Here is a 122,480-nt window from a genome sequence, read left to right as displayed (position 1 = left end):
GTAAGCTCGGAGTCCCTTTTTACTGGGCAGTTAAAAGTAAGAATAGAGTTTATAACTGCTCTTTTCTGATGAGATATTGAAGTCAAGAAAATGTGGCATCGCTTGTTTGCTTCTTGAATCTCTTTAGTTGCACTGTGCTTAGTCTAAAGTGCAGAAAAAGAGATAAAAAGCAAAGTGAAACTGTGTGTGACGGTCACTGTGGGTGGTCGTGATTGTAGGTGGTCATGATGGGGAATCTGGAGTGTAAATTTAGAGAGAAATTTGGGGTCAACACCTTTTGACTTACGGTGAGAACATGGAATCTGACCACAGTGCTAATACCAGTTTGACATCCAATCACAGAGGGCAATGTTTTAGATCAATAAGAGCAATATTAGCTGTTTCAAAACTGTCTGAATCATATAATGTCAGTGTCTATCTTCAGTGGGGCTATTTATTAAGTTTTTATCAGGACCCTAAAATATAGCATTGTACAAAAATATAAGATATACCTCGTCACACTCTGATCATTTAAATTGTTGACGCATGTAAACCCAAATCCAATATGGTGCAAAATTAGTTTATAGATTCAACTCTTAATTTGACTCCACCTCTGCCAAGTGAGACTACTTGGAGCAATGAGCCATTCCTTTTCCTCCCAAAAGAGATGAAGGAATCCCTTGTTTAGTTCTCTAGGTCACTGAAATTGGTCAAAGGGAAACCATTGATTCATCGATGGGAAAATTAGGAGGAGGAGGATTTTTTTTTTTTTTTTTAAAAAAGCCAGCAGAGGGATTCTCCACGGAGCAGTTTTTCACTATTTCATTCAGTTGTGGCAAGTCATGTTCGGGAACAAAGGGTTTTAGTTGCAAACATGATGTTACCATCTGAACAACTGTAAAATCTCAAAAGAGGGACCACATAAGTAATGTGATGATATATAGTAAGTTTTACAGCTTATTCCTTAGCTATAAATTATAGCTCATCAAACTGGTCAAACATCTATATAAATACCTAACCTTAGAAGGGAACATCACCTAAAATAAGATTTCCAGTATGTTATTTTCAGGACCTAGAGAAGCCGAATCAGCATTTGTGAACATGAGCTACTCTCTCTCAGAGCAGAAGCCAAAGAAGTAATTCTGTGTTCACACCACGAGCGACACAGCAAGTCATTTTCAATGGAAGCCGGAGACAAAAAGTGACAAACTGAAGCCCGACATTTGTCGCTGCTGATGGGCGTGACGCTACAAATGAAAGTTGAGCTGTAATGACGCGGTGAAGCTTAAACCAATCATGTTTTTGTTTCCATCTCTGGTGCTGTGTTATTTTTCTTAGTCTGCTGACATTACGCTGGCTATATGTGCATTGCGGTGCACAAAGGGATGCAATGGCGTGGCAAAATGTGATGTTAAAATGGGACTCAGACATTGATCAAAAGCACAGATATGTTATGAATAAATACAATCTATATCGACAACTCCCGTAAAGGGACATAAAACCTGGAAATGACAGTATTTTAGTACCTCCAGTTCCCTCATCTCAAAAACATTTAACTTAATTTTTTATGGGTTTTTAGTTAGGAACCTTAAATAAGGTCTGTGGTTAAACAAGCTTAATAGACTTAAATGTTTTTTTCTACAACATAAAATATGTCAGTAAATACCACTCGTGAACTTTGCAACTTTTATGTGTCTTAAAAAAGATTGTTGCTAACAAGTGGCTAACTAATACTACAGAACATCATCACGCCAAACTGCACCAAACACGTCTTTACAGTCTCGAAGCGGTGGCGAATGCCTAGCAATGGCTTTTTACTTCTCGTGATTACATTTAGGCTTCAGAAATCCTTAAAGAGGAATACCTTGCTGAAAAAAACGTGTAAGTATCATAAAGTTTATTTACCTCAGAGCTTATTTTCTGCAATGATCCAAAATCCATGGGAAAAATCCCATAGGCTTTTTGATGAGGGAACCAGGGTGATATTACCTTCCATGTTGGCTTACAGAAAAACATCATCATCCCTGGGGCACTCTAAATGAAGATCAGGTATGTTTTTTGTGGCAAGTAGCATAAGCCCATGACGACATAACAACAGTAATGAGCACTTGAGCAACACCTCCACCACGACTCTGTGATAATGTAGCTGGTTAAACTGTTGCGTTGTCGCTTGTAGCGTGACAACATTATTGGTCTCAATTTTGTGGTGCAACAGAATGTTGGTTTTCTACTGGACTTTACTCTACGGTAGTGTTCTCAAGTCTGAAATAAAAAAATGTACCTGTACCCAGAACAATTTTTGGACTCCCTTAGACCAGAGGAATAACATGAATTTTAAAAATGGGTTGTTGGTCCCTTTTAAATACACAATCAAATCTCTTAGCAAATTCCTTTTAAACATTATTCATATTCAAGTCATTAAAATGACATTTTTTGCCCAAGCTTTGCCACCCACATCTAACCCTGAAGTGTGTGGCAGGAAACAGCTGTGTGCTATGTTCACAAGGCGCTAAAAGCATCAGGTGATTGGCCTTCTATCAGACAGGGTGTGTGTGAGCGTATGTGTGTGAGTGTGTGTGTAGCAAGGAGGAGGGGGGTTCAAGACACTAGAGCAAAGCTAATGAGAAAGACAGCTGTTTTCTTGTTGGCCCTGCCCACAAACCAGGTCAGCCAACACACAGATCCTCTGAACAAGACTCTCAAGAAGCATCCGTTGTATTTTCAGTGGAAACGGTGAAAAAAGGAAACATTGGTGCACTGCAAATACTGCCAGTTGGCGCCTGTTTGCCAAAGATTTTGTCATTATAGAACATGCTGCCAAAGGGAGGGAAGGTGCTCTGGGAATCAATTTGTGTTTTGTCCCCTGCTGCTCTGTAAACAAACCAGCTTTGCAACTGATTGTTGGAAAGTAAACAACATAAGTGCACGCAGAGCCAGCACGCCTGGCTATTAGTGCAAAGGCTGCTGTACTTCTGTCAGGAAGCCTTTAAATCTATTTACAGTTCAACATTTTTGTAAATGACAAGGCTGTTGGTATTCTGGTTTTGTTCTTGTCAACAAATCCAACGAAACGATCAAAATGGTGCTGTTAGTATTAGCACTGCTACTACTAATGTAACAGGGAAAATGAAAATAAATCAAATGTTCCTAACACAAAGGCTTTGTGTGTACAGTGTGCATATATATCTTCTCGGGCGATCCCTAGCAAATCAGTCTACAGCTGCTGGTTTCCTTTTACATAAAGGCACAGTTACAAACATTATGCTGTCATCACGAAAAGTTATTCAAAAGAGAGAGACGGAATATTTCGATTCAAATTTCAGTAGGTTTGGAGATGATTATCCAGCTCTGCTTCCTGCCTTAATACATCACAAATGCTTTTCTTTGACTGGACTGTAAAAAAAATCCTCTCCATTCTTACAGGTCAGATTTGCTACAAGATATTCGGTCAGGGTTATAAATATTGGTGTCGCCAAAGGGACAGAGACTGAGCATGAGTAAAATTACTTTCCTTTGGGTATTGTGTGCTCCTCCACAGCATTTACCTATGTGAATTAAAGAGCATATAGCCTATATCAGGGGTCCATTATTTTTGCAAAAAATGCACTTGATATTTCAGTGAAAATTTCTGGGTCTTTTGTACTTGTTTGCAGAGAGGTGCTAAGTCAGCAATAATTGGAGTATGGCATTAGCCTCCCTCTCTGCACTTTTGTTGGTGGTTTCTGAGGTGGACAGCATGTCAGAGTCTCTTACTCGTAAGGTTACAAGACAATCAACTATGGCTCCCAAAAATGTCTGTACACTTGGAACAATGATACAGCTATTTGGCCAATATGTTTCAATAATAACTGTTAGCTAACTAGTTTACCTGGTCATTGATAGGTACCACACAGTAGACAATATATTTTTTTTTTTAAAAAAAGGTGCCTAAAACAGTGACTTAGCTAACATGGTTGCAAAAGGGCCTATCGTTTATACTGTGTAGGCTTCTGTAAATGCAATAGGTTTCATAAATAGAGCAGTTTATCTTCACTAAAAGGCTAATATGTTAGATTTATGTGTATTGTCAGACACATTATAATTTTTTATCAAGCAGTAATTTGGCGGCCCCCCTGTAGTAACTCTGAGGACCAACCAGGGGTCCTAGGCCCCCAGTTAAGACCTAGGGCCTTCATCCACATTGATTTAATAACCAAATTTTTACTCTGTAAAGCCTCATTCCCAATGCACAAAAACTCAGCAAACACCCGCTAACAGCTGGCTTTTTAATGTAATGAGAATGCGAACGATCGGTGTTCACACTCGCGTCAAATCACTCTGCAGCGGACATGGGTCTTTATCGCCAATCGGCATTATTGGGAACACAACATCTGGGTTTACACTGTAATTTCTGCTCCTCAACCGGCAGCAATTACCCTCTGTCTCCTCCTAAGCAGCGCTAAAACATTGAATAATTCCTGCCTGTCTGTGACACCGCACAGACACATCAACAAAACAACACACACACACACAGACACACACACACAGACACACACAGACACACACAGACACACACACAGAAGCTGACAGAAAGGCCGACTCAAGTGTGTTCATTGGTAGTGGGAATGCAGTCTACATTTAGTGGGTTTACCCCCGTTTGAAAAACCCCCATGTTAACTAAATTTTGGGGGGAAAGGGGTATAATTTTGAGTAAATTATCCCTGACAAGTTATAAACGTAATGTAATATCTCTGCATTTTAAAGCTTAATTGCATACATCATGAACAAAAATAAAACACATAAACTACGTGTAATTTAAGAGCTTAACTTTGCCTTGGCACAAAATATACTTACATGGGGACTGATAAAATAAAAGCGTTAAACTTTAAAGAGATAAAGACAACAGCAGAAATGGTGTGAGTTGTTGCCTACCTTAACACCTTTTTGCTGTTTCTTCTCCTTTCTGTGGTCTGCTGCCGGCACAACACTGCAAAATTATGTAACGCGGGAAAAATTACAATTAGGAGGCCAGTGTTATTAGCAAAGTAGCTGTAAAGGTGTAACATTAGCTTCAAGTGTTTAAACATGAGAAAATCATTAATTAATTAAGTTACCAAGAATCCAGAGGGTGCTTTTTTTCATCTAACTTTATTTATTCAATATTTTAACTTTAAATAAGCATTAGCTAAAATTAACCAACAGGTCTCTACCTTAATACTTGTGTGCTGCTTCTTCTCTTTTCTTTGGTGAACAGTTTATGGTTGTCAGTCACAACATTGTGAAATTATATTGCGACAAAGATTACAATAATGTTAACACAAAAAAAATACCTAAATTTGCAAAATAGCTGTTTGCTGTAAGGTTAGCTTCAAACATTTTACCATTGTCAAATTGTTTAAGGAATGATTACACTAGCGAGCGAACATTAGCAAGATTCCACAGCCTGTTTTTCATAGCTAACTTAAGACTGAACTTTATGTAAGCTAATTAATCACTAAAGGGTCTTTAATCTTCACCTACAGCTGCAACCTTTACTCGTAAACAACTGACAAAACCTCTCAGAGTTATAAACAAACTGACACCAACCTCCTCGCCCTCTTTTCCGTGGCCTGTCCTTTTCCATACGAAGTCCCACCTTAAAGTCAACATGAGTCAATCTGCTTCAAAAAACACTGACTTGTCTATTCACACACAGATATATTCTATGCAGGTTATTCTGTACTTCTGCACAGATTGTTTGAAATATAGAAAGCATTAGTTTTTAATGTATGTATTCATTCACACACATTTTATGCAACTTAACTTCTACACCACTTTGCTTCGCATACAGTATGTTTCCAGGGAAATCAATTGCATAGCAATTGTTGCTGATCCAGGTCCTCTTTTTTATAAAGCTACTCACAGAACGAAGCAGTTAACAAAAACCCTGCAATGGTACAACTGGCAGTGGCACCATCCTCCATTTCACTCCTCCATCACCTCCCAGACGATTAAACTCCTCCTATTGGTCGTTTATTTTGGGTTTGTAACTGTGCCTAAACCGCGTCACAGCATACTTCACACATTCTCCTCCTCTAATATGATTAAAATGTCTCTGGAGCTAAAATTGATGACTGCAGCAGTTACTGAAAACGTCTGTTGAACACTTAATTGATAGTTTTTAAAGGCTTTAGGCTTAGTCACGCATGTTTGGCAATTCTGAAAAATGTTTTAAAATGTTATTTTTTGGTTTCCAGACTGTTGCAAGCTTTCTGCAAGCTGTTGCAGAAGGACCATGCAACAGCTATGCACCTTCCTCAGACATCCTAGTTTCACATGGATCTGGTGATATATTGACAGACATAGAGGTGCTTTTTTTTTTTTTACCTTAGCTTTGGACTGTAACAGAGAATGGAAATAATTATCAGTGTCTAAGTCTCCAAGGCTACAGCTGCCAAAATATTGCAATAAACAGACTCTGCAGCCTCAGCTCACACCGCCATCAGCAAGCCTACCATTCCTCGAACGAAGCAACCCTCCATAACCAAGGACTAACATTGTTTCCACCTTGGCTTTTCAAAGATCACATTTGAATCCGCAAGACAGAGTTATTTCACTCCTTTTACTTTCTTGTAAACGGAGCTATTGGATTGGACAGGAAGAATGCTGGAGCAGATGGAATGCATATGGAGCCTATTGTAAAATGCAGACCTCCGTGTTGTATATCAGAGTATATGGCGCTGTCAAACGATCCCAGAGATAAAAAAAAGAAAGACCTCCAGATGACCTACATTTTTGTAAATATTTGTCACAGCTGTACTATAATACTCATTTTAATGATATATTTATTTATGTAGCACTTTTCAAAGAACTCCTTTAGAGATCACTATTAAAAGATGAAATAAAAGCGCATAAATAAGAGGAATCAGTAAACGAACACAATTCTGCAAGTGACCAGAATACGGATACATTGCCATTGTACAACCCCGATTGCAAAAAAAGTTGGGACCTTGTGTGAAAAGTAAATAAAACAGAATGCAATCATTTGTACATCCTTTCTGACCTTTATTCATTTCATTAAGATAAAATAAGAAGACATTTAATGTTTAAACTAATAAAATGAATTGTTTTTTTTGTCAACCTACACTCATTCTGAATTTGATGCCAGCAACACGTTCGAAACATTTGGGATAAGAGCAACAAAAGACTGTGAAAGAGTTTTTGGAAATCATCAATGCATCCTTCTGTCTAAAGAGGAAAAGGACCATCCAGATTTTTACCAGCTCAAAGTTCAAAAGTCAGCATTTGTGATGGTATGGGCAGATGTAACGGATAATAACATGGATAACCTGCACATCTGTGTGGCGACCATTATTGCTGAAAGGTAAATACAGGTTTTGGAGCAACATTTGCTGACATCCAGACATGCTTTTTCAGGGATGTCGTGGCTTATTCCAGCAAGACAATGCCACTCCACATTCTGCACAAGAGTACAGGGAGTAGACTGGCCTGCCTGCAGTCAAGCCCTGTCTCCCATTAATAAGTGTCACATTATAAAGTGCAAAATGTGCCAATGGAGAACCCAGACTGTTGAGCAACTGAAGTCATATATCAAGCAAGAATAGAAAATAATTTCACTTTCCAAACGTTAACAATTAGTATCCTCAGTTTCAAAACATTTACTGAGTGTACAAGAAAAGGTGATGTCACGCAGTGGTAAACACGCCCCCTGACCCAATGTTTTTTGGAACGTGTTGCAGGCATCAAATATGGAAATCAAATATCTGTCTTTGTACTTTTATGAATATTGTTTCAGTTAAAAAGGATTTGCATATCATTGCATTCTGTTTTTATCTATGTTTTGCGCAGCATCCCACATTTTTCTTTTTTAGAAATGGGGTTGTACATTATAGACAACTTCCGTATGCTGTAAAAATAAAACAGAACATTCCATGCTGACATCTGTTTAGGGACCTTTGTTGCATGTCATTCCCCATCTCTTCCTGCTCTAATTCCCTGTCATCTCTGTACTATTGGCTTTCTAATAAAGGCACAAAATGCCTGTTAAGATAATCTTACTTTAGAAGTAAAACACCAAATTCGTACTGATTCGGACAGACTGTTCCAGTTTGGAGTCTTTGACCACAAACGCATGATTAGCCTTTGAATGTTTGGGAAGCTCAAGTAGAAACTTATTGGCAGACCTAAGGGTACATTCCAGAGCGCAAGGAGTCCAAAATGTAGGCTGAAGCTGAGCCATTAACCGCTATATATTTGATTAGTAAAATTGTGTCAAGTTAATTCCAAAATCAGCTGGAAACCTGTCTATCTTTGCTGTTTGTTAAGAGCCTGGCTGCTATGTTTTGGGCTTGTTGTAAACAGGAGTGTTTTCCATGTAATGCCAGGGTAAACAGAGCCGGAGGTAGTTTAGGCAAAATGACATTTAGGCATAAATTACCTTTTCTAAGTTTTCTAACAAATATGAAAGATCTCGTTGAGGATTGTTTTGGAGATGCCGTTGTATTTTGGCCTTGAGTCTGTTAAATTTGATCCAGATGATGCCGTTGTTGGATGAAATCACACAAAACCTGTGTTTTGTTGTACTGAAAGTGAAACTCCTGAAAGAGCTGATTGGACAGGCAGAAACAGGCAGAAAGACTTGACAGAATTCTCCCAGGCAATGTAAGCTGTGAACGGACTTCCTACAGTGGAAAAAAAACTCCTCTGTGCTATCTCCTACTTGTACTTCAACAATCCTCCCTCCACTCCAAACTAAGCCTGAGCCTCTGACTGCCAAGGCTGTGATGACTTTCCCTTCTTTCCTAACATGCAGTTTCATGGTCTTGGCTCATCTGCTCAAGTCATCTCGCCCCAGCCGCCCCTCCCCCCGCCTTCCAAACCCAGAAGACTTTTGAGACCAATAAAACAGGAGACAATAACAGGAGACAACTTGAAACAAGAAAATTTGATTTTCTTAACAGAACAAAACGCACGTTGAAGGTACAAAATGTCCAACACAAACATTCACAATATCAAGCCCTTTTTCTTCCTCTGTTACTACAATGTGAGCTGTAAATCTGTTCTGGTGAAACAACAGCCATGGGCTTGTCATCAGAAATGATATAATATCCTTTTTCATAATATCAATCAGCCACTTTGGGACAGATCTATCCTCTTGATTCATGGTACTTATCCTCTATTGTCAAGTGGGATTAATGAGCCACAAAGACTCAATAAATATTGTAGTACAAAAGCTGTGTCACTACAGTTCGAGGGTTTGCAATACATATTTTAGTATGAATCTTCTGAGTTTAAAACCATTTTGAAAAATGTACATCATTATGTCATGGTCTTTAATTCTTGTTTTCTCACTGTAGTAAATGGTGTTCTCACCAAATTGGCTTCTTTGATCATGCAATTCAAAACTCATCTGGACAGCAGGGAACTGTTGTTTTTAGCCTGAAACACATTTCCGGGAAGCAGGGAGTGAAGGGAACTTTGAAACCTACATCAGGGGCCCTGCTCAATGCCCACATATGAACACCGCATGCTGCAGTGAACCTAGGGTCAACTTCCTTTACCCCAAAGAGAAATGAATTGTTTCCTCAGTCTTCCGACTGAACTTTTGATGGAAGGGCAACGTATCCTGAAGAAAAGAGGCCAAGGAAATCCTTGGCAATGAGTGAATCATCACAATTAGTGTGCCTCTGCTCCAATCTGTCTGCTAATACAGTGCGGAAATGATTTATTTCCTCATCAAAGAAGGGTTTTGTTGAATAAAAAAAAGCTTTTCCTTGCTTTTTGGAAAGTTTTGAAATATTTTAATCATCGCTCCTACTCTCTGTTCACTGAAAGCCATCACCTTCCATCTCTAGCTTAAACAGTTAATCTAAAGAATGATCACCCATGGCTGGCTTCACTTTTGGAGAGCTTGTCTAACAGATATACAGTCTATGATGCATTCATGTTTGTTTGTTTTTTTAGTGAGTATACTGTATGTGTGCATGCACATGCAGGTGATTTAACCTTGGAAAATACATGATGAAGAGTGTTGTTTGCAAAGTAAAAACACAACTTATCAAGCCGTTGCTGCATAAATACTTGATATTGTTTTGCAGAAGTTAAAGTGCATCTTGAAGTCACTTCTAGTGAACACGAAACATTATGAGTCATGTAGCCATGTATAATACTAGGTTTGTGTCCTAATAAGGTTATGTTATTGCGGAAAGGAAACTAACTTGCAAGATGTTGTCCACACACTTAAACCACAAGGGATAAATGTGATATTATCCAAGCAGACATTTTATGATGTGTAACTACTTTGTATTAATATGTATGTAGTGACCTTTTCGTGGTTGTTGAGTCTTTTTTTTTCTTCCCTCTTCTTTTAAGTCTAGTAATTGAAGAGTTTTTTATTGATTCCACACCCTCATGTCATAAGTACAGACAGCAAAGCTGTCAGATTTCTCTCCATGCTGGCATTACAGAATAAGCATGCATATTGATTGGCATATCCATATTGCTGCTGAATATTTTCTTTTGTCACTGAATTCTCCTCATCTCCACAAAACTGAGACATGACCAGAAGGTTTTCCACACATTGCATATTTCTGCAAATGGTTTCATACTATTCCACTGATATACGAGTGGTTGTAATGCACCAGGATATACAGCAATACAACAGCAGAGGCTAGCAAGTAAACATACACGTATGATTTGGAAGAAAATGCATTCAACTAATTTGTTAGACTCCAAGGTTACACAAAACAAATTGAGTAATGCTGAACATAAACATAACTTTTATTTGTTTACAAAAACAAACTCCCCTAGGCCATTTTAAGAGATCTGACCTCTCAGCTGGCTAAAGCCAAATATGTATCCATTTTACCCTCTCTCTTCACTGCCTTTTTCTCATGTCGGCTGAAAGCATGCTTTTGACTTCATAATGGTAATGAATGCTCTTCAATAGATTGTCAAGGAGCTATTAGAACAAGTCCAAGCAAAGAAAGCAACCAATAGGAATGTCGAGTGACAAATGAGAAAATGAAGCCATAGCACACCGGTCATCAGTCACAGTCTCAGAGAGGCTCCTCCGGGCGGACAGCGAGCAGATCTGGGGAAGGGATTTCCTCGGTAATGTGGGAGGACTAACATGGGATGTGAGCTGAAGATCTCATTTATGGCAAAAAATAAATTCATGTCAGTGAAGGGCATTATGGAAAGACATCCATTCCCCAGTGTGTGTCTGTTAAGGGGTGTATATCACGTCATTGCATTACAGCCACATATTTATGATGTTACATAAAGAGATAATGAAGAAACCTGCCTTCTATCTGCAGAATGGATGAGGATGACTCTTCTTGATGTTTAATCTAACTAAGCTTGTGCAGCATCAGGGTATTATGGTATGCCTTGGTATTTAGAAATCCCAAAGGTATGCTGTACAATACCATCATAAATACAGGCACTCCTCTTTCTATAAAACTATTTGTATGTATTGCACAGTATGCACAACCAGAGCCTAGTCTCTGGTCTCTACTGTTGAAACAGGCAGCTGAGTTGAGGGTCACTGCAACACCTAGTGGTTGTGGGATAAATTACAGGAGTGTAAACAGCCGGTGGCTAGCAATGGCCGAGTGAGACCGTGGCAAATAGCAGCATGTTTCTTTTACATCTATCTTGGTGAATAAAGTTGGTTCATTTCAACCAAACCTGGGCTGGTGATTGTTGGAACAGTGGACTACTAACTAGATTACTATTAAGAGTTACTAAGATGTTTTGGTGAGTTTTTATTTGCTTCTATTGAGTGTGGGTGAGTGTCACACATTTATACAATCATCTACTGTAATTTGGGGATGCTGTGAAGGTATGAAATATTGCATACTGCCCAAACCTACACCACATGCCCCTAACAACCACGCGCAACACTGGTACAAGACAAACCCATCAGCGTAAGGCTTATCTGAACCCTGCTATAATACAAAACTCTAGTGGACAAATGGCCAAAACATAGCAATAATTTGGATTTACTAACTAGATTACTAGCAAGAGTAACCAAGATTGTTTGGGTGAGTTTTATTTTGTTACTGTTGAGTTTGAATGAAGAGTGTTTTCTAATGGTTTAACAAGGCAGTTTAGTCTCCCTTGACTTCGAGAAAGTTGAATTAAAAAGGTGTACAGTTGTATTTCTGTTTAATAAGGAAAATGTGTGAGAGAATATGAGAATATTACTTTTTTAAGATTTTGAGGGTTTCCAATGTGTATTATTTTGTATGTAGGGGGTTTACTACCATGATACTGTATACATGTGTATACCCTATACGAGATATTACCCCCCAAGCTGAAAATGAACTAATCTGAATGTAAAAACAAGATGGCAGTCGCTTATGGTATGCCCTGGTTTAGACCTGATATGGCTGGACACAATAATTATACAGCTATCATGGTCCAAGATTTCTTACTTTGTTCTTCTGCTAAAGCTAGATTCAGGATGGTGGGCTGCACTCGTGCCAAATGGCTTCAGCTATTCAGTGCTTCTTTATATTAGCAGGAACAGCCAAAGGACTGGAACAACCAGAGCAAATAAGTGGTATAAAGCTTTTTCACTGTGGCCTAATGCCTAACCACATGTACATTTGGTTTTACATGGTTGTGGGGAAATGATTTGCACCTTGTGGAAAATGTGAGGAGGGCTGAGGCCACTGAGCATGAGTCATTGGCCAGCTATCTTTGAGGGGGGATGGAAGCCCTGCTTTTGAGAGCCGGACTCAGACATTTGTTTACTTTCCAGACAGAGGAGCTGAGAGGCACAAGAAGGGGAAAATGGTGGACAGAAACGTCACGTAGCACGTTTCAGTGTTACAAGCATTGGTTTTGGACCAAATATTCATGCATTTAAACTGCTTACTGAAATGATGTTTCCACATCGAAAGATTTCCTCAAATGTGAGGACACTAAACCTTGAAGCACTATGAGCTATGTGCACTGCTCAGATTGCACACATTATCATTGCACTTAATGTTTAAACTCATTTACACTTTCAGAGTGTTTTAATTCAGATTTCAGCAATAGCTCATGTTAATCAGTTACAGAAATTATATGATGATGAGTTCTCTGTAGCAATCCTGCACCCACTTCAACAGCTGGGGGTGGGCTCACTTCATATCACATGAAGACAGCCTTAATAAAGTTCACATGTTTTTCCAATAAATGACAATAAGGAATACACATTAATGATAAATGAAAAGTTTTGGTGCAATGAGCAAAGCCATGACTGTATAAAAATGGCTTCTCATGTATCTTCATTTCTAACAAAATTATGATGTGGGCAGTTCTCGATGATCCTTAATTCTTTTTCTTTTTCTTAACCTGTGGTTTGCCTCTGTGGATGGAGTTCCCATGAGATCATGGCTAGTCAGAGGATCTTAGTGTCTGTCGAGAAGAAAGTCAAGATGCAACAGACTGGGGAAAGTATGACTACCTTTTAGGAGCTCATCCAGCTCTTTAGTGAGATGTGAAGACTGCTCACTGTGAGCAGCCATTAGACAACTTTAAAAGGAGCATCCATCTCACCAAATGGTGACACTTTTCATATTGTTCATTAAAATTGTTAATAACAAAGAGAATGAGCATCCAGCCTGTCTCATAAGGAAGATTGAGATGTATTTGTTTGCTTGACATAGGTCTCAGCCTATTAATTCCAAATCTTGGTGTCACTGCGTGAGTGACCCTCCTTGGCCATATCCAAGCCTTTGCCCTCTTTGTTCAACCATGGATTTTACTAAAGGTGTGAGACTGTAATTACTGCTTCACTTTTTTTGTAAAATTTGAGTTTTACAAATGTATTGAATGTAATGAATTTGTAAAATTGGTTTCCTCAAGCTGAGGAAACCAATTTAAAAATCTGAGACATTATAACAATGTTAAGTAAACCCAGAGGCTAGAAAACTTTTTGGTGTATGTGTCAGATGAGCAACTCCAATGGACTGAATAGATGTCAACTTGGGGTCTGGCTTCTACTTTTTATAATACATCTATGGGCATCCTGTGACAGACCTGGTAGTTGTAATTAGCAAAACATAGCCTACAGCAATTTATAGGCTTAATTTGTTTTAAATGCTGATTTGCTAATATTAGCATGCTAATATGTTAACCCAGGATGGTAAAGTGTGTCAATATTATCTACAAAACATCAGCATGTCAACACAGTTACTGCAAGCACCTTTGTATGATGATATTAGTATTTAGCTCAAAATACAGTGTGTATTTTGAGCTAAAAGCAGTATAGGCTCATGGCTGCATGGCTACTTGTCCTGCTAGTGATGGATAACATATGATCATTGGTTAGCAGGCCCAACTCTTGGTCCAGAGAATAGCATTTTGACAGCTGCAACAGATAGGCCTATTCTTGATTGTGAGAGCATGATTCATTTAGATGGTCTTGACCTTTCATCTGAGATAAAGAATCTTGGAAACAATGGGCTGGATTTTAAGTGGATTTTTCTGATCCCAGAGAAATAATCATAACATCTTTTAATGACCTCCCAATCTTCCCTCTTGCAAAATTTCCACTTGAGCATTATCAAAAGCTAAATAAAAAATTGCAAAGCCTTAACTTTTCCAACCCAAAGCATCACACTAAAGGCCTTTCACATGGAACAGGACTGAACTTGCATGTTTGTGAGTGCAGCGGAGGCTTTATATCGGCTTAAAGCACTTTGCATGTCCTCTGGGCCTGCAGCTCGGCTGTCAAACTGTTTGGAAACTGGCAGGACTCTTGGCTGTTAGCAATACGTGTGCTGATGTTTGATGGGGGCTCAGGCCTGACTTTGAGAGGTGAAGAAATGCTTCAGTTCATTACTTTCCAGTCTAATCTGACACGCTGTGTGCCACATGCCTGCGGGCACTGGTCATACAGGGAAGAGTTTCAACACTGATGGATGTGAAAGTACCAACGGATCAGGGAAAGTCTGGGACTTCACGCCGCATCAAAGCACTTCATCACATCACTGTTTTTTCATGCTGAGAGGCACTCGTGCTATCACATAAGACCGTTCCCTTGTTATGTTAGCCATGCTCATCTCTTTATTTCAAGTGTCCTCAAGCCCCCAAAGTATGTTTTGCAGAGGCTCTCCACATACAGAAAAATATTTTGGTATTTAGATCAGAATTTTTTAAATTATCTTTGGAGAAGAATGTTTTAAGCAATGTCAGGCTGTAGCATGTGGTCTGTATGCCTTCTTGTGTTTTTTTTTTTTTATTTAATAACATCTATTTTTGGCATGCTACTTTGGGAGCACATTTCTTCTACATATTTCTTTGGCATGTCTGTTTAAGGACTGTTTTCATTTATATTTTACTGCATTTTCTTATTATGCTCTTCCTATTTTGGCTAATGCATTCCACTAAGCCAATCACTGCATGGATATGGAGCTGGGAGGACGTTGCCCCACCTGTTGTGTTTCAGGATACAGAGATAGGAAGCAAGGACCATAGATTATATGAATAATGGGCGTAGCTTCTGTGACATCACCCATTGGTTTGTAGACGACCTTTTTCAGCCGTGGCCATCTTGGTTTGTTGGAGCCAGAAGTGACCATATTAAGGCAAGGGGCTGGCGCTGTGGAGGAGTGAGGGGGTGGATCTGACTGAGAACCTGAGGAAACGATTGGCAGATAGCCTGTCTCTCTAGTGGCCTGTCCTTAAACATACTCAACTTTGGGCCTTAATAAAACAAAACCGGTGAGTTATATAAAAATCACAACCATAAAGTTGTCTTGAATGTTGAAATTAGCTATAGAGACCAAAACCATTTTTTTTTGTTGATTTCTGCAAAGTTGGACATTTTAACATGTGGGTCTAAGGAGATTTACTCTGTTTTAGAGCCTACATCAAGTGGCCATCAAGGGAGCTGCCAAGTTTTTGGCACTTGTGCATTGGCTTCATTTCAGTATTGCTTTTACAAATGTATTATTCTCCTGTCTTCCTCTACTCTGTCAATCTCTGTCTGCTGACCTACTGAGCGAGACCTAATCTTGGTTTACCCTGAATTTTGACAGAATCAAGTTTGCATTAAGTGCTTTGATGCAAAAATGTATAAATGTATGAACACAAGTCAATAATCAGGTAAATAAAAAAACGTAGTCCACCCACGTTTGAGCCTAATTTGTGCCCATTAAGTGATGGGTCCCACCCTTTTCACCACCAGAACACCCAGTTTCGTCTCAGCAATATGAGCAATCTGAACCTTTCACTTCCATTATAAACCATGCTATGCACAGAACCCTGGTCAAATTAGGAGTATTTGGTGTAATAGCAGGAGCAATTTTCATCCAAGCCCCTGTGACCACAAGCTGGGGAGCAATTCTGCATACGGAGGCAGAAAACCTCCAGGCTTCTTGGAGCTCGGGCAGTAAAATCATCTCTCCTTACAATGCACTGCAGATGAGGTCGAATGAACTTCATAGTCCCCGGGAATGTGAATATGTGAAATTCTCTGTAATAAAACTAACACCTCAGGCTACAACTTATGACTATAACCCTCACTGTTAGCAAATGTATGGAACAAAAAAATATGGTGCTATACATTTACTGCGGTAAACTTCTTCGACACAATTTCCTGATAAATGCGCAACTCTGGTAGCATTAAAATAAATATAATAGAGTTTGATTTGTGATCCTTTACTAACTGAAACCAACGAAGGGAAGTGAGAGGTAAGAAGCTGGAATCTATTTTCTATGAGAAAGTTATAGTCCGCAACACGGGGATAATGACTGGGTATAAAACAAATGCGTGCACTCTGGTGATGTCACACTTTTATTAGGACGTGAGCCTTTTCTTTCCACAGCCGAGGGGGGAAAAAAGTAACTGGCCATCATATTCCAGTCTCTTCTACAGATGGGTAAACCACCCCTGTGTGTCTGGTGAGTGGGGGTCTCCTCCAACCCAAACTGGAATGTACCAGAGTCATTTATCACTCTGAGGTCTCTGAGTCAAGAGGAAAGAAGATGTATAATTCTCTTAGGAAAAAAACCCACCATGGTTTTGGAAATCTGTGTGAAGCGTTTCACAATGAAAACTTACAAAGAAACCTTCATGCTACAAAAATACCATAAGGTCCAATGTGTTGGATTTAGTGGGGATGTGCATTGAGAGACAATATAATAAGTTTGTTTCCTTTAATCACCTGATAATGAGAATTATAGTGTTTTTATTGCCTTAGAACAAACTTTTATATCTTTAAAGGGAGTAGGTCCTTGTTTATAGCATCAATGTATCATGGGAAGTCTGGGTACAGCCATGGGGGCGGGGCCCCGTTCATTCCAATGAGAGCTGCTCAGTGGCGCATGAAGCAAAAAAAAGAAGTGTAAAATTCCCAGATTCCAGGCCCATCCACTGGCCCACAAGAAGGTAACTTATGCCGATGGAGTAACTGACTTCAGGTTTAGTGCTTCGCTAGCCTAAATGGTGGTCTAAAAAATGTGATCTTGCAACTCTTCCAGACTTTCCAAATATTATCAAAATGGATGACTTAAATCTACATAGTGAAATGATAAAAACCTCCTTAACAATACACAATGTAGGAATTCTAACCAGGAGAATTTTCAGCTGGTTGCTATATGCAATCCTTAATGCTCGATGCCATTAAATCCCCCTAAACCTCACACACTGTTTCTTTAATGCAAAAGGTAACTCATCTGATTTGCTATCAACAGGAAATGGGAACTTGAAACCACTTCTTAGCCTCAGTCTGGTGGTAAATCATCAAAGCTATCAAGCTATCCTAATTAGCAGTGGTGCAAAAGTTATCCCCTCATCCCCCTTGGACTCCTGACAACAGTATCTGTTTCTGCCTTTATGTGTTCTTAGTAACATGCCTGCTGCATGCCTGTGCAGACTCTCCTTAATGTATACAGGAGCCTGAAAGCAGAGTGACTCACCTTTGCTACAGAGCTGAGTGATGGAGAAGCCGAGCTAACCTCGGGCAGGTAGTGTTACAAATAGCTGACAGCTGAGTAATGACAGCTCTTCAAAAAGTTATTTATTCAACCGTGTCGGGTTGTAGTCGGTGCAGGTAAGGAGTGTTTGCCTGCCTCGACCCTGCACGCACAGATCTGTGTGTGTCTCTTGTCATTTTTTTTTTTCTACTGTGAGGCATTGATGATGTGTTGAGTTTCCTTGCCAATAATTCACAGAGTACACCTTCCTCATCCTGTCCCAACTTGTAAAGCTTCAAAGGATAGAGAGAAGTTCAGCAAGTTGTTTTATCATCTATGTAGATCAATCTGATTTATAACTTTATATATCTGTTTTCTCTCTATTTATATTATTTCTCTTCAAAAATAACCATTTTTATGGTTTTAATTTTCACATTGGAACTCTTTTTTAATAAGCTCTATGCTGCTAGGGTGAAATTATGTAAGTCAAAGTACGTTCTCAACAAATAATTGAATAATTATTTTCAGCTAAATTAGCTTTATTGCCATTTGTGATGTAAGCCCATATTTGAGTTGTTGGTTGGAAATGCGTTTTGAGTGAAGCCATGTTTTTCAGCTTGCAAGCATGATATGTTGTGATTGGGCCACCATCTGAACCGTATCCTATCATTTTTCATACATCTACAGGTTTATTCACACACAAACCACAATACATACACACATGCAGCCATGCATGCTGGTGCATCTACACATGCACACGTATATGTGGGGTCAATGCAAAAAACAAAAACAAAAAAAAAGTCAGCCATTATTCATGCCCCTACACAAATTTAAGTCCAATTTATCATTTTTAATCCCACTGCCTTGATAGCAGGACAGTCAGTGCAAACTCATGGTGTGCCGCCAACGTTTTTTTCAAATGGATTGTATTATTTTTACTAAAGTTTCCAAAAAATATCATATATGACAGTCTTTTTGGGAAAGATGTAGAATATTTTTTTGACTGAATGGTATAGCCATAAAAAAAACACAGTCTCGAGCTTAATAAGGAACTAGAGCAATGCCATAAAGAATATTTATGGGATACTGTCTTGCAGTGTGATATAAGATACTTTAGTACAACCTTAAAGGTATACGGTGCAGGATTTTCCTAAAGAACAATGTATAGACTTATACAGAAGCAATGCCTCTTAATTATCACTTATGACAAACTAAATGTGTTTGGTGGTGTAATTATATGCAGAGATTCTGCCATCTGACTTATTTCCTTATTTTCTCCTTATTTTGCTGCAGTTGGGACATTCCTGGGCGTAGTGTGCAGGTGAGGTCATGGGTTAATAAAAAGGAAGCAACCAGTTAGCTATAAAAAATTGTGGATACCGCTAAACCACCACCCCCACACCCCTGTTCTTGAGTCCATGTGGATGTTTGTGCTAAATTTGAGGAAGCTCCCCAAAGGCCTTAATGAAATATCATGTCACAAGAATAAGACCAGTGCACAGTTACATGGACCTTGACCTTGACAACCAAAATCTAATCAGGTCATTGTTTAGTCATGTGTGCCAAATTTGGAAAAAAAAAATCTCCTGAAGGTGTTCCTCAAATATCGTGTTCAAAAGAATAAGAAGGCGGGGCAGCCTCTAGCTCACCTGCTATGGCCTTTGCAGCGGCCCAGGTTCGATTCCAGCCTGTGGCCCTTTGCTGCATGCCATTCCCCCTCTCTCTCCCACATTCCCTGTCAATCTACAACTGTGCTATGACCTAGGCATAAAACAGATAATAGTACTAGTTACTTAGTAGTACTAGTTGAACATTTCACACTTTGTATTACTTTGGATTCTAATGCCAAAAAAACGGGTGCACTGTGACTAATATTATGAAGACCTTAAAATCATATACCAGAAATTAAGGCATCATTTGTGATTTGCAAGACTAATAGCTGGCCAGTTGACTGTAGCACTGGAATCATTCCTTCTTGCTTCTGCGTAATTGTTTTGATATGTGCGCCTCATTTATGTCTGAGCGCAGTCTTTCTGATCTGCATTTTTGGGGTCTGGACATGTAAGTAATACTTATTTCCATGAATTTAAAATGTCTGCCTGGAGTAATTTGTAGTTACGTTTTATTTCAACATTTCCTGTATTCTCTTTAAAGGCACAGAGGACGTTTAAAACACTTTAACATGCTTTTTTTGCGTTCCTCTCTTTAAAATAGAGGAGCTGAGTTGTGTTATCCTTCTACAGCCTTTTTATACTCTGCCAGTAGTGGTCTATGACTGTATCTTTTAAACTGTGTCTTTTTATCCTCAGTTAATTGCATTGTGTCTCTTTCATCAGAAACCGTCTTTTGTATAAATTGTGCTGCTGCCGTTTTTTGTGTTAGTAAAAATATCAAATTTCAACTCAAGCACTCTTGCTTTTTATTTTTTTAAGCACTTTGAGTTTGCGCAGTGAAAACTTTTGAAAAAATATTCAGAAACCTCACATGCAGGGGCGGAGGGACTGAGAGTGAGGGAGGAAGACCCCTTTCCAAGATGAACGCTTGCTCTACGATGACCTCAGAGCTCAGATCTGTTCACCACATTAGACTGGAAAGGCTGAGATAATTATCCTTATTTTCTGGAGATGCAGGGACTCAGGCTGGACTCCCTGAGTATGGTGAAGTTGAATCAGTTTACCCCCTATAAAGTGTAGTTTAGCTGCTGACTCACAGTCCCTGGAGTTGGTGATAGTACAAAGGAATGGCGAGCACTTCAACATGTGTTGCTGAAGTGTTTGGGGTTAGTGTGGAGCGTGCTGCATGTGCAGGATGTGGTATAACATCAATTTTTGGAGCATAATAAAAGTGCAATGGCAAGAAAATGTTCTTAAAACTGCCTCTATGTTGCTGTTTTTTATTATTATTAATTTCAGCACTTCTGAAGATTCACACAACAATAAAAGATTTTTAGTGTTTGTTGGCTGCTAGACCGGCCAGTAATTCAACTCCTTGTTTAGCCTTGTTTAGCCCGAGCAGATATATGAGGCTGTGCCACACCGTGCACAACATCATTCGGACAAGGGAGTAGTTTGACACTGTTTACAGAGTTCCTCTCTGGCAGCGGGCCATGTTTTCCTCTATGGAGAAGTGTCTGGGTTTGTGTTTACGCAGGAGTTAGGCCTTTATACTGCCGGCCCAGTAAAAAGTGTCAGGATGCAGCAGACGCCTTGATGTATGGCTCACATGTGGGGAAAAAGTTGCACTTTAAAGTAACATTCAGCGTTTGTCATCAATGTCCCCTACAATTTAGGTTGACTCATAAAATATACTGAGGTCAACAAATGTTTCTTGTTAAGCTTGAACTGACATAAGGATATACTTTAAAGATGCAATCAGCAATTTAAGGAAACGTATGAATTTTGGGTGCAAGAGTAAAAAAGAGAGTCAGCATTAAAATCATAGAACCCCACAAACCAAGAAAAGGCAGAAGAGGTTAGAAAAATTTAAAGCTTTATATTTTGTCTTTAACCTTCAGCCATTTAATAGGGGTCGGCCAATATTGTTTTTTCAGGACTGATACGGATTAAAATTGAAAATCTTTCCGTCAATATTCAGAATCTGGAATATTCATAAAAAAACTTTGTTTAAATGCCTTTGGGAAATACTTATTCAGTACTGAATCTTTCAACATCATATACAGAAAGTTCCCAGCAACTGTTTTATGTTATAAAGTCAGGTGAAAAATGTATTTGAAAAATTAATAGATAAACATAGCTCCCTAAGGTTTGACAAAGTAAAAGTTCAATCCATGCTGACACTGTCTTTGCACTTTTTAATGAATACATTTTATCGGCAATCATTAAAATAAAACACTGATACAGATAATCAGCAAAATGCCAAATGTCATAATCGGCCAGGTCAATAATGTGTCCACCCCTACCATTAAATAAAAGAAAATAAATAATATTGCATTTTGTCCCTTACTACTAAATGGTTTAAAATAATTTGAACTTATATGACATATTTATTCTTGCTTTCAATTTCTTTTTATTTTACTACCCACAGGAAGCGAATTTGGGTTTGTTAGCATGTTGAAGGAGTGGCCCGCCTTACTCTGTTTTACTCTGCCCTGCCCTGACACTCTTATCCTAACTCTAACCAATCCCACTCCTCTTACCCAAACCCAATTACCCCAACCAATGAAGACAATGAGTACTGGCCAATAATAGGGAGAGGCAGGTCAATCCTTTGCTATTCCAGGAAATGCAAATTTGCGTTGGCCTACAGAAAAATGTCATCTATTGGCTTTACAACAAACAGCTGAGAAATAAAAAAAAAATAGTTGATACAAGGTAAATATGCAAGTAAAATTAATTATGGTTTAATTTATTTTAATGATTTGATTGGTGATCAATGATATATATTTCTTTTTACACTTTAAATTATTTCACTAAGAATATTTATGTTTTGATGCATTTTGGTACAGTACTTTGTTTTGTCAGCTTTTGCAAATTTTATTTCTTTATTTATAGTAATTGTTGGAAACTATCTAAACTGTGGTGCTGTGTTGTCAGTTGGATAGTTCAGGAATCCTGGCTGCACACAGAATTTAAGGTATTTGTGCTGGTGATCTGGGTAATTTACTAACAGCAATTCTTCCTAAAACACTTTTGTTCTTTCACTTTTACTGTTTAGTATGTTATTGTTAAAACACTAATTAAGATAGCCTATATGCATTGTTTTATGACTTCTGGGAAAGTCTCCAGAGGGAAATGAGCGGTTTCGCGTTGTCTCTGACTACTTTCGCTAACAACCTCAGCGTCCGATCCAACAGAGCACTCAGATGTTCTTTTGTTAGACGTATCAATCCTTTTGGGAGTTTGTGGGAGCTGAAGCAACACAGATGTTGTTTGCTAAGTCGTAAGTCGTGTTAGGGCTCTTCTACTGTTCTACTCGCTGCATTGTGTGGCTCACCACAGCATTCCCTTCGACTTCTCCTGGGGAGTGTCTGTCTTGTCACCGAGCTTCTTCTTCACTTAGTGTGTTATGATGTTATTTCTACCAACAAGATCTTGTAAGTGTTTTTTTTTTTTTTTTTTTTAAGAGTCTAGAATATTTTAGATACTTTCATTCATGATATTTTGTATTCCCAAGCTAGATCACAATTCATCTTAACTTTTGGACTGTGCCTTTAAGATGTTCAGCTCTGTTGAACCAGGCTCCCAAGGGCCATACTTTTCATCATGTTCACATTTGCAGTCCCGATACTGCCAACTTCCTTTCAAAAATTCTGCTTCGGCTTCACCATTTTCCAGCACAGGCATGCAGTGGCATTACTCTCCACAAATCATCATTTATAATTTATTCAGATAGTAGAGTGTTGTGCTCAAAAAGGAAATATGCAATACTTTACGTGAGCTAATAATAAGTTCATATATAAAAGGAATCAATTTGTACCAATTTGGGGAGAAAACACAGTCATACAACAATGTAGCAACATATCCCATATAACTAATATTAGCCTACTAATTGCCTCAAACCGCAATAAAACTAAACACTAATATTTTCATACGCTCTAATTTAAAACATTAAGCATGCTAACAGTGCAAATGACCCAACCTCCACATGACTGAACACTGTGGACACATTTGCATGGTAATGCACAACAGTTCTGCTCTAAGCTCTCCGTGTTTCTATCCCCACAACCAGATGAGACGCGGTGACACATTGCGATGCAGTTTGGCAGTTGGCATGAAGGGAAGCGGACGGGCGGGCTTTGACTTGCTTATCAGCCAGGAAATCAAAATAAATTAATAGACTCCATTAAATTCCAAAGGAAGCAGGAAAGTATGAGAGGGAAGAAGTGATTTTATATGAGATTATAGGAGATATTTGAAGAGCTGTTTGTCATTGATGGCCTTTTTTGTTTCTTTTTTTTATTCTAACCACTTTAGGCACATGTTGTATTTCTATTGGCATAATATAACTATATTCATCCCAATATGCAATTTGCATTCATCTATGTGAAATCAGTGGGTTTTTGTTTACCCTTGAGATCTTGCTTATATATATATATATATATATATATATATATATATATATATATATATATATATATATAATTTTTTTTCTTTTCTTTTTTATCTTGTACATACTTTACTAATATATCTTTTTGCTGCTGTGATAGTGCAAATTTCCCCGTTGTGGGACTAATAAAAGATTATCTTATCTCTTATTTATTTAAGTACTGGGTTTGTGTACAGTTTTGAGGTTTTTGCACATTACTTATGTATATTTTCCTGTAATACAACTTGATACTCATGCATCCTGCTAAATTTCAGAGTGAAATATTGTACTCTCTACTATCATAACATTTATTAGATGTTTTTTGCCGGTTAAGATTGAATAATTACTTCATTAAAGTACATAACCTATATTTTACCGATAACACACACTTTTGTTTAAGCAGACATATTAAAATTTCACATTTGTGGACGATTTCATATTTATATTCGTAAAGTGACAGAGTGCATTTATAGTGTTGCCAATAGTCCAGTATTCATTCTCTGTGGTTCCCACCACAGACTGTATGATAAAGATGGACGATGTATCAGCTCCCCAAAAGTGAAGCCAAGATATCTTGATCGCCCCCTGGTGGCTGGCTGCAGTGCAGGTCATAGTCCCCGCCCCCTTCATCTTAGTGGATGGGACATGGGCCAAACTAAAAACTCAAAGTACACATCAAAGATGATTTCTGTCATTTAGGTCTTTCATCAGGTGTGTGGGCATAAACTCCACCAATGCAGAGATTGCTACTGGTCAGACTGTGGCTCCAAATGACAACAGCAGTACAAGATGGCAGCGACAGTATCAAGGACAATTTGGCTTAATTTTTGCATAGTAGGGGTAAGTGGAGACACATCGCCCATCTTTATATAAAGTCTATGCCACAGACAGTTTAATAAAGATGGATGACATGACAGGTCCCCAAAAGTCAAATATCTCAATTGCCCCCTTGTGTCAGACTGCAGTATATCAATTTTTCTAAAAGATGGTTCTTGTCATTTCAAGTAGTTCTTGTCACATTCAAGTGCTAATTTTTTCTGATAATTTTGGTTATAAACAATCATTTGTTGCTATAATAAGAGGATCTGGTGTCATTATTGGCAGCTCTTTGAACCAATCAGTATGTTCCCAGTGAATATTGCTGCTCACGATTGGTTGTAAGACAACACAGTCCCACAAAGATCACTACTCTGACTCCAAGTGACATTAGCACAAGCACCAAATCTGGTATATTTTGGCTTCATTTTTGTACAGTGGGAGGAATTGGACATGCATTGTCCATATTTATGTACAGTCATGGGCTCCCACTGGCTTCTGAGTTAAACAGGCTTTTTAGCAGCCAAATCTTCAAGATGTTCACTACGTTTGGCGCTGGGCAGGTAGAGTGCAGTGAGTTTTGTTACTAAGCCTTGTCAATGAAAACCGCTGCCTACTTCATCTGGAAACGAGTCGTGGACGAGAAAATCAAATTAATCATCTAAAAACGGACTGAAAGACTCCAAAGCTGAGGGGAGTATGGTGATAGTTCTTTGTGTTTTTGGCACTGTGAGTGACCCCCTTTCACATTACACTGAATGACTGGATCCATTGTTAAATGTATATGTAAAGCAGCCACAGTTACTTTAGAGTGCAACACAAGGACTGGAATGTCACAGAATTTATCAGAAGAAGAAAGTGTTTGAACAGAGTGAAATAAATGACTGGTGGTTTCGAAGTGTTATTTCTCTCTTTGCGAGACCTGTAATCACTTGACTAACAGCCTTGCCCCTGGGCCTCAAGATCCGAGCCTCACATAGCAACACAGCCAAATGAAACATCCTGTAAAAGCACCTGAGGAAGTCTGTCTGAGGTCACATTAGGGGACAAGCTCAAATGAAGTGATTACCCACCCTGTAAGTTCATTAAATGTATTGTGAGAAGGTTTCTTCTGTAGGTGCGTTCAGCATTTTTCACTGCTGACTCAGTTCCACAACTGATCCCCTCTTTAAGCACCAGTCTCCACTTTTAAACTCCTTCCTCTTTTGCTCTAAATCTGGCCGTGTGTTGTCATGTCTGTAACAATATTCAGATGGTGTTCATCTTGTGCTGTGGCAGGGGAGGCTGAAATCATCTTCACTATCAAATTGAAACATAGTCACAGCAGGAAACATGAACACAATAAGCTACATCACTGCTTCCATGGGAACAAAATGGTACAAAAATATGTCCCCCTCTCTTTCTCTCTTTAACCAATTTAAAAGCTGTGGAAAATGTTCTGTTTGGATGATCCTCCAGCTGTGAAGCGTCTGTGTTGCAGATTTAAACATCTTTGAACTTTAAACATTTACAGGGTTTCCTGACACTGTTGTAAAGTCGGCCATATAATCTCTCTTCCTTTCTTAACAGGATATCATGTGTCAACTGTGTGCCATGAACTGATCCACAGAATAATGCAAAAGATATTCAATAATTGATTTTGATTTCAAAAAATGTGTTAATGCTTGTTCTTGATTACTTGTTAGGCTTTGTTCTTCCTTTTCTCTTTACAGTTAATCCGGCATTTCTTTTAATTTATATAACACCATAAACCTTAGAGCAACTTCTGAGTTATTATCCGGAGAAACTGAACATCACAGCACAAGTAATTCTTGAAATGTATATCGTCTTTTTATATTTGAAGTTAGGGCTCCCTCCAGTGGACTTACTTTATATTGCATATTGGCCCATCAGTAGTTGCATGCATCAATGCCTGAAAAACTGGATTGGAAAATTGTATGCTTGTAAATTAGGTGTGTTTTTTTTCTGTAAAACTTTTTGTGGTTATATGATAATCACAAAACGGAGGATAAAACTGTTTGTTTTATGTAGAAACAAAAGGTCAAAACATTGACAAGAGTGCTTTTGTAAATTTTCTGAGAGCAATAATATTTTAAATTATATGTTATATATTTATACTACATTAAATTAATTGATTATATTATTATATAATTATTTATTACTAATTTATTATATATAGTATTGAATATAAATCATATATTTACATCAATAATATCAACAATATTTCTGTTATCTTTCATTTCCATGCCTCTGCCTTAAATGCCTTTCTCAATTATGAAGAGGATTTGGTTTGTGGTTGAGTGGGAAGGGATGAGGCAACTGACTGGACATTTTAAGGTTGCTGTCAGAAACAGGAGGAGCAGGAGGTTTGATCTTTTTGAAGCACTGCAGACTTGGAGTTTGGTTTTCGCCTCAGAGACTAGTTTTAAAAGGTACACTGTGTAGGATTTGGGGCATCTAGTGGCACAAATGAATCATAATATTCATATCTACTGTATTTTTTTCTAAAGTCTAAAATGGGGCGCTGCCACATCACACCAGGCCCTGCAACCATAGACCATGTGAATCTTATGCAAACACTGTAACCACACTTCCACAACCCAGTCCACCCATTACAAGCTTTAAATGACTCTACCTTTGCAATATTGTACTTTTTAAACACTACATGCATATGACACCTTTACTTATGAGATTTCTTTAAAAAAATAGATAGATAGATAGATAGATAGATAGATAGGCAGATAGATAGATATGTGTGTGATTACTAATCCTCCAAGCAATATACAAAGTATCTAAAATTGGCTCCACTTTGATAAATAACACACATTAATATGCAAACACAATCGTTTGATATTCTATCATAACCTGAGGAGCTCATTAAATGACAGAAATTATGTCTGTACTGAATTTTTGCTTGAATAACATTTTCAATCCAGGACGTTTTCTTGTAATTGAGTATTTTTAGACTGTGGCATTACTACTCATTTGAGTAAAGATTCTGAGCACTTCTTCCAACTCTGAAAATAACAGCATAACCAACATTTGAGTATCAGCTGACATATCATTTGCTCACCTCCTTCTTTAGTTGGCAGGTGGGCGAGGTCATTGGTGGGGGGATGTTTTGGGAGACAGGACTGCTGAGGATGAAGCTGCATCTGTACTTTGGCCTGTTACAAAGCAGAAACAGGGACAAGTGATTTAGTAGAATTAACTTGCTAAAAGTTTGGCTATATTGATTAAATGACAGTTAAAAGAGGAGCAAAGTATAAACAGAATGTTCTGTGAAAATATTCGCTCATGTTGAAGCAAATCGAACAGGTCACTCACTGTGACCCACCTTTCTTTGTAAGGAATTGAGTGATTTTCTCTCTTTTGTCTTTACTTGTTTTTTTGGAACAGTCATTGTTTTGCCATTATTTCCTGATGGTACCTGCAAATTAGGCTTGTGTCCATTTTATTGTAGTATTTTATGTATCAGTATATGTAATAAATAAGTTTAAATCACACATGAAATTACACATGCAAAGACGATGACATACACAATACAAACAGGTTGTATGAGTTTGTCCACTCTGGGCTACTGTAGAAACATAGGGACACCAAGACCAGACTTTTCAGCATCAAAGGTGGCTGATTCTAGTTTGGTATTTTGAAAAATTCAATATGTACAGACGATATTTCAACACAATAACCCTACCCTTAGTTTATTTTACTCTTTCATTCCCTTATTTAACCCATAAACATCACATCACACTAATATCAATCCTTGAGTGTCCTGTTTATTCATCATCAGTTTCATTATTGTTAACCAGTTTCATGACAACTACATGGTTGATAATCCAGCCTTGTGTGTATATGTTAATGCTTTAAATGTGAAGCATTACTGCCACTCAGTGGTTGTGATGGTGTGATTCCCTGAAGCCTCAATAATGAAGTTGTGATACTGTGTGGCATCAAATCATACTTTATCTTTAATTCTGTTTTACTTATTGTTATATAATGTATTATATTTTCACAATTTAACTGGCTGCGTCTTTCTTTATTTTGAAGCTCGAAAAACTGTACCTTGTGTTAGAATTAAAAATGAATAAACAGAAATGTACCTCTATATTTACTTTTTCCCCCACTGAATAAAAATTCAGCTCCATACTGTCAACTGGCAATCCTGTTTTGTGTTTGTGTAAATATGCATGATGAGGTGTTTAATTACAAAAGAAAAAATTTTTTAAAAAAAGTGGTAAGTCTGTGTTAAGTCTGCATATATTAGCCTTCACTACACCCCAGCATTTCAAGGCTGCATACACTGAAACCCCGAGTCTTGTTTAGGGACTGTTCTTTATTCATCAGAGGACGGGAGGTGGCTGGGGGGGGATTTTTTGACCCTCCCAAAGCTACAAATACATTTCCTTGAGACTTGCAGGGGGTCACTCAGCGGTGCTCAAGGGAGTGACCTTCTCTCCACTATTAATTATGAAGTTGTAATCCTGTAGTTGAAAAAAACCTCGGCTTATTCACTTTTGTTGTGCATGCAGGTTAGTAAGTGCAAACTGTTTATCTCTGGCAAAATTGTAAACTAGACAATGAATGAGGTGATTCTGATGAAATATTGCTATTTTAAAATCACATTTATTTATTTATTTTCTGTCAAAAGCGTTCATTCCATATAACGTGTTGAAGGACCATCTGAACGTTAAAAAAAATAATGATCATTTCTTTTTTGCAGTTTATGGCTATGATAAATGGTGTAAATAAACATGCATGTTTCCTTTAAACATTTAAAAAAAAATTTTTAAAAATGCTGTCATTTAAAATAGTAGCCTAAAGTAAATAATTAAGTCCCTCTCCAGTACTTAAAAAAGTATTTGACATGCCTCTTCATTATTGCACCACCCCTCCGCTCACAAATAACGAACAGTCCCTTACACACACATTCTAAATTCATGCTTGCAAATACTACTCCCACGACCATTGCTTCTGCTATTATTACTATTATTGATGATGATGGCAGTTTAATATAATACATACCTATCCTCCGAGGATAGGACACAAACAGTTGAGGCAGCATGTTGTTGTTGTGCATCCATCAGTGACTCCAGATTGGCAGGTTTTCCTCCACAGTCACGTGGTCACTCTGAGCATCCTTTGCAGATCCAGCAGCAGGCTGCGTGGCGTATCTTCACTAGGTTACGGCATGGATCAATGTTGCTGATGTGCTCGCGTTTAGTGGCAGCATCTCTTGCTTCTTGTCTTTTTTTACACCGCTGGACTGCCCTCTGAAATCGCAGGTAAGGCGAGTGATGACAAATGCAAACGTTACAGCGTGTGCTTTTGAGTGAGCAATTACGCACTGGAATAAAATGATGCTGAGTCGCTGCCTGGGTACTTGCTATGCAACAAAGACACACATGTGCGTGCGCAAATGAAGTGAATGGCTATAACGCAGCTGAATTGAGGTGTTTGCTCAGAGTGAAACATGCAAACTGTAGAATCAATGCTACGGAGTGTGTCCTTGCAGGTGAAGTGTTGCCTTTGGGTGCAGGGCAACACGGAGAGGCAGAGACGTCTTTATTGTGTGCAGGCAGAGCTCCGGAGGCGGTGGCTTAACTGATCGTAGTATGTTGATAATCGGTGTTGTGATGCAGTGTTTTTGTCAGTGCAATACGAAGTATATTGTCTTCATGACCCCCCCCCCCAAAAAAAGATCAAAAGCTCGATGTGCGATCCGCGAGCGAAATAGTCTGAGATTCAAGTTCAAAGAGAAGCTGGAGGTGGATAAGGTCACATAGTAATGACTCAGCAACTATCGTGTGCTGAGGAGGAGAGTTATCTGATGGGGCTGCACAGGATTTCCTAAAATCGGAGGCTTACAGCAGCTAGCTGTTTAGGTCTTGTGGACACCAGATGGGCTGTGGTAACCTGACACCTCTCAGCTTCAATGTTTTATAAATAAGGAGTTTGAAAATTGAGTGCAAGTATTGATTATTGTACCACTTATGTCTGAGCAAAAAGAAGCAGAGTGGGATTTTAAGAGCTGTTTGGACTACAGTATTTCCTCCTGCAGGGTTAGCATTATGAATACACTGCAAGATCCCAAATCTTTCTATTATCACTTCTATTTTGCATTTCAAATAGGCCTACAAAACATAGTGGAACTATGTATGTGGAACATACTTGGAACTAGGTGATCAAAGAGTTATTTACGTGTCTGTTAGGGACTGTACTTTATTTATTGGGGGGAGGGGTGACTTGTTACGTTTTTTTTTGTTTTTGTTATTTTTAATATATTATGACTAGGGCTGCACCTATGAATTATTTTTCTCTTGATTAATCTCAAAACTATTCATCTGATTAGTCGACTAATCTAACAACTAAGTTATTGATTATTCTAAAGATTATTTTATTAATACAATAATTCATTTACACAAACATAAATATCAAAAACTTCTCTTGTTAATATTTAAATATTTTAAACAATCATCTTCTCTAAAGAAAAAAATGACAATAGCAGTATATTTTAAAACTAGTGCAATGTAACTAACACCCGAGTGCTCAAAATCTTTTAAAGTGCCTCCCCTGTTTTGCATCGCATCTTCCCCTCTCATAAATAACAAACAGTGCTTTGGCACTATCACCATGCAGATACAGTATTTTGGTTATAGCTGTTCTTGAGTTATCTGTGATATCTATGCCTCCAAACCAATGCTATGGATGTCAGTTGAATTTTGTTTTTTGGATCAACAGCATGGAAATGTATCATTTAAAACCACAGTAGAAGCCTTTGAGCTAATGCTAATGTCATCATGCTAAGACACACAATGACAATGCTAACATACTTGAAAACTATATAAATAACCCATTACAGAAAGTGTTGTTACTTTATTTTCATTACTCAGATAAAGGTCATTCAAACTGCCTTAACAAAAGTAGAAAAAGTGAGACATTCTGTTTCTAGCAGCCAGGCAGCAGTTCAGAGGGATTTAGTGACCATTGACAGCTAGCTTAAGGTTAGCTTCTGCAACTGCACCAAGCGAGCAGTACCTCACTATGCAATGGCTGTAAAACTCTGCACAAAACCAGCTGTTATGTAGATTTATCTGTTGCTGACGTTAGCAAGCCTGCTAAGAACACACTACTTGTAAATTAGACAACTACTTGTACTTTAGACAAAAGCTAAAGTAAGGTAACAGAACACTAGTGGGATTAGCAACTGTAGTGCAATTACTCAATTTGAATTCTTTACACTTCCAACATTAGTTATTGAAAAACTAAAGCATTATTGAGCATGTTTGCCTAAAATTGGTTAGCGTGCTAACACTAGCTAACTAGCATCAGTCGTCAACTAGGCCATACCTGATGATGCTAGATCAGGTTAAAGGTACATTTTGTAGGATTTTGTGACATCTAGTGTTGCAGAACTGTGACTTATCTTGTGTGCCAAGCGTTCAGAAGAACAGATGCATAAACACTAAAGAAGCAAATGGCCCTATCTAGAGCCCGTGTTTTGTTTGTCCCTTCTGGGCTACTGTATAACATAATGGCAGACTTTGTGAAAAATGATCTACTTTGTATGTAAATATAAGCAGCTCATTCTAAGATAACGAAGACACAACAATTCTTATTTTCAGGTAATTATAAACTAATAAAAACATAGCTATGAATATTATATGCCATTCATAGCAGTAACTGCTACTAAATTCTACACACTTGACCTTTAAAATGTCACCAAAGTTGTATATTGGGTGAGAGGATTGAATATTTATATCAACACATTTTACTTTTAATAATTACTGTCAAATCTGTGGACTGTTGAGAGTAACTAAGGCATATTTTCTGGAAAGACGTGTTTCAACTGAATTTTTCCAAATGTTATTTTCCAGTGGTGAGAGCCCCCCTAATGGAATTCCATACATCCCGATTGTGTTGGTGTGAAAACAGAAGTCTGACACAAATGTCTTTTCCAAAAGCCTGGGCAAAACTATTGCATGGCTTGATACCATTAGAGGTCCCATCAAATTCTCTCTTTTGACTATTTCTATTATCTTAGTCAATGTGGCCGATATATGTAGTGATACAAACATGTTTCTATATTGCCTGTATACTTTGGTCTTGAAGCATATTCCACTGTTGCACTGCTCTGCAGCATCACAGTGTTGAAGACGGACGCCTTTGTACAACAATGGTCCAAAGCGTCTCTGAGTTTACTGCCCACTTGTCCCTAAATATATACCTATACGTCGAGAAATAAAAAAATCACTGCTGTGTCTCGAGTGGCTCGATCTGGCGTAGAGTGGGAGGGTGTGGTGGTTACCGGGCAAAGTTCTGTTAATAACAACACTGCTGGTGGCCTCTGTTGAGACTTTCTGGCCAACATGATTACATTGTGTTTGCACAGATGGCATTTTGGCAGTACTGCCCGCTAGATAATAAAGCTGTGCACATATACAAGTAGTGTTCGTGGTGCCACAGGCTGATATGTGTGGATTAACAGGTTAACTGTGGTTTTGCAGTGACTTGTGATCTTACACTCCCTCTGCTCTGTATGTGAAGCCTGTCATTATGCACTGTGAAACTCTGCAAGATGTCTCTGCACTGATGCCAAGAGTCATTCTTGCTAGTTTCTGATCAAAGTTAAATCACTCTCTGGTTTCTTCAGCAGCATATTAATTCCCAGATAACACAAGCTACCAATTGCAACGATTAACAACTTGAAATGTGTAATTAGAGTATGTGCTGATAATTCAGGACAGTGAAAATTTTTATGGTTAAAGTGGTTGAGGGGTGCTCTCACCAACTACATTTTTTCCCAGAGGAAATTGTAATCAAATACACTGTAGTAAGCATAAATATAATTAAACTGATTCACAAACTGCCATATTAATGATCATTTTATATCTACAGATAATTTAAATTGAAGTTGAATAGCATTCTTTGCTTTTTAGTGCATACTTTTTTTTAAGACTTTCTATACAATTTTGGAAAGACTGCTAGACCTTTAAAGAATCCAAACAGTATATCCATTGGGGATCAACTTAAAAATTACAGGTCATTGAAGCAATCTGCTGAGCTGAAGACTGATAGCAATATTCACTAGTATTCTATATTATTCATGTCTCTCTTTACACTGTATGGAAGTGGCCCTTAGCAGATTGAATTCCCACAGCCAGTTGGAGGCCACAGGGCAGATATGACTTTGGCATCTGTAGTCTAATTTGTAAAGTGCTGCACCAAAGCTCAGCGCCATTAGGCACAAGGATCCACTGTGGTGGTTACCTGAATTAAATGATGTGCGACACACAGCAGGTTACTGAAATTTAACCACAGGAACAAATTTTCATCAGTGTTTCTGTGCATGTTCAGTTTGAACTCGGTGCTCTGGTTTATGTGTGCCAATTAAAGTTCACTCTCTTCTTTCTCTCATTTATGCTTTCCCTCTGTCTCTCTCAGGGGTGTTAACTTATCAAGTTGCCTGGAAAAAATATATATTTCATTCTTAAATTGTTTTTTAGACAGTAAATGTGTGGCTGCAATTTAAATTTTAAATTACACTGAGTAAAGGTCATCTTAAACAAGTTATTATGAGGTATTGTTAATTAATGCTGATATTTATACAGATGGTTTTAAGAATCTATTGTTCACTGGCAGTAGAGTTATTATTTTGACATGTAAATATATTTAAATCGAATTGAATGCAACCTTATTAATCCCTTCACTAATAATAATAAATGCAATAATTTATTTTAAACAGTGATATTAATTTATAGAAACTGGTTTAACTACAATGAAATGGCTACTATGGGGTTTAATGTCATCACACTGAATAAAACTGAGCTCTTGAATGCACAAGAGTCTCAGCTTTCCATTCATATCCAGTTTATGGACTTCCAATACTGTTCAGGGAACTGAGTATTAAGAAAAATTCGAATACAATAGGCAAAACAAATTTGCATGAGAAAAACAACACTGGGTTTTCCAAAACTGTATGGGACCAGCATAAAGTGGACATGTCTGTAGAGGGACGACTCGTGGGTACCAAGATAACCCATTTCATTCAAATATCTTGGTTTAAGAGGCCAAAGGACCCCTGTGAAAATGTCAGTACCATTTTTTAGCATTATTTAACCCTCAGCACAGCCTCTGAACGACAGTAATGTTTGCCGTGGATTCCAGCATCCCCACACCGTGGAAGAGGTTTTAATCACTTAAGCAAACAAACTTAACAAAGCTGTAAAAGTTTGTCAGTTCAGTGTTTCCGACACATTCATTTGTTCTTGAGTTATCTGTGACATCTATGCCACCAAACAAATGCTATGGATGTCAGCTGAATTTTGTTTATTGGATCAACAGCATGGAAATGTATCGTTTAAAACCACGGTAGAAGCCTTTGAGCTAATGCTAATGTCAACATGCTAATACACACAATGACAATGCTAACATCCTCGAAAACTATAAATAAATAACCCATTACACAAAGTGTTGTTACTTCATTTTCATTACTCAGCAGAGGTCATTTAAACTGCCTTAACAAAAGTAGAAAAAGTGAGACATTTTGTTTCTAGCAGCCAGGCAGCAGTTCAGAGGGATTTAGAGGCCATTGACAGCTAGCTTAAGGTTAGCTTCTGCAACTGCACCAAGCGACCAGTACCTCACTATGCAATGACTGGGTTCAATACCAGAAAACTCTGCACAAAACCAGCTGTTATGTAGATTTATCTGTAGCTGACATTAGCAAGCCTGCTAAGAACGCACTACCTGTAACCTAGACAACTAGTAGTTTAGACAAAAGCTAAAGTAAGGTAACAGAACACTAGTGGGATTAGCAATTCATTAATTCATTCATTCACATTCATTTATTCGGGGCAGCCTGCCACAATTAAAAGATCTGCTGCCATGTATTTATTTTATATACTATTTTATGTATTTATTATATATATCTTATATATATCTTATATTTAGTGTTGGACCATTCAATGGGAGCAATATTGGAATACATATACCGCTCAGTTATTCACTGTACCCTGCTCTGGGAGCACAGAGCATACTCTGGGTACAGACGGAGCAGCAGAACGTTAGGCACGGTGAAAGTTAAACTTAATCGTTCCTTGTGCTGGGTCTAAAAGTTTGCTTTCACTCGCCTCTCTAGCAGCCTCTCCTGTCACCTATTGATTTGGTCAGCTCTAATCAATCATTATTTAACCTGGGACCGAAAACCCCACAAACTGCTGCTGAGGGAAAAAGACCACATTAATAACTCCTCCTGAGCTGCATTCAAAGATCTGCAAGAACATCCAAATTAAGATACACACAGATACACAGAATACTAAAAAAGGGGACACACGTACAAGATAATACCAGCCTAACCACCTCGCCATTAACTACAGCCACACATAAATTTTAATTCCTCGAGGAACACTGCAATACATTTTTTAGCCTATTAACAGGAAAAGATTATGACACTATTTTAGTAATCAGTTAATCATTTCAGGCATTTTTCAAATAAAAATGACAACATTTCCAGCTTCTAGCTTCTCACTTGTGCAAATTCGCTGTTTCTTCTTTTTTCACTCAATAATAACCTGAATATCTTAAGGTCTTTGACAGCTGGTCAACAAAACAACAAAAGAATGACATTACTCAGGGATTTGGGAAATTGTTATTGGCTTTTTGTGATATTTCTTTATTGTATATTTTATTATTTTATTATAAACTATTTTTATTAGCTTGAGATCAAATCAAATGTCTGTTTCTAAACACATCTTTTTACCTTTCTCATCTAGCAAACAAGTTGCATTCATGTGTAGTAATCATAAGAATAATGGTCACATTTGTTAGCCATTAGTTATATAATTACTGTGTCTGTATATGTAATATCTCTGTTTATTGTTATTACCTACACACTTTTTTTTTGTTTTACAAAAATCCATATGTAAAATTTGCCATCTTCATTTATTGTATATTTTTATGACGCAGTCATTCCTATATCAGCAATACCTTTAGTGTTCAGTGTTTTTTGGTGAGTGAAAGTTGAGGATCAGGTGGTGAGTGTGCTGCCCTCTTGTCCATATGACCGAACATTTGGGCCAGTATTTATTTTCTGCAGTGAAATATTTGGTTGATTATCCTAAGGAGGTCTGTCCCGAGTAACCCTCATATCATTTGTATTATCACCTTGTCAGTTACTAGAGGTTTTGTTTCCCTTTTTGTTGGGTCTGCTGGCAATCCTCAGCTGCTCCAGCCCCCCCCTACCACAACACTATCAATGTCTGTCGCTCACACACGTCAGCGTCCCCTTCACACATTCAAAGGACCAGCCATTCAGAGCTCTCTGATTACACAGCTGGTATGAAGGGGGTGGGACATTTGATATTACTGGAGCCGTGAGTTAGGTGGTGGTGGGCAGGAGCTGTGTCAGCTTTGGCCAAGGTCGCTACACACTCCACTGGTGGCCAATCAGGATGACACACAGACCCTCCAGACACAATGGAAGGTAGGAATATGTAGGGGGTATATTTCCCCATAACATATTCAAATGGCATTAATTCTTCTGTAGTTATTTAAAAGGTGTGAGTTTCTCAGAAGAGTTAAGGTTAGCCATATTGAGCTATTGTTCCTGGAAATGCAGCACAGTGTAATAACGCCACATTGTGCAAAATAATTGCCAAAGTGCAATTCTGCATACTAATCTCATACTTTTATTTGTGCAGCGCCTTGTGGGTAATGTGAGCTACGAGGCAGCTGGAAATGTCTCAGAGGGAGCAAATGAGTCAGCTGAATAAAACTGAGACAGATGTAGAGCTCGTATTGTGACAGTGGGAAGACAGCAGCTCCAAACATAATGGTTCATTTGGGATTTATCAGTAATATTCCATCAATTCCCATGACGTCTTTATTTCCACAGTATTTAATGTTCCAACATTTTTCATCCCAACTTGTCAAATACCGCCGATTTGTCAATGGACCTTCACATCTAAATATGAGACGCTAAGTACCATCCTGCATCTGTTGTTGATGTTCTGCGACAGTGTGATTATTTATGCTTGTTTTCTGCATTGTGTCTTTTGAAAAATACACTTGCATATTTACAGGAAATGTACAGTTTCTGCTTGCTACATGCACAGTCTCAGAATACACTTTGTTTTTAAAATTATTTTGTTGCGCAACAAAAGCATGCAGTTAGCTGCAGAAAAAAAAGCATGGTTTGGCTACCATTCACATGAATAATGAACAGCAGGCGCCCGAGTGAAAGTCCGGAGTTTGTTGGACCCATCCACAACTCATTCTGTCCGCACTACAGGGACTCTCTAGCTTGTCATATTATCATCATCTAATCCTAACAATGTGCTTTTGTTGGCATCCTGGCATTTGTTTCAGCATCATGGTATGCCAAAAGCAGGAGGACACCTAGAGTGTGATATGTAGACGCTAAAGTTCACTGTTGTCCAGTGGTGATATGTGAAGAGTTGGGATGAGAAAATGTTGCATGTTACATAAGCTGATGTTTGCTTGAGTTTAAGACTGGGTGCTATAATTATTATAGTCTTGATAAAATTTTCCTTAATAGAAATTTTCACATGCGTTTGATAAACGTTCAATAAAATTAAACCACCCAAACATACAGGGACGCTAATGCAACTTATATGCTAGTGCTAACTTAAATGCTAGTTGCCACACACCATCAAACAGAAGAAGAAAATGTGGGGAATACAGACAGGATTTGCCACCAAGCTAACGGCCAAGCATCATTATAAAGTTGCAACAACATTCACCAAACTCAAAGTGATTGTTTTAACCATGGATAACGACGATAGGCTACCCCACAATTGAATTCATCACAAAGCGTTAGCTACAGTAGCTGTACAAGTGGTCAACTCATCTAATGCTAATGCTAAGTTAGCAAGTTAACTTAAGCTGATATTACTCTTAGCCATTTCATTAGAATGAAATGACATGAATAAAAGTAAAATGATGAAAACTTTAAACTTGCCGGTCCATGAACATGATTTCTGCCTAAACTTTAACCAGCAATGGCAGTTGCTTTGAAAGATCTGATGCTAGTGTCATATGAGAGGTCATTAAAGTATCCTAAAAAAAGTTTTTTATTATTTGATTGTTAAACAGCAGAAATCACAGAATGTGCCTTTAAACTTGTACACAAAACACTGACAACAGCTGAGACTTTTAATTTCTTTGGTTTACATTATCAACTTTAACGCTTTAAATGTTTTGAGCTGTTTCCACAGTGTTTGACATAATGCTAACCAGAATGAAGTTTGCTTTGAATACTTACACCATTTATTGTCAATATTTTGATTCTAATTATTTTGAATCTACTTCAGATTTGTGAAATGTTAGCAAGAGTTTGACTTGTTCTGACAATAATGATGTTTGAACCACAATCATACATCTGGCTGGAGCCAGAGCAAAAATCTGCTTCTGAACTTGATAGAAATAATGACTTGACATTCTTTGTGATAATTACTGATATCAACTGATATGGACATTTTTTATCATGATAACATTTTGGGCCATATTGCTCACGCCTACTTGAGTCTTATGTGTTTTGGATACACTTTTTCAACTTTGTGATCAGGGATCACAAGGGCTTCAGATTCTTGTATTTCCATATACATATGGGATATTCACAATCCGTGGAAAAATGGAAGCTCTGCCAACTGACTAAAATTTTGGCGATGAACTGTGAGTGACTGAACCTTTACTGAAGAAAATGGCAGTGATAAATGGCTTTGGTCTGGCTCGCCCTCTCCCACACTGCCCAGAATAATTGCAGACCAACAATCCTTGGCATGTTTACATGGATGAGAGGCACCTGTTTTCCTCCACGTGAAAACCAAAATAATCATCAGCGTCTATTTTGGCATCATGAAGACAATTAAGCGGTCCCAAGGTGCCTTCTCTTGTTTGTTTATGAGCGTGTGCGCTACTGTGGTTTTCACATTAGACTGATTGACTGAGTGAGAAGTAAGATGACCTAAGTAGCAGGCTTTGTTACTGAATGTTAAGGACATGAAATCTGGTAGGATCTGGGTTCATTTTATCTTCAAGACAAGTAGAGCTTACACATTCTCCACAATAACTCATTCAATCAAAAAACAGAAATTGAAAAGACTGAATAAAACACTTCAACTCTTAATTAGAGTCTAAGGGCGTTTTCACACCCACAGTTTCTAATTGTTCTCCTGTTTCGGTTTCTTTTCACACAAAGAAAGGTGAACCAAAATGCACCACTACAAACTATGTGAGAGAATTCACACGAGCTGCTACCAAATGTAAAGCACACTTGGCTACAAGAGCCATTAAACACAAAACATGTTGAGTACACCTGGTTGTTGGGTGTGATTGAGGTTAGATCAGACTCTCACCACAAACCAACTGTCCAGGGTTTATTTGGAACTGGATGAAGACCATCTCCTCTCAAGGGTCTTGGTGCAGTTGTTTTGGTTAGCACCAGTTTACTGTGTTCATGCAGGCCAAATGAATCGCACCAAGGGGCAAAACACGAACCAGGGTCCAATTTAGCCGGACTTAAAAGTCATCTAGTTAAACTGTCCAAAACTTCATCATTTCATTTTCATGCACGAATGTTGGCTAACATATTAGATGATAATATGTCGCAAAGTCACCAAAGAACCAAACAACACCATCTTAAATTGGGACTATCTGTGCAACGATTATGGTGACATAGTTACTTCTACAACAAAGACTATGACTTATGCCATGGTTAGACGAGAATAGCCCTACTAAAAACAGAAAAGTCTTTCCTTTGCATTTTAAAAAAAAAAGTGTTCATATGATAACATAGTCAATACCATCCTTACGTTCACGAATCTGCAAATACAACAAAAACGCTGCAGTATGCATTTCAGGCCAGCAGTTGGTGGTGTAACTCTGTAATGACACACCATTAAAGGGAACCACGCACATTTGTGTTACAAGATTACACTCTGCGACCCGATTTCAAAAGTTTGCATTTTCAGGCCCCCAAAGCACTGTTGTCATGTAAACGAAAGGCCAAACCACAACAAAAGTTTAATGTCTCATACAACAACCGTTGCCATGTAAACGGCCCCTTAATGTAGCTCACTGGGAGTTTTCCAGCCTCACGATACCAGCCATGTTAAAACATGCCAAAACAACTTAGGATGCCGCACCTCAGGCTGCTTCTAGCAGTAAAAATATCAGTCTGGTATCTTTATTTAGACATATGTAGGCTTTTTGGTAAGAGTCAAGGCAGTAATTAGAATAGGCTGAAAATGTCTTTCTTAGTATTTTCATTTTTAAGTGAAGTGTTGACATTAATCATCAGGAGCTAACTAGCATACATTATGTGCATTTGCTAGCAAACAGCTCATACATTCTGAGCATATTCCACTGGCTAGTTTTGTATCCCATAATGTTCCCATCAGTTGATGAGAAACTTACTTTTAAAACAAACTACAAATAATAACAATCATGAAAAGGTATCTTACATCAAGCAAATTACTCTTTGAGTGGTATATCGCCAATTTATGAGTGTAAATGAATCAACCATCAGCTATCGTAGCTAAATTACGTACCACACAGCCACACATTCACCTAGGGAAAAACAATATTAGTGCTTATAGACATGTTCAGATAACATTAATGTCTCAATCACATATTTGCCAGATAGCCCACATGAAGTCTGAGTAAAGTGTCAATCAATTATACTGCATTGCATATGTGATTTCTGTAAACAGTTATAGCTTTCATTTATAGCGTATTTGTGTGGTATACTGTATTGATGTACTTACTTATGATAAATAAAATAATAAAACAGAAATGAGTTATAAATTTTGAAATGTTTCTGGGGGGCACCCCTGGAGACCTCCTGTCCGCCCTGATGTCGCCTCTGTAGCTACGGCCCCGGTAGGGGTCATTCATTAATGAGTGCTTATTTTGGTTCTATTTGCTACATGCCTAACAAACAAAATGTCTTGAAATTAAGAATAATAAATTGCTCTCACCTATGCTAATTTTGCACATGGTGAAACAATATGGATGAAGCCTGCTAAATGTTTGTCTTTCACATCCTTTAAAGCCCTCTGAGGCAAATTTGTGATAATTTGGCTTTAGAAATAAAATTTAACTGAAATTGAATTGAAATACTTTTTGAATCCAACACTAAATCACAAGAGAAGAAATGTAACAGTTGAGGCACTGGAGAATGGGAAAAAATGTCACACAGAGGACAGGAAACACCCCCCAGTCTGTGCAGACAGGGGCTCTTGTTGTATGTCAACGCCCTCTGTATCGCCATGGCAGCTGATAAAAACTCCATGGGGAACATGTAAGACATGAATTTATTCATAAAAGAAAAACAAATACCATCATGTGGGTGGTGAGCAGTAACGAAATGTCGTGATATACAGTATGACAATAAGGTGCTTGGTTGGTTATGTAATCTACTGTTGAATGTATTTGCATAAAAATAACATATTAATTGACATTTTACCTTGCAGAAATATTAGAAATGCACTCAAGCATGTGAAGAATTTTCATGAGAACATAACTATTAACCCTTTAAAACCTGAGCAAATTGGTCTGGTTTCTTTCAAAAGCGAGCAACTTGACAGAACATTGCCCAAAACTTAGTGGGGAAGTAGTAAAAATAAATAACAAGAAAATAAAAAAATAAATACACAAAAACCAAGAAAACCCCAAATCCTTAAAAATTTGAAAATAATTTTTTTTTCTGTAACATGATTTTAAATATATGAACATTTTCACCTAGCACATTAATATTTTCCTAGTTTTATAAACTTTCAGGTCATTTTCTTACCACATTTTACTAGTTTCCTCATGTTTTAAAGGAAAAAAAGCAACAATTTGCTCAGGGTTTCAAGGGTTGACAAAGCTATTCACTTTGTGTATTTGTCAGCATGTACTGATCATTTATGGTGTTAGTACATGATGTGTCCTTGGTTACTGTCCAACAGTTGCCCATATGTCCCTCACTTGTCTCTTCTGTCCACTGTCCTGCAGGTTATGCCACCCCAAAGGCTTCCTGGATCCCCAGCCGTGAAAGAGAAGGGCTGATCCCCGTCCTCCTCCAAGTTCCTGCTGCTTTGCACCTCATTTTTCCCTCCTTCTCTCTCCTGCTTACTCCCCTCTCCCAACTGCACTAACCCCACCCGACTCCCACACCCACACCTGACCCTGCACCCCGTCATCCTTTACCTTCAGGGTACTCGCGTCCCTCCCCACAGCAGCTCCATCCCCAGTCTCTCTGGTTTTACTCCAGCCACACTAGCCGTCTTTCCTGCCGGCCCCTGCACTCCTCATAGAGCTATTCCTCACCCTCTGGCTGCACGCCGGGCCCCATGGCTACAGGAGGTCATGCCCCGGAGATAGATGTGTTGATCAACCTACAACAGGTAAAAGTTTAAGGGTGCTGCAGCACCTACCCAATTGGATTCTGTCAAAACAAACTCAGGTTTGCTTGTGCGGTTAGTACGGTTTGTTTGGGCTGGTCGGAAAGCTGTCAGTCTGATGCGAACCGAACAATCAGGCCCAGACCACCTGAAAAGGTGGGCTTCCGCCCGCTTCCAAAGAGACTCTGGTGTGGTTTGTTTGTGGTGTGAAATAAAAACGCACCAACCACAGGATTTATGATATGAGACGTGATGTTAGCATAATGTCAACAGAAACACCAATAATAAATCCATCCACTGGTCGTGAGATCTTTCCGCTATCTCATTGATCTGATAAAGGCCAGCATGGCAGCGCTTTTACGTTACTGTTAGTTATTAATACAGTCAGATGCCTCTGCTGGGTGAAGTTTTTCAAAGGAACAGGAACTTCTAACTGGTCTTTCTGTCATCAGTGTCACTGCAGAACTCGCTCAGAAGTTGTCACATTTAAGGACCTGATTAACGACCTGGCAGCAGGTAACGCAGACGTGCGTCTCTGTAGAGCATCCAGCAGCTGCTGTAAAATGCCTGTTCTATGGCGTCTCTCTAGTCAAACATTATGCAGAGTTTATGTATAAGAGTTTTGTGATTTTCTTCTGTGATGTGTGACAACGAAGCCATTACGCACCCACAGCTGCCCTGATAACATGCAATCGATTTGCAATCTAATTATAGCTGCCTAATAGGCAGCCTAAGCACTTACAATCAGTTTCATCATTTCTTTGTGAGCTCTTTACGACAACAAGGAACATAAATATAAACACTCTACGCATTAATGTGCTGCATGAACGTCTGTCAGCAGGATGACAAATGCCAAAACTGTCCAGTCAGCTGTCAGTCAGTAGAGCCTCATGTTTACTCATCTTGGTTCGTTTGTTAAAAGTCAGTGTGAACACAAACAGAGCCAGAGGTAAAATGCAACAATTTATCTTTTTTCCCCCTTGGCCCGGACCAAATGAAGCAAACTACAGGTGTGAAAGCCATATAAGTGTTTCTTGCCCTTGTATGAGGAAGATATAAAAAATGAAAACATACCTTGAGTGACACACATACAAAAAAAATCTTTAAATAAACCATACATTATTCCATCATCCCATTCTAAACCATCAACACTTTAAGTAGTCTTCTGCATTTCCAATGTCAAAATTTCTCAATCATGAAATTTCAGAAGCAAAGACAGATCACAAGCTATTCTATTGTTTAACACTGAGCTAGTCTGTTCTGAGCCGGAGAGATTCAGTTGCCTTTTGGCCGGCAGCCCTCTCAGGGGGTTAACTATTCGCCCAGCGCTTTGACTGACATAACCTTGTGAAAAAGCCAACAGCTTTCAGTTTGATCTGAATTGCCCTAATTAGACCTGAGAGCTCTCCTCAGCACCTGAGTGATTAAGAACAGTGGCAGAGCCCTTGTGGCAGGTAAGGTAACATGGGCCACGTGTTTTGAGTTGATGTATTTCATTCATGGATTTTCCATAAAAATATATTGATGAATACATTAAATAGGAGCGTATTCCTTTTTATACATCTTGTTGGTTTATGTTTTCACTCGCTTTGTTTGTGTGTCAGCAGGATCATGAAAAAATTATAACCCAAATTTTCATGACACTTAGTGGAAAGGTGTAGCATGGCCCAAAAAAAGAATGTATTACATTTATAGCAGATCCAAATCATTGGTTTATTACTTATGTATTAGTCTTGTCCATTGTGATAACTCAAAAAGGCCATGAGGGAATTTGCACAAACATCCACGTCGACACAAGGAGGAACTGACTGGAATTTGTTGGTCAAAGATCAAGATCACTGTGACCTCTAAAACATGTTTTCAGCCATAACTCAAAAGTTTATACATTAATTATGATCAAATTTCACACAGATGTCTCTTGAGTTAGATGATTAAGTAGTGACATTTTTTGTTTGTTCCAAAATGTCAGACTATTCCTACTTTGAAAAATTTGTTGCTTACTGTTTGTAAACACAACTTTGAAAGTCCTGGTCAGCTCTAGAGGCTGAGACAGCAGCAGAGGTTGTAGCATTAATGAAAATAAAGCTGTTTATCAGATAAATAAGGTATTATTTTATGATTGTTCCACAGCGGTTTAATTCTAAAGCACAAATAAAAACACCTACACCTCCAGACAACCCTGAAGGAAGGTGCTGGATGTGAGAAAAATAATATAATTTGTATTTTTCAGCTGGCGGTGTTAGTTTGCATTATGACATATAGAAGTGAGGAAAATGAAGAGGGGTAAATTTCTCATTTTAGAGAGTGACTGGCATCTCCAGGATGGAAAAATTGATATGCAAATGCAGACTGCTGAGAAGTGGAGAGAGTTTGACTCTGCGGGTTGTGCAAAAAAAAAAAATCTCTCGAGACAGAAATGTGGACAATGTATGTGTAGTAGACGTCGGCGTTACTATGTGAGCTTGTACAATAGAGTCATTCTCAGTGAGCCAGTAAAAGAGTCCTTTATAGCTAGAGTAGGTGGCCTTTTTAGTCGGGCATTGATGCTGGCTGGAAGCTTAAGATTGAGATGTGGAGTGAGAGAAAAAGACTTCATAATCTTTATTGACAGAGAGCTAGAAAAACGCTTTGCGCCTGTGTAATTTCTTAGCTGCAAAACAATAATTTCACATTTTCAAACCAATCAGCTGCCAAAACGCTTGTCTATTACATGCCAGTGAGCAGTGCTGGTGGATCAGGTAAAATCTGTGTGCTTAAGCACAACAGAAACACAATATATATTTATTGGATGTGACGTTTCCTGCTCCCTTTATCGAGCAGTTTCCCAGCTGGATCTGGTATTTATAACAGAGGCATTTGGCTGTAACTGTCGTCTTACCCTCAGGCCAGCGCTGCCCTTTCAAACTGTTTGTGTATCATGAATGTCAAACAAAGAGCCTGATTCTTTTCCTTTAAACGGCACTTTTGATGTTGTTGCACTACTGTACAGGGCTGGAAATTAAAACACATTAGAAGTAGTACATTATAGGGAGTATTTAATGCTTTCTAAGTATGATTTGGGTTGCTTTAGTAATTTATTTGAGCTTTTGTACTTGTAAATGTAGCTGCAGTATAAAGTAATTTTCTGTAAGGATTATGAAGTATCTATCTATCTATCCATCCACTTATCTGTCTGTGTCTCTATATATCTATCTATTAAGTATCAATCTATCTACATATCCATCTATATATCTACCTACGTATTTATCTAAGTATCTATGTATCTACAAATCTATCTATCTACCTAGTGTACCTATCTATACATCTATCCATCTACCATCCATCTTTCTATCTATTCATCTACCCATCTCCTTATCTACTATCCATCTATCGTATATATGCACATAATTCTCAGCTCTACATAGTCAGTGCACATAACTTGGTATAAAAAACATGTAGCGTAGGCCTTCAAACTCTCAAGCGTTGACAGTGACACTCTCTCACATCACATGTCCATTTTCTTAAGAGCTCCAGTCTAACTTTTCCACTGTAGCATTCTTTCAGTGCTTGATAATGTCGCAGGATGAGCTTGCAAATTACAGCTGGTGAGCTAACCGCTAACATGATGGCACACATGCTATTGTTAGTCATTAACTCCACGTCTCTGAGCTTGCTGTCTGTTGGTAAGAAATCTAGTTAGCTCGGCCCTTAAGGGGTCTAATAAATTCACAAGATAATTTAAGAGAAGCACTCTTCTTTTAAGGGTTTTAAAATAAAGTAGCATGAGTATCTGAAGTGAAAAGAGCTCTGAAATGCCTTCAAGACTGAATAGTTTTTTGCAACACAGGGACTGACACACGGGTCTGTGCAAAATGTTTGTGTCCTGCACGGCAGAATGCTTTCTATCTGTTATTCAAGTGATACAGATTAGCCTGCGTTCTCAGGGAGAAAACGCTCTGCCAGCTAAGAAGGTGACGTGTCATTATGCACAGTGGGGGCCATGTCACCCACAGTGTGCATAGCATATTGTGACACTGCTTTGAAGGAAATAATGGGCTGAATGCTTGGCTACATAAGTGGACCCCCTTCAATTTCCTACCCTCAATTACTTGTGCACTCTGTACTTAAAACACACACACACACACACAGACACACACACAAACACACAGAGCATCCATAGAGACACAAAACAGCCTCTTTGAGCCGTTACCTTTTATAGCTGATCGATGCCGCTCTGAACTATGACCAGCTTGTCTTTTTTTAAAGCTGATTTGGTGTGAGGGTATGTGTGTGTTTGTGTGTGTGTGTGTGTGTGTGTGTGTGTGCGTGTGCGTGGATTGAGGATATTAAAGCAAACTCATCTGGCCCTGCAGAGTCTGGGTTGCCACAGAAACATCACCAGCTGCTGCCAGCTTCCATCGGCTGCAGTTTTTGTAGAGATCCTCCTATGGCTGGTGGTGGTTTTTGCATCCCATGTATATCTTACAGGAATACTTCACCCACAAAATGACTGTTGGTCTATTCATTAGTCATTCTGTGTCACCTTGAATTTGTGAAGAAAACGCTGATTAATTGATTGATTGGGCACCACATTTGACAAAAGCAAAACTATTTGAAACGTCCGTTGCAGTATAATGCAAGTCTCAATCATCCAGTTGTTGTGCTCAGTACTTCCAACGACTGGTGTTTAATATGTTTGTCCTTTTCCATGCAGGCTTGCAAAAAAAAATAGTTGTTGTTGTAGTTTTTTTTGTTTGTTTTTTTACAAATTCAAGGCAACACTGTGTAAGTAATTTGTTTAAAAATGGTCATATTATAGATGAAGCAATAGGTGCTGGAATTTAACTATACCATTTCAAGTTGCTCATTTTGAGCTTCACTACTGCTTTATTAGGGCCTGCTTTAAATTACACAGACTCAAGTCTTAAAAAAATATTAAACATTAATATGATTTTCTACTTTCAGTAGCTGTGTTCACTCACTCACCATAAATAATCAGTCCATAAATATCAAATATTCATTAATTTTCAGAATTCTAGCCCTTTAATTGCCAGGTTTTTGTCATGATGCCACTATGTTTTTAGATGAAAAAAAAAAAAGATTTTCTTTCAATGTACTACATTACTACATGTTTAGTAGATTTTTTTTTTTTTGGGGGGGGGGGGGGGGGGGGGGGGGGGGGTTATCACGGCCTAGGACATGTCAATTATTAGCCACAACATAGATTTTTTTTACATTATTATTATTTTTGTGCAAATTACTCACACACTTATACCGCTCTGCACACGAAATGCACTTTCAAAATCAGGCTATATAAGATATTACACATTACATACTGATTTTCTACATTGTGTGTGTGTGTGTGTGTGTATGTATATATATATATAATTCTGACGGAGATCCCAAAGTTTTCAAAAACACCAGATATATCAGGCTGAGTGTTGGTAAATGTATGTAAAAAATGGCCAACAAGAATCTACAATATTTCCATTTACTGGAATCAAGCACCTGAAAATGTGTTTGAATATTAAGTATAGAGATGATGCTTCAATAAACTGCTCAGATATACAGAATATATACACTAAACTGCTAAATCTGCTGTGCTGCTGCTACTGCAGATCAGACATGTAGATGAGGAAATTTTATGTTCGTTGGACCATATTTAAGGAAAACTTGCTTTCTTTCATTAACAAATATATTCATTTAGTAATAAGGCAAACATTTTAAAAATAATGGCTCATAAACATTAGCTGCGCAGTGAACAGAGAAGCAAAACACCGATGCTGATATTTGGTTGTTGTGATTTGTTTGTCTGGGAAGTGTGCCAGCTCCTTCAATCAAAGAGGCCGAGATGAAGGCATGAAGGGAGTGGGAAGCGCTTTTAAACATAGCTAAATAAAAAGAGCAGGAAGCAGCAGAAAGCAGTGTAGACTGAAAATGCAAACGCACTGATTGCTTTATTTATTTTTTATCAGCCTGAATTTTAATGAGTGTTTCACATTTTAAACTGACTCCCTAGTACTACCTACACAACTGTCAATCCTCTCGGCCTGGCACTGGATTTTAAAATCTATAATAGGCTGCCTGAAGAAAAACAAATATATACAGCGACATACTGTAACATACTGTAGCCTGGAGGCTTAAGGACTGATGTCTGGCTCAGTATAAAGACGGAGAGAACTCCTTTTGATTTTTTTCAATTATTTGTACACATTTTCCGTTGCCCTCTCCAAGTAATCATATTTTAAAGTGGAAATAGAAGTTTTATGACTCCACGCAAGCAAAAGCTTTGTCTGAAGGCATTATGTTCTTGGGTTGTCAGTGTACATGTGGTGATTGCGATATCTCAAGAAAGCCCTCAGGGAATTTCTTTAATTTTGGTACAAATATCCACTGCAACTCATAAAAGTACGGATTAGATCTGTATGGTCAAAGGTCAAGGTCACTGAGACCTTGTATTCATCTCCTTCTCATAAACTTGATATTTCGAGGTTGTTTCCTCAAATTTGGCACAAATGTCCACTTTGACTCAACAATGGACTGATTAGATTTTTACTGTCAAAGATCACGGTCACTGTGACCTTGTTTTTCCTCTCATTTTCATTAATGTGACAGCTCAAGAAAACCTTAAATGAATTTCTTCAAATTTGGCAAAAACATTAACTTTTACTCGACAATGGACTGATTGGATTTTAACTGTCAAAGGTCAAGGTCATTGTGACCTTGTATTCCTCTAATTCTCATTAACGTGATATCTCATGGACACCTTCAGGGAGTTTTCTAAATTTGGCACAAATGTCCACTTGGTCTAGGTTAGCATCATGGCATAAATGTTGCCATTTAATACCTATAGAATAGTTTCGATTGGTTCCCTATAATCCCTGCTTTTTCTATGCAGTTCCTCCAGGGAAAATGAAGAATTTATAGCACTTAGGAAGGGCATCAACCATTGTGTAACCAAAACGAAAGAGGACAGCCCTTTTCTCCAGTAGCTATCTATGCCCGGTGTAAGTTACTGGGGATTAACTCACTATCTGTGTACCAAAAGAGGCAAATGGTGGAACAGCCAAATTAACTGTGGAAACAGTGATCGTTGCTAGGCTCAGAGGAAGACAGAAAGTGATCTAGTTCTTCAGCAATAAATACCACTAAGAAACTCTGGGGAGGATTAGTTAAAAAGTTGTCTGTTTCCACTTGATATGATATGATATGGCTTTGTGTTAGAAAACAGTTGCTTATTTACACAGAAGATATACAGAAGACACAGATCGAGTCATGTCTCTAGCTATTTGATGAATGCAAGATCTTTTAGCTTTGGTTTCCAGTAACTCCTGAGGGCGCCTAAGCTGCTAAATGCTCCACTATCTTCAACAGCTAGTTACTAACTTATTTTGGCTACTTTTGGATGCTTTGTAGGTTGTGTACAGTGGGTTAATCAGAGATTTTTCACAAAAAGAACAGCTGCTTCCTGAGGCTAAAAACAGTAGTGTGATAATCAACTAGAACACTTTATGTTCAGGCTGTAAAACCAATGAGCTGAGGGTTGCTACAGTATAAACCCCTGTAGAGCCAAGGCAGCACAGTGTCAGTTCTATGTTTGTTTGTCACTACAAGTGGCTCATTTTACGTTATACAGTTACTTGATCTATTGATGTTATTAAGTAACCAAAATGGCCTGCACTCAACAATGTTCGACAATTTTTCCAGAGTTATTGTAGGACAGAGATGCCCTTTTCAAGCATAGAAGGACATGACATTTTTAAGAGGTTATTAGTCAAGGTGAATTCAGTTTTAAAAGATTTGCAGTTGTGGTTAATGCTTTTATTTTATAAAAACTCATAATGCTGTGAATGTATCTCTGATTTGTTAATACTCTTTAGTCTGACAGTGCATTGAGCATTTTATTGAAACATTTTTGTGTTTCCTGCTTGGCTTGATAAAGAGTTTTTCTCCTCCCAAAGAGTCTTACAGGGGTAAGGAGAAGAAACCATATTCCCCCCAAGAAATCTCTTGTATGCTATATGTATAGTCTTTGTGTAGGGTTGCTCCATCACATCAGTAAATACTTGGGTGTCGTGCATCGTATTTAAATACACATTTCTTACAGTTTTCAGCATTAATATTTGAATGAGGTTATGTGGGTACTTGCTAAGCATGTGTGTATAATGATGGATGTCTGTAAGCTTGGAAAAGTGGAGGAGACTTAATTAACCAACTAATAAGTTGGTTACAGGTGTGTGTTCAGCCTATAACTGTCGAAGTTCAATAGTCAACCTGGGAAAAACTGTTTCCAATAACCATAATAGCTAGGGCATTGATTATTTTTGCAGAAGAAAGCCAAGGCTTGTGTCTTCCATGTCATCCCATTGTATGCTCATTATGACACCATTGCACAACATTACATATGGTGCAAACCACACGTAAATGTGCAGTGACACCAGAAGAAAGAATGATGACTCAATCATGCTTTTGTACTCTGCTCCTAAAAATGAGCGTATCCCAAAACAAGGTACATATAAATATTAAGTTTGTGTGTCTACATTTATTAATCTTTTGAATCAATACATTGTGTTTTTATTTTGTAAAATCTGATTGAAAACAGCCATTATTTGTATGTTTCAAATGTAACTATTCCAATACTTTTATTAATTATTGTGTTTTTTTCATTGACATAACCTTTTAGCTTGGGTTGTGCAGATTTTAGGGATATGATGCCTTTAAAGATACGGTGATGCTGTGAATTGACATCACAATAAGCAAAAAATACCAGTTTTGGCACCGTCAAACTATACTATTGCAGAGTTCTAAGAGCGAAAAATCGTTCTAAACTTGAGCCTAGTTACAATCCTCAACATTGAATTAAAATGATCCTCTTTATTAAATCCACTTCAATTAATCATAACCCACGTGTTGCTTTAAACCAAATGTCTTGGACATAAATAACCCAAATATGCCTCTGATTACTACTGTTAGGGCATGTGATCCTGACAAACAAGACTCACCCTCCTTCATATTAGTCAGCAGCTGATGAATATTTTACTGTTGCTCTCTGGCTCAGCATTCCATTAAATATGAAATATTAATGCTGCAGCAGAAGTTTGGCAGTTCAGGGGAAAAGGTTAGAGAGCAGCATGTTTTAACTGAACACTGGCTTGGCTTTAGATCATCATACAGATTTAACTGAAACCTCCCCTCCTCATAATTGATTAGAAGTAGCCAAAGCAGCCACAGAGTATATGGATTGTTAAGCATGAAATGGCTTTGTTGTGTTGATGTGGATGGCAACCCACAGTGCTATCACTCTCTCATGAGATGAGAGCTCTCATCTAGCATTCATTATAACAATGTTAATATTAAGAGATTTATATGTTGGCAACACAGCTTACTGAAAATGGATTATATGAGTCCTTTGTGCTCTAGTGAATTTACACAACAGGTCAAATGATCTACTCTGTTGAATGCTGATTATTTTTATTTTTTTTTTCCAATTAATTGCTGAATGTCAGAAAGAGTCCAGAGTGATGTAATCCCATGACTTGTTTGGTCTAATCAAAAACCAAAGACATTTAGTTATATGAAGAGTTAACAAAAGACTAAAAATATAACCATGTATCTGTTCTTTGGCCTGGCTGCGACCGTGTCTCTGATCATCGTGTGTGTGTGTGTGTGTGTGTGTGTGTGTGTGTGTGTGTGTATATAACTAATGTTGTTTGGCATTTGTGCTTAAAGGGACAGTTGATTTAAAAATAAAAAAAAATATTAACATAGCTTAACTGCACCCACCAAATGTACCACCACACAGAAAAATACGTACATCTACTGCTAGCCTCCTTCATGCACGCGTTTACCTCCCATACACACACATACACAACAACATGACAGCAAGCGTTAATGACAAAAAAGGCATCATCTTATCAGCCGTTTGGAAATGGTTGGGTTTTGCACCATCAGATCTCAAACAAACCATAGTCCGCTGCAAAGCTTGTTTCAAGGCTGTTGCAACTAAAGGCAGCAACACAAGTGATTTATTTTAACATCTTTAACAGAGGCATGCAGTCGAGTGGAAGAAATGCGTCTCAGTCCGAGATGCACAAGACTGGGTCAGCCCAGAAAGCACGGTAAAAAACAGCCAACAGTGGAATCATTTTCCCATTGTGCCCTATATGACAGGAAAGTGACCCGCTGCACAGCTGTTACTGATGTAGCGTGCTGCATATTGCTAAAGATATGGTGCCCATTTATACAGTGCAAAAGCCTGGCTTTATCCACATGCTGAAAACTATCCACCTCAGGTATGTTCTACCATGCCGCAAGTATTTTGCTGAAGTTGCCCTGCCTCATCTGTACGACCGTACACATGAAAAGGTCACTTAGAGAGCTGGAGGGGATGTGGTTTTATTCCATTACAACAGACCTATTGTCCAGTCATTTCAAGACAACCAATAACATAATTTGTCAACATGGAAAGAATGTTGAATGATGATTGTATGGTTTCAGAATTGATTATTTTCAATACTCTAATGTTCCAACTGCAAAACTGTACAATATGCATAACTGTGCATTATGCAATACTGAGCTAAAGCCCTCTACATTTTTCAGTTTGCCTTTGTTATTTTTAAATGCAAATATCAACACAAACCTGGTTCGTCGTAAATCGATTTTGGTGCGCAAAAAAATTGGAGACTTTTTTTTTTAGGCCATATTGCTCAGCCCTACCACAAACATGACGCATTATGGCAGTTAAAGACAATTTGGGTTCCCATTTGCATCATTTTTGTTTTTATCTCACATCAGAATTTCTCATCAGACAGAATGAATGTTCCATCGATGTCTGTGTGGATCCAAACACTGACATTACAGGAACCTTCTCTTAAATCTCTGACTGCCATTTGCAGCCCACTGTTGATAGAATACTCTGTATCTGAAATCACTGTACTCCATTGTCTGTCATCCAAATCCTACTCACATAGTGCCTCCGCATCCTGGGCATGGGTCGCCCTCCACCTGTGCCCCCCTACCCCCACCCCAACTGACTTCAAAGCTGGCATGAAAGAGTTTGGAGTCATTTGCACCTATGGAGTTGGAGCAAAGCAAAAGCAGGCTGTTATATCTGCCAAATCTGAGAGTATTATTCCCTTGAGCGTTACATTAGGACTATTAAATTCAGTGTCTAACACTGATAAAACGTGCTTCAGAGCAAGGTGAGGAGGAGAGGATGTTAGAGAGGCTGGAATGAAACTAGAATTGGTTCTCAGGAATATTTGAGTAATGAGCAAAACAGAGCTGGCCGTCCAGTGAAAACAAGGCCGCTCGCTCATGTTAAAATTCTCCCTTTCATTTTCGGTCTGGCTTCATCTGCCTCGGCCTTGTGTGGATAGGTAGCTCAGATCATTAAACGTATCCTGTCCCTTCATCCCACTGGTAATTAGGAAGTAATGGAGCCCTGGCTCAGAGAAATTGGAGACCACAGATCTAGAGCCCGAGTGCTCACCGTGCCAGCACCAATCTGAGGTGGAGACAGCGGCCGGTCCCAGTGATTTGACCTATCAGAGGCACCAAACGGCTCTGGCAGGACACTCCCTTCAGCCTCCTCTCCGGGGGCTGTAGTGCATTAGTTCTTTGTTGCTTAGCACTTTGTCATATTGATTTTATGTCCTCCATACATGAAGTGGAGGGTGTACAGACACTATGTGCCTATTGTATTGAAACAGAATTATTTTAGAATATGTTTTTCAATAGTATTTTCAATAAATACAAAGCAAAAGCAGGGCTTGGAGCCAACTGTGGTGGACTTTGGCTTAAATTATGGCAGGTACATTAAAAAGCTGTGTTGGCAGCAGTTTTTATTTTTTGTTTTTTTTTCCATCCACATTTTTAACTGCCTGCATTCAGTGTGTTGAAACAGTTTCACAATAAAAGACACACAACTGAACTGGTGGTGGAACTCCCCCACAGTTATTTGTTCTGTGTTTATCCTGAATAGGATTTTGCTTTTATAATGCCTCCGCACTGGCGTACCTGGGGCCGGAGCCATTATGTGTCCATCTCATTCTCATGAACACAATATCTTAAGATCTTCAAATTTGGCACAAACGTCCAACAATGGACTAATAAGATTTTGGTGGTCATAGGTGAAAGGTGAAGGTGACCTTGTGTCTGTCTCATTCTTGTTAGCACAATATCTCAACAACACCTTGACAGACTTTTTAAAAATTTGGCATAAATGTCCACTCGCTAAATGTCCTCTCTTTTGTCTTGTAGCAGCCTCTCCTTTTTGACTGTTTGCTTTTTTTAAGTGTGGCAGTCTTCTCCTTCTCTTTATCCCTCTCTAGGTAAAGGTGGAGGAGGAGGATGAGGAAGAATCGGTCGAGGAACTGGAGGAAGAAGAGAAGGAGGAGAACTGGGAGAAAGCACTGTCGGTGGAGCGCTTTGGAGACATCATCAGTGACTCTGCTTCCATCAGCGGAGACAGGATGGGTCGACACTACACTGAGAAAGACTTTGAAAGTAAGCAGAGCTGAACACAAACTTATGAATCCTAGAATGACAATAAAAGGCCTGCTGTACTTTGCCTCTTTTTTCCTTACCCTGACAGTCTTACCATTACCCTATCCCCATCCTCTTGCCTAAACATAACCAATCCCACCAACGAAGGCAGACGAAACCATCCAATCAGAGGGAGAGTAGGTATTACCATGCCTTCACTGTCCTAGAATTAATCAATTTGCTTCTTTAACAGTCAGTGTGAATACATGATCCCATATTAGCTTCCACTAAGCTGAAAGGTATAAAGAACCTACTTGGTTAGCTATTTAGCTAATGTAGCAAATGTAACGTTACAATATGCTTGTTGTCACAGAGAGTAAAAAACATTTTACTTCACAGCATTGTATCTCACCAACTATGGTATCAACATAGCATGAAGTCAACACTCAACAGACTCAAACCACTACTGCACTATTATCTGCAGAGCTGCAAGAGGCAAACTCCAAACCATATGTCATGAGAAAGCATTGTTGTTGCTGCACAAGCAAGAAAAGAAATACATAAATACATAAATACATCTTTAATTAGTAAAGATTTAAAAATTAAAATAACCATCATATTATTTTAGTTGTGTATTTTAGTGTGTGCTAATGTACAATGGTCCCTTTCTTCAGAACAAACGTAACAAAAAAACAAAACAAAAAAACATTTCAACCACTATCCAACCACTATGCCACTCTGTTTTGAGAGGCAAGGTGCCACTCGAAAACTAAGTAAGAAATAAAACTAAATAAGAGATAGGATTGAGCCTTACTCTTGTTCCAAAATTATTTATATGAATGATGTCTTTACACTGTTTTAAAACACAATATAAAATGTGTTTATGTGTGTATAAATACATATAATGTGATCCTGACCTTGTGTATCATAGTTTGACTTTATGCTAAGAGATCACATTTAGAGCAGGGCACCAGTTTGCATGTTTGTAAGTATATCAATGGATTAGTATTAGAGAGATTAGCAGATGGATACCACATGCTCTGCTAGAGAGATAATAGCGGCTAAGATTAGACAGAGCGGCTTTCTTTTGATGTGTATTAAACAGCCCATATCTCCATTATTGCATGGTAATTAAAATCTAAAGCTTTTGTTTGTGTTGTGTCTTTCAAGTGTTTAATAGGGCATTGGGGGGTAGAGGAAGCATTCCTCGGAGAATAGCAAAATGTTTTCCTTTGCATGTTTATGTAATAGAGTCAAAAGCCAGCAGCTAAGAAAACAGTGTGTTTATGTAAGAACAAACAGAAGCTGATAGGTCATGTGATTTGTTAAACAAGGTTAAGTTTTAATCGGGTTTAATATAGTGACACAAATGCTTCTGTGTTAAAGCTCAGATTGTATAGATTAAATTACAGTTTGGAAAAATCCTTATTCTGACAGGTCTATGAGCATTGTGTGACAAGCTGAACTGTGTGAAATAGCTCAGAACAATAACCTCCCCTGATGAGGCTGCTGTGACTCTGAGGATAGTTATAACTTGCCATTTGCAGCATCAACTGAGTTTAATATCAAAAGCCAATAGAACAATAATGTTTCATCTCTTCACAAAAATATAAAGTACATACTTCCACACTTGGTGCAGCCAGACATTATATACAACACAAAGGGTCAAAGGATGTTACATTGTATGGCGCTAACTACAATTAGTAGACTAAACGTTTGATATGATAAGGTTGTTTTGATTTTATTATGAATACACGCTGACATGGAAAATGAGTCAAGGATGAAGTGATTAGACTTTGGTGGTCATAGGTGGAAGGTCAAGGTCACTGTGACCTTAGGTTAGTGTCATTCTCATGAACGCAATATCTCAAAAACACCTTTACGGAATTTCCTAAAATTTAAACAACTGATTAGAAATTGGTGGTCAAAGGTCACTTAGACCTCACAAAACATGTTTTTTTTGCCATATATGCTAATTAGCAGAATTTCAACAACATATCTGAGATAAAATGATAAAGTGATGGCATTTTATAAGGTCAAAGGTCAACCTCTTCCTCACATGATAATGTTCTGCAAAAACACTTTTCTGGCCATGAATCAATGCTATATCTCAGAAAGAAAAGGGGAGACATTTGGTCAGATACTGAATTGGTGACACTAATCTTGGGTGTCCACCTTCAAACTGTGCTGATTGTATGGATCTTCTGTGCAACCAGGACTAAGATGTGTGTGAAGCATCCATGTTAAAACTCTAACTCCAACTTGACTTGTTTGCAGAGACATAACACAACAAAGCGGTAATTCTCATTCTTAATTTTGTTCATCATAGATCACAGACACACATTTCATCATACACACCATCCGTTATCAACCCACCTGCCCCTGCCCCAACGTTTACGCAAGAGGGTGCATAGCACGGACAGACGTCGCAAAAAGAAGCGGAAGAAAAAAAAGACCTCCCTGCCACCATCCGACGTCACACCCACCATCCACGAGGTAGACGAGGAAGAGGCAGAGTCGGAGACAGAAGGACAAGGAGTGGCTGCCACACCCACAGAGCTACCTGATATCCAACCACAGGTAAAATAAGACTGAGAGACCTCTAGTATACAGGTGGCGAGATAAATTCATACAATTAACACAGGCGGCATAAACGTGTAACTGTATTGGTGCTTTCAGCTTGTGACAACCTACGAGGAAGCACATTCCTCCCCTCTCACTGATCTTCCTCTTCCTCTCAGTTTAGTTTGGGGAGCCAAGAAGACTTGGAGGAACCCCTACAACTCGCTACCTTCCACGCGGAAAACGAAGAACATCCACTGTCGAGGAAAGCAGCACCTACTGTAACAAAGGGGGAGGCACCTAATGGGGGAATTGCTGTTCTTGGACAGAATGAGGACGTGCATGGAGAGGAAACAGCCTGCAACAGGTAGGCTACTTCTAAAGTTCGCACTGAAAACTATTGCCTGCATGGGTTTATAATCAGAGTAGTGGTACATGTGAATATAGTGAAACTGAATTAGTTTGAGAGGATTTCGGACACTGCAACATTAGGATATCGGTATTTTCAGGTAAACAAATCAAGGTTTGCTTGTAGTAACGAGCCCACAGAGAATTATCACCTCTACTGAGCCTTCCTCTGCGAAACATCATTCAGGTAATTGCTTTGCTCTGCGTACCACACATTTAATGTGTTATTAACCTTTTTTTCATCAGCAGCAACTATTTTCTGTTAAAAAAAAGCTCTGATAAATAACTGAAAATGACATGCCCAGCACCAAACAAAGCCAGATACAGCTAGCTATTAGCAGCCTAAAAGCCAGATATTTCCACTGAGATTTGATGGAAACCAAAACACAGCTGAAGGAGAGTGAATATTAACACTTATCAGGTTGCAAGAACCATGACATCGAGATAAATGCTAAGGTTGCTACCTGTCTGCTAGATGATCATACATGTTCATGTATTCACACCATAGATACATAGATACACCATAATACAGATGGATGACAGCTCCCCAAAACTTAAGACAAAAACATTGAGATTTTTTTCACATTTAGCACAAACGACAGTTGGACTCATCAATGAAGTGATTACATTTTGGTGGTCATAGGTCAAAGGTCACTGACTTTGTCAGTCTCACTCTGATGAAAGCGATCTCTTGATAAAAACTTGGGGGAATTTCTTCAAATTTAGCACAAACATTCACTTTGAGTCAAGCGTGGGCTGATTAAACTTTGATTGTCAAAGGTCAAGGTTACTGTGAGCTTACATCGGGCACATTCTCGTGAACACGATATCATAAGCAGGCCTGAAGGGAATTTCCTCAAATTTGGCACAAACACCCACCAGGACTCAAGACTGAACTGAAAAAATGTGTTGGTCAAAGGTCAAGGTCAATGTGACATCACATCACATCACATGACATGATTTGGCCACATCTCAAGATTTTTGTGAATTCATACACTCATTATGACAAAATTTCACATTTATGTCCAATAGGATAAAAATGATGAAGTGATGACATTTTACACCCAAAACGTCAAAGTTCAGCTTCACTGTGATATCATAATGTTCTGCAAAAACACTTTTCTGGTCATTACGTCTTAACTCAGGAGCAGAATAGGAGATATTAGGTCAATATTAGTCTTTAAACTGTGCTGATTATATGGATCTTTTGTGCTGCTGGGGGGGAGAAATGTGTAAAGCATCCATGTTTTGACAGATACGAATAGAAAATGTAACTGAAATTTGCCTGGTTTGTGGAGGCAAACAACCACAAGGCAGTAATTCTGTTTTGGTTTTTGTAAACAGCCGCCTGCTGTGGCTGGAAACAAGGATGATTAGAGCAATAAAACTGAGGTGAAGCTGGGGGCTATAAAACTAAAACAATCAGCTTGAAGATGCTAAAATACTCCGCTGAGGGGAGCAAACAGTTGTGTGATAACTACTGACTTGGAGCAAGTCCAAAGTTAGACACTGTTTTTAATTCACTGTAATTAATTCATCTAAAAATATTGATAATGCAGCTCAAAGGTTTGTAGTCACTTTAATGTTTTTATTACTGTAAATCCATTTCACCAGTGAGTGTTTACTGGTAATGAAATGCTGCACTGAAATATGTTGCTATGGTTACCTGCAATCAAATATGCCTAGTGGACTGGTTTACTGTAGACTGGTTTGGCTCACACGTTTATGGTGTGCTGTTTTACAAGTTTAACGGTTACTTGCCAGACAGATGGAAATTAGTAGGCCTACGTAATCAGCAATGGCATAAAAGAGGACACCGAGGTGGAATTAAAAAAGATTCAAATAAATATTCAAAGGTTTCTAAATATGGAACAGCCCTCCTGCATCACATTTCTGTATTAAACACTTTTAATATAACAGGTGTTAAAGAATACAAACAGATAAGACAAGATTTTTTGTTATTCTCTTATTGCATGCATCAGTTTCAGACATATACATGTGAAATGTACATTAGCAGCTTGAATGTTTCAGTAGGAATGTGGGCATCAAACTAATCAGCACTAATAACCAGTATACATACAAAGGCTGTAATGGTTCACTAATGGCTCCTGCTGGATCCTAGATATTAGAAGACCATCAGGCCAGCAAGCATGGAATACGGTCAGAATATGGATTCCTTGTTTGTTTTTGTTCCTAATTATTAAATTATGTATGGATTTTGCTGCTGGGAGGTCAGGGACCCCATGGTGATTCAGGCATTTGTCTCTGCTAATGCCTAGTGGGATAAAAGCACGGAAACACCACCGCGCCTGTGACACGCAAGACTGAGTTTGAGTGAGCACAGCAGAGGATGACTCAGAGGGTTGGTTAGAGGAGATTCTGAGCCCGCTGCTATGTTGTGAAGCCCTCTACTGGTAAAGAGACAGCATTGCAACCCAGAGGCCCAACAAAGCATTTGACTCAGCAGCAACATTTGAATTTACTGGGAATCATATATCAACATTTTTTAACACTTAGTATTAAACTTTTTTTCCTCATGCCATATGACACAGAGCTCATTATATTTTATTTTACATTTTAAACATTTAATAATGTTTAAATGTTTTTAACAATACCTGTCGTTGCTTTCTGTCAGCGTTCCTCCAGGATCAGATCCCTCGAATTCCACCACGACCCGCGGCTGGTTCCGTAGGAAGCCCGTCCACCATCGTCTGGCGAGCGCCCAGCGGAGCAACTATGACCTGCGGGAGCGGATCTGCATCGGCAGCATGACTGCTCTGGAGACAGCTGTCTACCAGCAGGTGCCCACTGATGAAGCTGAGGCCCAGATGTTGGCCAGCGCCGACCTGGATGACATGAAAAGTAAGTGAGGCGTAATCGAGGGCTTTTCTTTTCTTTGATGAATAACTGGCTAAAAAGCTGCTTGATAGCTGGATAAACATTTTTTAGCCTAACGTTTTGATCATATCATATCCCTAATGAGTCAGTACTGATTGACATATCTGTATTGGAATCGCCATTTTCAGTCGACAGGAGAGACAACTTTGCGTTTGCCAGAACTAATCATCGCAAGTTACTTACGATGACTGAACTTGAGCAGACTTCAGAGCAGTGATTATTCTGCTGACAAAAACTATGACCAAAGATGTTCATCAGCTATCTTTTTTTCCATGACATAGGCGCGATGCTGAAAAAATAAATTTAGATCTTTGATGATATAAACGATAACAAAATGTACATTTTGTGCCTGTTGTGGCTGGACTTAAATGTTTCCGGTGGGTTATCAGACATTCAAAATGCATGATATTTTCCTCCAAATTTGCATCTAGTTTGTGCTTTAAAATATAAGCAATGTTATTGGTTGGATTTGTTGTTTGATGCCCCAAACCAACAGCGAATTAATGACAACAAAATGATGGCTTTGCAGCAAGGGTTTGATGGGAGATAAAATAGAAGGACATGCTTTATGTAACATTCAGCAGAAAGAAAAAAACAATGCGCTGTAATAATGAGGAACGAGGAGACGATCTGTAGCTAAAGTAGGAAGAGTACAGTCAACCTGTACTAAGAAATTCAGATATTAGGTAAAAGCATCAAGAGATGGAAGTATTTCTTGATTTAACCCATTACCTTGATTTCCATGTCTGATAACTGATAAATAAGGCCAACTTTCTCACAGTGTTCCAGAATATACCTGTATATTCACCCTCTGTCTGAAACGCTCAGTTTTAGCACGTCTCTTTACACCATCTCCTGAAAAAGCCCAGTCTGCTCTGATTGGTCACTGTTTCTGTGTCAACCACATCTGTCCTCTTGGCATTGTAAAAGTATCTGGGGAATGAATGTAACGGCTGTGTACCTGCACTATCTACCCCTATTTAGTCCACGTTTTTTTCAAGTCTCCTCTGGGGTGGATCTTATTATGTATACTCTTATAGTGATGGCCCACCAGCAAAATGTGACATGAAGTACAACGCTTTTCAATGTTTGCAATATTCATTCATTGTGCAAAATGAGAAAATATTTAGAGTTGATGTTTTGTACTTTGTCAGCAAAAAAAAAAAAAAAAAAAGATCAGTTGGTCGTTTTGGCAGAAATCAGCATGGTGGCTTATTCCAATATTTCATTAGAAAGCCAATACCATGCAATACTAATGACATACCAATATTTTCATGCATCCCTGATTATACTGAGAGGTGTGTCATATTTTGCCCTCATCATGTGTGTAAATGGGGGAGATTTATCATAGTTTTGGGTTGTTTTTTTTCATATCTGCAAATGTAATGGGATTATTTTGTGCCATATTTTGGCCCATAGAGTGACGACATGGCTAAACCACTTCACTGTTTACCAGCTGACTGAGAAACAACCTTTACATTCTCTCACTGCTATTGAGAAAAAATGGCTGTGGAGCAGCGGAATGGGAGATGATTTCCTTTGTTGCTAAATGTACCTTCTGAGATGACTCAGTTCTAATATTCACCCACGCAGCAACAGCGTTGTGGGGGGATCTTTGCGAGGTGTCTTTTTCAGGCTCGGTTGTTATGTCAGCCAGTCACTTTGCTCAGACCTTCATGACAGCACCTCATGTGGTTGCTAGGCTATTTATGATATAATTGCCACGTCTCTATAGCAGTTCATATACACATACTTGAAACATGTTTTCATGTTGTGGATTTAGGCCAGTGATTTATTTTCACAAATTTCAAACAGTCACATCTAGGAAGGATAATAATGAATCGATGATCACTTGTTAAGAATGTAATCGAATGTCTAAAATTTAATCAGTTAATTGATGTAATGCTGTCAAACGATATGCAATGCATTCCTGTGAGCTTCCTGTAAGGAAATAACATATTTGCTATTGCATGAATTAAGCAAAGCTTTTGAGGTGTTTTTTTTTGGTCAAGTAATGATTAATTGATTGTAAAGTGCTTAAGTGATTTGCAACCCTTCTCATATCCTTTTTTTATTTCTGTACACCATGGAATTTCACAGTCTCGTTTTTCAGGCTTTGGAAAGTCAGAAAATAAGTAAAATTTGCTGTAGTAATGTAGTTGTTACAGTGGTCGTGCATGGCTAACCCTCCACGTATTGAAACATGATGGCAAATTTATTTTCTGTAGGCTTGCGTGGTATCTATTTTTCACACCTTGCACCAGGTATACAGCATGGTATGATATAGAGTTTGACAGTATCAGTGTGCGGTGTGAAAGCGTGTTCCCATGTCAAATAGTGTCTCCCCCCTGTTAATGTGTAGCAGCCCCTTCAATGATCATGTCAGGGAGGGGCTTGGGCTTACAAGGACAAGGTGTGTATAAAACACTTGAAGTTTTACTGATTAAAAGAAAAAAATATATGAATGGTTATTTTTTTTAAAAATAAAATTGAATTAAATGGTCCACATGCTCAGGAAGGGCAGAGGAAGGATCAGGTATATGTAGCTCCTATGGTTCACCACTGTATGGGTGCATTGATATCAAAGGTTTAGTATTACAGTTTAAATATTATGAAATACTGGATAGAAAATTATATATATATATATATATATATATATATATATATATATATTGTGTGTGTGTGTGCGTGTGTGTGTGTATGTGTGCGTGAATGAATTAGATGGGGGAATATTAAAAATATAAGAAAAAAATATATAAATATATATAAAAGATAAATTAATTAAAAATAGAATTGTGTTCAAAGTAAAAATAAGTGCTGAAATAAATAAAACACATTAAACATATAAGGTACTTGTGTTCTTTAAATAAACCACAAAGTGATGAGTGCTATAAGTATTAAAGCATTAAGATGTATAGGTTCAGATTTAGAGAAGGGGAAACACATATCAGAGGAAACCGTTTTCAACACCACACCTGCACCACCAACCGGCGAGTCCGCCGTTTCTGCCGGTTCATTCTACTCAACCAAAGTTAATACTCTTTCACCTGTTTTCTTCAAACAGACAAATGCAACCATACAGCTTCTGAATTCAGTTTTCCCTCTTTTACCAAACTAAGGCTAGCTTAATTGCCTCGTTAGCTCGTTAAATCGTAAAACACACTTCATTCAGACTCAATAGAGACCAAATACAACTCACCAAAACCGTGTTGGTCAGTCTTGCTAGTTGTTTAGGTAGTTATCCCACTGTTCCAACAGTCAGCAACTCTGATTTGGTCAAAATAAATCCTTAATTCATCGGGTCATATGTGAAAAACGCTGCTTTCCGTCCTCCCTCTCAGAGACGCCACGGACCGGTGTTTACCGACTGTTTTTTCAAATCTTGTTCTGTCAAACTCTCGCGGTCAGCTCAGCTGCCTGTTTGCACAACACTGACCTCTGGTGGCAAGTGATGCACACAGCATGCAAAACATCTTCATTAAAGCCTCTCCAGCATGAAGTAACCTTTTGAAACCTAAGCAAATTGGGAATGGGTGATCATGTAGAGGAGGAAAACTAGGATATATTAGATTTAAAAAAAGGAAGAAAGAACCTCACATTTTATAGATAAATCATCATTTTAATCTGAACATGAATTGATACATGTGCATGTTTACGCTCCAAAGACAGTAAAGGAAATATATCGTCAGCATGGAGGACGGACTCCTGCTGCTTTGATTGCAATATCTAAATGTATTTACACACACACACACACACACACACACACACACTCAGCGTGGTCATAATCCCTTTCACTCTCAGCAGGAAGCTCTATTCGTCCTGTTTCTCCTCCACCAAGGACAAATTTTTATTTTATTTTTATTTATTTTATTTTATGTTATTTTATTTTATTTTATCTTATTTTATGATAGTGATAACATGTCACATGTCAACATGTTCTGTCCCTGCCAGGATATACATTTTAAGTAAAAAAAATCCAGGAATATCATGTTTGGGTCAGACTGTATTTTCACTTGGCTTTTTTTTTTAAGGCTGGAATCAACATATTTACATAGTGTTCAGCACCCTCTGCTGGCAATGAAAAATAGCTATGCCTTTTCAATATACTCATAGTTCAAATAAATTATGGCTATTTTATACATTATAATTTAACCCAAAAACAATTTTTGTCTCTTGGGACAGGGAATGTTTAAGGGGAGATAGTGTAAAGTTTGTCTAGTCACATATCTGTGATAAACATTGTTAGTATGAATTGTTATGATTATGCATCCTCCATAGTTAGTTCAAGACTCTTATGTCTATTTCAAGTAAATACCTACCTATATATGGTGAAGTCTTAGTGCCTGCAAGTTATGTTTGACCATAGATACCTGAGCTGGTCCAGCGCCAGTAAATTTAGCAAACCAAATATTTGCCTCATTCCTCAAAAGAAGTCTAATACCTGACATGTTAGTTAGAGATACCTACCATCTACGTCACAGCATTGTATAAATACTACTGCGTTTCTATGTGATTGATGTCAGCCAGCTTTCTATGTTCTGTGTCAGTTAGTCTGCATTTAGTCTTGTCTCTCTCTGGGCTGACCCGAGCGCTCGTCTTTGTTCTACTTGTCCTCATTTGTAGTCTTCATTTTAGTTCATCTTTGTACTCATCTTTATTTATGTACTTGTTTATTGTACCCATGGTCCTTGTAATTGTAATTATAATTGTATACTCATACTTTTACTCATATTAAACATGTGCTGATTGAAGCTTTAACAGGTGTCACCATCCTTCAGAAGTCATCACAGAAAACTCATACTATCAAACATTGTGTTTTCTTTAGACGCCCATTCAAAGGTTTTGAGTGTATATAGACAATTATGATGGAAATATATGATGGACATATCCATACACTATTATATTATATCTCATAAGTTGTTGTTAATTGTTTTTTTGCCCACTCAAGAATTGCTTCATTGGCAGAAATCCCTCCTAAATATCACATTAAAATACAAAGAGCTTGAGGAACACCACAGAAAAATGCATGCCATGATATGGTATCAAAAACTTCACATTTGGAGATTCCTGTAAGAATATTTTTTTTTTTGTACTGATATTTATCCAGATATCTATCTATCTATCTATCTGAGTTTTGAACTCAGCCTGTTGCAGCCTCTGAAAGACAGTAACGTCTGCAGAGGACTCAGGCTAAATGGAATAGGATTTTTTTTTTTTAATATGAGTTTATGACTTCTCTCTGGTCCTCTTCAGTGGTAGGATCCTGGGCATGTATCTATGTATTAAGAAATATTGGAATTTCACTCAGTGGCTCTTTTTACACGTAAATTAGAATTATTTTCACTGGTCTGTAGTTCTCCTCTATGCTTGACACACAGGAGACGTTTCAGTTGGTCTCAGTCTGCAGCCTCAGTGCTTGATGCAGTTAATTCCTACACAGAAGACCTTTAAATTAAAAATCCAAGGGAAAAAAGTGACTATTTTTCTATAAATTCATCTGTTCATCTGGATTATGATAACAAGCGGGTGATCTGAAATACCTTACACCCTATTTTTTGTCAATAATATAAGAACAGTGATATTGATTGTTATTATTCCTGCCTCTCTGAAAAAGGGGTCAACCTGGAAAGCCTGTTGAGCATTTATTGACTCCCTTGCTGCTCTGCTGTTTACCATTGACAAGTTTTCTCTCTGCTGCCTGTAACTTGGCTGTGCAGTGGGTGTCCCACACATTCTGTCACATGAAACCAACCCACACAGCTCCTGGCCCCCACATACACTGTTAGAAACAAGATAACACAAAGGATGGAGGACAGAGAAATGACAGTTTCTGCTCACCATTTTTGTAACTCGTGATCAAATTTAGAGAGAAAACGCCAGAAAAGTCCTTCAGTTTTATCATTAATTTCCTTGCGCATTGATCTTTATATTCAGTTATTGTTGTGACATATGAGATATGCGACCTTATGCAGTACACTCCTCTTAAATCTCTCTTATTTTTCTGGTAAGAAAAAATATAAGTCAACTCCAGACACACTAAATGTTCTGAATGTTCTTTTCTCTTACCCAGGTGTGCTCAATGCTGAATCCCACTTTATCACAAGTCACTGATGTTAGCATAGGTAACACCCCCTAAATACTATATAAGGGCAAGTTTTGTGTTGTGTGCAAACACAAATAAAAAGATGATTGAAATTTAAATTGAAATCACATTTTTAAAAAAAGAAATATAAAACAGCAAGTCCTCATATGTACAATTTATATGAGAAGCTCAAACCAGGAAATATTTCCTGCATGAAAAATAACTTACACAATTAAAAAAATAGTTGCCCATTCATTTTCAAATTAATTGTTTAATTGTTTCAGCTGCACTTGTATACTTTTATATGGTTTATGCACAAAAATCTTAATTTGTGATGTAGATATCTAATAAAAGAAGTGGGGTTAGAAGTGCAATATTTCTCTCTGGAGTTTAGTGAAGTAGCGGTAGAAAGTGACATGAGATTGAAACACTTAAGTCATGTAAAAGTTCATCAGATTTGTACAAAAGTACAAAATTTGAGTAAATGTACTTAGTTACATTTCAACACTGGTCAGCAGAGTGATGCACAATAACTAAAATCATAGTAATTGGGATCAATGCACCGAATGTCACAGTATTTTTTTGGCCGGGAAGTGTAATGATCCTGTCATTCTAATTACTCTAAAACATCCATTTTAATGTGATTACATGATATTCATGCATTTTTAAAATGTTTCTCAAACATATTTTGCTTGCACTGGGCAACAATTTGTGGTCTGTGAAAACGAGATGTTTTTTTCTTTTGGCCAGAGTGCTCTGGACCACTCGTAAAAATTTCTCTTACCTAAGAGAAGAGCAAAAATAAGAAAACATTAGTGAATCCCAAAAATTAATGGGTACTATCAAAATAAGAACATATTAGGGATTTGATTTGAGCAAAAATAAAAGAAAATTGGTTCATATATCGTTTCTTGCATGAGGCCCACTGAATCAAGCGCCAATCACTCCAGAAAATGAACCACATCAGTAATCATCTCTGCAGGACAGCCTGCACTTTTGGAAATAGGTTTCCGTGAGCTTAGAAAAAGATAGACAGAGAAAAACACTGAAAAGAGAGAAAAGGAGAGAGAGATAGGGAGGCCAAAGCTCGTGTTGCCAAAGAAAAACTCTGCCTCGCAGCATCCAGGGCATTAATTAACTAGATGCTGCGATCGATTCCCCTTCAGCAGCGACCCTGCCCCTGGCCTTTCCTGCTTTACCGGAGCAGAGTGATCATTGACTGTTCAGGAGCCGACAGTCAACAGGGCACCCACAGTTACTCTGAACCAGCTATCGGATGTGCAGGGATTGATGCTTGACAGTTACAGGCCATGTTATTCATAATCTGTTGTAATCACTGTTGGGATGTGTTAAGACATGATGGTAGTTGGATTTGATCTTATTTTGAACTTTGGCTGAAGAATTCATCCAAAATCACATAAACTGCAATTTCAAACAAAAGTGGTGACAAAAACAAACCCCAAGTCGAATGCTATCAGTTGACGGGAAAGTGATGTTCATCACTTTGCAAAACTATGACATTAAACTGAGTTGTGTCTCAGTCAAGGATAGGCAACGTTGTTGTAAAAAGTAGAGCGTGTGGTTGAGATAGTGTGACATAGATATCTGTGATGTCTGCCGAGAACGGCCTGGAATCGTATGCTTTCAACATGAAGTCAGCTGTGCAGGATGAAAGGCACAGCTGAAATGAAAAATACATTTTTTTTTTTTGTTTTCACAAGCTGTCAGTTTAGTTTGTTTTGTTACAGGTGCCCGTACCTGTAAGTTTGTATATATATATTTCTTTTCTTTTTTTTCTTTGTCTTTTTTTTTGTACCAGTTTCACAGCATTTGTGGGTTACTTGACCCTGTGCGGGACTGCAGGACTGTTTTGGAGGCACCCTCAAGTGACCATTCGATGAACTGCATTTTTGGCACTTCCATAATGGCTTCATTTTTCCATCTCGGAGGCTGTCACTTGTGTTCTTCAGCATGACTAAAAAAGTTTCTTAATTTTTTTTATTATTTAAAGTAGATCTGACATTTTTACTGGGGAAACAAAACAAATCTTTTTTTTTTTTTTTTTAATTTTGGTCATTGTAAAATCATTCTCCTATCTAACTTGCCTCAAGCAGTAGGAACCTTGTGGTCAGTCCTTCCACTGTTTCAACAATAACCAATTTTGGTTTGGTACAAAACAAACAAACAAAACAACAACCATCTAAACAGACTAAGTTAGATGTAAAAATACACTGGCTCTCCACTTTTCTCTTTTCTCTCTTCACTTTTCTCACCCATTCTTCAATGCAGACACATAAAAGTAGCAAAATACAGTGTCAAAAATCAAACCAATAGCAATATATTAATTCAATGACCCAACCCTAACAAGAAATAAAAGTCAGTTAAAATTTTAATAACTCCTGCTTTCCTACACAGGCATGCAAGTACAGACAGTCAAACACACATACAATATTCCAGCATGTTTAAGAGAGTGTCCTGTTTACCTCACACTGGTGTGCCTGCTGCAGACGAGTCAGACCACAACACCTCAGGGGGATGCATGGTTTCCATGGAGACCAAGGGACAGAAACGGTGCAGCTCGCTCTGATAATTAGCACCATGATCTCTCACTAAGCAGAGAGCTGGAGCGATTCTAAGGTGTGATTTTTATTACTCTCATTATCTAGGATCCACATTAGCAGTATTTGTGCACTTCTCAGATTATATTTCTGCATGTGTCTTTTTGGTGTATATTTTTGCTTTTCGGGGTGCAGGCACCAACCTTTTGAACTTGACCTTACACTACTGCACATCACATGGTTGGAAAGTGATGACGGCCCTGTGGAAACGAAAGGCATCAAGTCTCAGGTTTTACCAACGGCAAGATCAATGAGCTGGGGACATCATTAAAAAAGGGCGGTCCTACCATTCAGCGGGCACAAAGTAGACCATCCCTTATCAATACTTCCTTTGGGAGCTGTGGCTAAAGTGAATGTTGCTACCATTTATGTATCTCTCTCATCCCGCATACAATGGATCTTGTATTTCTGGATGGACTGAAGGGTGATTATTTTGACTGACACAAGATTTCCAAGATTTTTTCTCTTTTTATGCTTTTTTTTTGCCTCATATAACTTCCTTTTGAGAACATCTGATTCTGGAGCTGGTTTCCAAAGTTTGCACAACCAGAGCAATACAGCAGAGGTAGGCTATTGGTCTTTCAAAGACCCAGGCTCATCAGAACAGTGACCCAGGGTGAGCGACGGCGTTGAGGAGTTGGAAGCCCTGGATGAGCAGTGTGTCCACTCAGAGAGAGGAGGATAGGAGGAGGTACCGACTGTGGAGATGACAGACATTGAGGGACAGGACAACCAGGGACAAGGGACCCCTGGTAAGAAGCGTGGCGCTGAGCACCATGGACCAGAACGTCGTTGCAGCGTACAAAAAGGCTTCGGCACCCCAAAGCAGCACCAACATGAGCACCACAGCTCTTTGTCCAACATGGAAGGGGACTTTGAAGAGTTTGTTTTGGATTTTGATGACTATGACTTGCTCGAGTCCATCCACTCTCATCTGGAGTCGCCAGTCGAGCCTGTCCGTAAGTGAGAAGTTTACCTACATTCTCGCTGAGTAGCTCTGTATTTCTGTTCATTCAATGAAGAACTGGCACTGTGGTAAAAGTTATGTCAAACTTCTGATGATGGAAGTTCTGATGCAAAGGTAACACAGTCAGAAATTCACGTGGACGAGCATTTCATTCTATTTTTACATGGATAATCAATAGACAGGAGCTCACTTGTTTCCATTGATTATGTAACATGGCACTTGCTTAGTTAATGGCAATATGAGGCTCATTCATGCCCATACACAGAATACAGTTGTCCACGATATTGAGCAAATTGACACGGTGCTCGACTGCTGCCGTTTCCTGCTTTCTTATAGATCCAGTGGCACCCATTCGGCTTTGGGGTCAGCCACAGCTAGAGCGGAAAGACATTTAATTGACCAGCATGTGTGGTTCTGCTATTTTTATCTATATGTGGCACATTAGTCCTCGGATAAAGCGATTTTCCAGCTTGTACAATAGGAATGAGGGTGATCAGCCTGTGATACTAGCACATTTATATCTATCTACTTGATGTAGGGTTGTAGCTGAAAACTGCTAGCACCGACTGGGTATGCTGGGTTGGACTGACTAATGGCTTTGGAGCAGTCTTATCAGTTGCTCTTGATAACTGTTCCTGCCAAACACCATTACCATCAATTTAATCAGGGCACTAGAGGTGTGTCGCTTTGCCTTCAGCTTGCCAAAATCCATTTTGGGAAAAACAGTAGTTACATTTCAAATCTATTTTTATGGTCTAAAGGGATGGCACTTGGTTAGTCTTGACTGTAGAATTTAACAACTTTTGGAATGCTTAAATATAATATATATAATGAAAATGTGAAATGTGTCCAGTACTTTGGTTTATGAAGAAATAACCATAAAACTAATGGCATTCCCATCAGTTTCAGCTATACTTTGTGTTAAGTGCTGATATGCAAATGTTAGCATTCAAACACACTAAAAAGACGGTGACTATGGTAAACAAACCTTGCTGAACATCAGCATGTTAACACTGGTTCTTTAAACGTGTTCTTGCTCAGAACACTGCTTCGTGTAAGTAGGGCTTCATTGAGCAGCTAGCATGACTAACTCTCAGACATGTTCATTTAGTGCAAGCTCTTTGCAATTATGAAAAAGTGATGACCCAACTCCATTGGTCCATTTAGCAGGCTGTTCTCATACACTGTGCCTTACGTATACCTATGAAAAGTAATGCACCAGAATTTGTATAATGAGCCAGTGGTTTGTTAATAACACACGTAATCAGAAAGGCTGCAATCATGTGACTAATGCACTGACGGGAGTAAAGAAGGAAGTACTGTAAAGAGTGAAAGTTGGTGTTAGGAGGTAGGTTTAAGTGGTGGAGGGTCAAACAAACACAGGACTTTCCCCCAGGTGACTGTTCTTTGTGTCTTGGGGGAAACCATATGAACTTAGTATGTCTTCACTGTGTTTCTTTTCCTAAACCTAAAATATGTAAGTTAATGTTAAGTACTGAACATGACGATGCACAACCATGATTATTTTCCTGATCCTTACCTAATGTTACTTGCCAAAACCTAACCCATGTAACTTAACATTAAGTACATAACTTAATGTTAAGTGACAGCACTGTTTATGGGGTGCTAATTTGTTAGATGTCATATAAACCACTGTATGTCCATTTTCTTCAGATATTAAACTGTTGTATAAGGATATGTTGCTTTCTTCAACAGTTGGCCATACTAATAGCAGGCGAATTGAGGCAAAACATATCTGTTTCTGAAAAACCTTGAAAGTTCCTTCATTACTCTTCAATTTTTACCTGTTTGAGAGTACTCCTGCATATGTAACAAAAAGTAGCAGTAAGCCTTCAGCGTTTCTAGAGGAAGCTGCAGGAATTCTGCAAGTAATGTCACTTGAGTCAGCATTGGTTGAATCTGAAGAGCACAAGTTTTAAAATGAAAAAAAAATCTACTGGTATAGAGTTAGAAAGACGTGAGCTCACCAGACCTTTGCTCATCTCTGCTTAAGTATTTAACAGCTTCTGTGAGTATTAACTGAATCAATCCAAGAAATGTCATGCAGTCTAATAACTGATCAAAGGTTGTAGCAAAGCCTTGAATCTCAATAACTTCTTCACATGGAACAAAAAATTGGAGCTTTAACAGTTACAAAGCATATTGCCTGTATCTTAGTGGCATTTATACTACTTACATTATCACAGTATATGTTATGCACATATTTAGCAATTGTGCTTTCTATTTTGATATCTAACTCACCATCTCCTATAAAAACATTCCTTTCTTATTACTACCCTCTAAATTCTGGAATCATAATGTCTAAACTGTCTTTGTCATTTTTATAAAGTCAGATCCTATCCAAAACTAGATTTAGGATAATTAAGTTATGAATATGCTGCAAATCAGAATTGTACAACTATTGGATTTCAATCAGACCATGACTACAAAGAAAATCAGATATTTGGACAACATAAAACTTAGCAGAGCCAATAAATTGCTGAATGATTTTCGATATTGAAAGGATTTGGTCATTGTTGGGATTTGTTTAATTTTTAAATGCACAAAAATCGGTATTATCAAAATGAGATGGTTGGTTACACAGGGATAGTTTATCTTGTTTTTCTCAGAGGGAATACCATCTAGGACACGTGTGTCTTATCATTGACCCAAGCAAACAATCAAGACCAGTCACAATGCTGCTCATGTTGCCCATTTTAAGTCCTATCACAGGAGAAAAGGGTTTGTCTTCTGGCTTACAATAAATAAATAAATAAAAGAATATAAAAAATCATGGTTTATGGATGTCTCCAGGCTCTGCAGTCAAAAATATTAAAGACAAATTATATCTGAATTCTGGGTAGACTTTGCCTTTTAAAGGGTGTGATAGCTCCCAAAAGTCACTCCAATTTCCTTTTTCCACATGGTACTGTATATAGTGTATTTAATGCATTTATTTAGGTGTGGATTTTGCAGCAACTGTATGTTAGCCATGGAGATCTGGATTTGGAATTTTGCTTGATGCTTACTGTCGGCTGCTGAGCTAAATTTTTCAAAGTTCTTGATGACACAGGACACTCCCCAGAGAGTGAGTTGCATTGTTTGGTTATATCAATAAAAGTAAAGCCCACACCTGCTCACACCATAGACTGTAAATAAAGATGGATGATGCGCCCCCACTTACCCCTACTATGCTGAATTTAGGTTAAAATATCCCGGATACGAGCATTGCCATCTTGCAAGGGTGATGTCATTGGGAGCCCTGCATCTGCGCAGTAACGTTATCTGCGGTGGGGGAGTTCCCGCCCAAACACCCGTCCGACCAATCGTGAGCAGCTCCATTGAAAGTGTGTGCACAGATTGGCTGTCACAGCTGTCAATCATGGTGGAAAAGCCCCCTTTTGTATAATTTAATAACTCATTAAAACTGAACTTATCATGAAAACAAACACTTGAACAAACATCAGGGCGATGAGAACTACCTTCAGTGACGGAAACCATCTTTGGGAAAAATTTATTTGGCGTGTACTTTGAGTTTTTCAGTTTGGCCTATGTCCCATTCACTAACATGGAGGGGCGGGTCTTGGGACCTGTACTGCAGTCAGACACCAGGGGGTGATCCAAATTGAATAACCTCACTTTGGGGGAGCTGTCATGTCGTCTATCTTTATATACAGTCTATGGCTCACACTTACTGTAGATAGTAATGTTTTGGTATTTTAAGCAGAGGCTCTGTCGTGCCTTCTCAGCAATATTAAAGCAGCAGTAGGCTGTTTTTGTTTGTTTTTTTAAATTTGGTGTCAATGTTTAAAAATTCAATAACAACTTTTCATTATATTATAATTCAAGTGGTCTTAGAGAAAACTAGATGTCTGCACCTTCTTTTGGCTCTGTTTCAGGCTTAAAAAATGTAGCCCAAGACTGGAGACCTGAGCCAATTACAGGTTGTTTCAGACAAAGGGCGTTCCTGTTGGCTGTTCTACAAATGCAGAAGCCCATGCACGTCCCCTCACATGGTGAAAGCCTGATTTAGTGTCAGAGATATCGTGCAGAAAAAGTTGCTCGTCCTGGAGGCCTGATTGCTGTATGAAGCTTATGAATATACCCATACTCTCTTGGTGGGAGGGGCTTAAGACAGAGAGCGAGAGGAGCTACAGAAGGAAGGTGTTTCCTGAAATTGTGCCATTTTTGTTTGTTTGTTTGGCTGTTTGTTTTCATGCCTTTTCCGTAAAACTGCCTACCCCAGCTTTAAAGGTCTTACCCCAGATTCGACTCTAGCTCAAGATGCAGAAGAGAAACGAAATTAAGTCATTTCCACCCACAGTAATTTGCCCTGTCCGTGCCCTACCCTGTGGTGAGAAAACAAACATACAAATAACATACATACAAATCAGCTGGAGTGGTTCACACAAGGACAGCCTTTAAAGTTTTTCCCTCAGGAGTCTGTGCAAAATGAAATACAGCCCAACTTCATCCTGATTTCCATTTCTCTCTGTTTCCTTGAGGAAGGCATGACGCAGCAAAATGGAACACTTTTATGTACATACACACACACACACACACACATTTTCTCCCTCACCTCCACTTTGGCTACCTCTGACTGCTCATGTATAAGATTAAAAAAGACAGTGTTTACTTAGTAGGAAATTATAGTTGGCCAGTTAGAGGTTGACAGAAGTTCCACACTGAATGCAAATGTCAGTTTGTAAACTGTCCTCGAGATCTTAACGGTGACCTTAACCCTTTGAAACCTGAGCAAATTGGCTTGATTTCTTTCAAAAACATGGAAAAAGACAATGAGTAAAGAAAAAATTGACCCCAAAATTATCAAGAAATATTTACAAGTAAAAAGCACATGAAAATTACCTGAAAATTAGTGAAAAAGAAAAAAAAGGGGGGGGGTTAAGAAAAAAAGAAAAGAAAAATAATAATATATAATTATACATATAGTTTGTTCCGCTTGCTTTTTTCTTTTTCCTGTAAACATTTTTTTCTGCAGAATTTTCCCCTAGGTTTTAAAAAAAAATTAAATAATTTTCTAAGTGGACAAATTTCTTGTTGTTTTTGGTTGCCTTTTCCCCTGTGTTTTGAAAGAATTCAAACTGATTTTCTCAGGTTTTTTAATACTAATAAAAGGCATCAAAATGAAGCAGAAGAAAAGTGATCCAGGTTTCAAAGGGTTAAATACATCAACCTCCATGTCATAATTTAAGCATACATAACTTAATACGGTACCTACCCATAATCCCTAATTGCAGCCTGGAATGTGGAAAGTCAATCTAAACACTTTGGAAAATAGTTGACAGAAATGTAAATACACCTGATTTGTAGTTAAAACATGCACAGCTCCTGGTATTTTCCTTTTACCATCTCTACCTAAATGTCACCAAAACCCTACATTGTAGCATTTCTGTAAACACACAGTGAACCTCAAAATAATTAACTACTCACAATTTTGCCAAATTATAGTCCTCAACCTCAAAACATACAAGACATGATTTACCACTCTCTAAACACATTTTCACACAGGTGGTTATGTTTTATGTTTCATTTCCCAGTTCCTTTATCCAAATTAAGTGACCTCACAAGATTCCCTTTACATGGTGAGTGATAGCCAGGTCCTCGCTGTAATGAAAAGAACGCCGTATTATACTAAATTCAATCAAATGTGATTTGTGGGCGAAAGAAATTGAAAATGAAATTAGTCTTTTTGAACTGACAAATGCCTGGGGGCAAAACCACCTCCTCAGTAACAGTTTCCCATGGCGTACATTGATTCTCACTCACCCATGCAGCTTTTGCCTTCTGTTATTGGATGTTCTTCTGTCAGCTGGAAATTTAAACACAAATTAGATTTGGGATTTTCCAGCATGGAGCACATTTTCAGAGTTAGAGAGGATGTTGTATTTGTTCACAGTCCTAAAAAGAGCATTTCGGGCTGCTGCGAACAGAATGCACCTCGTTATGTTACTTTTTTTAATGAATCCTCATCCTCATCATGATTTAGCAAAGTCGATCATTTTTGCATTTTGACTTAAAATACTTGGCTGTTCAGGTCACAGATTTGAGGACAACCCCGGGGTGAGACGCCACCTTGTGAAGAAGTCATCACGATGTCAGGTGACCCGGACCAGCAACAGTTCCACACCGCTGAGCAGCCTGAAGAAGAAGAAGAGAGCAGCAGATAAGAAAACCCATGAGGTTTGCACTTAACACAACACTTTCTTTTAACTTTTTTAAACTACATTCACCTGCACAGTGAATGCTTCAATAAGAGTGAATATTTCCCTACTTGAGCATCATTAAACCATTTCCTGTGGTAATATCATTCTGAAAGTGGTATCAATTTATTGACCGCTTAGATGCAGAGGAAATATCCGAAACACAAAACTGACATCTAATCGTCTAATTAAGGCTGCATTCACACCACATCAGGCATTTTGGTGAAAAGGCCACTTCTCTTATTCATTTGAATGTGGTGCATCTGTGCTGTGATTGAGGGGCTGTGGGGAATGCCTGATAAAGAATGGAATTCCCTTTCTCGTGAACACAATATCTGTAAATAACTGAGGGAATTTCTTTAAATTTGGCACAAACATCCATTTGAGGGAACGTTTACAGGGCAATGGTTCGTGCATGAATCGTGAAACTTTTGTTGCAGTTTGGCCTTTTGTTCACATGAAAACAGCGTTGTGGGGGGCCTCAAAGTGCAGACTTTTGAAACCGGGTTCCAGAGTGTAATTTTTGAAACAAAACGTCAAAAGTTATGGCGGCGTGCATAGACGCAGTGACCCGGAGCTCTCCCTGTATTTTAAAGCTTTACAGGTATGAATGTGTATGTGGTCATGAGTATGGTGGAGATGTGCTCAGGCTTGTACGTGTTTGTACTGGTGTATGTATTTTATGTTTTTATATTTTATTTTATGCTGAAAACTGGACTGCTCCAATGAAATTTTATTGTACAACCTACAATGACAATAAAGGTCTATCTAAATATCTAAAAAACAAAAGCTAAAAGAGGCTCAACAACTTGAAACATTACATTCGGATGCTAAATCTTTTTTGTGTTTATCACTACTAGTGTCACCTCTCACATTAGAGAGTCAAAGGAAACTATTGATCAATACATAGTTGTTGAAAAGTATGACTTCATAAATTTTGCGAGGTCTTACTGTCAGAAGTCCAAGTCTCCAGCCGTGTCGTCTTAGTTCAAACACGTTCCTCTTGGCTGAACTGATGAGACAAACTTGCTCCTTATGTTTCACGCAAAAATATCACCAAAAACACAAATCATATGAGTATTATTTTGATCTGAGAGCACTTTTCTAAAACTGAAATCCAAGTTGAAATGTGACTTCATGTCTCTCCAAACCATGTGGTTACCCTCTCAGTCCAAACCACTCTTAGCTGGATCCAAACCACTTAGCTGAGTCGCTCCCCGTAAACATGTGTGACGTCTGTGTCATTGGATTAGCTGCCTTTGAATTTATTTTCCTATCAGTATAATATCGTGTTTGGGTTTAAAGACTACCCAGTTAGGGACAGCCAGACTGTGGTTGTGCTGGTGTTGGTTCTGCACTCTAGAGGATCAAAGTGAGAGAGGGGGATCTTCACAGCTTTTCATGCTCACACTCATCTTCATCTTCAGTTGTTTGTGGAGCTGAACGAGCTGATTGTGAAGGACCATGAAATGCGGTGGAAGGAGCGGGCCCGCTGGATCAAGTTTGAGGAGGATGTGGAGGAGGAGACAGACCGTTGGGGCAAACCTCATGTGGCCTCGCTGTCTTTCCGCAGCTTGCTGGAGCTTCGCCGCACCATCACACACGGTAAACATGCACACAGCATGGCTCGTCCTCACAGTGTTCCAGTGTGTCATGTATAGCTGGAATAAAATCCACAAAAAAAAACATGAAAACGCAACTCTCATCCAGTGTGTTTCTGGCTTAACTTCTCAAATAACAATATGAAGATGCAGTATTTTCTCCCTGTTAACATTTAGAAGAGTGATGGATATGGATACGTTTTGATCAGCTAATTTGGCTCCTTATCTCTTTCTCTCCTAGGTGCCATCCTTCTGGACCTGGAGCAGAACTCTCTGCCTGGCATCGCCCATCTGGTGGTGGAGACGATGATCATCTCTGATCAGATCAGAGCTGAGGACAGACCCAGTGTTCTCCGGGCTCTGCTTCTCAAACACAGGTCAGTGACCAACATTCTACTTAAATATTTAAGACATCTAATTGAAAGTACCCTTCACAAAGAGAATATCTGTCTCAGTACAGAGTTGGTTGAATAAATCTTTTACAGCACCTTAGGCGTCTTATCAAATCGGCTCAACTGAGTCTGGCTATCTTTGACTTACACTCAGCTTCACCCAACCAAATATTTACAATTCTCTTTTTTTAAAGCTTGTTGTCTCGCCTCTGTGTCACATTGGTGGAAGTAAAAGCCAACCTCATTTTAACTCTCATTTGGCATTTTATCATCAGCTGTGACTGTTGTTTTGTGTAATCAAATCGAGCACAAACATTTATTTGGACCCAGCAATAAAGTGATCAGATTTGGGTGTTCACAGGTAAAGGTAAGGTTACCATGAACTAGTCTGTCTCAATCATGTGATATCTCAAAAACACCTTTTTGTAACGGGGTGTGGTAAGACCCAAATGCAACACAACAGAGCAGGTGAGTAGTTGGTAATGACCTTTATTTAATCTTTTGGTATCTTGAATGCTGCAAATGTGAGTGTAATCATGTTGCAGGTAAGTAGGGACAGTTCTGGGGTCGAGCAGAGTTGGTAGAGAGACAGAGATGTGCTCAAGTCCACAGGTGATAGTTCAGAGTTCGAGTGGGAAAATTGTGAACGTGGAGCAGACTGGCAAGTGAATGTATCAGGTAATCCATCACATTTTCATGAATGCAATATCTCAAGAACACCTTGAGGGAAATTCTTTACATTTGGCACAAGCCTCCACTTCGACTCAAGTATGACCTGATCAGAATTTGGTATTTGAAAGTCAAAGGTCACTGTGACCTCACAAAACATGTCTTTTGGCCATTAACTCATGAATTCATATGGTAATTATGACAAAATATAATTAATTATTATAATTATAACACAAATATACAATTGGCAAATTATGAAATGATGACATTTGAAATCCAAAAGGTCAAAGGTCACCTTCACTGTGACATCATAATGTACACTTTAAGTGCACTCTGACTGGTTCGCAGAGGCATTGATTCTATTTTTATATATGTTTGATGTGAAAGCCTGACCTGCTTACAGTTTTGGTCTGTGATGTTAGTTACCATGGCAACAGATTTTTAATATATTTAATATCAAACCTTACCAATCCCATGTAATAACAAAGTTAGATGACTTGAGTCCTTTCTTTATCCGTGTATTAATAGACCTGTCAGAATATGATAGTGTGGATACAGCTTTGTTTACATTGTAGTGCGTTATAGGTATGGCTGCATGAAAAATCCTCGCCCTCTTCCTCCTCCCCATTAATCATTATCCTGCCATGGAGGCTGGTACAAAAAGTCAAACCCAGGGGAGCTAACAGGGAATTTCCAGATTTTGACATTTAACAACACTTGGCTCATCAGCTGGTGTACTTCCCCGGGGCTGACTAAGATGCAAATGTTAACACTGTGCGGTTGTTACACTGGGTCGTAAAACCTTCAGGTTTAAAGTTTGATCCTTCATTGTGCAAGCTATTTCGGCCCTTTGACCTCTGCCTTATGCCCACAACGAAAAATACAGCGATAAAGGCTTAGTAAAAACATATTAGCAAGTTCGAAACCAGCCTTTTTTTATATCATTTTTGTTACATAAATCCAGGTTCATTATGTGTCTAAAAAGTTTGGTTTGAGATGGGACAGACTCAAAGCCTTGGATTTCAGATGAAAGGAGACTGACTAAACATCAAGCTATTTGGGTGTCTTCATTCCAAACGTTTGCTGGTTCACCAACAGGGTCAGTTGTTATTTTAGCCTTTGAGGTTTTTGGTGGTTCGGTACTGAGGTTTTTTTTCCAGCTCGCCCAGTCAGACACGGTTGGTTTCAAGTTCGATGGCGTTGTTGGAAATTATTGGGTGTGATGTTGTTAAACCAGCAGGAGTGTGTGTGAGTAGATTTGGAGAGAGGGTTGTTATCGTGGAACACCACAACTTGTTTTCAGGATCTCAATTCAAAAAGGCATTAGTGAGCAGAACCATTAGGAAACCTCAACGACGTAAATTCTCTCAGCTGATTATTTATCCATAGAAGCGCTCACAAAACCCTTGAGGGCAGAGTTACATCACATCCTGCTAGATATAAAGTCAAATAAACACAAGCATGTCAGTGTTATACACATGACTAGTCATCTCCATGTTATCCCTCTCAAATGGTCCCCAGTTATTGATTTGCACTTGCATTGACATAACAGCTAAACTGACCTGACACATATGGTCAATGGAACAGCATGCTATACATAGTGCAATATGGATTTTTCACAGTTATGTAACCCCAAAAAACAAGTGAACTAAATGTCAGCTGTCAAATTTAAGTAGCAGAGGACAGATAAGCCATCTCTGTCAAAAATACATATGCTGTTATCATGCATTTAAAAGGTCTTTTTGGGCATCCAATGGCAGTCAGAGATGGTCATTAGAAATCATTAGAATTATTTCATTTTAAAGCAATGTTCTGATGGAAATTGATTTAATGGCATTCATATGGATGCCAATTCACGCACTCCATAGTCCCTAAGCAGAATGATGCACCATGCCACACTGCAAAAACTGCTCTGGAATGGCCTAAGGAATGTGACAAAGAGCTCAAAGAATAAAACAGATCTTCAAATTCCACAGATCCTGATCTGATTGAGAATTTGTGGGATGTGCCGGTATCCCAGAGGTACCCGATCATTAGTGGGACTTCCTTGGATCGGACTTGGCTCTGACAACCCCAGGCATAAACACTGAACCTCTTGGTGGTATCTTGTGGTGTCTGGCATCTAAACATTGGTGGCAGATCCTTTGAGACCTGTCTACCCTGCCCAGAAATTTCAGAGCCAAGTCTGATCCAAGTTGGCCCCACTGTGGATTGGTGGTACATCTTTTTCCACAAATGCTCATTCAGATTAAGATCTTTGGAGGCCAGGTCAGTGCCTCGAGCTCCTTTATACATTTCTCGGGCCATTCTGGAGCAGATTTTGTGGGGAAACACACGTTGCATTATCTGGCTGAGAGGTCACTGCTATTAGGGGGTAACACTTGGTCTGCAACAGGGTTTGGGTGGAGCGCTTCAAGCGGCATCCACATGAATGTAAGGGCCAAAGATTTCCTAGGCGAACATTGTATTGTAACAAAATTATCAATGTTATTCACTTCACCTTTTTTAATTACTGGACTGAATACAATGGAATTTTATAGAGACATTCGAGGTTCCCACATGAAGTCTAATGACTTGAGTGCTCCCTTACCTTTTTTGGAGAGATGAAAATGTCCACCACTGAGTGTGTGTAATTTAGCGCCATCATAATAACATTCCCATCAGCCCCAGCTGTACTTTGCGTTAAGTGCTAATTAGCAAATGTTAGCATGCTAACACTCTGCACTAAGGTAGTGGACATATTAAAACAGTATACCTGCTAAACATCAGCTTGTTGTCATTGTTAGCATATTAGCATGTTTATATTAGCATTTAGCTCTTAAAGAGCTGCTATCACGTAAACTCTATTTTCTTTTAAGTTGACTCTCATGAGGGTTGGTGTCAATGTCCACTTTCAAACATACAATGTAAATTAATCCAACTGTTAACAATAGGTTGAGAGTTCTCAACTGTGATTGTGTGATATCATTAAAAGCTCAAGAAGAGCTAGTAAATTAACCTTGGTGTGAAGTTATTTTGACATCTGCTATTGCCATGGTGAAGAATAAACTCTCTCTGATACTTGTTTTAATTTTCAAAGGAACTATTATCTTATGTCTTTGTATACAGCTCTCCTAAGCTGGTCCAGTGTCCTCTGACTGGCTCCCCCTCTGTTGGGCCAGAATGGTATAGCCTGGGTTTGATCAATAACAGATATGTTGCATCGATAGTGCATTGATGTGATAAGACTTGAAAAGTTTGGATTAGGCCAGTACATTATTGCAAATAATTCAATACTAACATTGTGGTGTTGAAATTTGCTGTTAAACTAATGTGCACGGGATGGATTTTGCACACATAAAGCGACTCAACAGATGCAAAAAGAAGCTGTCCAGAGGACATTCTTAGCAGCAGGCCATCGTGTGTTTATTCCATCTTTCACAGCCTTTCCACATAAAGTCCCAGCATGTCACTGGCTGCTTTCACAGGGCCGAAAAAAACACGCTGTCATTAGAGTCATCACCAGTCTGAGATATCAGATTTATGACGTGGAAAGAAATACATTGAGCTGCTGCTAAAATTTAGCTCATCGCTTACTCAGACCACTTTAAAGATCCTCTGGAAACGTCTCGAGCACAATTCACTCCGGTGTCACACCTCGTTCTTTTGTCTCAGGGTGCTGTCGCGTCCAATTTGGGCGCCGTCTTATTGGACTGTGTGGGCCTAATGAGATGATGTCACCATTGGATCGAGTAGTGATGTAAGGCAGTGTTTAAAGTCTTGGCCGGTGTGACAAACTAAATACTTCTCTGTAAGAGGATGAGAAACATGCTTACACTCACATGCACATAAGTGTAGATAATCAGGCTACACAGATTTGTCTCTGGGTGTTTTATTGACGTCCTAATACAAATATCACATTACGAAAAATCACTTTCCCAAAAGAGATTTCTAATTAGCTTGAATCAAAAGTGGTCTAGATTTGGAAGGATTTTGCAGATGACTTTTTTAAATTCATGAGCTGCAATCCAACTGCGTGTCGTAAAGCCATCAACATGTTGAATGAACAGAACGTAGATTAAGTGAACAAGAATCACAGCTGCGCTTGTCATTCTGGAACCCAAATGACCCTGCAGCTATCTTAATTTAAATACTTTATAATTAGGATTTTTATGTTTTTGGCTTATCCAAAATGATTTTACCTATGTCTATACGTCTCTGTGTCCGTATGTCCCATTCTTCTGAGCACTATATCTCAAGAAGGCCTTCAGGGAATTTCTTCAAATTTGGCACAAACATTCATTTAACTGATCATATTTCGGTGGTCATAGGTCAAAGGCCAAGGTGACTTTTCAGTCTTATTCTTGTGAATGCGATGTTTCAAGAATAGCTTAAGGGAATTTTTTTTTAATTTGACAGAAACATTCACTTTGACAAAGCAATGAACTGATTTGATTTTGGTGGCCAAAGGTCAAGGTGACTGTGACCTTGAATCTGTCTCATTCTCATGAACGTGATATCTAAAAAACACCTTAAGGGAATTTCTCCTAATTTGGTGCAAACGTCCACTTGGACCAGACGATGGACTGCTTAGATTTTAGTGATCATAGGTCAAAGGTCAAGATCATTGTAACCATGTCTGTGTCGTTCTTGTAAATGTAAGAATACCTTGAGGTAATTTCGTTAAATTTGGCACAGACTTTAAGTGTACTCAATGCTGAACTGCTTAGGTCAAAGTCACTATCATCTTGCTTCCGTGTGAACACAATATATAACACCTTGACAGAATTCCTCCAAATTTGGCAAAAACATTCATTTTGACTCATGAATAAACTGATTAGAATTTGGTGATCTGATGTTAGTATTTAGCTCTTATTCGTCTTTTCTTTTCTTTTCTTCCAACAGCCATCCGAGTGATCTGAAACATCGTTTTCACCGCCACCACTCATCCAGCAGTCTTCACGGCAGCTTCAATCACAACAACGTCCAGGACACCAACCTGCCACTGGTGGCCGAGGAGCAGGAGGAGCACCCGGACAACAAAGGGCCAGTGTACGACCCAAAGCAAGACGTGTTTGTCAGCCTGTTTGTAAGTTCCCTTGATCTTTTCTGTTTAAATATGCTTGCCTTTCACTCCTCAGATTATCCTTTACACCTTTACTCTGTGTGCCAGTTGAAAATCTGCTGACAGAGATGTTAAAGATATGAGATCTTTGTGATGATAGACTGCGAAAAAGTTGAAACGGTGCAGGCAGGCAGCACAGTAAATACGATTTACCCAAGCCAAAGTAAGCGATTAACTACTTTTGACAAGAATCCACAAGGATAATTGAACTCAGCTATCTAAATGGACGGAGATAAAAGCCATGCTGAGCTGTCTTGTTCTAGTTTATGGTTTGCATTAAGTTCTGAGAATCAGCAGTAAGCATAGATTTAAGCGTGATTACACTCAATTCCTTGATGTGAGGCCTGTGGCTCTCACATTGTTCTTTGAAACACCCCTCCATGAGGTCAGGAGTCATGTAGGTAGTTCTTGAAGTCGGAGAAAGCGAGCCTGCCTGAGCCACATGTGTTGAATTATGTTCTTAGTCAGCTTACAGGTGCTTCTAGTTAAAGCTTCTTGATGCATTAACTGTGAAATCTTAATGTTCCCCACGGCTTTAAATGTTGGCAAATTTAAAGCAGCCTATTAAAAACATTTTGTTCAAACATAAAGAACCAGTCATCTCAGTTGTGCGATTTAAAATGAATTGTGCAGTGCCGTTATAATATTATTATTCATACATACATTGCAATTTCCACGATAAGTTCACATTATTGGTCCCGTGTTGTGCTCTGCTGTCACATCACGTTGGTCGGATAATCTCGGTTCTGTTCTTCTTCCAAGAAATCTCTCCACCCTCTGCCTCCTGAGAGCCATCCAGCTGCAGCCAGATCGATGAAACTCCTCGCCAAGATTCCCAAAGATGCTGAAGCTGTCATTGTTTTAGTTGGTAAGCTGCGTGACTTTTGACAAAGTTGATTAGTCAGAGGAATTATGTCTTTTCTTTTCTTCTGTTTTTAGAATCTGCCAAGAGATGAATCCGCTTGTTGTAAATTCTGCATTAGGTCGGGCCCCAAAGACAAAAATGAAGGGATTAACTTACATCAGTATAACACCATAGTCACGCATGCTCACAGCAAATGGAGCCTACTTCTGTGTGTTTTCTCCTGTATCATACTGTAGTTTGTGGTGTTATGCTGCTTTGCTAAGCAGCATAACACCACCTCCAAAAGCTTCTACTGCAAGCTGAATTAGTCTTAAAAGAATATTAACCTTCAAACTGACTACTTGTATATCAGTTACTCACAGTGTGTTACTTTGATTTCATGAGGAGAACATTGTTTTCTAGCATGTGAACAAAGAATTCCAAAAAAAGCCTATAAGTTCATGAATTATAGTAAACAAGGACCGTGTTAAACATCACCTTAACATGCGCAATGTAAGCAAGCGGCAACCTCAGGGGCTGAAAAATGAACACACAAGTACCAAAAACTGCAGTCCTTTGAATGGTCACTTGAGACTGGCTCCAAAAAATAGTCAACCATGTTAAAATACAATACTTTACAGCAGAAATAAATATGTTTATGGCCAGGTACAAAAGTGATTTTGGTCTTTCTATAACTTAAAATGTTACCTCCACTGTGTAGAGCTGGAAAAATGTTTAAAACGTTACCCCATCCCTTATAGAGATGTCAGCTTTTATCAAATAACTAACTGTGGTTCGTTGTGATTTCCCTTCAGGCTGTGTGGAGTTTCTGGAGCAGCCAGCCATGGCCTTTGTCAGGTTGAACGAGGCAGTCCTTCTGGAGTCAGTGCTGGAAGTCCCCGTCCCTGTCCGCTTTATTTTTGTCCTGCTTGGTCCCAGTCAGGCCAATGTGGACTATCATGAGATCGGACGCTCCTTCTCCACTCTCATGTCTGACAAGGTGAATATGAAACTTAAAAGATGGAAACCCACATTTCAGTCAAATGACTGAAGGATTTAGTTATGAGAAACAAAGAAAACAGATGAATTATATCATCTATACAGTCCTAAACATTAAGAATTAGATTTAAAATGAATTTGGTTATGAATAAGTAAACATTAGAGAGTGGTTATGTTGCTTGTAGCTGTTGTTATTCAGTGGTGTGGAGGACCCAAGGCTCATCATTTTTGTTTTTATCCAATTTTCACTGAACCTAAAAGTCCTTGCAAAAAAGGACAGCCCAGAAAATGATCCCACTCTCAGAAAGCCCAGAGAAGGATGGAGAAAACATACAACAAAATGAGCTGCTAATTATCCCCCTCAGAATAATTTATGAAGCAGCCCTTTGCAGATCTTTGTGTTGCATGGATTTCATCCTGGCGATGACATTCCATTGTATTTTGTTGCAGAACTTCCACGAGGTGGCCTATTTTGCTGACGACAGACAGGACCTCCTGAATGGTATCAATGAATTCTTGGACTGCAGCATTGTCATTCCACCCTCAGACGTGGAGGGCAAAGACCTCCTGAAGACAGTGGCCGACTTCCAGAAGCAGATGCTGCGCAAGAGGAAGGAGAGAGAGCTCAAGAGGCACCACTCCTCATCTGGAATGGAGCTCAACAACAAAGGTACTCTGTCAAGTCCCCCAAAAAGCTCCTTTTCCGAGCCAAAGACTCATTTATGAGGGTTTGAAGGAGGCACCTCTGATTCTGCAAACTAATTCGAGTCCTGCAGAGCAAAGACAGTCTACTCTGATGAGTCTAACTTCTTTTAAAAAGTGTGCAGACCTTTCCATACATTTGCATTGTTGAAAAAAAAATGTTTTTATTGCAACAAATCAACAGAATGTTATCAGGAACATTAGGTACATTATCAGGAAAAACATAACTCTTAAATGTCTTAACCCTTTGAAAACCTGGAGTGACATCACTTTTCTTATGCTGCTTTCAGAAACATTTCACAAGTACTTCAACATTTGAACCCTGAGCAAATTGGTGCATTTTTTTCAAAAGTGTGGTATAAAATGGCAATGAGCAACTTAAAGAGAAATTTTTCACAAATTAATGAAATTACTAGATTTTTAGAAAATTAGTATAAATTAGCAAAGGAAAAATGTCTCTAAAAAAAACCAAACCAAGGAAAAACTGTTTATAATGGTCATAATTACATATTTGAAATTATATGAGAGAACTGTTATGATTTTTAAGCCATTTTACAAGGACATTTTGTTGTTTTTCTTGTTTTGTTTTATTTATTTATTTTACTTTTTTTCTTATATCTTTTGATATTATTTGTTGCACTTTTTTCTCTAATTTAGGGGTCATTCATTTCATCATTGTTCATCGCCTTTTCTCCATGTTTTTGAAAGAAATCAAGGCAATCTGCTCTGGTTTCAAAGGATTAACAATATGATCAATGCTTTCAAGCTGCCATCCACCCTTTGAAGGGTCCTGTCAGTATTTTCACCTTATACAATTAACTCATAAATAGAAATAACAACAAAGTGTTCGTGGTAGATCATAGATACAAATATCTTATATAGTCTCAAGACTCACATTTTGTGTTTCTCAAGAGTCTTTTTCGATACAACCACCCAGGGGCGCCAAAGTAAGGCATTTTCTAATCCTTCATATAGCTGCCAAGACAATTAAGGTGCCATCATTCTGCATTCTTCTTGGTATCAGCAAATCTCATGAAACAGACCTAACCCAGAAATGTATTAGTCCATCTGTCAGTACTTTCCAGATTCCCAAAGACTTCCTAATGAAGATCACAAATATAGCACCTTAAAACACTCAGTGACTTCCTTAACAGCTGGACATTGTTTTTGGAAAATGACACTCTAACAGAATACATAATGCATTTGTTGGGGCCTAATTTCATCTGCAGTTTAATACACATTTGTTGGTCTTGTGAGTATTTTTTAAGGTAGGAGTGGGAAACTCCAGAGGCCCCTCAATTCAATACTATCAATATTAATACAATTTTAAACGTTAATAAATATGCTTAGTACTGTGATAACATATTACCTTACCCTATACATTACTTTTATTTAACTGCAAATTCTGGCCCCAAAGGAAAACTTTGTCAACATCTGTTTCATCTAATAAAAAGATCAATACTTGGCGGACGTTTATCAATACCACATTGGTGCACAAAATAATGCAATACTATGCTGTATCGATTTTTCCCTCTGCCCTAGTGGCAGTACAGTGTTTGTGGGACACAGTACGGTGCCCATATTCATGGTAATGAGGCTCATGTCACCTCTTGCAACAGTATGCTTCAGGCTTTCGATACACAGACAATGCTTTTATAGTGTCTTTTGGTTTATTTAAGGGGTTTGTTTACAATAAAAGAAACACAGAATATTGTCAGTGTTTTCCCTATAACAGGGGTAGAGTATGGGATAACTTATGGGGCTCAAGCCCCAAATATTTGCTTAAAAACCCTGAATATTTTAGGTCTGTGAAATACCTTCAACTTTGTCAGATAATACTATATGCCCATGCTTTTTAACCTGTTATGCTCTTCCCTAACACAATCTAATATCATTAAGTTCTTCTGTTGGCCTCATTAATTTGGCATTATCAAGGATCCTTGATTTGCAATAAGGGCAGCCAGGTTTATTTGGCATGGATTTAAATGTGGTGCATTTATCAGATAAATATCATTCTTCAGACTTCAATCCAGCATAGCTTAACAAAAATAGGTTTTAGGGTTAGTAATGCTGTATAAGTCAAATTCATACCCTATGTATGTTATGTAACCTAAAAATGGCAACATCTAACAATGTTGCCTCTTATTAGGTGGCTGTGAAAATAAGTCATCCTCAACATTTATATGCCTCCATGCTGACACAAACCCTGGCGGAGGGAGTTATTTATTTTTTTTATTTTACCATCCCATTCTTGTGAACACGATAGCTCAAAACTGCCTACAGAAAAGTTCTTCAATTTTTGCACAAACGTCCACTTGGACTCAACAATGAGATGATTAGATTAGATTTTGGTGATCATAAGTCAAAGGTCAAGGTCATTGAGATCTTGTTTATCTCATTCTTGTGAACGTGATATCAGCAGCAAATTGAGGTAATTTCTTCCAATTTGGCACAAACATCCGCTTGACTCAGCAATGAACTGATTAGGTTTTGGTGGTCAAAGGTTAAGGTCACTGTGACCTTGCATCTGTTTCTTGTAAAAGTGATATCTGAAAAACATTTAGGTAATTTCTTGAAATTTAGCACAAACTTTCACTTGGAAGACAATTAGAGAACAATAAAGTTAGAGAACATTTACTAGATCCAAAATAGGATGTAAGCGTCTAGAGGAACCATAATATTTTTGCAATATGATTTACAGATTTTAGCATCCTATTATCTCAAATTGCATGAAAAATAATTCATAGAGCTACTGTTAATGGGAAAATTCAAAAATCACCCTGTCTCTTAGATTTTGGTGGTAGTCACATTTGCAGTACAGATTGTGCCTTTTAATGCATTTTGCTGATTGTATAGTTGTTTATTTATTGTTGTCTCATGATTATTATCAATAGTAGTTTCTTCATGTAATGGAGCCTGTTATAAACTTCCTAGAAGTGAGTCCAGAGGAGGAGGAGGAGGGAGACCAGGAGGTGGACCCATTAAAGCGCTCAGGGATCCCTTTTGGAGGCCTGATCCATGACATTCGCCGCCGCTACCCACATTATGTCAGCGACTTAAAAGATGCCGTGGACATGCAGTGCATTGCCGCTGTCATCTTCATCTACTTTGCTGCACTGTCGCCCACTATTACCTTCGGAGGCCTGCTGGGTAAACTGAAACTACCAGAAACAAGACATTTGGATTCTATGTCATTTTAATACATGTGCTCTGAAGGTGTGTTTTTGGATGTTTTCACTTACAGGAGAAAAAAACAGAGGGCATGATGGGAGTGACTGAGCTTATTGTCTCAACTGCAACTCTTGGAGTTATATTCTCGCTGCTTGCTGGTCAGCCCCTCCTCATCATAGGCTTCTCAGGACCCCTGCTGGTGTTTGAAGAAGCCTACTACAAGGTAATGAAAATCAAGACCTCACGAGTTTACACAGTACTTATGCTATCATTATATCATTATATCAGTGGCCTAACATGAGCCTAAATGACAGTATTATGGTTTATCGCAATTTTTTTGAGGACAGTATATCATCAACAAAAGTAGTTATCTTGACAGGCCCAAGCATATTTACGCCAAACTAGATCACAAACTACAGTTTTTGTGTTACATAATTTCTATTTTGTTTTCACTGAACACATCTGTGTCTTTTCACTCAGTTCTGTCAGGCCCACAACTTTGAGTACCTGACGGGTCGTGTGTGGATCGGTTTCTGGCTCATCTTCATTGTCCTGGTGATTGTGGCAGCAGAAGGCAGCTTCCTCGTTCGCTACATCTCACCCTTTACCCAGGAGATTTTTGCTTTCCTCATCTCCCTTATCTTCATCTATGAGACTTTCTCTAAGCTCTTCAAGGTAACAACCTCAGACATCACACGGCACATTGAGCTTGCTAACAATGTGGACCATACAAGACCCTTTTTTAGGCATTTTTTCCCCTAACAAGAAAAAATATTTTTTTCTCAAATACTCATTTTTATTGGTAATAGCATAGCACTTACTGGACTTGTTTTAGCTTCTACAACTTAGGTTCAATCCCTCTGTTGTCATATTTGCAAAAAGCACTGTGAAAAATCAACAGAGATTACATTTCTTGCTTTCAGGTGTTTAAGGAACATCCACTGATGGCACTGTACCCCGGTGACTCCACCCCAGCTACTGGGCTCTCTGAAGCAGACGTCCTGAACCAGCCCAACACTGCTCTTCTGTCTCTGGTGCTCATGATGGGCACTTTCTTTGTTGCTTTTTTCCTCAGGAAATTCCGAAATAGTCGCTTTTTAGGTGGCAAGGTACCCTAATTTACTGAGTATCTGAAAAACTTTCAAGTAAAACATCAGCAGTTGATGTTTCCCTGGAAAATGACTTTTAGATGACTTGCTTTGACTTCTCTCTGATTAACCCTTTAAAAACGGAGCAAATTGGCCTGATGTCTTTCAAAATCATGGAAAGGCAATGAGCAACTCAACAAGAAATTACCCAAAAATAAGCAAGAAATTAGTAAAAAAAAAATATACAAGAAAATTATCTGAAAATGAGCCGAACAATAAAAAATAAAAAAGCAAAGTAAAAAATAAATAAATGAAATAAAATAAACTAAGGAAATTACCTGCAATATGACATATAACATGTAACTGTAACATAACATGTAACATATTTTTAAATTCATATAATTATGATAATTATAATTACAGCTTTCTAGCCTTTTTTTTATATATATAAAATACTAAATCTGCTGTTATCTTGCAGCTTACAGAGCATTTCTTGCAAAATTGGCAATGTTTTTGTCAGAAAGCAAACCAATATACTCAGCTCACAGAGATTTACATACATCTTAAAGGCGATTGAATGCAATAACAAAAATAAGTGATGTTGATCCAGGTGGAAAGGGGTTAATCTCAGGTGGTTGTGGTAAAGTGAGCTTTGTATAAACTCTTATGTGATGAGAAATGTTACCTGTTTGGTTTTTCAATATCCCCAGGCCAGAAGAATCATTGGTGACTTCGGCATCCCCATCTCAATTTTAGTCTCTGTGTTAGTGGATTACTCCATTACTGACACCTACACACAGGTAACTGTGACTGTGACTTCAGTCATTTGCTGTTGAAGTTACAACAAATCTGGTCCTTTTCTCAGTATTTTAACGTAATGTTTATTCCTTTTTAGAAACTCAATGTGCCGTCTGGATTCTCAGTCACCTCCCCTGAAAAGAGAGGTTGGTTCATCAGTCCCTTTGGTGACAAACATCCCTTCCCCACGTGGATGATGGGAGCGTCTATAGTACCTGCCATTCTTGTCTTCATCCTCATTTTCATGGAAACTCAGATCACTTCGTACGTACAGTATGACTATCTGCAGTGGTAATATTTTTGGTGTAGTATTTGTGTTATACTTTCTACTCATTTAATTTAAAATCGAGTTTTAAACTCTATTCCAATTTTTCCTCCATTCCATCAGGCTGATAGTTAGCAAGAAGGAGCGTCGCCTGGTGAAAGGCTCCGGCTTCCACCTGGATCTTCTGCTCATCGTCACCCTGGGTGCCATCTGTCCTCTTTTCGGCCTGCCATGGCTCACTGCGGCCACTGTGCGATCCGTCACTCATGTCAACGCCCTCACCGTCATGAGCAAAGCCACGGCGCCCGGCGAAAAGCCCATGATACAGGAGGTGAAGGAACAGAGGCTGACTGGGCTTCTTGTGGCTGTTCTTGTTGGTAAGAAAAAAGGGAAGGATGGGAGTGCTGGGTGCTTTTGCTGTTGTTTTTTTTTTTGGGGGGGGGGGGGGGATTGTCTTGTTTTGTTTGTTCAAAAATTTAAATATTCCTTAGAAATACACTCTAATCCGATATCTTATTAGTGACAAATCAGCATATTCATATAAGTAAATACAAAAAAACCCCATTTAATTTACATTACACAACACTAATAATAAGCTAACTGTTACCCATGCAAGAATGGAAAGCTTGACAGGCAAAGCAGCGGTGGCCTAACCTATGGGGGATGGTCAATTGGTTGGTGGAATGCTCCCCTTAAGTACCATTTTATATTATAAACTCAATTATAAACTTATAAAATGAATCAACAAAGCCTTTAATTGCACAAAAAAAGTTTTCTCATTTAAAGTCACCATAATCAAATCAACACACAACAGTGCACATGAGGAAAAGAGGTCTCTAAGCTCCTGACCACTACCAGAGCAATTACTCTATATTTTATTATCTGGCTGTTGGGGTTGTATTTTTTACGGCAGTATTACAGTGCTGGAATTTCCAGGCAATTACTAGTCTTGAAAGAAAACATGAGCTCCAAGGTACAGAGTGCCACCTCTGCAGCTCCTGCATGTCTAGACATTCATCAAGTATGAATCAGCCGTTGCAACATCTTACACTGATTTTAAATTCTGTTTACTAATTGTCCTCAAAATGAACCGAAACAGTCATTTTTACCAAATGACAATTATTAAATCCAAAATGCAGCATCTGACATTGCAACATTGTTTTCAAACTCAGACTGGTGCTGTTCTGCCAGCAGAATATCTTGTTTCAATTAAGGTAGGGTTCCCAAAGTCGTCTTAAGTATAGTTTGATCCCGTTTGGGTATGCAAGCATAATGAGTCATCATGATTGTTGAGCCTTTGTTTGTAGAAATGCTGTTTGGATTAGGAATGAGACTTTTTGGATTAGCCCAAAGAGTGTTTCAACCAGTGAATATGTTTTGAATAAACGGCATTGACAGTGTGTTTGTCATGAGGGCTGTTCCCTCGTTGAATGGATCATTCTCTCCACTGTTGCAAATTTGTCGTACATGTGATGTGAGCAATGTCTCAAAAATACTTTTAAAGGGATAGCCCAGATTTTTTTGAAGTGGGATTGTATGAAGTACTTATCCATAGTCAGTTTATTACATACAGAACATACTCCCCCCATGTGGAGAAGCAAGCTGGAGTCCAACATGGAAGCTAAGCAATGTACTGCTGTGAATGGGGTCAGCAACAACAACAAAAAAATCAGTTTAAGTGTACACTACATTGAGAGTATTTTCAACTATGCTATTGTGCCTTTATTGTGCTTTTATTGTTTGTGTGAAGGTGAGCAGCTGACTGCTTGAGTTATAAGATATAAGCTGTAATAAGTTGTAAGGAATTAGTAAAATGTGACCAGAAAATTAGCTAAAAATTAGTTTTAAAAAAGAGGGGAGGATTATTCCAAAATTATTTAAAAAAAAAATAGGGGAAATGTCCCAAAAACTACATTTATAATAACAATAATTTTATATTTCAAATTATGCAATTGCTTTCTTTTTAAATATAGAAATATATATATATATATATATATATATATATATATTTTAGTACTTTTTATGTAATTTTCTTGTTTTCTTTTTCTTTTTTTAAACTGTTTTGTGTGCATATTTTCAGGTAATTTTTTGGTAAATATTTTACAATTTTTTGCTAAATTTTGGGCCATGTCTTGTGGACCTGCTCATTGCCATCTCCCCATGTTTTTGAAAAAAAATTAAACCAAATTTGCTCAAGCTTCAAAGGGTTAAGATAAATTAGTGAAATTATTTTGAATAGTGTACACAGACTTTTTACATTTTCAGATGGCTAGAATATGTTTTGTTGCTGGCCCCCAACCACAGCAGTACATTGCTTAACTTCTATGTCAGAGTCCAGCCTGCTTGGGAGTGTGCTGACTGCCATCTACTGCATATAATATATATTGTCTATGAACAGGTACTCCATTCAACCCCACTTCAAAAATCTGAACTATCCCTTTAACCCCCCCCCAATCAGGTATGTCCATAGTGATGACTGACGTGCTCCGCCTCATCCCTCTGGCTGTGCTCTTTGGCATCTTCCTGTACATGGGGGTTACCTCTCTAACGGGCATCCAGCTATATGAACGCATCACACTCATGGTCACGCCCGCCAAGCATCACCCTGACCACATCTACGTCACCAAGGTAACGCACGCAATAAGAATGTTGACATGCCCTCGTCTTCTGTTATTAGTGGTGAGATAGAGAAGCCAAACCCAGCTGCGTGGTAACTGCAGCCGAGTCGAGGCAGCCTTAATTTCTGCAGCCTTGGTTTTTTTGCTTGGCGTGATAGAGAGATCTGGTTATACATGATACATGAACGGCGTCCAGTTTTATACAGCAGTGCCAATCTTGGACTCCTCCGCATTCAGCAAATCTGTAATTTCTCTACCAACAGAGAGCACAGGAGGGATTTCACCTATTTCCATGATGCATGGAGAAGGAAAATGTTGCTGCAGTTTTGACCCCAAACTGAGAGTTAGCTCGAGGATAAACACAGACTGGTTTGTGGTTGTGTTCATCACACTGCTGGATTCAGCTTTGGATTATTAGTAATGAAAGAAAACCATGAATGTGCCCCTCTGCATCACTGACATCAGTTGTCAAAGTAATAATCTCAAAGATTTTCATTTCAATAAATGTCTGTTAAGTCATTGTATGTGAGCAAGCATTGCAGGTCAACGGTTACTATGGCTGAATAAAGAAAAGAGCCATGCCTGCAGATGATAAAAATCCAGTAACAAATCCAAGGTGACATTTACCAGTTTTAAGATATAGCATGATATGAAACTTGATAATTATTATACCTTGTATTTTTTCTTATCTCTGGTATTGAAAAAAGTTTTGCTAGTGGCAGATCTCTCCTTTATTTTAGTTATTTTCAAAGTAATGTGTAACTCTATACAGTTTTCCATTACGGTTTTTGTACAAAACTTAAGCGATATTTTCGAAACGTCAATAAAACAGAGTAACAGGATGAGTGTGTTTCCATTTATGCAGATTTTGTCATGACGTTATGCACTTTTCCTCTGGCGATAACATTCCAGGAAGCATGGTAATGGATGTACAAAACATTAGCAGGTTTATTTATATTGCAGCCACAGCACTAGCTGTCTTTGTTTACAGAAAATGATCAGAAACCTGAATAAGGTCTTTTCATACTGCAAAATTCCCATTTATGTCCAGCTAGCATATTCAAAACTGAGACAAGGGCTTATGCATATTGTTGAAACCAGGATATTGTTTTATATGTCCAGGATACAAGTGAGAATTTAAATATAGTCAGTGATGTAACAGTCACAGAAGAAAGTGAGCTAAAATCAAGTCTCCCTTTCATACTGGTCATTTAAAGATCACTCTCCTACAGGCTTCCAATGGAAGTGACAAAATCTGCAGTCCTTGTTCTGTGGAAAAAAATAATTCCAAAGTTTATATGAAGATAAAATGCAGAATCTTTTTAATTATAAAATGCCCTCTTAGTGCAGACATTTCACTCAATAAACATGTATCATCGATAACTTGCATTTAAACTCTTTGACACTTGAGCAAGTTGGTTTGATTTATGGGCAGTTAAACAAGACATGGCTAAAAAATGAGTTAGTTAGTGTTGTTATTATATGTTATTAAAAAATGTTACAAAAAATGATCTGAAAATAAGCAAAAAAAGTAGTAGAAGTAGTAATAATAATACTTTTTAAAATGTATATATGAGATTTTTGCATTATTAAATTTTGAAAAAAAATCTTATAAAAAAAAAAAACAAAGCTAATTTTAATATTGTTTTCTTGACATTTTTCTACATTTTTTAAAACATTTTTTACCTCCTTTTTATGACTAATTTCAAGGTCATTTTCTTGTCACATTTTACTGATTGCTTGAAATTTGAAGAACATTACTCACCACGGTTGTAATTGCCTTTTTTAGCCATGCTTTCCCCCCCCAAACAAATCAACAATTTTGCTCAGGGTTAAAATAATGACCATGACTATGAAGCAAAGTTTACAGAAAACTCTCACATCATTACATGCATAATTTTCCACTAGATGGAGCCAAAAACATTTGAGAGTTTCTTTATGCAGGGAACAGGTTGGGATTCGGTGTGTGTAATGAGTCTTTGTAAATCTCTGTGTGTACTGGGGTCTGTGCCTCTTTGCTTTTCTACACATTAACTTCCACATTTGTGTTGCTTCAGGTGAAGACATGGCGTATGAACATGTTCACCATCATCCAGCTGGCCTGCATCGTGGCTCTGTGGGTAGTCAAGTCTACAGTGGCCTCCCTGGCGTTCCCCTTCGTCCTCATCATGACAGTGCCGCTGCGCCGTCTCATCCTCTCCAGAATTTTCGAGGAACGTGAGCTCCAGGCGGTAGGTTGGGTTGCAGGGAGACTCGAGGAATGTTTGAGCCTTTGCCACATTAATTTAAACCCACACAGCCTCAGGATACTTATTTTACAGCAAATTTAATACGAGATGGAAGTTGGCGTGTTTTTCTATCGCTCTTACACAAACATCTCTTAAAGAAAATCCTACAGACAAACTACGAATGATTTTCTCCTCTGTGATCATGGACAGCTTTCTCATCCAAATATTTTCAGATGATATGCAAATATTTCTCTTTGCTCTGCATTTTAACCAGAAAAAGATTCGCAGTCCATCCTAGAACCAGGCTCCATGTTTTCTTGGTTAGATCCCCTGAACCCATACATGTCAGCACTGTCAGATTAAAGCCTTCCATTTCCAAAATGTCAACTTTTTCAGGAGCTAGTATAAACAGCTTTGTTCTTAACTTGACCACTGTTAGTGTTGTGTTCATCCAAAGGTCTTGTGAACCCAAGGCACTGCAGAATCCAACTTCAGAAATTAAGTTCAAACTTAAAAATAACCTAAATTGGTCCCTGTCATCCCCTCTAACCCTCATTCTTATAGTATGAACCACATCGTACTCTGTATTTTTTTATTCTTTGTTTTGTTCCTCTCTACCAAACACATGCAGGTGTTACTGAAAGTGAGCTTTCGGGGAACTTTCACATCTTGCTTCATCTAGTCCAGACCAAGTTCTGGTCCGCTTGGTGTTGGTTCACACTGAGTTTTTACAAACAAACAGCTGTAATAATGAATACAAGCTCACTCTATCCAAGGAAAAGTCTGCCTTTTAGGAAATAACTGCTTTCTTGCAAAGAGTCAGAGAAAATTGAAACCACTCACATCTCTATGCTGAGTATAAAGCTACAGCCAGCAGTCAGCTTACTAGCTGAAAGGTACCTTGTGTAGGATTTAGGGATATCTCATGACCAAAAAGGCAAATAAAACTGTCAGGGCCCGACTCTTGGACACAAAGTGGGGGACAGACTTGGAATAGAGTGACTTCAATTTTTTTTTTATTGAGGCAAGGGGGTGGTACATATCAAACAGACAACATTTTTTCTTTTCTTTTCTTTTTTTTCCCCTTACAAAGACTCATCAACCCATAAACCTTTTTAAATCCAAACCCATTCAATCCAGCAGACCTCTCTCATGGGCAAGTATGAAGCAGTAGAAATGAAAAAAAAAAAACAAAAAAGGAAAATAACAGAAAATAAAAGAAGACAAAATAACCACAGACAGAGCATTAGTAAAGGTAATGCAAGTACTGGTACATAAAAATAAGCAGAAATAATAACAAAAAAAAAAAAAAAGATATCCAGGTTATTCATCCCAACTTTTTAAGGACCAGTAATCAATAAAGTGATTTATAAACCACAAAAGTAATCAAAATAGTGAATAATCAACTGAAAATGAGAATTGAGAGTTGTGTTTTTGTTGCCTTAGACTGAGCCGCTTATATCTACATTCAGAACAGGTCCTCTTCTATGGAGTTTAGCAATCAACAAAATACTGAATGGCCACACCAAGCACTGGCCAATCACATTTTAGCATCAGCCACCATAGCTCTCCTACATGCTTGGCATATGGTAGAAATTTCAGTTGGTTTCAGTCTGCAACCTCGCTGCTAGATGGCACTAAAGCCTACACATTAGACCGTTAAGTAGGGCTAGACAGCAAATTTGCTCAGACAGAGTCAGGCTAAATATCCAGCTTTATACTTGGGGCAGTTTACACGGAAATGGTTCTTGCATGAAACACTACATTATTGTTATGGTTTGGCCTTTTGTTATCAACCACATTTTAGGGGCCTGAAAATGCAAACTTTAGAAATCGGGTTCCAGAAAATCTTTGAAGACACAACCCCTTCTGTCGCCCTGTAATTTTGCAATGTGTGGATCCTGTGAGAATGGTGACGCCACAGCTGCACATGGTGGTTTTCTATGGTGTGTCATTACAAAGTTGCACTGCCAACTACTGGTCTGGCATGCATACTACAGCATTTTTGGTTGTTTTTGTGGATCTGTGTGCACAAGGATCATTTTCACAATGTTATTATATGAACATGTCTTGGGGTTTTTTTACACAAAGGAAAGGCTTCTCCAATGTAAGCAGGGCCATTCTCCTCTAAATGTGGCCTTGGTTTATGGACTTGTATCTAGCATCAACCTTTTCATCTCGCTCTCTGCAAGAAAGCAAATGAACTAATTTCCCAAAATGTCAAAAAAATCCTTCTGTAATAAGTGGAATTTCTCACTGCACCTTACCTGGGTCTGGTAGAAGCAAATGTTAGCAAGAGCCTTTGCTTATTCATCAGTTACCAGTAGTAACAATTCAGTTTTGAGCTCTACATTTTGATTATTAACTATATTATCCCTGCTAGCTCTCTTACCATCTTCAGCAGTGTCAGCACAGCTAGTGGTGCTAACACAGTTAACCATGCTTGAAGGGTAACACAGCTGGCCAACTTTCTGTTAGTAAAGGAAACAGAAACTAAAATAAATGTCAAGACATTTACGTCACAAAACATTAAAACTTTACCAACTCTAAATAGATAGTGGTGCTTTGAAATAAAGTGCTCAAACTCTGAGTCAATGGAGCACCGAACTAAATGAAAAGATGTCCTGTTTTTTTCTTTCTTTTTTAATTACACTGTTAGTCACTGGTTCAAAGGGGCCAGCCTATTTAAGGCAAAATTAACCCAAACTGACATCTAAACTTTAAGCCTTAAATGAAAATGACTGATTGACCATAGCTCAACTCTTTCTTTTCACAGCTTGATTGCGACGAGGATTCTCCCAACTTTGACGAAGATGGACGAGACGAGTACAATGAGATCCACATGCTTGTATAAATCCAAACTGGACCCAGCCAGTAGGAATTCCTCCACCCTCCAGTTTCGACCAATCAGAGCAAAGCTCTTTGGAAACCTCTGGGTAGTGCTGACAAAGTGAGGGGAGCTACCCTATGGGTTTCTGTAAAATATCCAAAAGCTAGAGCTGGATGATCTCTTCTTACCTTTGTTTATTCCAGTTTTTGAAAAGAGCACACCTGATGTTCAACCTCTGTGGTGGTGGTGGTGTTGTGCTTAACTCCCGAGGCCTGAAAATAGCTCTACCTAAAATGGACGATGCAAATCTAAAAAAAAACAAAACAAAAACAAAACAAAAAAAACAGTTACATGAACGCTTTATCCAACTTTTTATCCTATCTATCCCTTTAATTACTCTGCAGGTTCTGGGCAAAAGTGCAATGATGATGGTGACCTCTAGGACTACAGTGGGTGGGATCAGTTAGATTTATTTTTGTCCTGAAAGCGGGAAATAGGGTCAGTTTGCTTTCATTTCATTCAGGAAGCAGATTTTCATCAAAATTAATAATTGTTCTGGTGAACTGACCCTAAATCTCAAAGCCCTGAATTCCACTGCCTGTGTAGTTTAGCTGCCTTTTTTTCCTTTATACTACTGCCATGGCCTTTAGGTTGCAATGATGTGCAAACAAGGAGTTAAGTAGTCCTTTTCCTTTCTGTACAGACTTTTAGTAATGAGCACTTTGACTGGGCAAAAGTTCACTTTTGTCGCTGCCAACCGAGCTCCCTGGCACAAAGCCTCCTCTCTAAATGTAGTCTCCCCTTGAAGCCAAAATTTCTACAGAGACTGTGCAAGCCTCTTCAAGGGGTGTTACTGTACTTTGTTAGGTGTTTGATGCTCAACATAGCAGTCCACCGACCCTGTTATTGTGACCTTGGATGTACAAGTAAATAGCTAACATGGTCTCAACCTTATTTTTCTACTGTGTTGTATCTGTTGATTTTGTGATCTTTGGACTTAATGCCATGCCAGACTCTCAGTGATGTTTCAATTGCTCAAAATGCTGAAAACAGTTAGTGTAAAATAAACAAGAGACATTGTGTAGGTTGACACATTCAGCCATTATTCACCCTTTCTTTCATCTTCTTTGCAATATTTTCGCGGCGTGGTGCATTTTTTTAGACATGTCATGAACACAATAATAACACTCGACTGGAAAAGCATAGAAACTAAGCAAACACGCAAGTACTGAAAATGCTGGGGAACACTTGAGTGTTGGCAGGATGTATGAATGATGCATTGTACAGTAAGACTGTGAGCTTGGAATTACAACGTACCATCTGTGTGCAGATTTGTTTTGCAGAGATTTAGTTCTTACCTCCTATATTGCGAGCCCACTATAGATCTTAATCACAACTTCAGTCAGAAACATTATTTCTGCCGCACATAAACAGTTCTTGGAGCTACTGTAGATAGAAAAGACACAAAGGACCTAATTATCCAGTAACAAGTTGTGTACAGATTTGTGTGATGCTACTATTCAAGGAAACTAAAAGAGTAGGAAAGGTAATTACGTCAGTCTTAGTGTTTGAATTTTGCATTGCTGCCAGTCTTTGGTCCTTCTACTTCTGTTGGAGTTAAGGGGACATGCACTGCTAATCCCACTATGACCCACCATATCTCTATTGTTTCACCTTTGACTGAAAAAAAAGTTTAAAAAACCATTACGTGATGCTGACTGACTTTTTTTGCTTAATTGTGCACATTTATTTTTCTTGTTAATGGTCTTCAAACATCACAGATCATTCTCAAACCCCTGTCGGGTCCAAGATAGCTAATGGAAACTGTTGTTAGCAGTCACTATTATAGGCTACATGTATGTGATCATCAATTACCAACAAAACTTTAAACTTTCGTTATATATTTGATAACGTTCAAGAGGACAAACGTTGTTTCCAATTTTTGTCAGGAGGTGGCGCCAATCGCCAAATTATTATAAATCATCACTTGCTACTGTTTTTGTCAGTAGACCAAGTTGCATTTGCATATTGTTTAGCTAATGTTAGCAAGCAATATCTCTGTTGAGATGTCGTACATTAATTTGGCCCATAAATGTAAGCAATAATCCTTGTGAGGATGTGAAAGAAACAGATAGGGAGCTGTGTCAGTCAGTGATAGCAAATTTTACAACTTCTCTAGCTTAATGTGGTCATGACTTGCGTGTGTGCAAGCTAATAATATAGGATAACTTTAGATAATGCACGACTGAAAATCACTGAGGCAAACTGCAAGGGGTTGTAGCATATGGTCAAGTAAAAAGAAATAATTTCTTTTAACTTTAAAAAATAGCTTTTGCAGAGCTTCAGTTGCTGAGTGGATAAAGCAGGCGCCCCATGAATAAAGGTAATGTCCTTGCTGCAGCAGCCTCAGGTTCGACTCCCACTCAAGGCCTTTTGCTGCATGTCTTCCCCACCCTCTCGTCCCATTTCATGCTGTTGATCTGTCCTGTCTAATAAAAGGCTAAAATGCCAAAAAAAATCTTAAAAAGAAAACAAAAGACAAGTTGGATCAACAAAAATTACCTCAACTTTTCTTCTGAAATTCAGTCAACCTAAAATTTTAGGGTACTGCGGCACTTGCTTTTTTTAAGTTAAAACAATCAGTTTCATTTTACGGTGCATATCATTTAGTCAAGCCATAATACAAATCAGAAATGTTAGCAATCTTTGACCCAACAGGAGCTTGAGAGAGATCTGTGATAACATCACATCATCTGTGATCAAAAACATCAGTTAACATCATGTAATGTGTGTTCTTAATATGGTGGAAGGATTTTCTTTCTCAAAGTTGAAACAAGATATTATTTGTTATATTGTGATTTGTCATGCCTCCCACATAACTTAAATGGAAGGGCGCCAAACACTGGCTCAAATGCAAAGTTAAAATGCTGCCACTGACGTTATGTCCATTCCTTCGTTTATGGTGTCCCTGCTCTTGTTTAGAAAGAAAGGAAGAAATTTATGTTATTTTATGAAGAAAAAAAAGCCAGTGAATTAGACTCCACTCTGACAAACTCTCTCAAAACACTTGAATATTGTTGAGTTTATTTTCATGGTAAATAGTTTAGTATGCAGAATCCCATAAACAGTCCTTACAACCTTTTTTTTGTTCACCTGTGCACTGTATCCACTGAAAAGGATTAAGAAATTCAAGGTGAAATCAGTAAAGAGACACTGTGTGGCAGCTCAAGAGGTTTCTGTAAATAATAATTAAATTTGACAAAAAAAACTAACAAAAAACATTATATTTTCTTGTATTCACCTGATAAAAATGATTACTTCTGCAGAATACAATCAACTAAAAAATTCTAAGGTGTTGAGAATTGACAGATTATGACCCCTGACCCTAACCTTGTCTTAAAGTATATTTAAGGGTCAGCAGTGTAGAATAGTTTTTGTATGCAAGCCACAAAAATTAATTGAGCTCATCGCACATAACCACGTCCCACATTACGAGCCATGCAAGAATTCTGTCTCAGGGGAAACTGACCTTCGATCTGTAAATATCACTTCCCAGCCTTTTAGTTTGCTGTCTCTTGTGTGTACATAAAGCGGTCAAGGCAATCCAACACTTGCAATGTAAAAAAAAGGCTTACAGGCTGCGTTTTTGTGTCAAACAATGGAGGAAAGGAGGTCAAGTAAAGAGAATAATGTGTTTACTCCAGTGACATGCTCTTTAGGGTACACTCGAAGCTACACTTTGATGTGAGGCGTACACCTGGTGTAGTCTGCATTTCATTCTGCAGCTCCCAAGTTAATGAGTTACTGAATGTGCTTTACATTAGGACTCTATAGCAGTTTCATTTAGAACGGGCTCAGTGGACCTTCCCAACCACGTGTTTATGTTTTAGGGAGAAGGCAAACTGAGAGCATAGACATTGATAAGTTATCTTCATTATGCTCCATTATACTTGTTCCCACTGTGTTCATGACATTATTGAATGTAAATGTTTGGTGGCCTGTATTTTCAGGCATGTGATTTCGCTTGTCAGATTTCAAACTCTGATTCCAATTTATGGAGGACCATTAACGACAAAGCTATTGAGCGACCACAAAGGAATCTTAATTGACAGCTAGGCACACAAAAAGCATTATGTGTTAGATATAACCAAGCAGGGCTCTAGCTGTACTTTTAGAAATTTGTTTAGCGAACTCCCCACAAATAAGAGACTGGTTTTAAAATTTAAAAAAATTAAAATAAAAGTATAATTTTTTTTAATGTTTCATTCAACATTCGTTTTATTGTTACCTTTTCCCCAAGTTTTTATTCATTTAAAAGATGCTTTTCTGAGAATTATTTCCCCTTTTCAAGGAATTAAATTCTAGTGGATAAAAAAAAAAATCCATTTTAGTTTCTAAAATAGTCAAATTCAAATGAAGCATGCCCGAAATATTGGAATATTGAAACCAAATGTGACTCTAAAGGATACAACTACAGTTCAGCTCACAAAATTCCTAGAACAAAAGTACAGAGGACATGACCCCTGTGTAAAGTAGCTACAGTCCTGTAAGCAAGCTGTAAGGTCATTCGCTCTGTTTTTTGGCACTTTATATTCCTAAACTCCAATTGAAAGCAGAGCAGTCCACTGGAACTGAGTCGGATCATCATCTGGTCCGAAGGTTTCAATTGTGTCCTTAATAGCTTGATGTGCACTGTCTTGTTGCAGATTGTTTGCCAAAAAATGTTGGCAAGCAGTTTGACATTCTCAAGACCTCAGTCTCTGTTGAAGAAGCTTGAGAAAAGTGAGGGCAGATTTTAAACAATGTTATATACTTGTATTGAGATGATAAATTTGTCCATTCCCAGGTCATCAAATTGTGACACTTTGTTATGTTGGAGGTGGATGGGTCAAACAAAACATCACTTCACACACTGTGTCCTATGTAAAACCAAAAGTCAGTATTACTTTAGTGTAATGTTATGTAACTTATGTACCCATGTCCAGTGCAAGGCCAAAAGTCACCGCTGTGTTTATGTAACCTTTCACCACAAATTTACTCATTTTGTAACCCAGGAGATGACTGTTTGAGTCCTGTATGAAACCAAAATTTTAGATTCTTTCAACTTAATGTTATGTAAATTACATAACCATGTTCAGTGTGAGACCAAAAATAACAGGTATGTTAACGTAACATTACATCACAAACAGACAAAACATAATCTTTTTTTCGAAAATAACCTTTCCCATAACCTTCTTTGCCAAACCCAACCGCAACCGTTTCACATTATTAACCACATGTTAAAATGTATTTCAGCGCTGTGTCACATATATACGGTAAAGGATGCCCTGTGTATTGCTACCAGACACTGAGGGGCATAACAAATTTGACAACCTGGGAATGAGAACATGATCATCCCTGGACGCTCTCATTGTGACTATCAACTTTATTTATTCTTGAAAAAACAATTGTGGTCCATGAATAGTTTTGTCGTTGATTAACTTCCATACCTAACAGGCTAATATTCACACAATACATACTTTAAGAAACAAAGATTAGATGGACACCGGCTGTGATCGACTGGTCAAAATCATTTTGACCTGATTACAATAAAGCTTTGAACAAAATGTCTTTTTAAATAAGAATATAATCTTTGTCCATTGTTTCTTAACAAATATTAAATTAGCTTGTTAACATTTACTGTAACTTTTAACCAATAACTTTTGGGCTCAAGTTCTTAACATCTGCCATCTGAATCCAGTGGAGCTATGTATTTGCTTTGCTGGTTGACCCACAGTGGTAAAAGAGTCAGTGCCCTTTGTTGTCTGACAATACAAGTCTGTTAGTCTGCTCAACACATCCACGTGCTCTTGTTATGGCAAGAACTGGTGTGTCTGAGTCTGTGTGGAGCTGCGGAGGCCATAGCCAAGACAGAGCCAGCGAGTGTCTACTTAGCAAAACATCCTTTTGGTATTTACACAAGAGAAAAAGTGGAATTGTGGGTATTATTTAAGATAATAAAAGGTGTGGTGCTGCCACTCTGTCCTGTCTGGGCGCTAGATGTTGAAACGCGCAAGATGAAAAGAAAAATACGTTTTTTTGACCCTCACAAAGTTCTGCCATGTCAATGTTCACCACATTTAGTCGCCTTATACCTCCATGGTAGCAGGGCAGACCACCCACCCAAATCTAAGACTTGGCTCTGTTATTTTTGAACCTCTTTTAATTCAGCATCATTGGTTTGAGTAAAGACGTCTGGCGATCTTGGAGTTCTAGCATATGGAATAGTGCGTTAGGTTCGACCCCATTATATAACTATAAATCAGATATGTGTGGAACTAAATCCACTATTATATGGAAGGTTGTTCATGCTAATATAAGAGCACAGGATATAATGGATAGTGTCTTTTGGATATTATATCCCATTCATTTCTTTTTAATTACACTGCATACCAAAGGATTAGTTCCATAGCAGGATTAGTTTCCTATTCTTTTTTTTTCTTCTCTTGCATACTTTGTCGATCTTGTAGGTTGTAAATTAAATACTAATCCCTTGTAGATACTGTTTTTTTTTTATTTTAATTCAGTGAAATATTCTCTTTAACAAAAAAGGTATTATTTCAGTGTTGTGAAAGGTTTGTCCATTCAGGAGCAATTATGATTTTTACAATCTCTTTTAAAGCTATGATTTACATAAAATTTCAGTATTCCTTTCAAAGCTCTGGTAAGCTGCATTAAGTGATTTTTTAAACCTGCATTTACTTGGCTTATCCACTGGATTTCTGTGTGCTCAACTCTATGTCTCTACCGTGCTGTTGATTCTCAGTGAGATTGGCAGTATTGGCATCAATTTTGCACTACAGGGATTAGACTCAAAGCTAAAATTGACAAGACTGCTTAATGGAGCTTTACATTGTTTTGAGGACACAGCCGGTCTTCATTCTCCATAACAATTCTTTATGTATACTGACCTGATGACAAAATTAAATGTGTAAAGAAATGTGTTTGAGAGACTGACACTCGGTTTGTGTGGAAACTTGAATAGCAGGTCCATCTTCCTGTAAAGAGGTTTTCAAACAACTGTAAAACATTATTTTTTTGTCTGAAATAAATATTTATTATGTGTTTCAAATACAAATACAGTCACTGTTTTTTTGTCAGCTTAGAAAATTGACAGTACAATACAGATTATTCAAGTGTCACATAAACTTCTGGAGTGAAGCAGTGAAGTAAATCATTAAGGTTTTGCTTTCCTCTACTTGCCAGAGGTGCCAGATGGGTGGGGTTCACCATACAGTATATGACAGAATAATGAGTTCCAGAAAGTTCAGACATTCACAGCAAAGTGTTTAGACAGTCAAGTATAAATTTCTGCCTCCAGAATGTATATATTTAATGCATGCTGATTTACAGAGCCTCATGACACACCCAGCCACTGAGAGATACAGAACGTTTGACATTTGAGGGAAAAAAAATATTTTAACAATAAATGCCTTCACATTTGCTTTGGAAGGAATATCAGCCAGTCATGTGGCGCACATTCGATATGCAATGTAAAGTATTTAGATGAAAATGAAAAGAACATTGAATATTACTGGAAACATGTTGAAAAGAATATTGCAGATTTAAAGAGGACCTATCATGCTCATTTTCAGGTTAACATGGGTAATATTTAAGTTTTTTCAATTAACATGCTTTAATGGTCAAAAAAACCTTTACTGTCTTAATGCACCTGTATTCGCCCTCCGTCTGAGAAGGCTGTGTTGTAGTGCCTGTCTCTTTAAGCCCAAAAAAGCACAGTCTGCTCTGATTGGTGTTTCTGCATTGCAGCCAGGAAATGACTGTAACAGAAAATAATGGTACTTTTTTGCCATGAAAAATCATCAATAAAAGCTTCCAAACACAACGGAACATGTTCCAGCAGAAATATGATCCGAAATTGGGGAGAAATTTACAACATCAGCCAAAAAGTTTATATATTTCCCTGGCATTAGCATGTAGCTACACATAAATAGGCCCTGGGAGTGTACTCGCAGCTGGGGAATGACTGTAACAGAGAAAAGCAGCAGTTTTTACGATGAAAAATCAACAAGAAGAGCTTCTACACACAACCAGACATGTTCCAGCTGGAACATAATCTGAAATCAAGGCAAAATCAACACCATCTGCAACCAAGTTGATGTTTTCTTGATGTTAGCATGTAGCCTTGCTATATGTAAGATTAGTGGTGTTCTTGACTGAACTGGATAACTGCACATTTTACCATAAAAATGATCAAAAAGTTCTACCTGGATCTGTTCCAGCATAAATATGATCCGAAATTGGGGGGAAATTTGCAAAATCAGCATAAAAGTTTTACATGTTTAGCATGTAGCCACATATACATTAGCATTGCACTTCAGGATCCCCTCAAATTTTCAGAGAGAAAATTTCAAAACTTTTTTACGACTTCTCAAGGACCCATAGGACCCCAATGGCTGGGCATTTCTCAAACATATCCGATTTAAACTTTTCAGCTACCTGGCAAATATGAAGTGAGAGATGGAACACAGGGGAGTAAATTACAAAACAACATGATAATAAATGAAATGTCACACATCGACACATTAAGGCGACAGCTACAAAAAATAATTTGTCATCATGTAACATTACGTCAAACTTTATCCGTGAAAGATTACTGTAACAAATTCATTAAACTCAACATAATTTCATGACTTTTCCAAATCATTCAATGTTTTTTGGAAATTCCATGACTTTTTCAGGCCTGGAAAATGTTATTGAGATATTCCATGACTTCCCCAGGTTTTCCATGACCGTGGGAACCCTGTTATTTGCTGCTGGGGAAGGACTGTTACGAAGAATAGCAGAGCTTTCTACCATTAAAATCCCCAATAAAAGCTCCTAAACATAACCTGACATGCTCCAGAAGGAATATGATCTGAAATCAAGGCAAAATTTACAACATTGGCATCCAAGTTTACATGTTTTCCTGACGTTAGCATGTAGCCTCATTTAGCAGTGTAGGCTACATAATGTAAACACTTGCAGCAGTGTGCCCAGAGCAAATGACTATATAAAGATATCTTGCTAAACTATGCCCCATACCACTGCCAAAGTAGAAAAAACTAATGGAAACTTATTAGTCTGAAGCTCTAGGTGTTTGCTCTCAAGTAAGTTTACCTCATTATTTGAAGCTTTGGCCATATTTAATATGAGCACCCTACATTTATCACTATTTAAAAGACACAAAATATCTTAGAGATCCCCTTAAAATGTTATACTTTTCACAGTTTGTCATACTGGCATGGTACACCGTATGTTGGTTTGTGTTTGTATACATGTCTCTATTACTGGGCAATTGTAGAGGGCCTTCTTTTTTATTTTTATAATTGACTTGTCTGAATATGGATTCAACTTTGCACTCACAGGCGCAGTTTTACACAAATTATTTTAAACACTTGTTTATGAGTCTGACCAAAACTAAACACAAAATTTAGTCCCATAAATTAGCTTTTGTTTCTGATGAACTTTTCTATTAAAAAAAACAACAACAACAAAAACTTCAAAAAGCTTATGTTATAAAGAATATGTTGTTTTGCCAGAGCCCACATTGCTTGTTATCTCTGCACCCTCAGAGTGCAAAGCGAGCATAACCCACTGTCAGATTAAGTCCCAGGCTGAATAACACTTCAGTTTTCCTTTGTCAGCTCAGCACATCAGAGCCCTAAACTGCTGGGCATCTCTGTATTCCAGGTGGTGAGATTAACGCACAAAACTGGCATCAAGAATGTGGCAATTATAACAGGTGCTATCAACATTATGAGAGTGATGAGCGGGGGGTCCTGGACCTGTCCACAGAGCCTGAAGTAAATCTGATGAACCTCCAAGAAGACCTGGTCTACCAGAAATCCATGACCCCTACACCAAGACACATTTGCCCATTTGTCCATGCAAACCTTCAGTTGGTTGTAGATGCTGCAAAAGAAAAGAGCAAGGCAGAGCACAAGGTTAAGATGGCTCAAAAGGGACCCCACAGTAAAATGCTGAAAGGATGAAGTTTTCCACAATTTAGAAGCCATTAGAAGAACTGACAGTAATCTGTAGTCTAAGAAACAGATCTTGCGAAATCATTTAGTGGTTAAGTTTACAATATATGTCATTCTTGCATTTAGGTTTGAAGTAGCATAGTGAAGCAATGTAAACATCTCACATTAATAGACACTAAACTCACCTTAAATGTTATCAGCCCCTTAAATGGCTGTTGCCAGTTTTCATCAAGGGTAAAGAATTGAGGTAGTGTGGCCATACTTTACTGCCTACATTTGAGTATATTGTTAGGTGGCAACTTCTAGAGGGAGCAAAGAAGGACGTCAGGTGACATAGTTTAAAGAGCAACAAAGTCCATGTAAGGAAGATAACCGGTCAAACAAACTCGGGACTTTTAGCCAGGAGACCACTGCTTGTGTCCCATATAAAACCAAAACTCAGCACTGACTTATTTTGACTGACATAGTTAACTTATGTACTCAACTTACATCACATACGTAACATGAGTTGATTTACCTATATAACAACCCTTATTATAATTTAATAAGCAAACATACGTATCTTAAACAAAACAATGACCTTTTCCCAAACCTAACCAAGTAGTTTTGTTGCCTAAACCTGACAAAATTACATCCGCAATGCTGAAAATGTACCTTTTGGCTCACCAGTGGGTGCAGTTTGCCTTGTCTGCAGCTTTTTGTAGTGATAACAACTGATAATGGCCATTAAATTGGCTGATAACTTCTGAAAGGGGTGCCAAAATCATCTTTCAAATCTGTATGAATGGGGAAATGAATGGAAAACGATGACCTCAAGTTAGTAAAACATCTATAAATAGTTCCAGTAGGGTTCCTGAAGTGGGTGCTGCAGTGTTTGGGTTTGGACATTTGGTCACTAATGTGACAAAAATGATTTGAAGTTAATCAGCTAAAAAAAAAAAGGCTGGCATGGTCCTTCAAAGCGGCAACTTTAATATTCAAACACAGTATTTGAGCCAAAAACATCTCGCCGTGGCGACTTCAAACTTTTAATAAATGGAGAAATCACTCACTGGTTTTTAGGAGTCGGCTTACATTTCACTATTAACTTTTGATGTGTCATATCCTCTGGGTGGAGAAGCGACCATAGCCTCACTAAAGCAGCATAAATCGCGCTAGCAGTTGTCACTACAAGGTTTTAGTGTGGAAAACATCCACTGAGGTTCAATTGAGCCTGACAGCTGGAAGCCTGATCAACAAGCTAGGCTCCGTGTGATGATGGACGCTCCACCCTAACACACCATTTGAGCTGTATGGGAGCTTAGCCCCAAATCATGTTAACAGTAAAATATGGATTATTACATACACCATAATTAAAGTCTGCTGCAGTCTACTGTAGGTAGCACGGCAAGAGCAAAAGTCTCCACAAACAAGTGCTGTCTGGAAATACGAGCCCAGCAGCAACCGTCTCGCACTTTTTCATTAAAAGTTGAGTAATTAGCTGAAACTTTGAGCAGCTCCAAATGAAGCCAGGAAACAGGAAAGTATCTGACTTTCCCATGAGTAAAGGTCATATATCTTTACTGAAAAGGCCATAAAACATGTGTAATGTGAAACTTTATCCAGCCTTCAGCTTTCACTCAGTGGGCTCTACTATTTTGAGCTCAATGATGGCAACACATGCCAAGGCTGCAAAAGCAACCAACACAAATTTTATAGAAGGCAGTGCATATTTGCAATAGAAGTATCTGACAGTTAGAATTTATTGTTTAAGCAGGTAGGTCCTAGTTTCTTGTCGATGAGTAGATGCACACTTCCTTCTGTGAAGTGATACGGTTAGTGGATGTAGCTCAGTAGAGAGAAAATAGTTCCTACATAAAACTGCTCAAAAAAAGGCCTGTAAATTATCTTGAGTAATCAGGTCATGATTTCGGTGTATGTATACAATTTTTAAGCTTAAAAAAATGAAAAACAAATGAATAAAACTGTACCGTTTTACAGTAGGCCATGGGCACGAGTCCTGATAGCCGCTTGTCTCCATGCTCCTGTTGAAGTCTGACAGGCAGTAGCTGACACCACTATCAAACATGTGCCGGTCACATGGTGGAACAACAAATTTGGCTTCCATACCTGGGGAAAACAGACACTTTGCATCAGTTTGAATATGAGTTAGTTTGTTTGAATTCTTTGAACTAAAGATGAACATCACAGACAGACAGATTTCTGTTCAACTTGTTGCCAATACTCCTTACTAAAAGGCTAAATTTGGAAATGGAGCACAGTAGTGTTTAGGGACCAAAACCACTTGGTTATGTTAAGAGAAAGATTCTGTTTTCACTTCAGATAAGTTGTTTTCATAAGGGATAAGTACATCATAAAGTGACATAAGCACATCATGTAACATGGCTTAACTATGTAAAGGATGTCAGTACATGAAAGTAAAAGAAGTCATCATTGAATGATAGTTTCACACAGGACACAAACAGCAAATTCCAGGGTCAAATTCCTGTGTTTGTTTAATTCATCCATAATCCTGACTTTCCACCCAATGCAGACTTTCTCGCTTTTTACACTTTCTATGGGGTTGTAACATTGCGACGTGGCTGAATTAGAGAATTTGTGTCCACCACAACAAAGAGAATTCAATTTCCCTTGGCATTGTTGTGGAGCCGGTATGTAATTTTAACACATTATGTGCCGCCACCATGTAAAATGGTCTAAGAGGTTGTTGTCATTTCAGATATTTCTGTGAGGCCAGATGGCCCGCATACACTCATTTAAGCTTCAAACCCACTTGATGTTTTGCCTTTTGGTGCATGAATTGAACTTCTACATGCATTTAAGTACTTTTTTGAAATTTGGCTTACCTGTCCAGATGAAGACAAGTGCCAGCAAGTATGCAGTGAACACCATCTATTAAAAATAACAACAATCATAAATTATTCTGTATTTGTCATTTTGGACCAACTTTTATGAAGAAGGATGCATATGAAGACAACTTTTTTAATTGCATATACAATGAAGATAAGATAAATGGACTGGTGGCATGCATGAATCGGAGTTCATTGTTTCCTCTGTACAAAGAAAAAAAATTACAATAGTTTTGTCTCAATTTGTATAATCTGTCATGTCCAGGCCCACAGGCACGCTTTCTCTGGCTGGAAAATCCATTTTCTCCACTTCCTTCCCCACATTACAGTGATAATGTGCAATAAAGTACATTGATTAACACCAAATCACAACGGCAATGCATGACCTCCAGAGCAAAACTTTCCTCACTGCTTTAATTTATAAATCTACCCTGACAAGCTTTATTATACTTTGAAAGCAGGATTTTGTGAACAAAAGTCCAGCAACACATTTTGGAAAGAAAAAAACCCAAAAAGCTCTATGAAACAGACGTGATGGCCATCTGCTTCCTGGACATTCCCACAAATTAATGAACTTATCTCGTGGGAGGCAGACACTGAAAACAGATGTTAGCAGGGAATGCAGTGAGAGGAAGATATTCTCCACCTTTTTTCTTCTTTTTTATAAGCACACGTGTAATGTCCGTGCTTGCGTAAAACAAAAACACTGTAAATGCAGTGAATTCTGTAAATCTGTTTCTTACAAGTTCAAAGTTGGAAAGTTACACATGGATAAAAAAGCAAAAAAATAAACAGATTTAATCTTTCATACTATTTACCTTAATAAAAGTATCACTTATTGTATTCAACAAATGTATTGATTTTTTAAAGCAAAATATTAAAAGCCCAAACAGATAAGCAAAGAGAAAATGCTCTGTAAGCACATACCGCGGGTTTTCTGTTGTTGTTTGAAGTTGTATTGTTTCCTTGTGGATCCCTGGTAAAAAGCCTTGAATGGAACCTGTGCTGGGGATGCTTCAAATGGTTTACCGGCCAACAAACAGATGTACAAGTGCTCACAAAAAGCCTCTGTGTGATCTGATCCAGTTTTCTTATCGGTGTAACTCACAGCTAATTGGATTGTGAAACAGAAGTGGACAGCCTGCTTCCTTTCCCAGAGTGAGCTGGCTGTTCCCATGCTACCCAAAGACATGTTTCACTAGGACCCCAGGGACTCTTGAGCTAAGAGGCCTCAATGTCAACAAGCCTGTATCTCACAAATATGTTTAGGGGTAATGCAGATGTTTTGTTGTCAGTCTTAAGTCCTATACAAGGTCAAGGTTAGAGATCAGGGGGTGGACATCTCGCTAATCCAGCATGCACAAAGCAAAAGGGGGAAAATATCTCATATGCCAGACTGTTCTCTGGGCAACAGAAAGTGAAACATTCACAACCAGAGGCAGTTTACTTTCCATTTCACCTGAGACTTATGTTTGTGGACTGTGAGCAAGAGCCAAAGCTCCTAGAGGGAACACATAGAAACCTCAATGTTGCCCTCCAGTGTGCACGTACACACAAAGTTTGACTTGCATTTTAGGAAACTTTAATTTAATCAGTTCCTGGAGGCCTGTCTTAACCTTTAGCTAACACTTGCCCTAATTAAGTTAGGAAACATTTAACCATGCCGAATGCAGCTGGAGTAAAACCAAACTGGGAACAACTTCGGTCCCCAAATGCTACTGAAGTTCATAAAAATCATAAAACACACATAAATACATACACTTTGATTTTATGGCTTCTGTCAGTTATAGCATTGCCTGTCCTCAAAGAATTTGTTGGAATTGAAGTGAAAATTTCCACTGGTGTCCAACATGGTGGCGAGGGCTTGACCAAACTGCTTCAATCAGAAGTGACCTGTATGCATGCTTTGTGAGAGTTACAAAATCTGACTTAAAGATTGAAACCTTTTTATAAATCCTTCACTCAATACATCCTGAGAACTTACAGCAGCACAGATATATTTTTGAGCGACTTGCTTGTTTGAAACCACATATTAATACCAAGCAATTATCTCTGGGTCTGAAAAGTACAGCTAATGTTGAAATGCCTTAAAACTGCATTCTTTCTCATGGCCAGCAGGGGGCAACTTCATCAGCTTTAAAGAAGAAGTCCAATAGTACTAATACGTTTCAATCCCAACTCGTCACATGTTGTCACTTTGCAGTGGACTTCAGCGTCTACATGTAACTTTTTAGGTATCTGTACAGTGTTGGGGAAGTTACTCAAAAAAAGTAATTAGTTACTTATTACTAGTTACTTCTGTAAATTGTAATGAAATTACTTTACTAGTTACTGCATTTGAAAAGTAACTTCACTACTTATTACTTTACTTTCCCATTTCTTAATTTACTGAGTAGATACAGGACAGCAGTTGAAAGGAGCCTGTCGCCTGGGCATAGAGTGCATTTCACTCGAATATTTTTGTCCTTTCGAGCTATAAACTGAAAGTAGTAGGAATATCGCCACTGGCTGAACCCCCCAGTCTCTGTCTCCGTCTCAGTCTCCGTCTCCATTTCCCTCTCTCCTGTTTGTACCGGCAGCAACGTCACTCGCCCCTCTCTATGCAGCACGCGTCGCGCCCACACACAGACAGCAGCCGCAGCACGCACATAATTCCTGCGCCACTTAAACAGACAGACACAGCACAGGCAAACACGGCCTAGGTAACGCAGGAAAGCGCTTTCCTGTAGTCTAGTAAAGTAGTGTAGTTACCGATATTTTTAGAGTAATGCGTTACTTTACTTCGTTACCCCAAAAAGTAATATCGTTACAGTAATTCGTTACTTTGTAACTCGTTACCCCCAACACTGTATCTGTATGCATCTGCTGTTTGCATTTCAGGATGCCACTACTGAGATGTCAAGGAATGCACATTATGGGATGATGTGGCACGTGGTTATGTTTAGACAACACAAGTATATGGCAGTCAATGTTGGAACAACAAACACACATGCTGGCATGGATGGTTATGATTAGGCAAAGGAGGAACATGCTAAGGTGTAGAAAAAAACATCACATTTAGACAAGAAGCAACCAACTGACTCTTAAGTGATAGTCCATTGTTTGTTGGACCCATACACAGATGCCCTCATGCTCCTTATATTATTTTGTTACTGACAGCGTTTCAACCTCCCGCCATCCTGCTACATTTCATGTGCCACGTTCTCAAGTGACGCCACCCATGTGTGTATCATGTAGATGCGGCAGGTGCCGTCCGACTGTCTGCCAGCAAAAAATAACTGTTACTGGTTCTGTCTGGCTGTTTTCTCACCTGATGCTGTCCAGCAGTGTTCTATGCACGCGTGACAGGTACATTTTGGCTTTAAGGACTTACGCCAAAAACACTGTCAAAACGGCACTATTTTACTTGTTTGGAATGAAAACAGGCTGAATGTACTAAAGTCTGACAAAATGACTCAACTTCTTACTTGATTTATGACATTTGTAAAATTGTTACTAATAAGTATATAATCTCAGTTACTAGTTTCATGTCTTCAGTAGCATGATGTTTTTTTTTTGTAAATTCCAGTCCCATCTACATTAAAATTGACTATAAAGTAGATAAAAGAGAGTGGCTTCAGTTGGGATATTTTTGTATCAACAAATTTAAATACTTTATATTTACAGTGTCACTTGCTCACATATTACTTTAAGAAAAAGATAACATATAATCATTGTATTTTAGCAAATTACTGAGATTTCAGAGACTTCATTTCAGTGGCACCTATCAGTTCAATGGGGTTACCAAAAGCTACATGAAGCCTGTAGGTTTAAATAGGCTATTGAGTGTGTTAAGCTTTGCAAAAAAAATGTCAATAACAATAAATTGAGATTTTTTTTTTTAAGTGAAATAGTTGGACTGAGGTTGAAATATAGACCTATACGAACTTCATGCAGTAAACATTCACTCATTGACCTCACAGTGGGTCCTATTCAATTAGGAAAAGCCTTTTTCTTGTTTTTGCCCACATTTTGCTGATTTATAACAAGGTAAGAACTATAAACAATACTGTCCCACCACACTTGGGTAACTGTCCTAACCCTCCCAGGGAGAGCAGACATAATTTGGACTCTTGTATCAGCTCCCAACAAAAATTCAGACAGCTAACACTAGCACCAACTAAAAAATTAGCTTTCCAATGATATGTTTTTTGGATGTGGCATAACTAAAAACAGTAATGTAGAAGATAAATAAAAAAAAAGACAAAAACATTACTTACATGGTGCAGATTTCCAAACTGTGGATATTGGGAAGAACCAACAGAATGCCTCCACTTTGAGGCTGAAAGTGAAGAAGGTTCTGCCCCCAAAACTGTGTGTTTTAAGCCAAAACATGATCTTTTCCTAACCATAACCAGGTGGTTTTGGTGCCTGAACCTAACTACACATTAACCGCAATGTTGTTGACACATAATGTTTCAATGTATCTGCTACATAATAATGTGCAAATGTGACGTATCCGTGGTTTGTAGAAACACACAATGCCAACATTTTTTCTGGCAATTGGGTTGAACCAGAATTGTTGCACCACAGTGGACAGAGCCAGGTATTGACAGAGATGGTTGTGGTGGCGAGCATCCTATTACATACTGGTTATTGTGACCACTGCACACTGGATCACACTCAGCCCTTGCTGTTCATGTGCAGCCACTGTTTGATAAAAACAAGGCCGGCCAGAGTTCTTGCTGCAGGGCTGTTGGGCCCGGTGTCCTCTGGAGTAATTGCATGATAATCTGCTTCCACAGATCTGCTACTGAGCCTGTTCCCCACTGTAAAAAGAGACTATTTGTTTTAACTTACAAAACTAAGTGTCCAGACTGCTTTGAAATTTTAAGTTGACTGAATTTAAGAAGACAGGTTGAATTCTTACAAAAATGACCCCAACTTGTCTTCTCAAATTCAGTCAACTTCAAATTGGCAAGTTGAGGTATTTTTGTAATGATTCAAATAGATTACTCCAGTAATGAGTCAAATTTGGAGAAAATCTGGAAATGAATCCACATTTCAGCACCTCTGGTTTACCTTGTCTCAAAGTCAATGGTTTTTTTGATTGGGTTTTTGGTTACAAGCCTCAAATAAGGTCTGTGGTTAACACAAGATGAAGAGTATCAAATTTTGCCCGACAACAGAAAATATGTCTGTAAATACTCAACTTGCAAACTTTGAACCTTTTATGTGTCTTAAAAAAACAAAAACTTGCAAACTTGGGGTGGTTGCAGCTCAGATGTAGAGTGGGTCATCCTCTTATCAGAAGATTGATGGCTTGATTCCTGTCTCCTCCAGTCAACATGTCAAAGTATCCTTGGGCAAGATACTGAACCCTAAAATGCTCCGATGCTACGTCATCAGAGTGTGAGTGGGCATAAATGGTTACTGAGTAGCAGGTGGCACCTTGTACGGTAGGCTCGGCCACCAGTGTGTATATGACTGTGTGAATGGGTGAATGTGACATGTAGTGTCCAAATAACAAGTGGCTAATAGAGAAAATAGAACGTCTTTACGCCAAACTGTGCCAAACAGGGCTTTACAGCCTTTTACTGGTAGCGATGCCACCATAGTGTAATTTGTTTTAGCTGAGCAATAACTTTTTACTTCTGGAGATTGCAGTTAGGCTTCAAAAGTCTTGAAAGTGGTGTTCATTTGTGAAGATTATCTTGCAGAACAAAACGTATAAGTACAATAATAATTGAGCTTGTGTTCTGCAATGAGTCAAAATCCAATGGAAAAATCCCAAAGGCTTTTTGATAAGGGATCCACGCCGAAGTTAGCTTCTGGGTTGGCCTATAGAAAAATGTTATCCATGGGGTACTCTATTGTCTACTCAAATCCAGTCAACCTAAAAATTTAAGGCAGCCCAGGCACTAACTTTGTAAGTTACAATAATTTCTTTTTGTTACGTTTTTTTCACCAAATCTATTAGAAGGAACAAATACTCCTTCTGTGCAGAGAATCTTTTAAAAATACTGCTTTTGTAGAATTAAAGTTTTAGAATTTTCTTTCCTGAAAAAAACACACAAGCAAGAGGAGCCAGTTTTTGCACTAATCCTGCTATTTTATTGAAAATCATTCTTAGACCTTTTTTTCTTTTAACCCTACAACCTTGTCAGTCTCTTGTTTAGTGCAGGATATCAGAATCCTCCCAAATATAGGCCTCCTTTTCACTCCTCTCCTTTGAATTATATCCATGAGTGAGGAAAATGACTGACTGTGGAAAATATGACCACCTTTCTGTGGTATTCCATTTGTCTCGACTAAATGACGCTTTGAAAGATGGATCTTTCAGGAGCCCAGTTAAAATATCTCTCAGCGCTGCACTATCAGGTCGTTCCGCTTAAGTGTAAAATTAAACGTTCCAACATTGTTCAGCTATTGCCCACTCATTTGGAGTTGCTAAGCGACGCGTACACATAATATAATCATAATGCATTCGTGAGCGGAGAAAATGCTGAGGAGTGGTCATAAGAAAACATTTCCATTTTCCCTAAATTGAAGGCATAACAGTGTAAGTGACAGAGTACACAGCAGATAGACATGGTTTGGTAAATGCTCTTTGCTTGTGAAAGGCAATGCACGTGCTGTTTGGACAGTGTCTCTTATATAAAGTCATGGAAAATATTTAGTCAGGTAGGAACAAGAGTTAAACCAAGAAGCCATGTACTGTAAACATGATATTTGCTTTAGAAAGGAGGGGAAAACACATAAATCCTTGTTTTGGTCTCTAAGAACTTAACTCTTTTTCCACTTTTGTCACATGCAAACCACCAGCCTGGTATAAGTTTTTATGTGTTCTATAGTGAATTTGCACTAGAAGCAACATGATGATTCAGACGATAAGGTAGCAAGTGGGTGGCAGAAATTCATTTATCGAGGTATAAATTGATTCAGAGAAGATCAGCATGGTTAGACCCATTTTTTTTATAGGGGCAGGTCATACATAATTGGCTTATGTCCTTCAACAACCCCTGCATTTGTTGCACCAAAAGAATGTTGACTGTAGAGTATTAAACGCTGCAACAAGTTTTGGGTGGACTGGCATCTAATCACATTGGCTTTGTTTATACCTGGGACTTACTGTTAAAATGCTATTTCTCCCCTACATTAACTATTACGGTACAAGGTACTACCCTGTGTAAAGGTGAGCGCGTGCGCTTGGTGAGTTGTTGTTGTCCTGGCTGTGCATTGAATAAAAGTTCATTAAAACTTCTTAAATGTCGTGTTTATTAGAAGTAACACATACGGGGCAGCCTCTGGCTCACCTGCTAGACTGTACGCCTCATATGCCGAGGCCTTTGCAGCAGCCCGGGTTCAATTCAAGCCTGTGGCCCTTTGCTGCGTGTCATTGCCCCTCTCTCTCCCACATTTCCTGTCATTCTACAGCTGTCCTATCAATAAAGGGAAAAATCCCCCCAAAATAACCTTGAACAAAAAAAGAGGTAACTCTTACATGCATCTTGAGAGATCCAATCACAAGTGGACAGCGGTAAATACAAGTGTCAATGATCACCAAGATGCAATGAGATCTGATTGGAATTAGGAAAATTTTGCTTAGGGAACCGAATGTGCTAGGTGCGGCACTGCTTACCAGCCTTTTGGGACTGGAGATTGAAATGTCTTGTAATATGCCAGTTGTTCAATGGAACAAGTGTCCTCCATCACCATGCAGCTGCATATGTGGGTGGGGAGAAATTGCAAAGTGCCTTAAAATGTCAGTGGGTTGGAATTATTTGTCCAAATTGGAGTTTGGGCCGGAAAGTCGGAAATTTCAGCATGCAAAGTAATGCATTACTGTCTGCCACAGTCTTTTTTACACCACCGCCGTGGGAGGCGCAGTAAGAAATCCCCAGATTCTATACATAATGGTTATAATTTAAAAAAAAAAAATTTTACAAGCCAGAATCTTAAGTTCACTCCTAATGGTATATGATATACAATTCATACATTAAAAAAAACCAAACCAAACCAAACCAACAAAACAAAACAAAACAAAACAAAACAAAACAAAACAAAACAAAACAAAACAAAACAAAACAAAACAAAACAAAAAATAATGAAACTTAGCATTCATTATATTTTCTTTTTCCCCCATTGGTCCCGTTGCAAAAGTTTTTTCCCAGTCTGTAAGTGGCAGAATCAGGCAAAGTGAGGATAGATGGCCCTGCCAGACATTACTTCATACTCCTAGACCTGCTAAGGTGAAGCGTGTTCACACTGAGCTACAGTGACATCACATCGGAGCTGCACTTCAAGACTGGAAACCCTAGCGCGCATCCTGGGGTCAGTAAAAGATGAGGAAATATATTCCTCATGTAATGGGCGACAGTTTTCCTGTTAGTGCACAGTCTCCAAGAGGTGCAGCATGCACTTCTGTGTATTAGTCCATCATTACATCCCATGTCACTAAACGATCATCATTCATGTCCCTCTGACCTCATGACCTGTCCAGGGTGTACCCCGCCTTCCGCCTGATGACAGCTGGGATTGGCCCCCCTGTGACCCTTGCCAGGACAATTAATAAATCAAAGTTAAATATTAAATATTGATAGCGCTTGTAATAATACTGTATTCCTTGTGAAGTTCTTGAGACATCCATTATGAAGAGAAACATTTTTTAGCTACTTTTTGACTGGACCTGTTTAGGAGGGTGGAGTTCGGTGCCTGAGGCTGACCTGATCAGGTCCAGTCGATCAATCTAAGACAGACACAGAGACATTCTAGGCCAAAGAGATAGAGACTTTCCTGTGTGATGAGCTTCACTAGTTGTTGCTCCAGAGCGACTGAAGAAGAATCTGCCAGACTTTGCCTCTGAGGATTCCACCTGAGGCCCAAGAAAAGATAGGTACCTCCAAGAGGAGTCCCAGTTCAACCAAATGCCCTAAAAGGGCACCTATAGAGAAT

At 38.4% G+C, this 122,480-nt stretch overlaps 2 protein-coding genes across 2 annotated transcripts; one reads left to right on the top strand and one right to left on the bottom strand.

Annotated features, from left to right (window-relative positions):
• The first annotated feature begins 37,134 nt into the window (after positions 1-37,134).
• Positions 37,135-102,090, top strand: slc4a3 (solute carrier family 4 member 3). The gene is made up of 23 exons (XM_042494214.1): positions 37,135-37,219; positions 42,754-43,145; positions 55,454-55,628; positions 57,937-58,187; positions 58,349-58,536; positions 61,213-61,439; positions 77,198-77,343; positions 78,791-78,968; positions 79,206-79,341; positions 84,910-85,093; positions 85,892-85,997; positions 86,789-86,973; positions 87,423-87,642; positions 90,609-90,825; positions 90,921-91,068; positions 91,326-91,520; positions 91,769-91,954; positions 92,644-92,733; positions 92,829-92,995; positions 93,120-93,373; positions 95,455-95,624; positions 97,672-97,845; positions 100,619-102,090. Exons 2-23 carry the CDS (start codon positions 43,092-43,094, stop codon positions 100,694-100,696), a joined length of 3,729 nt encoding a protein of 1,242 aa, XP_042350148.1. The 5' UTR covers positions 37,135-37,219; positions 42,754-43,091; the 3' UTR covers positions 100,697-102,090.
• Positions 102,091-110,263: 8,173 nt separating this feature from the next.
• On the bottom strand, positions 110,264-114,676 carry LOC121948689 (receptor activity-modifying protein 1-like). The gene is made up of 4 exons (XM_042494089.1): positions 114,474-114,676; positions 113,544-113,589; positions 112,668-112,806; positions 110,264-110,626 (listed from the first exon to the last, which is right to left on the bottom strand). Exons 2-4 carry the CDS (start codon positions 113,587-113,589, stop codon positions 110,368-110,370), a joined length of 444 nt encoding a protein of 147 aa, XP_042350023.1. The 5' UTR covers positions 114,474-114,676; the 3' UTR covers positions 110,264-110,367.
• Between the last annotated feature and the right edge of the window lie 7,804 nt (positions 114,677-122,480).

The sequence above is a fragment of the Plectropomus leopardus genome, chromosome 10 (genome assembly GCF_008729295.1).
Source record: "Plectropomus leopardus isolate mb chromosome 10, YSFRI_Pleo_2.0, whole genome shotgun sequence".
NCBI lineage: Eukaryota > Metazoa > Chordata > Actinopteri > Perciformes > Serranidae > Plectropomus > Plectropomus leopardus.
This window is presented reverse-complemented; position numbering and strand designations above follow the sequence as displayed.

Excerpts from the sequence above, each read along its gene's own strand:
- slc4a3 (XM_042494214.1), top strand. The coding sequence starts at position 43,092 with ATGGCTACAGGAGGTCATGCCCCGGAGATAGATGTGTTGATCAACCTA. Across the intron at positions 58,537-61,212 it reads GAGGAAACAGCCTGCAACAG|CGTTCCTCCAGGATCAGATC; the intron begins GTAGGCTACTTC and ends GCTTTCTGTCAG. Across the intron at positions 79,342-84,909 it reads GCTCTGCTTCTCAAACACAG|CCATCCGAGTGATCTGAAAC; the intron begins GTCAGTGACCAA and ends TTCTTCCAACAG.
- LOC121948689 (XM_042494089.1), bottom strand. The coding sequence starts at position 113,589 with ATGGTGTTCACTGCATACTTGCTGGCACTTGTCTTCATCTGGACAG. Across the intron at positions 112,807-113,543 it reads ACTTGTCTTCATCTGGACAG|GTATGGAAGCCAAATTTGTT; the intron begins GTAAGCCAAATT and ends TGTTTTCCCCAG. Across the intron at positions 110,627-112,667 it reads CCATGGCCTACTGTAAAACG|CATCTACAACCAACTGAAGG; the intron begins GTACAGTTTTAT and ends TTTCTTTTGCAG.